This window comes from Saccopteryx leptura, chromosome 7 (assembly GCF_036850995.1).
Source record: "Saccopteryx leptura isolate mSacLep1 chromosome 7, mSacLep1_pri_phased_curated, whole genome shotgun sequence".
NCBI lineage: Eukaryota > Metazoa > Chordata > Mammalia > Chiroptera > Emballonuridae > Saccopteryx > Saccopteryx leptura.
The window spans coordinates 99,743,527-99,887,705 of record NC_089509.1 but is presented as its reverse complement, the minus strand read 5'-3'; the positions used below and the strand labels follow the sequence as shown (position 1 = coordinate 99,887,705).

The 144,179-nt window shown below is 39.6% G+C and overlaps 1 protein-coding gene across 1 annotated transcript; it reads left to right on the top strand.

Moving 5' to 3' along the window:
• Positions 1-48,165: 48,165 nt before the first annotated feature.
• On the top strand, positions 48,166-126,565 carry BARD1 (BRCA1 associated RING domain 1). Its single transcript, XM_066345860.1, has 11 exons — positions 48,166-48,422; positions 60,051-60,107; positions 67,126-67,274; positions 75,059-75,984; positions 82,541-82,621; positions 84,736-84,908; positions 98,870-98,975; positions 108,586-108,718; positions 109,236-109,328; positions 122,541-122,638; positions 124,029-126,565. The coding sequence occupies exons 1-11, from the start codon at positions 48,280-48,282 to the stop codon at positions 124,359-124,361; spliced, it is 2,292 nt and encodes a 763-aa protein (XP_066201957.1). The 5' UTR covers positions 48,166-48,279; the 3' UTR covers positions 124,362-126,565.
• The last annotated feature ends 17,614 nt before the right edge of the window (positions 126,566-144,179 follow it).

The following is a 144,179-nucleotide window of genomic DNA, read 5'->3' as shown; positions in this document are numbered from 1 at the left end:
TGAATTCCTCTTCCTCATGCTAATAACTGCTTGAAATCTGCACCATAGTGTCCCCAGTAGGCTTAGAAGGCCACACAGGTAGATTAAATACGTCCATATACTCTCTGCTCCTCTCGTTGAGACTCCGAGTCTCCTCTCTTAGAGTCGAGCCTCGATATCCGTGCCTGGAGACTGACTTGAGTAATGGAAGTGGCAGAAGTGATAAGATTTTCTAAGGTGAGGGTATAAGAAGCACTGCATTCGCACTTAGAGTTCCCAGCTGGTGAGTAAAAGCTCTGAGCTCCCTGAGGCCACCTTACTGGAGAGATTACATGAAAAGACCATGCGGAGGGACCCTGAGACAGCCCGATGAGAGAGACATGCATGGCGGGCTGCTCGGTCCTCAGCAGCGGAAGCAACCGAGCAGCGGAAGCAGAGATCCGGCCCAACGTGCAGACCTGTAAGCATGAACAAATGTTTGTTATTTTATGGCTTAATGTATGCAGGCGCTTGTTACACAGCTGTAAATAACCAGAATTGGCCACTCTTGTTTGGTGCCAGAGATTCATAAAATAAGGAAGCCTCCTTTCTTTTCGTTAACCCATCCTTTTAGTCTCTTAAAGTCAGCCACACCAGGTGTCTAACTAAATGCGAATTTCTTTACGGAAGGATTAGGGCAAATTCAGAAGGGAATACCTGAGTACTACAAGGGAAGACGCCTGCGAACTGGATCCTGCAAAAGAGGTCCCCCAAGGGTTGCTTCATGCCTTATTTGGGCTCCACAGTATACATCCATTCCTCCAAGCATCCCACCTTCTTGTCATCTGCCTGAATCCCACCCACCTCCATAGAAAACACCACCTCTCCCCAAGTCCCACCCACCTCTCCCCTTAAAAGAAACACTCCAGTCAGATACTTGAAATGGTCAGTGAAACAAGTAGATAACCAGCCCTCACAGAACAGGCAAAGGAAGGAGTAACTCTGAGTCCGTGCGGAAGCCGGAGCCCCTTGTAGGATTTTTTTTTTCATTATTTGTATAATATATGCTTCTGTTGACTGGATCCCCATAATTAAAAAACATTTAAGCCTAGCGTGCGGAGGACCCGGGTTCAATTCCCGGCCAGGGCACACAGGAGAAGCGCCCATTTGCTTCTCCACCCCTCCCCCTCTCCTTCCTCTCTGTCTCTCTCTTCCCCTCCCACAGCCAAGGCTCCATTGGAGCAAAGATGGACCGGGCGCTGGGGATGGCTCTGTGGCCTCTGCCTCAGGCGCTAGAGTGGCTCTGGTCGCAACATGGCGATGCCCAGGATGGGCAGAGCATCGCCCCCTGGTGGGCAGAGCGTCGCCCCATGGTGGGCGTGCTGGGTGGATCCCGGTTGGGTGCATGCGGGAGTCTGTCTGACTGTCTCTCCCTGTTTCCAGCTTCAGAAAAATGGAAAAAAAAAAAACAAAAACAAAAACATTTAAATGAAACACATATCCAAGAAAAGTAATTAATGGGGAGAATAGGGCATTCTATATCAAGAATCACAAATTGAGGCATTCATACTTCAAGCAGATAATGCAAATGAGCAAAGTGAACTTGATGTTATTAAGGGGCAGAGATGGGGATTATGGCAGAGTAGAGCGAGCTTGCATGGCTTTGCAAAGGGCATGACTGTGGCTGTTTTTCTAGAATACAGATAGTGTTGTCACCTCTCTTTCTCTCTTTCCTTCTTTCTCTCCTTTCCTCTGTTCTCCTTTCCTTTCTCCAATCTCTCCTCAGAGATCTAGATTTCTATGTGAAATGTCCAATTTTTAAAACATTGAGGAAGCCAAATAAAACATGTCTATTCACTTGAGGCACCAGATAAAAATAATTTTGAGATGGTAATTTTCTTAATTATCAAGACAGCTCTCCCTGGGCTCCATAATTGTATTGTAGAGCAGTCAGAGCATTGCTGTGCCTGGGAGTTCTCTCTGAATAATTAATTACATGAGCCTTTAATATTGACTCTCATTTTTTTCCTCAAAGAGTGACTCCTACCCAGATATGATTAATTCCTAAATTTTAGTCATAGCCCTCTAGTCCAGAGAGAGGAATGTTTGCCAATTCTTTTCTCTACAAAAGTTTTAAAAGCATAGAGATGAGACCTTCACTACTGATATGTTCATTCTGAAACTGTACCGCTTTCATCCTTTCTTAAGCAATATTGTATAAATATTAACCAAGTAGCCATTGGTTCCTATACTACTAGGTATTTCTGCTACAGTGCTTGGTTAAGGCTCTTGAAGATGATGAGATTTACAAAATAACTTGATGAGCATCTCATGGGAAATGATATTTATTGTGTTAATAAAATGAGCATAAACATTATTTTTCTTCTGTAATAAGTGAATAAGTTCTGCCTTGTATTTCCCCCACCTCTTTCCCCTAAGCTCTCCTGGTGATAAAGCCTTACACTGGGATGACATAATGTTCTGTAACCTGCCAGTACTGGAGAAGATCTCCTATTCCAGTCTAGCCAGTACGTTGAGTCTTTAGATCATAATGATATGAAAAGTGTAAGTCAGCAAGAATGCATAACTATATTCTCTATTAATTTCAACATGAGTACATATCCTGATGATGCCACAGTGCTTTCAATACCAGGTTGTTGAATCATTTAAATGGCTCTGATTCCCAGTCTAGTACTGCCAATCTGCAAAAAATGCACTGAGAAATTTTACCCAGTCAGAAGCTGATGTAGGTTTTGTGGTCCTGAAGCTTTTACAGTTTGAGAGCCCCCCTTAAGGGGAAATATATATATAATAAACCAAATATATATTATATATTTTAATATATAATGAAAGATATATATAATATATATATAATAAAAATATATATAACCAAAACAAATTTATGTCAAAAATGCTTTAAAAAGTAAACATTAAACTCACCTGACCTGTGATTTTTTTTTTTAATTAGAACTTTGATAAACGGGGCAATCCATCTGGACCTCTCAAGTTGTACAGCCAGGAAATGTGCACAGGGATTGATGATGGTGGGCCCCCAGAGGTATTGGCTGGTTGCATTAGGATGTAATTAAGCCCACACATAGAATCAGTGCTGAGACACAGAAAGACAACACCTAGTTGCCATTGTTCATAGGCCCATTCTGTAATCATTTTAAAGATGTTTCCATGTAACAAATGAGACATTACTGACACTAACTTGGACATGTAAATGGTAGCATCTTTGTCATACATAAAGCGACATATAAAAGACCTGAGAAAAGTCAGATGAAAAATAATGGAATATGAAACAAAACGGACGAAGAATGATAAAATTAATAGAAATTATCCTGACACCAAAAAAAAAAAAAAAAAAAATTAATGCAAAATAAAATGAGATGGTACTCAAAGTGTTAACTTCTGTTTGAGGCCCATAACGTGAGATGGCCCTGAAGCTTGAACATCATCCACCTCACCGTAAATCTGCTTCTGCTGCAAAGCTTCATCCAGTTCCCCACACACGATCCCGAGACTTAGTCCTGCCCTGAGTGGGTATGGGTTTGGGAAGAGCCAACCACAATTTCCTTTGTCTGATTTGGGAATAACAATGGTGCTCATTTCTAACTCACCTCTGTGGCCTGCATGTAAGAGTGAAAAAAGAGAGTCCCTGAGAAAAACCGCTTCACGGGTTGTAACCGTTCCTCATGCTTTCAGCACGTATAAAATATATCAGAAAGGACAAATTTTCAGCGCGTGTATCAGAAAGGAGATGCCTCGTGAGAATAGCTGAATATCTGTTAGTTTTATCTGTTCTTTTAAGAAGGAAACGTCGTGTTGCCTGTCACTGAAGAGATTCCGAGGCTTCAACTGGAGATTTTCACAAGGATCTCGATGAAGGTTTTTTCTTCTGGCTTCTCGATCGACTCTTCTCCTTCCTCTCTCACGACATCCAACCTCCTTCCGCCACTTGAGCTGTGCAGCCTCTCCAGGACAGCTTCCATCTCCGTTTCTCTGCCTTCTGCAACCATCAATGTCTAGATATAACCATTTTTCTAGATATTATTTGCTATCTTTAGTGCAAATCTTTACGAGTTTACATCACTTTTCAGTTTCTCTTTCTTTTAAAAAAAAATTATGCCACTTATTGCCTTAATGCTTTTACTTCTCTGACTCACGGTTGGGTTTGTTTTATTTCTTGTCGTCTATACCTTCCCTGTCAGTTCCGACTCTCCTTGCAGTCTTTCCCCTCCTAGAACTGATACTTGCCCTCAGGCTATCCCTTTTATGTTTTCTCCTTTGGTTCTTGTGTCAACTACTTCTCATACCCAAGGAAATGGGAAGAGATACTCATACATCCTTTGGGAAGTGTGATCACTACAGCCTTGCTCAAAAACATCCTGCTTTCTGTCTTCCTTACCCTGCTTTTTTGGGATGTTATTTGTCATTCACTTTAAAGCATCCTTTTGGTCCATGTTTTTCTTTTGAGACAGACAGAAATGCTGTTTTGGAGGTTTTTTGAAACTTTTGCTAACCATGCAATTATTTTTAAATGCACCTCAATTGAAACTAGCCAGAAACCAAATAGCTGGCTAACAAGGAAGAGTGTCCAATGGAGTGATGTAGCCCTCAGGTAAACTTATTAAGATTCTCCTGCTGGAAGCACAGATGCCCATGGCTGCCAGTTTCCTTTCTACACACTGCACCGTTCCTTTCAACAGGGGATAAAGATCCTCTTTCCATGTTATACAAATAAACTGTTTATAATACATTTTTCTTTTTTTTATTCTCCATCCAGAAAATTCCTAACATATCCGAAACCCTTCCCAGATACTAGAGACAGAATTATTATATAAAATGAAGAATAAGATCTCTATTGGGAAAGGATATTGAAAGAAGATGGGGGGTGGTGACCGGTGCTGTTTCTCACGGTCAGTGGCCATGCAGAGATGGATTTATTGTTTGGCGCTGTAAAAATCTCCAATCTATGAAATGAAGCCTAATTGAGTTGAATCACTGATAAATACTCAATTATGCAAACTATAAAATAAATTATCAGTAGTATGAGAAGTTGTAATTATTTTTTTCCACCTCACTTGCCAAACTGAGAATTTACCAGTAGTGATTTTGCTATATTTTCAGGGGGAGTCAATTGGTATGCTGGTGGCAACAGGCTCGACTTGCAATTCGTCTTATGCACACATCCAATTACTTCTGATAGAAAGGATTCGGAAATGTCTCCAACACACCATCGGGAGCCTTTACTTCAGAAAATAAGCATACTTAGGTGTTTTTCAAATTTTTTTCTTAATAAATTTTGCAAAGTAAAGTTCAGTCATTCTTTAACAAAGTATTATGGTATTTCAAGCTGGGATGACATTAAAATAAAGGATTTTTAAAAAATTCTTTGTCCATAATTAGTAATATTGCCTCAAACTTTAAGAAAGATCAGATAATGCTAACCATGCCAACTCTCCTCCCAGAAAGACATACACTGTATTGAGTTACCATAAAAGTGAACTAAAGTCTAGACCAGGTTAGATTTCTGGGATACACTAAAGATTTAGTGTGAACTAGTCAGAGGTTATGTCAGGAAGCCAGGATAAATGAATTTCAATTTATTGTTAACTGAGAAAATGGGATTCAGGTCACAGCAATATACTATGGGTTGGTGCAGAGGTTGGCACTCTATTTAGTTCTGAATGACTACAGCAACATGAGGTAGAAAAATAACAAGAAAAGAAAAATAAAAGCCTCAGTAGACGATCTGGAGAGAGAGAGAGACCAGGGAGCGGAGGGAGGGAAGGAGAACAAACCTGAGGAGAAGCTGTGGGGATAATCCCAGGTAAAACTAGAGTATCATGAACTGAGTCAGGTTATTAAGGCCAAAGTTTGAGGGAAATCAGAATTTGGTACACCAAAATATACCCTTTGAACGATAGATTATTTTAAGCTGCTTATTTTAAGAAACCAAAGGCTCTTAAAGAAACTTTGACTTTCCCCCTATCTGCCTAAAAGAATTTAGATAGAGGACCTGCTCCAGGAAGAGAGATGATGTCATAGCTAACTCTAGTTTACTATGAAGGAGCTGTGATAGCAGAGGAAGCTAGCAGGGTTCCTTTGATCAAAGTCCTCTCTGTGCCCCATTATTAAAGAAGGCCCAGCACACATTTAATTACCAAACATTTGCTTTTTTATCTCCACATGCATTGCCTTCCTGCCATTTAAAGTCCCAAAAATAACCCTCCTTTCCACTTAGCTCAAGATTGCATATAAGCCTTAACTACCCAATGTGTCTCTCATATGCTTGTGGCATACCCACATATGCGTACATAATAAATGTGGTCATTTCCCCCCGTTAATTACTAGTCCAGCCAGAAGAACTTAGTAAGGTGGAGGGAAAATTCTTTTTCCTCCCCAGTTACCTGTGTGAGTTGTTCTCAAATGTGGAGCAACTGTATTAGGCTTGCTCACAGGTTTACCAGCTGCAAGCCCTTTGCTTGATTAGTGCGTGAGCACGTGGCAGAGGCACGCGGGCATAACCTATATAAGGTTGTGGGTGCTGCCCCTGGGGGGTTCTCCCAGATGGCTCTCCCGCCAGCGCCACCGTGAGGTGCAGTTTTCCCTGCTCCCGTGCCCTTACTGCGAATAGCAGATTTTCTTTTGTTTATTAGCGCTTTCCCTTTTGTTGTTGATTTGCTCACCTGTACCTTGCGAGCCTCCAATAAACAGATATGGCCTGATACTTTCTGACTACACAGCTTCTCTACTGTCTGCCCGAATCCAGTGTGAATCTGCCTGGCCTCAGCCACCAGCATTACATCAAGATTACCTGATTGTTTGCCTTTTTACACTTAGTTATTACTGCAGGCAGAAAAAGAAGTTTTGAGTTGTCAAATTCACAGTCTTTGAACTCTAGGCATGGAAGGAAAGATAGTGGCATTCAAAAACCTGGGCATCGCCTGACCAGGCGGTAGCACAGTGGATAGAGCATCAGAATGGGATGCGGAGGACCCAGGTTCAAGACCCTGAGGTCGCCAGCTTGAGCCCAAGGTCACTGGCTTGAGCAAGGGGTTACTTGGTCTGCTGTAGCCCTCTGGTCAAGGCACATATGAGAAAGCAATCAGTGAGCAACTAAGGGGCCACAACAAAGAATTGATGTTTCTCATCTCTCTCCCTTCCTGTCTGTCTGTCCCTCTCTGTCTCTGACACACACACACACACACACACACACACACACACACACACACACAAAATAAAATAAAAGTGATGTGAGATAAAGACTACATATAAGATTGAGTCCTGATTCAATATCCAGGAATAGCACAAACTATTTACACCAAAGATTTTCCAGCATGTGTATGATCATGATAAATTGTACCTACCCTCCAGGCAAATGGGCTTGGAAAATCAACCTGTTTTAACACAATTTAAACCAATGTCCTGAAAATATGTGATAATATGATATACCAGGTTTCTGTAATATTCCTGAATGATGAAAATAGGGAATTATAACACATTAAAGAAACAATTAAAAGCAATTAAGACTGAACCAGGATAAAACTGTGAACAATGGAAAAGACTATCTTGGCAACAACTGTTTCATTTTCTGGTAACATCTCAGATTCTCAATGCATTCTAGCTGTATGTGCTCTCTACTGCCACACGGTGGAAACCTTTTAGTTCTTCTAAGGTACTGTATAATTGACTGACAATACTAAAGCATTATTCACCCTAAGGATACTTTCATTGCAATAGGAATCAAAGCGGTGATCCAAAGAAGGGTTATTGGGCAAACAAGTGTGTTAGGCTTGCTCGCTTGTACTTAGCCTGATTGGTGCATGAGCACGGGGCAGCTCCACGTGTGTATAGTCTATGTAAGGCTGCAGATGTTTGCCCTCAGGGCTGCAGATTGTAGATTGTGGATTGCCTGCCACCACCATGAGGGGCCATTTTTCACTATTGTTTGCAGAAGGGGTCCCCCCCCCCAGACTGTTTGCTCATCAGCCAGGAGAGCAAGAAGTGGGTTTCCCCTGCCTGCTTGCTCATCTGCCATTGCGAGACTCTAATAAACGGAATGGCCCACCATTTTTCAGCTCCACAGTTCCTTTACCATCTGCCCAAATCCAATGTGGACCTGCATGGCCACTGGCCTCGCAAGGGTCATCAATATATATGTGGCTACTTTTTCTCTTTGATCATGGCAGATATAAAAGACGACATTTTCTCCCTCTGAGACCAGATAAAGCCACAGAGTCATTCTTAGCATCGGTAGGCATGGTAGCCACAAACAACTCAACAAGCACATATAAACTTATTTATAATTCAGGATCTATGTCCTAAAACTCTAACGGTTACATTTTAAGTATCAGCTGGGATGTATGAATATGGACAACATATGAACTGTATGGAGGGTAAAAAGGATTTAGACTGAGGGATGATAGTCTCATTATCATAAATCTAGTCCTGCTTTTAAATATGACATTGAAGGAAAATATTAGAGAAACTAATAATTAATGACAGAACTCTTGGTAGACTATCATCAACTCAAATGTCTGAAAACTACAAAATGCAAAGAAGTTATAGTCAGGATCATAGGTGTAGATGGCTGAGCAAGAATTGAAGCGCTGTTAGAAACCTTGCATTTAATTTTCTGTTATAGTTGTTATGGAATGGATGGCTGTTATTCTCTACACACTGATACATAATGTGTCTACCCTTCAAAATACAAAGCAGAAATTGCAGATCTAAATTACTATATCCCATTCAAAGTAGATGTCCTGACAGAAGATACATTTATTCCAGCCATACTACCATTGCTTAAAACAGTTTTAGAACTCCTTTTGAAATTGCTTTCAGAGCCTGAAGCAATTTTTTTTTTTTTTTTTTTTTTTACTGTCCTCAATAGTGGCAAATCTTCATTCTTTGACAGGAGATTTGATTTTTTAGAGATTGCCGAAAGTCAAGACTAGTGAATAAAGTAGTTGCTTAAATTGAATTATACTGTTGGGGTTTTAAAAAATAAGGTGAGCTAAAGTTATGAGCCTAGTATTCTCATGTAGCTCATAAAACACTTTAGAGGCAATTACAAAAGGGAATTTTCAAAAGAAGGTTTTTAGTCCTCTCTTTCATAAAGTGAGTGGCTATTGCTAGCTGATCTCTAAATTCTTTTCCAGCATTATGATTCTGTGATTTAATTACTCATTTTTTAAAACATCTTGAAAGATTTGGTGCTATCCTGAAGAAAAATAAAACACATCTAAAGGTGATTAAAAACTCATTTGTCTTAAAAACTGTATGTGTTAAAAGAACATATTTTATGTTCCTAGTTACACTGGGATTCATTTTCCTTTGCTGTAAGGTGAAGGAGAGTCTTGGATAGATGACCCTCCAGCTGTACAATGATATATAATTGTATTAGTTACTATTATTTTATAAAAAAAAATTATTTCAAAATATTCTGGCTTAAAACAGTATTTATTATTATCTCACAGTTCCCGTGAGCCAGGAGTATGGGCACAATTCATCAGTGTCCTCTGCTTCAGGGTTTCTCACAGGCTACGATCGAGGTAGTGTCTGGGCTGCTGTCATCCAAAGGGTCCACTCGGGAGGGATTTGCTTCCAAGCTCAGTCACGTGATTACCGGCACTATTTCACTCTTCACAAACCTCAGTCCTTGTTGGCCACTGGTGGGAGGCTACCCTCAGTTCCTTTCCACGTGAGCTTCTTTATGAACATGGCAACTTGTTTTTACCAAAAGAGGCAAACAATAAGCGTCACGGAAGGAGAGTACCTGAGCAAGATAAACGTCATGGTCTTCATAACCTAATCTCAGAAGTGGCAACCCATCACTTTTGCTATGTTCTATTCTCTAGAAGTGATTAAGTCCAGTCCATACTTAAAAGATAAGGGTTGCACAGGGGAGAGAATACCAGAAGGTGGAGATGACAGGGAAGCATCTCACACGAAACCTTTTAATGTGTTACATCAGGACCCCAATTATTGTATCCTTTCCACTGGGAAAATATACTCACCACCCCTCCAGTCCCTGTAAAACTCAACCCATTACAGCATCACATCAAAGTCTAGTATCACGTCATCTAAATCACGTCCAAGCATGGCTGAGTCTCCTTGAACGTGATTTCTTTGGGATGCAGCTTCAAGAGTACAGTTCTTTTATAGCTGTGGACTTGTGAAACCAGAAAGATGAGTTATCTGCCCATACATGTCCAATATACAATGGTGACAGGGACACAGGATAACTAGGACATTCCTGCTCTGGAAGGGAGAGACTGAGGGACACATACCACGTACTGCTCTGCCCACTTCGATCCATGCTGCCAATCCTTTTGCTGGTCCAATTTTCTCAAAAACTTTCTGGGTCTTTGGTGAATCTCATTGGTGTTCTCCCTATGAGACAAAAGTCACACCCATAAATCTCTTTGTGAAAAGCTCTTTTCTTGGACTTCTATTGAGATGGCAGAGGAGTGAAGCCCTTAATCTTCCTGGAGACCCTATTGTGTAATTAAAAAGATCGATGAGGCACACTCAATCTCTTTAAGGAGCACATTGTACAACTGAATAAAACTCTGATCCTTTGGCCTTTTTAAGTCTTTTTAAAATGTTGTACAGTCACATCACTAATACATCTATTTTAGGTGTCCCATGGCCAGGCACTCTGGATCCACCAGTACCAGCAGCACACTAAAAGACATTTTAAAAAGTAGGTGTAATTGTCCACTGTATTTGTCCTGCTCGTATTCTAGAACTTTAGGAGTTCTAGGATTGCGATTCTCCTATTATCATTAATGTGACAGCTACCCTACCACAAGTACCTCTGTACCACAAGGTCTGCTGCCTCTGGACCTGCACTGATGTTACCTGCTCTGGGTGCCACCCAAAGTTGGCACAGGAATGTTTCAAGTGCACAATAAAGCACAAAGTGTGCAATAAAGTACCTTAAGAACCCCCAAAGCTACAGGCATTTTGAATGGAAAATGTGAAGACACAATAATTTCTTCTTTTTGGAGGGAATGTCCTAAGATGTCTCAGACTAATGAATCTCTAAAAATTTAAATGGCAAATCTTTGAACCTACATAGTTTCTATCTCTTAGCCTCTGAAGCATGTGTCATACAGAAGCTTCTCACATGTTACCTTGCCACTTTTTGCTCATCTCACCCAATTAATATGGAGTCATTAATACAATAAACCAATGTGATATTATGTAGATGTTTGAACTAAGACCCTCTAGTCAAATCAAGAAAAGAATACACATTGTTCTTGAATTCACATGAATGCAAATTGTTTCTGATTTTCTTTTCTGATAGAGACAAAGAAACTTTATATATATACCAAGATAATGGCTGCATGCAATGTACCTGACAGTATATTAATCTGCTGCAACAAAGATACTACTTCTAGAATAGCAACTGCAGTTAGTGCTACTACTTGGTTGAGCTTGCAGTGATCTACTTTCATCTTCCAGGACCCATCTTGGTTGTTCAGGGGCCAAAATAATGAATTAAGTGGAGATAAAATGAGTCCATGACCTCTGCATCTTTTATTTCACCTAAGATGATGTATATATAATATGTACAGGGTGGAGCAAAAGTATACAGTTGTTCATGTGGAAAACAATACAGTGAGTAATAAATAATAATATAAGAAGAAACTCTGTTTCACGTACTCATAACTGTAAACTTACTTTTGCCCCACCCTGTATTATCATGTTTTACTTACTGTATTGCACAGGTTTGGGGAGGAGTAGGGTTAGAAGGGAGTTTTAGAAATTTCCACTTGACCTTCCCACTGGATTAACTCTTATCCTGCAGTTTAATGAACCATTAACTACCTAGTATCTCCATTCCAATTATATCCTGGGACCAAAGAAACAATCACTTTGTACATCAATGAACCCAGGGAACCAAGTACTATGAACTGGACCTATGCCAAATTTCCATTAATTATCTGATGCTCATATGCCTTCACTTTAAATAAGGACAATGATGATACTTTATGTCTAGTTATCAATGCCAACCCATGACTGACATCTAACATTCCTCAAAATGTTTATATATTTCCCTTTGCCCAGAATTTGTTTATACAAGGAAATAACTGTCATTTCCATTGAGGAGTGACTTGCTATTGTGTTACAGGGTCCCTTCTTCTTCAGCTGATAAGTGTAGGGTTAGAAACTGACTCAGTACAGAAAGTAGATATGAGTTTGTACCTTCTCCTAAGTCGATTGTCTTCAATGTCTTGATCATCTGTCCTGGATTTATACCCAAAGGAGTAATGTTATTGCTTCTGTCCTTGAACCTATGCCTTATACTTTAAAAAAAAGTTGCTTTACCTTATACATGTACATATTTTAATTTTATATATTGTTAGGTCAGTGGTTTAACATATTAGTCATGTTACTTGTCTTTCTTTGATCAGATTAGTATTGATCCTATGGATTACTTTCTATTTAAGGGAATGAACACCAAATTCTCAGGCTCAGGACAGTAAAAAACAGCACAGAATCTTTTGAAAACTCTATTCTCTCAACCACCACTTTAAATCTGTCCTACCAGTTATATCTGGATGTACATATTCAATCAACATTACATGCTACAACCTTGCTAGGAAACAGTATATTACAAGTATATTTTTCAGTCCATAAAAATGATAGGAACTTATCTATGAGTTCGCTATTTAAGTCTCACCTAAAACTGCATGGAGTCGTTTGGGATTTTGCAAATGAGCTGTTGGTAGGCAACAAATGCCATAGCATATTATATTTGTCTTAGATTCTTTTTTTATGACAGCCAATAGCATGTTTTTGAAAGCTTTGGCATAAAAGTTAAGTTGTCATGACCTTTCCTGGTTCTACATATGGCAATTATGTCTCAACTTCCACAAGAAAATTGATATAAAACAGAGTTCCCAATCTCATCAAGATCCCCTAATGTGCCTTAAAGCAATAATACGTGACTTATATTCTTACTTCAGAAGCTCAAGTGTAAATGACATATCATTATCCAAAAGATTATATTTTGAATCTGACAGATATTACCTTCTAAAATATTATATGGCTCATATAAGTTTTAATAAAAATAGTAAATTTTCCCATGTTGAAGCTAATACATAGTTATTAGTTTGATCCATTTGAAATTGCCAGCATTTGACAGTTTTTGACCTATAATAATGGCAATTCCATATGATTCAGGCTAACAAGTTCATCCATATTATGTTGTTGCATTTTTCTTTATGTACATGATGAAAATGTACAAGAAAAAAAACGGTCATTTTCTCCCTCAACTTCTACTTCTATTTCTCCATTCCTTATCTTGATGACTGCACCATTGACTACTCAGTTGTCCAAGTAAACCTGGAAGTTATAATTAAGTCTTCCATCTTCCCTTCTTTTTATATCCAGTTGGTAATGAACTCTATTTTTTTTTAAATAGTCTGAAGTTTCTATGCAGGCTCATTGCTACTGTTACTGCCTTGGCTTAATTTTTAATCTGCCACAGATGGGGTTCCCCAGGGAGGAGACAGAGATGGAGATTAGATGCAAGTGATTCATTAGGGAGTGTTCTGGAGATTGCAACTCGGAGAGAAGAGATGATAGTAATGGTTATGTGAGCTCCTCTGTCTCTAACTCCTGGATCCCAGAGCAATGTATTTCAGTTTCAAGGAAGTAGTACCCAACAAAGTTTATCAATTTAAGGCAAGATTTCTCAACCTTGGCACTATTGAAATTTTGTGCTGGATAATTCTTTGTTGGGGGAATGTCTTGTGTAATGCAAAATGTTTAACAGTGTACCTGGCTTCCACCTATTAGATGCCACAAGTAACGCCACCCCCCTCCAGTTGTGACAACTAAAAATTGCCAAATGTCCTCCAGGGGGCAAAATTACCTCTGATTGAGAAGCACTGATGAAAGTCTATCCTATGGTATTCCATCACTGCAAAATACTGCCTCTGGGCTGGTATTTCACCTGTGTCATCAGCTTTCTAGGTTGTGTAGAATGTGGCATGCCCAGTGACTGGATTCATTGGTCACGCACTCACTTCTACATTTTGTTGGTTATCACATGGGTCCTTTAGTCTAACACAATATAGGTGAGATTCCACATGTACAGAGCAAACAACTATGTAAACCCTAAGATAGTGGGGCTGACTGAAGCCCTGGGGGCAAAAAGTAAACCAATACCTGAGGTATCTACCTCTTCTTGTCAAACAAGCACACAAAAAAATAGCCGGCTTCTTGGATAGTAAGGGGAGTTTAATGTAATCAAGTTGCTGCCAATCAGCTGCTTATTCTCCATGAGGGATGATGCTATATTGAGGGGCTCTGTATTAGTTTCTTCTGCTGGAAGATTGGACATTTGGTAGCAACAGTAGCTATATCAGTCATCGTAAATTATAGTCCATGCCGTTAGGTTCATGCAGAGCCTCTTGCCTTGTCATCCTGGATACTTCTTCATTTGTCCACTGTGCTAGCACTAGTCTAGACGAGAACGAGACTGGCTGGTATCAACTGGATGAGTTTTTAATTTGCCAGACTGTTTAATGCCTTTTCCATGGTGAGTGCTTTCTGAGTGCCTTCCATGAGATACTAATATTTCCACACTCAGTGCCCACTTGCATGATGCCACCCATATGCCTCTATCCCAGATCTTCCAGGTCCCTGTCTAGTGAGCCAAGTTATTTGCTACTGTCCATGAACTAGTATATGTTCTAGCTTCAAGGTATGCTTCCTTTCCCACAAAATAATTGCTGAGAGCTCATCCAAAGTCCCTCCCACTCGGAACATTTGCCCTTGCTGATCATCTTTCAAGACCACCTCTGAAAGGCCCCCTAGTGTAGCTGCTATCCATTACAGCTTAGACTTCCAAACCAACTCAACCTCTCCAAGAACTGAGACTGAACTTTCTCCCCCCATCAGCTGACCATAAGGGAACCAATATTCAGTCATAAACATGAACTGAAGAAAGGGTGCTGATGAAACTGTCCTGGGTAACACATGGATCTAGAAAACTAAGAATTTTCAAATACCAACAAAAAGAAAAAACAAAATCACTAAACATGTAAGAAAAACTATGAAATAAAGGCACCCCACTCAACAGAGAATGCACATTAAAAGAAGCAGTTAACAGAGAGAATAAGACTAAGCGACTTTGTAAAAAACAAGTAGAGATCATAGAAATAAAATGTATCTACATGATCCCTACAGTAAAACATTCAGTGGATAGGCAGGCTGGAAACAAAGGAAGGTTGACCTAGTGAGAGGGCCACCAGAGCTGAGATTCTCTGAGAATGCAGTTCAAGAAAGAAAGAGGCAAACAGTACAACAGGAAAGGCAAGACTGGAGAACGCATTCAGATGCTCCCACAAGCATTCCAGAAAGAGGGAGCTGAGAAAATGAGAGGGAGGAAATTATATTTAAAAAAGAAAGAGAGGGAGCCCTGGCTGGTTGGCTTAGTGGAAGAGTGTCGGCCTGGCGTTCAGGAGTCCTGGGTTCGATTCCCGGCCAGGGCACACAGGAGAAGCGCCCATCTGCTTCTCCACCCCTCCCTCTCTCCTTCCTCTCTGTCTCTCTCTTCCCCTCCCGCAGCCAAGGCTCCATTGGAGCAAAGTTGGCCCAGGCACTGAGAATGGCTCTGTGGCCTCTGCCTCAGGCGCTAGAATGGCTCTGGTTGCAACAGAGCGATGCCCCAGATGGGCAGAGCATCGCCCCCTGGTGGGCATGCTGGGTGGATCCCGGTCAGGCGCATGCAGGAGTCTGTCTGACTGCCTCCCCATTTTCAACTTCAGAAAAATACAAAAAAAAAAAAAAAGAGAGGGAAAAAGGAAGAAGGAGAGGAAATGAAGGTGGACAAAGAAAAAAGAGGGAGGAGGAGGCATGGAGGAGAAGGTAATTCACCAGAGCTGAAAGGCCCACCGCATAACTGAAGTCTGATGTAAAAAGACCAACATGGCCATATCCTACAGATAGTTGAGGGCCCAAGAATAAAGAGAACATTTGTAAAGACTTTCAGAAAGAAGAGGAACAAACACATATCTATAAAAGAATGAAAATCAAACTCATGTCCAACTCGAAAGGCCCAGAATTTGACATCCCTAGGAGGAAGAGTTCACACTGAGGGGCTAATTAGACTGAAACATAGGTGGAACTTCCCACAGGGGTTCATCGCAGGGCCCTGCTCAAACCTGTCACTGCTATCAATCAAAGCTAGAAAATGGTGGGGTTACCGCTTCAAAGTTCTGAGAGAAAATGAGCTCAAATCCAGAATTCTAGGTCCAGTCAATTTTATGTGTGAACAAAATAATGACAGGTTCCAACAGACAAGGCTCAAAAGGGTTACCATCTATAACTTCTCTTTGAAAGAATTCCTGAACTCCAGAGGAAGAAAATAAAAATCTAATTAAGCGAAGTAAGCAAACACATCTGAGTGGCTGATGTACAATATTTAACACAGAGACCTAGCACCAACATGGGCCTGGATAGGCAAAGCTTACTAAAAGAACCCTTATCTTCCATTAGTTCCCCTGTTTATTTCCCAATTATTTTCCCACAATTTATCATCTTTGGAGCCAAACCTTCTCTCCTTTGTTAAGAAGTATATAAGCTCCCAACTCTAATGATTTCTTTGAGTTTCACTTCTTTTCTATGAACTCCCATGCATGTAGAAATATTAATAAATTGGTTCCTGCCTGACCAGGTGGTGGCGCAATGAATAGAGCATTGGTCTGGGATACAGAGGACCCAAGTTCAAAACCCCGAGGTCATTGGCTTGAGTGTAGGCTCATCCAGCTTGAGCACAGGCTCACCATCTTGAGCGTGGGGTCACTGGATAGAGCGTGGGGTCACTGACTAAATCATAGGATCATAGACATGACCCATTGGCCGCTGGCTTGAGCCCAAGGTCACTGGCTTGGACAAGGGGTCACTCACTCTGCTGTAGCCCCCTAGTCAAGGCACATGAGAAAGCAATCAATGAACAACTAAGGTGCCATAATGAAGAATTGATGCTTCTCATCTCTCTCCCTTCCTGTCTGTCCCTATCTGTCCCTTTTTCTGTCTCTCTTGAAAATAAATAAACAAACAAAAAAATAAATAAATTGGTTCCTTTCCCTTTATTTAATCTTTTTTTTTTCTTTGTCAGTTACATTTGCAGGCTCCAGAACTGAATCTAAGCGTATAAAAAAACCTTTCCTTCCTGGCAATAGAAAAGTATATATTCAAACACATATTTATAAATCAAAGGTAATTATAAGTGTAAACATATGGGAAAATTTTATTAGCAATAGGATGCCAAATACCTGCCCCCTAACCCCCTATGAGGGGACTTAATAGTCTGCTTTGCTATTTGGAACTGAGTATGAAATTCCAAATATACAAGAACGAAATGGTCCCGGAGCTATCCCCCCATGCGGGTAGGGTGAGTTACCCACAGGATGTCTGTTTTGTGAATGGTATGCCCATTCACAAAATTGGCATTGTTGAATTGTTCAGAATTTTGAGAGCCAGGAAGACAAGGAAAGAAATTAGAAGCACAGATTACTCAGTACTTTTACCATTTGTCAGATAAATGTTTTCTGGTGCCCTGAACAAGTGAACTCCAAATATGTGGGAAACATGACCCTATCTGTGAACATATTGAGCACATACCCTTCACATATATGTGTTTTTAGTTTATAAATACATATATATGAAGTGTTATACTCAATATTACATAAACATAACAATGTCAAATGGCATTTTACTGCTGATAAAGCTTAACTTCTGTGTTTTTAAGATGCAGAATAAATACAAACATCCTAAATTATTTTTTCCACCTCATTCTAAGGACCAGTGCTCTTGACACCAGATTTGTAAACAACGTTAAATTCCATTTGGAAGAACAGACCTGCCTGACAGAAAAGCCTGGTCATAGCACAATACACTGGTCCCCCCGTCCTTCCGCTCCAAGGTGCTCGGACACCCTCCACTCCGCCCTCATGCAAGGCATTAAGACGGAAAGGCAGCTGAACACAAGATTGTTTGGGGATTTCTCTGTATGGTGATTGTTCACCCTGGTGCCTGCAAATGGAATTCAGATCATTTTTAAACAGGCAGCAGCGGAGTTGCTGAGTCACCCTGACTGTGTATGTTTGCAAATCTGCAGCAGTAATGAGGAGGGGCAAAAAGTTAAAAACTATGAAGATTTCTAATTACAAATATGCAGAGCTAATTTTAAGTATTTAATTACAATGAATTATAAGTGGAAATATTATTATTTGCTGTTCTTGTGACTTGCAATTATTCAGAGGCAAAAATTATTAAGATATATTTACTGTACTAATATTTTCCAAAACGGGCACCTTTTTTTTTTTTACACATAAGGTAAAGGTCTTTTTAGTTTTGGTTTTATGGTATTATCATTTAAATTTACCATTTCAGTAGCGTAAAACAAATCTACAACCTTTACTTGAAGCATATTTAAGTGATGTCAAAATCTAATAATATTAACGGCCCAATTCTTTCCGATTGCTCCAATGTACAATATTTCCTTTCTTAAACCAAACTTGGCACTAAAAATACCATTTCTTTTAAAATGATTTTACATAATAAAAATACGTAGTCTGGATGAAATTGATCTTTTTACTCCTGTTCATTGTGCTATACTCCCTTTACAAACTTGACGTTTCATCTTCAGCTGTTTAATTTCAACAGAAATTGGAAGACCAAAGCAACTTAAGCTATATATTATACAATAAAATTACCTTACACAGATACAGTTTTATACTTTTCAAAGCATTTTCCCATTATTGAATTTTGTCTCACAATAAAGCTAGTGATCATGATTATTTCTCTTTTGCTATACGAGGAAAATGAGGCACCAGAAGGTCAAGTGACTTGTTTTTAGTTACATCATTTAATTAGTGATAGAGCTCAGGCTTGCACCAAGTGTTTCCCTGTCTGTTACAGGGTACTTTTCTTTTCTGATTATTCCATGAATCTTGAATATTTTCATAAAACGGAGCCAGAAGTGAATACCCTCCCCGCTAAACTCTAAGCTCTTCAATGCCGAGTGCAAAAAGACTGTCAGTTCTTAGAACATTTTTTCCAAATTTTGTAAAAGACTGTGGAAACCGTAATGAGATTGGCAATCCAGTTTTGGGGAGCAATGAAGGTTCAAGATTATACCTGTCCAGCTAAGAATCAGATAAGTACAGCACCAAGGAAATGGGTCAAGGGCAAGTCCAAGAAACAGCCTCATGAAGTAGTAGCTGAGAAATCGATGGTTAACCCAACCTCCATGGATACTTTTTAAAAAGAGGGGGTGTTCCTGGAGGAACATCAGAGGTTTGAGGCAAAGTGAAACAGAATTCAAAGCCTTTTCTGTCCTTCAGCAGCTGAAACAAGACTCTGGAACAGGTACCTATTCAGTAAAAGCTCCCTGTTACTAAGAAAATATAAGCATTTTAAGACACCCAGTGCTACAGACTGAAGGGAAAGGTTTGGGGATAAAGATAAGGATGTCAACGTCTGGCATTCAGAATTATTCAAGGTGTCAAGGCCTCAGCTGTCTCCTGCACTTCAAATAAGTAGCTAGGAATTTGGATATCTAAGAATATAAGGAGTTGTCAGAGTTAGCGTATCGGTTCTGATCATACAGTTACAGGGAAATGAGCCCTTGGTCCATGTGCCAGGACTGGAGAGACCGTGCCAAGAAGGATTCATACAAAACGGTCTGGGACAAAGAGAGATTATCCCGATGGCTCTGGGCAGTTACGGGAGCAATTCACAGTAAGATATTTCTGAAGAAGCGCAGCTAGCTAAGAGACAGGGGCAAGGTGGAAAACAAATCTGCCAAAATCTCACAATGGATGAAGATAATTTAGAAGAAGAAAGAAAGGGAGCGACTTGGCTGCTTTCAGGTTATCAGAAAACCAAAAGGAGCATTGGCAAAGGAAAGTACCGGTTGAGGCTCGGGAATGAGCGTTGCTTGCTATAATTCAGCTCTCCAGCTCCCGTCTAATTCCCCACAGGACGAATTCCCAAAGAAAGGGATCCCGACCCCGCAGAAGGCTACACAGAAGAGCTCCAGGCCCTGGTTTGACTTTACTCACTGACAGCCAGGTGGAGCGGGGTGCCGGTTCACTGGCAGGATGGGTGTGACCATCTGAGCACCAGTCACCTGGTATTCCAAGAAAAAAAAAGGGGGGGGGGGTGCTGGGACTCTGTTTAAAGAAACAATCAGCTTTATTTTTTCTATTGGAGGAGAAACAGACATTTTGAAGGAGAGTACACCTGAGAGGTAAACTCTATCCTGGTCATGCAGAAATTGAAGCAAGAAGGTATTCTAGCTTGCTAGGTCCATCTTTCTTCTCAACCTCTCTTCTTGCTGGACACAAGGAACCTGAGGGAGGGGCTGACATAAACCCAGTACAGCCATATGCCACAAAATGACGTGTCCATCAACGATGGGCCACAAGCATGTAGTGGCACCGTAGATTACAATGGAGCTGAAAAAGGTCTATAGCCCAGTGGTGCCATGACCATAACATCACAAAGCAACATGTTACCCCCGTGTTCGTGGTGAAGTTACTGTAAACAAACCTACTACACTGGCTGTCGTATAAGAGTGTAGCACATACAATTATGTACAGTACAAAATACTTGATAATGATTATAAACAACTATGTTACTGGTTGATGTGCTTCCTTTTTTTTTTTTTTTTTTTTTAGTGAGAGGAGAGGAGGCAGAGAGACAGACTCTTGCATGTGCCCTGAATCAAGATGCACCCGGGAGGCCCACTAGGGGGTGATGATCTGCCTACCTGGGGCCATTGCTCCTTTGCTCAGTAACAGAGCCTGTTTTTAGCACCTGAGGCAGAAGCCATGGAGTCATCCTCAGCGTCCAAGGCCAACTTTTCCATACCACTTGAGCCATGACTGTGGGACAGAAAGAGGAAGGGGGAGAGGGAGGGGTGGAGAAACAGATGGTCACTTCTTGTGTACCCACACCAGGAATCGAACTGAGGACATCCACATACCTGACTGATGCTCTACCACTGAGCCAACCGGCCAGTGCTGGTACGCTTACTTTTTATCAGTGCTGATACGCTTATTTTTTTATTTTTGAGGGTACTTTTTCAACTTCCAAAAAAATGTTTGCCATAAAACAGTATGCTATGTTATGCCAGCAATAGCCTAAATATGTCTGTGCTTCTGTAGGCAAAGGCTCTGGGTGCTCTGGTAAGTCATATATGCAGTGGAAATTAGGTAAACCCTAGAAAAATCTGTGGTACATCAGTGATATTATTATGGTTCACTGTTTTGAGAAATGCCAGGATGTTCCTTTAATGTAAAGGACAAGCAATTACGCTTTCTACAACAAAGAAAGAGGCCCAGCGCTCTCGCCCTCCTTGGATTTGGGAGATAGTCTATCAGTTGTGTTAACAATCTCGGATTTCTGACTCCTTGCTGGCAAATTTCAGAGACATATTCCACTTGATCTCTCAGAGGAGCCCCAGCCGGACTGAGCCCCACTTGTCTGCAATAGTAACCTACTCATTAGCACTAACCCTTTTACTGGCTTTTCTCCTGACCCTTCTCTCTGTACTCTGCCCTGCAATGCTCCCCAGGATTACCTCCTAAATGAAGTCCACTCAAATCCTTGTTCAGGACCTGCTATTGGGACACAAACCAAGATAGTGCTTAAGGGTATCAATAGAAACAGGAAACGTTGTTACAGTATTATTGCAATAATTCAGACAAGAGATAATGATGACTCAATCACATTGGTGGGTACATTGGAGGTCACCGGATGTGACTAGCAGTGGTTGAATTTTAGAAAGGTATATTTTGAAGTTAGATGTGTGAGTTGGATGGGTGACACAAGGTAAAGAAAAACTCCAGGATGTCTCCCAAGGTTTTGCTTGGTTTCACTGGACTGACTGAATTTCTTACAAGTGAGATGGAAATGACAGCAGGAAAAGCAGATTTTTTTTTTTTCTTGGGAAGATATAGCATTGAATTTTGGTTAACTCAACTTTGAGACACCTGGTAAATATTCAAGAGCAGTTTCAAGTAGGCAGTTGGACACATGTGTCTAGAGGTCAGAAGGAAGTCCCACGGAAGACAAAGAATGGGAATCATTGGAGTGTAAATGACCTTTCAAGCAATGAGGTCACCAAGAGGGTGAATACAGAGGGAAAGAAAAGGATCAAGGCCTGAGCACTAGATCCCTCCAATGTTGAAAGGCTGGGGAGAAGGAACAGACAGAGCAAATCAAAAAGAAGCTATCTCTGGCCTAGAAAGAAATCCCAGAATCTGAGATGCCAGGGAGGCCAACAGGGTGAAAAAAAGAATAGTATATCAAGAAGGAGGGAGCGATCAGCAGGGCCAATAGCAGCTGCTAAGTCAGATCCCATAAAGATCGAGCATTTATGCATGGATTTAGCAATGGAAACAGTTCAAGCCTGATCATTTTAGGGTGTCCCAGACACTTCATGAATCCAGAGTTTCAGTGACTGTCTGAACATTCCTGGGACTAAAGACAACCCAGACTTTCTCAAGAGGATAGGGAGGGCATGCGTGCAAAGAAGGAAGGACTCTTAAAATGAACTTCGGCTACTTTGAAGTTTTGCCTCAGCTCAGTCATGTCTCCGATAGTAAATCATTGGGAATAATATAAGTGGCAGATGAACAAACTCCCCTGGGTGCTCGGGGCAGAAACATACACGAACACCAGGTTCTCCTGACAGTCTAGCCGGATTAATTTACTGACCACTTTCATGATAGATTTTGCTGTAAAATGAACTGGACAGTAAATTCTATTGAACAATAGTACCTAAATTTCTAACTGCAAAGTGTTTGGCTTGTTACAATGAATGTATAGTCTTTAAATGCCCTGAAAATAATGGCTGGATTCAGGATGATGCAGCCACCTGATAATAATGCAGGAAGTCACCTGGCAGTATGAACCCAAGTGAGATAATGCCAAAAAGCCTTATAGACACAAAGCCACTGACTCCCAGAAAAGTAGGGGCAAAATAAGCCCGGGTGATCATTTTATCTATTCTTTATATAGTTAAAAAAAAAAAAAAAGTACTTCTGTGCCTAGTTTTACCTTTGGTACAAATAATGAATTATTTTTCTCTTATGATATCATTTGAATTTGGTCCAGGAATTACCTCTAGCTTACTTCATCAGTGCTCAATGTCATCTCCTCTCCTGATGGAAAATGCTTCCTACTCCGTGTTTGCATTTCTTCATCCGCCATCTTTCTCTTGGCAATCGTCATACTTGGGATAAAAATAGTAGCTATATAAGGTTGATAAGAGGATGATGTGATTCAACCTAACTAAATCACTTAGAACGGTACTTGGGAAAGAATATGTGTTTATATGACTGAGTGTTACCTCTTATCTTTACCTTCATGTGATAAAGGTCTTTGGCATGTCTTACCTATATATGAGCTCCTGTTTCTTGTGACCATGACAACTGTAAAACAGAGAACTTATCAAATGCTTGTGAAAATGGACACTTCTCATTTTAGATGTGTGGGTATGGAGGAAGGGATGATCCTGAGATGTTCAGAATAAAGGTAAGCATGAGTCGCTGGTGCTCCAAAGGCCTGATTAATCTTAAGGTCTGTGAGTCTGAGAAGAGCAATTAGCATACCTTGAGTGAGTATTTACAATAATTACACACTTCTAAGAAAACTGAGACCCACTTCCCTCTCCCCACCCCCTCCATCTTAGATTCAGCAGGTCTTAGCTTTGGGCCACCCCTTACTGTCACCACTTATTGTCGAAGCCTGACTTTTCTTTAGAAGGAGGCTTCGTTGGGAACAGAGCACGGAGATCCATCCACATGGAGACTGGGAGCTTTGGTGATGGGGCCAGTCATTCTAGGAGCGAACACCTTCCTGGGCCGCGGTGGGGAGGTGGAGCGCAGGTCTGGGACGTCCACGCCCCCTACTGCTGACCCTTCTGGGAGTCTCTCGGTGTTTGTGACGGCTGGTTCCCGATCTTAAGGTTTTGAAGCCCTTCCCCTTTCTTGGACTATTTTTACAAAACAAAATTTTCTTGACTCTGTACTATATAAGCTTCCTGCCAACAGCCTTGCTGGAACTGAGAAGAGCATTAAGAGAGAGAGAAAGAAATAGTTGTTGTGTTCTCTGATCCATTATTCTGGGGAGGTATTCTGTCCGGCACGTAGAAATGACAGGGGCCGCAGCGCCCTCTGCCGCTGACCTTCACACAGGCTTCCTTTGTCCGGAAAGTGCGGCTTGCCCGTCCTCCAATGCACTCTTCACAACCAATTAAAAATTGCTTAGCAAATCTATATTATTCCTTGTTTCATTATTTTGAGCAATGGACACATTCAAGATTTCCAGAATATAAGTATACTTTCATATATCATATTCACTAGAGTAGCTATGAGGACGGCGTGGCCTCAGACAGCCTGTGAAATAGGTCAGATCTTCTTTCCCGAGACCTTCTCCACCCAAGGAAATACACCTTTCTCAGGGCTGCAGTTCCGGACCGTTTCCTTCACCCCTTCCCAAAGTCTTCCACAGAAAGGATCTGAAATCACTCATTTGCAGCTCAGTGGAAATGTGAATTCAGGTGTGAAGTCTCCCAGAGCATTTGCGGGTTAAACCCAGGTACTCTGTGGAATGAGAGGCTTTGTTCCCAAGTAAAGGACGGGAAGCCACTGGGAGGATTTTCCCTGTCTCAGTGCGAACTGGAACTGCGTGACTTTGAGTCTGCCCTAACCTCTCTCCCTACCGGTAAAATAACACCAAATGTATTTTGATATTCCCAAGGGCTCCATTGAAAACCAAATGAGATGCTGGATTTGAAAGTGCCCATAAACTATAAAGTATTACACAAGTGTTAGTGCCATTATCGGTAAGTTTTACAAATTTCACATTCAATTGGCAGTCAAGGCAAATCTGGAAAATTCCTTATTCATAACTCCCAGATCGCTCAAAGGTGCTGTATTCTGTTCTGCATTCGGCAGAGGCTGGGATTCCTTGTAGGTTTACGGACAGGTTCTGAATATTTTTACAAAAGCAAGAAAGCATTTTTTTTCTCTAAAAAAAATGATATATATTATCTTGCAATAATGTTTTTTAAATGTTTTTGAATTTTTTCTTGTTGCCTCAGTAGGAATCATCTGAGTGTTTCTTACTTTTGTCCTAGAAGGGCATTTTTCTTTCCTCTATGACTTTGGTGCTGGAGGACGGGGACCGGGATGGGTCTGCCCCTGCATGGGCCGGAAGTCGGCTCTTGCAGCGTCGGGGGAAAGGAATTTAAGGGTCACACTCATAGGAGGGTTTTAAGCAAAAGTGGCAAGATTTATCAGTGACAAAATATAGCCCGCCTTTGGAGAGGCAGAGAATCGGGAAAGGAAGTTACAGAAGCAAAGAGAGTCCTCTGCTGCTGCTCGCTGCTCCCCTGGTGGCAAGTCTCATGGGACCCTTACTTAGAGTTTAGGAGAAAAGAAGGTAAAAAGTACGTGCCTGAGAGAAGGGTGGGGGCGTATGGCGTGCAGACAGCGCCAATGTCCTCGAAAAGACGGCCACACGAGTGGAGGCGATTCCCAGGTGCTCAGCTGGGAAGGCACTGGTCACTACCCCCAGGTCCACCAGGAGCCATGCCTCATCCACAGCCAGGTGGTCAGCTCCATCTCCCCGCAGAGGAAGCCCAGCTTCCAGGGCCGCAGGCCCACCACTTGTGCCCACCAGGCTCAGAAGGGCCAGGGCCCAGAGCTGCAGTGCCATCTCCCCCGGCACCAGAAGCTCTAGCAACCCAGCTGAGTCTCTGCTCCCATCTGTCATCAAAATTCTTAGCTGTGTGTTTTTGGGCAAGTTACTTGACTTCTCTGTGCCCCATTTCCCCATCTGCCACCAAGGCTCCATGGTGCCTAGGCTCCTATTGCCTGTGTGCTTGGGCCCACACAGCTGCCCCAGAGGTGGGCCTTTGTTCAACTTCTATATATTTCCTTAAGCTTTGGGGAAAAGCAGGCTTTCTTTCAAACTACCCAATCTCTTTCCTGGCTTTTCCTGAACTTGTGCTGGTGCCAGCCCCCTATCCAATCTCTTTCCTGGATCTATCTAGGGTTTCATGCCCTTATCCTATCTGATCTTTTCCCCAGATTTCCCCAGGCTAGTCCCCTCCCCCTTCATGGTCACCATCTTGTCTCCTACTGCACATGCCGATAGTTCTGCTACATCATTTGACTTCTACTGCGCATGAGCTTACCCCCTCCGTCATCTTGGTTTCTATTCTGGGTACACTTGGTAAAAGGAATTTCCCTTTGAATTTCCTCCCCTCACCCCCTCACTCACCACCTCTCATTAATCTGGCAGAACACTGCTCCCAGAGTGACTGTAAAGCATCTTTCCTGCCTATTCAAGCACCTGTGAAACTGTCCCTTCCTAGTTAATCTGGCTTAATCAGATGTCAGGTTTTCTTCTCTTTCATTAATATCTAACTAACTGCCTACTGGAATAACTTGAAATATTGTTTTCTGTTTGATCCAAGAGCTCAACTTTGATATTTATAAAAATAACTTATTATTTCTTCACTTTTAATAAAAATTAGCCCAGGCCGGTTGGCTCAGTCGCGGAGCTTCAGCCCAGTGTGTGGACATCCAAGGTTTGATTCCCGGTCAGGGCACACAGGAGAAATGACCATCTGCTTCTCCATCCCTTTCCCTCCCCCTTTTCTCTCTCTCTTTCTCTCTCTCTTCCCCTCCCACAGCCATGGCTCCATGGTGCGTGGGCCCTGGGTACTGAGGATGGCTTTGTGGAGCCTCTGCTGCAGGTGCTAAAAGTAGTTCAGTTGTGAGCATGGCCCTAGATGAGCGCAGCATTGGGACCCAGATGGGGGTTGCCAGGAGGATCCCAGTCGGGGTGCATGCAGGAGTCTGTCTCTCTTTCTCCCCTCCTCTCACTTGGAAAAGAAGAAAAAAAATAATTAGATGCTGCATTTCCTCCTAGTTTAAAAAAATATTTTTTATTTTTTATTTTTTACAAAACTACTTTTTTTCTGCCATACCCAACTTGTGCAGTTCAAGCATTAGTATGTATTCCATGTTTCCCATAGATCACTAAAGGACGATATTTCTCCTTTGCTGAAATGTTATGAATCTGCATAATTAAAAATGATCGTTGTCTTCCCATACTGAGAGTTTGCTTAAAGATTTCCAAGCAGTTTAAGTGTTCCTGTTGGTGGTGCTTGTGCATCTGTTTGTTTTTGTTTTCTTTCCTACAGCAAAATATAGTTTTAGAAAGCAGGCAGTGAATTATGCTGGGGAAACAGATTTCAAAACAGTTATCTACGAGGTAAGAGTACATCTGCTATGTGTTATATGGCTCATCAAAAGCAACACCCTCTCAGCCAGAAGGAAATGAGCCACTGAGCTTCTCTTACCCTGATAGGGTAACTCAAATGCAATCAACAAACAAACAAATGAGCAGACAAATCCATCCCTCCATCCATCTATCCTCAAATTCAACTACCTACATCATGGGGTCAGAAAGTCAGCATGTCATGAGTCAGCACATTTAGACTTTAAGAATATTGATCTTTTTTTTTTTTTTTTACATTTGATTTTATTTATTATGCATTCACTTAATTCATTCCACAAGTATTTTTTGGCCATTCTTTGCGCCAGATACCCATGTAGTGACCAAGTGCCTGATCTAGGCATTCAGGTGACTAAGAGAAGAATAAGAGAAACAAGATGCCCCGCTCTTGTGGAGATTTTGATCAGGCAGGTAGAAGCAGACAATAAGCAAACCTATAAAACAAGATCTTGGAGCAGGGTAATGAGGGAGACTGGTTGGATAGGAAGAAAGATAGGAAAGCAAGACAAGGATAAGTTTTTAATGGAGAATTAAGAGTTGCAGGAAGAGTATAAAAGCCATGCAGAAGAAAGTGCCACACCAGAATAAGATATCTACCAGGATGGGGAAAAAATATATCATTCAGTGTTGGCTGGACTGCAATTCAGGAGGAAAGAAATGTGGTTCTTCTAGAGGAATCGTTTTTACGCACAGAAGACCAACAAAAATAGGCACAAGCAGTTCAAAGGACAGTACCTCGGGGAGGGCAGTGCTTGTGCTTAGGTGCAGCACGCATGGATTCACAGCCCCTTTTACAGAACACTAGACAACGTGGATAGATTTAATTTCATTGTCTAAGTGAGGAAATATTTTACTAGCAGAATATGCATAATTTATAGAACTAAGAAGTTCCTAGTATGCAGTACATGTTCAAGAAATATTTATTGAATGATTACAAATATATATAAAATGTAAAATAATTAGGAGCACATGTGCTCATGAAAAAAGCAACTCAAACATCCTAGACTATGTACGGATATATTGATTGACACTTGCCTGTTAGACAAATGGTAGCGAAAGCAAAGGTAAATGCGTAACGGCAGGGTTCTAGCAGGCATATAGTTTGAGAATCACTGAGACAGTAAACTGTATTCTTAATAGGAGTCAAAATTAGGTCCAGTTATCAGCATCTGCACAAACGATTTAATTTGGAATTCTCAAGCACAAGCCTGTACAGCAGCTAGGAAGGAAATCAGCGAAGAAGAGGCCCAGAACTCTGGGCTTGGTGAGCGTGGAATAGAGCATACCTTTTGGTTCAAGGGGCGGCCATTTCTGAGCTCTTGCACCTGGTTAACTCTCTTGCTGCAGTGGGAGTTCCACATTGCCAGGCTTTGCCATTTTTTAATACCTTTATACATTGGCAATTCCATTTAAAAGTATATATTTTTATTTATTGAATTGAGGGAGGGAGAGAGAGAAAGAGAGAGGGAGACAGAACATCAACAGGTTCCTGTATGTGCCCTGACCAGGGATCGAACTGGCAACCTCTGTGCTTCGGGATGTTGCTCTAATCAACCAAGCATCTGGCCAGGGTAGCAATTCCATTTTTTAGAAAATATTATACAAACCAAACAGAACATATCAATAGGCCAAATTTGATTCTTGGACTCTTAAATTTGACCTTGAATCTAATAACATCATTTTTCAATAGTTCTTAACATTTTAAGCCATAAACCCCTTTAAGAATCTGATGAAATTATGGATACTTTCCCCAGAAAAATCTCCATAAAATAATGTTTCATATAAGGTTTTAGGAAGTTTGTGGGTCCCCTGAAGATTGTAGACTATTAAGGACTCCATAGACCCTGTTTAAGAATCCTTTCTTAAATGAATGCAAAAGTTAAAATATTATAATGTCTCTACTTTAACTGCCAGAAAGCTCAGACCCAGATCTGTGGCTCAAATATAATAATTGTGTAAAATTTTCTCATGTCTACTTTTTTGTTTGACTTTTGTCCTTGGTCCTAACCTTCTAAATTATCTTCTGGTTTTGTTTGTTTGTTTGTTACTTTATATTTTTATGGTTTCTTTATTTATGTTTCAGTTTTAGTTTTCTACTTTATTACCAGCATTTTCTTGCAATTTATCTAACATTCTCTGAGAAATAAATTAATAGCAATAATAAATTATAACATGAGTAATACTAATTTGCACATATATTTCTGTATCGAGTAAAAAAGTAAGTCACTGTGAGCTAGAGACTCATCACCTCTTTCTTTTCTCTTCTCATTTTCTCCTTATTGGTCATTCTTCCACGTTGGTTGTTCAGAGCTCTTCACAGCTGTCCCTAACCCAAGCCTGTTGTCCATGGTAGAAATCTGTTCTCCATCTACTTTGGGGGATACTCTTGGAGCCCTGTTGATGTCTTTCTCTTTCGGCAGAACTTCCAAAGAACTTCCTAACTATATATCTCATCTTGATAATCAAACCCCGCTTTATAATGTCATTAAATGTGTCACATGACTATGCCATAGAATTGCGCAAAGTTTGGTGTTTTGCAGCTCTTTTATAAGCCTCTCAGCATTTATCAAAATGATGAGCATAGATAAAGCCTTAGTAGAGACAGATGAAGTTCGATTGCACTGCTGCTGATTTCAAAGCCCCTTTTCTCCACTTTTTTTTTTTCAAATAGGGCAAATTACTCAAAGAACATGTCATTTTAAAAATAAGTTTCACCTGGTGATGAAATGAAACCTAGCTCCACAGGGAAACGTGAGGATTTGGGCAGATGAAGGATATTTCTGTCTGGAAGCTGAAAGAACTAATGCTGTAAATGATTTGCCAGGATTCTAGGGGTGATTAAATGGCCACAGATCACCAAGAAGGAGAAGATGAACTAGTGAATATGTTCTTTGTTATCTAGTAGTAAGCTGGGAGGTTATGGTTTTTGATAATTTTGCAATCCAGTTTGCATTTATATTAAACCTGTGTTATTAGAGTGTAAGTTACCGGACTTTAGATGTAGCCTGTTATTCATTGCAAAACATAGCCTTCCAGTAAATGCTAGTATGGCTTCTAAAGGTTAATGTTGCAGCAGTTTAAAAGGCTTGACATTTTCTGAGTAGCCCCTGAGAAAGATTCTTTTATTAAAGGTGTTCTTCCTCCCAGAACATAGCATTTGTAGGAGCTAGATTCATTCAACAAACATTGACTGAGTGCCCTCTATAAGCTAGGCATGCTGGTCTGGGAGAAAAGGAGTCTCTGCCTGTGAGACAGCAGAGATACAGAGATTAAACAGAAACAAACACCTACTCCCCTGGCTGCACCCCGCTGTTCAGTGGGGAACACAGCACAGTAAGGACAGGTACCCTGAGTATACAGAACAGCACAGTGCCCACTCGTGACTCCAGAAGAGTGAGTGGGGGCCATAAAATCTTCTGGAGGAAATGACAGTGAAACCGAGTTTTCAGAGATGGGTAAGGTTAAGGAGTTTACATTGCTGACATTTGTCCCCACCAACTATATATTAACTGCCTGTTGTGGGAGACAGGCTGTAAGCTGACAAAGTCTAGGGCAGGGGTCCCCAAACTTTTTACACAGGGGGCCAGTTCACTGTCCCTCAGACCGTTGGAGGGCTGGACTATAAAAAAAAACTATGAACAAATCCCTATGCACACTGCACATATCTTATTTTAAAGTAAAAAACAAAACAGGAACAAATACAATATTTAAAATAAAGAACAAGTAAATTTAAATCAACAAACTGACCAGTATTTCAATGGGAACTATGCTCCTCTCACTGACCACCAATGAAAGAGGTGCCCCTTCCAGAAGTGCTGCGAGGGCCGGATAAATGGCCTCAGGGGGCTGCATGTGGCCCGCGGGCCGTAGTTTGGGGACCCCTGGTCTAGGGCTTAGTTTAAGACTAAGCTCCTCCCACACTCTTTTAAGACTAAGATCTTCCTCACAAATTTTTAAGACTAAGATCTTCCTCACACCCTTGGCTGTTGCATGGTGGGGCGTGGTGCACTCTTAAGAGGATTCCCGTTTATGTCTCAGATGTGTGACTTTGTATCAGAGACTTTCTTATTTGCATATGGCTCTGCACTATATAATAAAGCAGACTGGGGGCTTTGCTTTTGCTCTTGCAAGCTATGGGCTGTGCAGAGTCCTCCCAATCCCATCCTTTTTCTCTCTAAGTTTATTTCTTCATTCCACACCATTCTCACTCAGTACCTGGACAATTACTAGCCGCTCTGGTTCACGGCAGCCTGTTGTTTCTTACTTATTTAATTTATATTGTGTAAACTGTTATCTAAGGACCAGTATCTTCATAACTGAAATTTTGCATATCCAAACTGTAAGAGTTCTAGTGAGTATGTAGGAGTTGTGCTGAAAACCATGCTTAACTTACTCAGTTGGTAAATCTATTACAAAGTTTAACTGCATAATTCCTTCAGAAAAAGGAGGCTGGATTCCATGATTTTATGAGCTTATGGAATAACAAGGGTCACTAAACAACTACGATTGAGGAGATATGACACAGTCAAGGGAGAACAGCCAAATGCATTAAATCTTTCATTATCAGTCACAGCTGTAGACAAGACAGAAAGAATTGCTAAGTGCTGAGGGTAAAGAAGAAAATGGGTTCAATTTGAGAAAACGTCCATGAGTTGTTAGTAAATCTTTATTTTCTTGCATGAGGAAATTTTCTTCTCTTTAGGAGAAAGGAAGGAAAGAGTACTTTGGGTTACAGAAATGAATGCAAAAGCAAGTAAAAGTGAAAGTGCCACACAGGAAAGACCAAGCTGAAATTTGTCTGATGGAAACAGACAAATTAAGATGAAGCAAAGCAGATGAAAGGATGTGATAGAAACTTAAGTGTATGAGTATTGTGACCCCTCTAGTGACTGGGAGCCCAGTTACAGATGGCGGCACCCAGCCTAAATCATTCAGGGTTCCTCTAACTATAATTTGGTGCCTGTGCTTTATTTATACTGTCTTGAATTTGAAAGCTTCAGAGAGGTAGAATAAAATAACAGGATATTTGCATTTTCTATAGAAATTGTTTGAAAGAGAGACACAGCAGTGACAATGGTTCGGTATTTTCATAATCTTTTTTTCATGGAGGCCTCTCACAGTGATATATAATTTTTAAATCGCCTTGGGGAATCACAGTGATATATAATTTTTAAATCGCCTTGGGGAATTTTATTTATTTATTTATTTATTTATCTATTTATTTTTTTATGAGAGAAAGAGAGACAGGAAAGGAGAGAGAGGAGACGCATTGTAGTTGCAGCACTTTAGTTGTTCACTGATTGCTTCTAATACGTGTCTTGATGGGAGGCTGCTCTAGCCGAGCCAGTGACCCTTTGTTCAAGCCAGCGACCTTGGGCTCAAGCCAGAGATCTTGGGCTTCATGCCAGCCACTTCTGGGCTCAAGCCAGTGACCATGGAATCATCATGTTGATGATCCTGAACTTAAGCCAACAACCCTGCGCTCAAGCCTGAGGAGCCCACACTCAAGCCTGTGACCTCAGGGTTTCAATTCTGGTACCTCAGCATCCCAAGTCGATGCTCTATCCACTGTACCACCTTGGGAAATTTAAAATTCACCTTGGAGAATTTAAAATTTTTAGTTAATTTTTATGTACTACTAAGTTTAAGGAGCTTACTATATAAATATTTTGATATTGCATAAATTAAAATTGCTGTGTAATTAAGTTTATTGAGGAATTTAATTTAAAGCAGGACTAACAATTGAGAATCATCTTAAGACACATTATTGTTTATATTATTTCCATAACCTATCCTTACATAATGACACTTCTTTGTTACTTATTAGTTGAAATGTGAGAGGAATATTGTGTATGAGACATAGAGTATTTTGCCCTTACCGTGGACCAAGATCTAAAAAAAAATCTTACAGTCACTGTCCTAGAAAAATCGGTTGACCCCTTCTAATAATTGCTAGAGCATGTTTGTGGCTGAATAGGAGAAATTGGGAACAACAAGTCTCTTGTCAGAAGTGGTCCCCACTGTTCAAAGCAATGAGAAGGTCCACATAATTCTGAATAAATAAATGACTAAAAAAAAAAGCTGTATTTCAAAAAGGGCATGATATGGACCAAAATACTAAAATAGAAAAGCATTACAGATGGCCAAAGGGAAGTGCATCTCCTTCACTGATTAGCTGTTGGCTAACAATGGCTTGGCTTCTAACACAACCAAATACAAAGCAATTTGGGCAATAATGCTTCTTCCAAAAGCAAGTATATTTTTGTAAAGGCAAACAAATGAACTTTGTGATGCACTGCAATGATTGTTTTTGGCATCAACAGTAAAGATAGAATGTGGAGATTTAAAAGTATATATAAATGGGTTTTCCCCAGATTTCCGGTTCTTATTTTTTGAAAAGCATTGGATAGAATTAAGTTTGATTTACAGTTTTTATCAACTTAATTTATTGTATCAACATAATTAATCCAGAGAAATTTTCAAAATGAACTAAATTTCTTTAATAAAAAATTGCCGGAAATACTAATTGATAGAGACAGCTACATTTGATGACAAGTCTCATACCAATGTTATATTTTTCTGACTGTAAATATGCATTGTACCATAAGATTATATTGCATTTCATTATTTTTTTAAGACTTTATTTATTGATTTTAGAGAGAAGAGAGAGAGAGAGAAGGAGGGGAAGCAGGAGTAGGAAGGATAGGAATGTGTCTTGACCAGGCAAGCCCAGGGCTTCGAACCAGCAACCTCCGCATCCCAGGTTGACACTCTATCCACTGCACCACCACAGGCCAGGCAAGATTATATTGCATTTTAAGTTTTCATAATTTTTCTACATATTTCATAATTTTTTCCTACATATACTAACAACAAAGATAAGTCAAGTCTAAAAGTAATGAATAATTTTTACCAATTTGATCTACTATAGAGAAAAGCAATTAAAATGGAAAATCTTGTCTTTGTTGACAGCTCACCAGCTATACTTACACAATAGTAAGCAATTGTTTTCTCTGCTTTATTTTTTTTTAGTTAAATTTTGAGATGAACAGCAGACTTGCTGAAGACTAGGTATATGATCCCCAAACATATTATTATGACTTAAGAATAGTAAAACAAGATTTCTGAGGATGATATGAGAGCATACTTCTCAACGATTGTATTTCCTTCATATAAAATTTTGTTCACTTCTGATATGTTTGGAAAGACAAGGCATTCTTGATTATTTGGAGATCAGAAAGGTCTTTCTTCTGAGTTCTCATAATCAAATTCCTGGACCTAGCGAAGATTGTATAAGAAAGCAAAATACAAAATATGTACAGATACATAGTACCAAACCGGCCATTTATAAAATGTCTTCACTCAAATAATAGAATTCTCTATGCCTAATGCTACAATGCAAATCAAATTCTGAGTGAAAATGCAAATATTGCACAAGATGCAAACTTTCTTAAAATCACCAAATATGATCATGGGGAACTGCAAGGATCACAAACAAATGAGAATTAAACCATTCAACCACTGTCGAAGAAAAAAGCAACAGGCATGATGACAAGATCAAAGCTCCAGGAAAGAATTCTTTGAATATCAAAGAATTAAGAGAAGCCCTTAAGAAAATTTGAAGTAGGAATATCAAATCTTATTGTTAAAAACATTTTTTTTCCATGTTACACTATAAACCATCATATTTTTGGCTCACTCTAAAACTGAGGATCCTAATGACTTTCGTTGAATCCTAGCTCTAGAAATTCTCTCTCTCTCTCTCTCTCTCTCTCTCTCTCTCTCTCTCACACACACACACACACACACACACACACACACACAACACACACACACTCTACATCTCTCAAAGACCTAACCTTTTCTCTGGATAATCAGCAACCTCCGAGGCATTGGAAGACAATAACCCGGATCTGACTAATAGTGAACTGGTCTGGACCTCTGTCAGGCTGAAGATAACATCTCGACCTGCTATGCTTTAGCTACTGAATTATCCAGCTTCTATGGCTTTTTCCCAGTTCTCAACCCTTGACTTCATCTAGCCCTGGAGGAGACTTTTAAAAAGAAACATGTGATCAGTGATATTTTTCAGTCTCTTCCTCCCTGTACACACTTTATTTATTTAGAATCCCAAACTTTTCTTCAAAATAAGGTTTTTCAAGCTTAAGTAATAACCCCCGTTATGCCTTTTTCCCTTCTTTTTATTTCCTGGATCATCTTACTTTTCCTGCCTCCTAAATGTTCATATTCCCTAAGATTCCTGTCCCTCTTTTCCTCAATACTTTCTCCTTGCAGGTCCCGAAAATCAGGAAACATTTTTAAATTGTCTTATTTATCACCTGGTAAATGGGTACATTTTAGAGACCTTTCTAAATACTTTTCTAAACCTTATTCCTTTTTTTCTACATGAAAATCAAGTTTTGGCAAATAAACAAGTGCAATATGCAAAATTTCAGAAAGGTGATGTTCTTGTATTATATTACTTTGCAGTGTGTGAAAACACATCCTCACCTTCTTCCCTTGCATTCTCTTCCTATTCAATGCATTGTTTTGTTAATTCTAAGTATCTGAGAATATCATTATCAAAATAATGTTTTAATCTCTACTCTGCTTGAGTAATTTAAAAAGGGATATGACTGAACTGCCTTGCTCATTATGATTCAGTCATGACGATCCGTACAAGTGAGGATTAAGAACTATTGGTACCTACCCTCCTGGTACATCCTGATGAAGTACAGGTAATTTGTACTTGATCTTTTGGTCACCCCTGGTTCTAGTATAGATGCATTGATACAAGTGAGTATTAGGCATAAATTTTAGGTTGAGTCAGATAAATGGCTATTTATACTTGCAAATTATATTCTTCAGATACCTTACCATTGACTTTAATATATTATTTTAAAGAAATTTTCATCAGTGATGCAGCTCCAAATATAAAATGATTATTTCTTACAAAAACACGCTTTATACAGAATTTTATTATACTTGATTGAAATAGTTATTAAGTAAAATGCGCTGCATTGATGGGGTTGTAAACTTATAAATTGTTTCATGATATTCTTTATTTTGTTTATGCAGAACATTAGTAATATATTGTTGAAAGGAGCTGTTATCCCCTCTAAAATTATGTTGAAAAGCAATAAAAAATTATTACTTTAAGAACATTCATAATTTTAAAGTTGTTTTTCCCTTACTTTTCATTTAGTGAATTAAAATACTGATTTTCACAAATGTGAACGTTTTGAACTTTTACTATATTAAAAACCATACCAAACCTTGTAAAATAATGAGTACTATATTTTTATTCCAAATTTCGTCTAGGCATCTTAATAAATAAATCATTTGTACTAAATAGTACGTGAAGAAGATGATAACATGGGAAACCACTTTAAAACAGAGAGGCTACAGTGCAATCTACTTGGAATATAATTGTACTTCTCTTTCAAAATGCTTGGTGCTATTTTTCACCTAACATTTTCCTTTTAAGAAGCGCATTGTTTGAAATTCATATTACTCTCTTAGCAAGGTTGGAGTCTTTATTGCCTTGACAGGATATGGAGGCCCTAATTCATGTTTGCATGGAACTAAACTATCACAGTATATCATCACACCACTACTGAAACCATTTCACTGGCTTTCTGTCACATTACAGATTGATTTTAAAATGCATTTGTCTTCTAAAGGCAACAATGGCATTGCCTGTTGTAGTGGCATTAACCACTGCATAAACCAAATTTAGTGATCTGTTCATTCTTCACACTTACATGAACCAAGTTGGTCGCACTTCAGAATGTCCAACTATCTGCAATAATTTACTGCAGAAAAGCTTTCCTATATTTCTAGGATCTGTACGCATTTGTAACTCCTTAACTTTGTGAATTTCAGAATGAGTCAATTTAATTTCAGATCCTAGTACTTAATATATTTGTAGGTAGGTACTACTATATTTATATACATTTCATCTTAATTGTCATGTGTAGTAGTAGTTTATCTATGCTCACTTGGTTGTAAATTTAAGTAAAGCACAACAGAAAATGCGTACATATACTGATTTATTGACAAAGACTGCACACATATTTCAGTTTATGGAAAAGAAGATGCTATATTTTTCTACTTTATTGTCTTATAAGGTCTATACTGATATTCTTTATTTTAAAAGGTTAATGCCAATTTTATTTAGAAGACCAATGGATAACATACTGTTAAAAATTGGTATTACCACTATTTCAAAAATGATATACTTGTTAACAAGTAATACGTGAAATATAGGAAATACTCATTTCAGGTAATACGTAACAACTTTTGAATAATTATAACACACTTAGCAGAGTTGACCTTGTCAAGATGGCTTGATCTGTGAACATGTTAGTTCTGTAATTTTATTTAAAGAGATACAGTACGTAAATGAGAATAAAAAGAAATATAGGTTTATGGTTCTGTTTGATTTGATATTAAATTTATTCTCTGAGTGAGCAGATTAAATAGTTATTTTAATTCAAAATTTAATAAACTATTTTTAGGTATAAATTTTTTTTTACTGTGCTGTACAATAAAAAATTACCGGAAGTCTGAGGATATCTCTATTTAAATTACAGAGCTATTATTATTATTATTATTATTATTATTATTATTATTATTATTCTTGCCTATGGTTTAGGTCTGGGAGAGAATGAGTTAGATTTTGTGATTTGTCCAATGCATCAGCCCTCTAGTCTGGCACCCTATAATTCAAGAAAGGAAATTTAATTCCTACTTGAAACTGTGAAGAAGAACATTGTCTATTGATCATAATGGGAGTTGCATATTTATTTTAAAGGAGGCATTTTCTTCAACAGAGGCAATTGTGCACTGACAATTGAAGTTAATAATTTTGTTTTAATTTTAACAAATGTGAAGTTGGCTGAGCTGCTCTTATTTTTGAGTTTGGACAAAGAAAAGTAGAATAATACTCTCACATACATGGTTTACAAACTCTTTTTACTTAAGGTATCCTCACTTGATCCTCACAGAAATCCTATTAGAAGGCAATTATTATTTTCCCCATTTTAGAGTTATAAAAAGGAAAGCAAAGATTGTAAACTCTATGAGAAAAGAATCTGTTGGCCTTATTCACCCCTGTATTTCAAAAACCTACAATAGTGACTGATATATGATAAGCTCACAAGAATCATTTAATACATGAAAATAATAGGAATAATGCATTAAATAGCTTAACTTGGGTCAAAAAAACTAGCAAACGTGAGGTCCAGGGTTTGAACATATATCTTACAGCTCCAAGAATACTGCCCTATTTTTCTTTCTTTCTTTTTGTGTGTTTGTCGTTTTTGCTCTTTTATTATGAAAAGTTATCCAATTCCCCCTATCCCACCTCCCTGATTCCATTCAAAAAATAGATGCTAATGAATTCTTTTAAGAATATGTATTCATTTAAAGTATATATGTATATATGTTTATTATATCGATTTGTGTGAGAGTTAGTGAGAGAGAGAGAGAGAAGAAGGGAGAAGGGGAGAGAGAGACTAGAACATCGATCTTTTCCTGAAAGTGCCCTGACCAGGGATGGAACTGGCAACCTCTGCTCTTCGGGACAACGTTTCAACAAACTAAACTATCTGGCCAGGGCAAGTATATTTCTTATAAATGATGATAGAAGAAAACTTGACTTGGGGCTGTGAATGTACAATACAATATACAGATGATAGAATTGTATAGAATTGTACACCTGAAACTTATATAATTTTATTAACCAATATTACTACAATAAATTTAATAAAAAATAAAGCATATTTCTTCTTTTAGTTTTAGATACTCTTAACCATTAAAAATAGCTGGAAAACAAAGGGTATTATATTCTTTTCCTGTTTTTACTTGGTTTTGATAATTGCTGCTACGCCAGCATCCACGTTCAACTAAAAGCAATAGCCAGAAAGATGAGAAAATCTTGGACATGAAGTCACTGAGTGTGAAAATAGAACTCTGTTGAGAAGATAATATGATCAGTGAAAATTTCAGGTGATATATTTTACCCACAAAAACTGTCATTTCTTGCCTCTGGAAGGATAAACCTACATTTGTTTCATGGCTGTTTGGACAGTTTGAGATTGAGACAATAGAAACCTGCCACACCTTCTAGCATTACAGCCTTTGCCCATCTTGTTCTGGTAGCAAAAATGTTTCTTCTTGCGGACAGGAAGTATCTGATGTTAAAACAAAACCAAACCAGAAGCCTTTTGTACCAAGCCCAACTTAAGTAAAACAAAAGATTAGATTTCAAACCAGACTCTCACCAATAACAATTTCATACTTTTCTAATCAACTCAGGTTCTTGGACTGCCAGCCCACCATATAAATATAACTAATCAATTTTTTGGCACATAAGGATGTGCTCTGGTTCTGCTCAGTAAGTCACAATATGTGCAGCTACTTTACTTGCATGAAAGAGACCTACATGTTCAGACCTGAAATATTAGCACCCTTACAGCCAGTTACATAGCGCTAGGGGGCAGTGTGGGGAGAGGAAACTAAGCAATTCCCACCAAGGAAAAGAATTTAGTCATAGGAACTTGTAAGGTGCAAATGATTTACATATCTCCAAGAAAGTAACTTATTTTAAGAGAATGTAAGAGCAAGTTTAGTCCAGAAATAATGACCCAGTGTCAAAGGGCCAAGGTGATTCTGACTACAGTATAATATCTGTCACTATGTCTTCATTCATTCATCCATTCATTCATTCACTCTTTCATTAATTCATTCATTTTTCTTTGATCAATTCATTCATTCATTTGAATATCTACTACACTACTGGTGCTATTCTGGGTGCTGGAGATATAACAATGAACAGACAAAAAATATTTGTTCTTTTGGGAGCATGCATTTCATAAATATAGCTAATAAATTAGGTCAATAAGCTAAATATATAATGTGTTAGTGAGACCTGCTAGAAAAACATAAAGAAGGTAATGTAGGGTAGGAAAAGTTTCTTCAAACCAGCCCCTCATGGATTTGTGAGATGAATGTAAAAATCACAACAAAAAGAAAGGAGCCAGTTTTATACAACAGTTCTGAGAGATAATGAAGGCACCCAATTAGTTGAATAAGTGCAAGATTGGGGAAAAGGAGTTCTCCCTGTTTGGGTAGAACCATATAGACAGGTAGCACCTTCCAAAGACAGTAGCTACAGATGATTTTTGGCTGGGAGCGGTCTTGGGCCCAGAAGGAGCGCAGATCTCAAGAGTCTGGGGTATGCCGTGCATCTGAGCTTAGACAGGAGAAATCACTGTGGGGCTCAGACTCAGAGCCTGGGAAGAGGGAAGATCTGGATGTCATATTGCATCCAATAGTACTATGTGAGTAAATGTGAAATAAAGACTTAAGATTTCCACACAGTAGGGCAGGCAGGGGAGACACCCGATCTGATACCATGAGTAAATACACTGATGGGCTGGTAAATGCTGAGCAACTGGCTTTCTGAGTGTAGTTCTAACGTATGTTGACTGATATTCATGTTCATGAGTCAGACAAAAGTGAAACTTATCTGTCAATGATATGAATGGTTTGCTGACTTAGTTTTGGATACTAGAAGAATAAATCATCAACTTTTGTGCCTATTCACAATACAAGAGCTACAGACATATTTATCTTATTGTAAAACATAGATAGTCTTAAAAAATGTAAATCACTTGAAGAGGATGGATAAGAAAATGTAGTAAAATATTTAGGAAATAATGAATTATAAATATTAGTTACATTTGCTTTAAGAAATAACTTATTTAATTCTAAGTTTAAATAATATGATTTCTAATAATGGCTCTGTTTAACAAACAGCTAATAAAATTCCTGCAATTATAATATTGTCTCTTGTGAGCCCATGCAAGCCATCCACCACACACCACTGGTAGAGGCCAATGCTATATAAATGAGTTGTTATTTACCTTTTATGTAATAATGTGATTTACCTTTTATGTTCAAGCTCAAATTACTTTTAAAAAGACAAGTTAAAAAGTACTGTAGTCCTTTAGTTTTACTCTATTTGCTTCAATTCTTTTGGGACTTTTCTTTGAATATTTAAGCAATATATTTCTAAATTTCTCTGAGGATGCATAAATGAACAGATTATCAGGTCAGTCATTATTTGTTGACCTCTGCTAGCTTCCCACTCAGAAAGTGACTTTTCACTGATTCCTCCCCAAGTTCTTAGAGTTTCTTATTTCATTCAGCTATTTGCTATCTAATATGTATCAGGTTGAGTCAGATGAAATTGCTGTTATCCAGCCATTTTTGACCTACAAAAGCAGTACTTTCGATCTAATATCTAATATCTTCAATTCAATATCTTCACTCTAGTCAAACTGTGTCTCTGTGTTCACATGAATTTTTGCACCTAGAGTAATCTTCCTACTCTTTTCAGATCTCTCTATCTTCCAAGACTTACCTCCCACTTTCACCTCTCCCACAGAGATATCCATGATCACTCTATTCTTCATCAAGCAATTCTAAGCATTCTCTCCCCTGGCCTTTGTGAGACTTATATATGCATGACGCAATTGAACATTTGATTATAGTCTGTCTAACATTATTTGCATTGTTACTCTCTTGCATCTCGTTTGTAACCAGACAGTAAATTCTCTGAGTGGAGAGACCTTGACTTAAATTTCTTCTGTAATCTCACAATGCATAAAATTGCTGGAAATCAGTGTACTCTTCAGTATTTCAACTGACGTGGTCTTAAACAATGTCCTTACATAAAAGTACGTTATGTAGGTGCTTAAAACTTAGATTTTTGAAGTAAGGCAGAACTGGGTCTATTTATTTGTTCTGCACTTATAAGCTCTGTGTCCTTGGGATGGTTATTAAACAACTTAGAACCCATTCTCCTCTTCTGTCAAATGGAGAGATAAATGATTCTGTACCACTTTTTAATTAAGATTCTCTTTTTAAAATTATTTTTATTTATTTATTCATTTTAGAGGAGACAGAGAGAGAGAGAGAAGGTTGGAGGAGCAGGAAGCATCAATTCCCATATGTGCCTTGACCAGGCAAGCCCAGGGTTTTGAACCGGTGACCTCAATGTTCCAGGTCGACGCTTTATTCACTGCGCCACCACAGGTCAGGCTAATTAAGATTCTTGGACAAATCTGGATTTATAGACTGTTTTCTGGAAATTTAAAATCAATGGATTATATATTTTTTATTAGCCTCCTATTTAATGAACACATATGGTGTGTAAGGCATACTTAAATGCAATCATGAACTGCTTTATGATAAAAATATGTTCTGAGAAATGCATCATTAGGCAATTTTGTCCTTGTGTGAACATACAGTGCACTTACACGGACCTAGACTATATGGTATAGTCCACTACACACCTAAGCTATATGGAATAGCCTGTTGCTCCTAGGCTACAAATCTGCACAGCATGTTACTGTACTGAGTACTGTAGGCAATTGTAACAAAATGGTAAGGATTTGTGTATCTAAATGTAGATAAATATAGAAAAGACACACTAAACATATGGCATAAAAGATAAAAAAATGTAGAGGTCAGTTACCAAGAATGGAGCTTGTAGGACTGGAAGTTGCTCTGGATGAGTCAGTGAGTAAGTGGTGAGTGAATGGGAAGAACTAGGGCATTACTGGACATTACTGTAGTCTTCATAAACACTAGACACTTAGGCTGCACTAAATTTATAAAACAGCAAGAAATTAAATCAAGCACAAGAGGAAATGATGCAATCAAGAGAATCAATAAACACAAGATGTGTAAGGCTTGTTGCCAGCAAAACACAGCATACAGTGTTACAGCACATTTTTTATAAGTAGAAAGAGTACACTCTAAAATAATGATAAAAAGCAAATGCATAAACCGGTGACATAGTTGTTTATTATCAGTATCAGGTTTCATGTACTGTACATAATTGTACGTGCTATACTTTTATACGACTGGCAGTGCAGTGGGTTTTACACCACCATTACCACCAACCGGCTAGTAATGCGTTGCACTATGACTTTACAACGGCTCCGACATCACTAGGCAACAGGAATGTTTCAGCTCCATTATAATCTATGGGACCACCTTTGACTGAAATGTTACTATGCAGCACATGACTGGAGACTGGTTATTTCTCATTTGTCCTTTGAAATAAATTTAAATTATTTCATGACTTCTGATTAAAATGATTACAGAATTTTGAAACACAGTGGAACTCAAACTAGGGCCAATGCTCGTTTCCTAAATGAACATTTTATGTGCAAACAAACAGCTGCTGAAATTCAACAGAATTTAAAACAAGCTGTTTGTAAATTTTACTGACAGCTGTTTTTGGTGATTTTTTTTGTCAACAGAATTTTCCCCCTTTGCATCACAGTATTCTTTTATTACAGTGTCCCCTCAAAAAATAACTTGCTGCTTTAATCACGTTTACAGAGATTTATGACTTGATGCTTATTCAGTGGTACAGCTTCTCACCATAAAATGTCAGTGAGCCTGTTATAAATTGCTGCTGGCATTCCTACTCTATCTTTTATTTGGCTGCGAGTATTTCCACCTGAAAGTGATAAATTCCTGCTATAACCACTTTATGTGCTTCAGTAATTACACTGTACAGAAAAAGGGGGTTTCCACTGAGGTGTCTCCTTAAAAATAGCAAGCAATAAAAGGCAGTGGAATAGGCTGAACTCTGAAGTCTGTTGAACAAAAACTATGACCAGTGAAATATCTGTGTCAGACTGAATTTGATGAATGATCAGGAAATACAGACGATACCAAACCTTTAAAGCCACTGCTGTAGAAACATATTAATGTAACTATATCCTTAGACTGGTTACTTTCGGTCCTATGATAGAATTTGGCAGGTATGCACAAGAATGGAGTGACCATCTATTAGGAAAACCTGCTCTAAATAGATAGATACTTCTAGGACATCAGTAATTTTTCAGTAAATGCCAAGGTCCATATGACATTGAGACTGTGTCCTATATGTGCAAGTCAAAGAGACTGCAGCTTGTCAAAATTTTTCAGTACAGCCCATTGTAGCCAGTAACTTGATCAATACATATATGCCCAACTGTATCCATCATGGAGGGATCCACATTTACACTGTGGCATCCATGGGTGCTGGCTGCTGATTAGCTTTGCTTCTATTGTTTTGTTTGCTTCATATAAGCTGTCTATAGAAGCTTAATTGCTGAGGGTTTTTTTTTTTCGTTTTGCTCTTGAAGAATAAAATGTAAATAAAAACTCTCCAAGCTTATTGAACAAAACCTATAAAGACTTTTATCATCAGGTACTAATATCACTCCAAGGATGGTGTTATGAAACCAATGGATACTTTATTTGAGGGGGATAGTAAAACAGATTATGATCAGTAAACAGAATTCAAGCTTCCTTTTACAGTTATTGCATCATATTTGCAAAGAAATTGCTACAGCAAGTATCTCTGCTCCAATAGTCACAGAATGAGTGGCTCCTTCCTTGCTCAGAATACATTCTCTTTCAAAAAAGAATTGTAAAGCAAATATAACTGGCTAGTGCAACTCAGTGTTCAAACCAATACTAACCATGGGAAATGTATTGAACATTTATTGTGAGTTTACCTTTATTATATGTATTAAAGTTCAGTCCAGTCCACTGTGAAGAGATTTCTTTGGTTGTGCTGCTCTACTTGGTTTAGAACAGTTTCGTAATTTGTAATTGCTTTCACAGCAACCTTACGCTTTGAGGTTGATATACATTCATCGTAAATTTACAAAAAATGAAACTAAGTTTCAAGATAGATTCAATAATGGCCCTATGGACACAATCTTAGGAAATTGCAAGGCTTGGTTTGTAGCCCAGTTTTGCTTGACTCTGGAGCTCTGTGTGCTTAATCATTATGCCACACTGGATTCCAGAAAAAACAGCACAGAGCTAATGACTTTAATTTTGGTTGCCGGCCTGTTCACAAAGAATGACTAGCTCTCTCAAATGTGCAGAGCAGACACCCCGCTCCTGGATGTTGTGAAAGCTTGTTCCACTCCATCAATTACCACATTTGATTGCTTGTTGTCAAATATTCTTAGGCTGAATATTTAGGGCTGGGGGGGGGTGGGGAGAGACTTCAGGTTTCCTGTAAGAGATTCTTGCCAACTAAATTTATATCTGACAAAGAGAATGTACTCAAAAGAGTCAAAGTGGTCAATCCCTCTGTATGACACCATAATTAAACACCAGAGAAGAATTAATGTACATGCTGACTTTGTGAGACAGCTTCAGTTCCATGGGAGGAGAGTCTGAATATTATGTGTATACTGCACCATTTTGCTTGTTATATATGTTTATCCAAGTGAATATGAGGAAGATTTACTTCTTTGTACAACACTTCACAACGGAAGACAAAAAATTAGCATTTAGACTGTTTTCAACAAACCATTATATTGAGTCTGTAGATCAGGAAAGAGATTCAGGCCAGAGATGCCTTTGGAGTACTGTGATCAAAGCAATGAGGTAGACGGCATGGAGAAGGAAGGATGTATAAACAGACTAAAGAAAGCCAATTTTTCTGCTTTAGAATCCCCCCAACCCTTGGACTGAAGTGTTACACTGGGGTGGAATGAATAATTTTAAGAATCTAAGGTACTGGGGAATACTGCTTAATTGGAAGAATAGAAGAACAGACTAGAAGTGAAATGGAGCAACAAAGCTAGACTTGGATGTGCTCAGGAGGTCCTTGCAGAGAAGCAAAAAGGCAGATAAGATACCATTAAGCCCTTTTTAAAATGGAGAGAGGGCACCGTTCATGCCCTTAGCCAGGGATTTTCAACCGGTGTGCCATATGCCGTGGCACACTACATGCCGCCAGGGATTTCTGAAACATGCATTACCTGATTACTTAGTCAGGGACACTGACCTCTTTTCCTTTAGGTTGTCACATAAAAACATGACAATAATGCCCTGGTGGGATAGCATGGTTGGTTAGAGCATTGTCCTGAAACACAGAGGTTGCTGGTTCAATCCCCAGTCAGGGAACATACAGGAACAGATTGATGCTCCTCTCTCTCTCTCTCTCTCTCTCTCTCTCCTTCTCCTTCTTCTCTTGCTAAAATCAACAAATTAAAAAATAATAACAGTTAACACAGCAATAGTTGTCTGGTGTGAATGAATCCAAAGTATAGTTTTTTTTGTCAGATTGGCAAAAAGTATATTTTTGGTGTGCCACAGAATTTTAGTAACGAGTTTACATGTGCCATGAGATAAAAAAAAAAGATTGAAAATCGCCGCCCTAAGCCAAGGCTTTACCAAGACCTCATAGATGGACTGGATTTCTACCGGGAAGTGTTTCTCTGGGGCCAGAGTTCAGGATTTTACACATTGCTGATGTGCCTCATCCTGGTTACATGGCCTGTCTTACCAGCACACATGTGTGGACATGGGAGAAAAAAGTGGCTTTCCAAAATCAGGACCCAGGGCTGAGAGGAAGAGTTGGTTCAAACACACGTGGACCATCTCCATTAAAGCCAAGCATCATCAACCCTTAAATCACACAATTATTTAGTGGAGGAAATGGGATTGGAAATAGGACTGTCTGGCTCTTGAAATCACCAATTAACTTCATTACACATCATAGCATCTCTCCACGGTTGTCTAACATTTTAAGTTTTCTTTAGTTTGATTTCGCTGGGGCTCCACAAAGCAACGGCTTACCAGGGTTAATAATCAAGGATTAACTCCTTGGCTACTTCTGACTTAAAATTTTTTGATTAGTTTAAGGTGCTATCATAAGTCAGTTAAAATACCCTATAAGATTTTAATTAATTTGACTCATTCTGCTTTTTTGGACTAACAGTTTATTTGGAAATGTTTTAGATGGCTACAATGTAGCCTGAAGCTTGGAGGGGATTTGGGTGGACACAGGGATATCCACTAGGAGGCTGTGGAGACAAGCGATGATACAGTTGGGCTTGTCCTAGAGCAGGGGTCGGGAACCTTTTTGGCTGAGAGAGCCATGAACTCCACATATTTTAAAATGTATTTCCGTGAGAGCCATACGACTCATGTACATTAGGCATTATCCAATAAAAATTTGGTGTTGTCCCGGAGGACAGCTGTGATTGGCTCCAGTCATCCACAACCATGAATATGAGCCTTAGGAAATGAATGGATTGTAATACATGAGAATGTTTTATATTTTTAACATTATTATTTTTTTTTATTAAAGATTTGTCTGTGAGCCAGATGCAGCCATCAAAAGAGCCACACCTGGCTCGCGAGCCATAGGTTCCCGACCCCTGTCCTAGAGTGAAGATGAGAGAGAAGTGGAAAGATTTGAGAGTCAGTTATGGGGGAGAAATGCAAAATATTTTTGAACTGGTAGCACAGGGTGAAGGGAAACTCAATAGATGTTATCTGTAAATTATAGCAATCAATGAAAGATCCCCATGAGGGTATACACACTTTAACAGACAAAAAGTTGGGTTGGGGGGGAATACTATCTTAGGAAAAAAGAGAGTGGCGCTTTCGATGTCATGAGCAAAGCTTTCCCAAGCTCAACAGTAGTCGAATCAGCACTCCTTACAGATAATGCTCAACTAAACGTTTCTCGGTTTTTGATTATTTTTCATCGGTCAAGTTCAGCTTAGGGTGCCAATATTGTTCTAGAAAAACAAGGACATTTTTCATGGTTTTTTCCTGCATTTATCTCTCCAGGAGAGAGGGGGCGTTCCCTGGACCCGCCCCGCCCCCGAGGTCACGCCCATTGAACTTGGGCGTGCACCCTTAGCCACGCCCCCGGCCGCGCGCGGGGATTTTGGCGGGTTTCTTGGCCCCTGCCCCGCCCACCCCCACGTGCCCCGCCCCCAAGGCGTCCTGCCCGTCCGGACGCGGGAATCGCCGGGGCTAAGGGTCGAGTCGCAGGCCTGCCGCGTCTCGATCGCTGTCCGTGTCGGTCCTGCCTCCCAGTCTCCGAGGAGCTTTCCCCGCGAAGGCGGGGCGATGCCGGGGGACCGGCACTTGAGGGTCCGCTCCGGGAACCAGCCTCGTCCCGCGCCCGCCATGGAGCCGGCGGCTGGCGGGGCCTGGGCCCACACTCGCGCCGCGCTCGGCCGGCTGGAGAAGCTGCTGCGCTGCGCGCGTTGGTAAAGATGGACCCTCGAGGGGCTTGCCGCGCGGGCAGCGGCGGCAGGGGGGCAGGGGTCGCCGCAGGCCGGGGGGCGGGGGTCTTTTCAGACCCGCGCTTCCCGCCTTCCGTCCCCGTCCCGCACTCGGGCGGACGCGCGGGGCTGGGACCTGCCCGGGGATCTGGCGTGAGTTATCCCCATTCACGTTTCTGGACGGCTTTCCAGCCCCTTTTGCGTGTGTGGGCGCCGCAAACCCAACTAAGATGGTAGTTCTTGAACTTTGGGGGGCGTTTGAAACGCCCGTAGGTGTGGTTAAAAACGCGGCTCGCCGGCCGCGCCGCCGGAGTTTGAATCTGTGGGGCTGGGGTGGGGCTAAGGCGCCGGCCCGTAGTCGAGGGCCCTGGATCTTGGTGACCTGCTAATTCCAGGCTCTGATGCCGTTTGGAGCCGCTGTCACTCTTCGCTGAGCTGGCCTCTTTGACCTTGTCTCCGTGGCAGGTTATGGGGGGAGGGGGAGAGTTTGGGGCCCTCTGTTGAAGGTAGGTTATAGATGGTCTTGTGATGAACACTGACATTCTCTTTATCATTCAAGTACTCATTTCCTTGGTTTGGTCAGAAGACTGGCATGGGGTTTCAGCTTTTAGAGATGTTACTTATTAGTGTTTTTTGTTTCTTATTTTCCTTCATGCTGTTACATCATGGGAGTCCCCCCGAGTCCAAAGTTTTCATTCCCTCTGAAGATACCATTTTTATGACCTGTACTCCTTGCTTCTTTTCCAATAGCTCTTCCTAGTATAAAAACCAAGAAGGTTTATAAAACCCAGGAAGGATTTGTCTCACTTCTCATTTCTTCCAAAAGTGTTTATTGTATTTATTGAGCCCCTGCTACGTGCACATCTCAGGATTTCTGCATCAATATCACTCGGGGAGGTTTTCTGTCTCTAGCTGTCCCGACCATATTTCCTCTGAACTATGTTTTAATTTCTTTTTTTTTTTTTTTTTGCCTCTGATTTCCAACCTGCAGAACTTAGTTATACATACAGTATAAGTAACATAGCAGCTTTTTCTTGTAAAAATGAAAAGAACTTAATCCACAGTTCGCATTTATAATTTGTCTTACAAAAACTTTAAAACTTATGACAAAAATGACATTGCACTCCTTAGAAAAGAGGCACTTTTGCTGGACGGACATTCTGAATTGTGTGTTTTACCATAGCACAGGGGTCATCCATCTGAGAATAAGAAATTTAGAACTAGCTCTGCAAGTGGCTGTAGTAGGAGCAGTTGTGGTCATGCCCAGATGAAGAGTTCAACAAAAATTAGACATTCAGATGGGACGTTTCTGTATGGGATACACTAGGGCAGCAGCATAGCCCTTCACTTAGGCTATGCAGCCAGGATGCCCAATTTCAGATTCCAACTTTGACATTGTTGAATGACCCCAGTTATTCAAACTCTTTGCTTCAGTTTCCCTGTTTGAGTGATGATATTGCTCATTAATAGTAATTTTTAAAAAGATTATTGAACATCTTCAAAGTGCCAGAGGTGTTAGGCATTTGGAATTCATTAGTGAACAAAGTGGGGGGGGGGGACAATCCTTTTGAAGGTAAAATTCTTTGGGAGGAAAGAATATAAATGGAATTATACATGTAAAGTGGTAAGTGTGGTAGTTGTCATAGAATAAGTAATAAATCATAGGTATCTTAAAAATCAAAAAAGCAAAGTCTGTTTGCTGAATGGTTTTGGGGGAAGAAGATAGGTGATTTATATAAATAATCTATAGGTTGCCCTGAAATCTGATAAAACTAGTTCACTGTTTCTCCCCTAGCAAATATTTGTCCAGTTTCTAAGAAGCGAGCTGACAATAAGAGCACAGGACTGAAAGTAGACAGTAGCTAGGTCCAGATTTTTAATACATCTTATCCTTGACTAGAGAATGATGTTGAACAGTGATTTAAAGCAGTGGTCCCCAACCTTTTTTGGGCCACGGACCAGTTTAATGTCAGAAAATATTTTCACGGGCCGGCCTTTAGGGTGGGATGGATAAATGTATCATGTGACCGAGACAAGCGTCAAGAGTGAGTCTTAGATGGATGTAACAGAGGGAATCTGGTCATTTTTTAAAAATAAAGCATCATTCAGACTTAAAAATAAATAAAACGGAAATAATATAAGTTATTTATTCTTTCTCTGCGGACTGGTACCAAATGGCCCATGGACCAGTACCGGTCCGCGGCCCTGGGGTTGGGGACCACTGATTTAAAGAATATTAATATGTGAACCACTGATGGATTAACTAAATCACAATTGTTTCCCTTTATATTTTAACATAGGACTCTGAAGACTTTTTCTGTAAAGAATCATACATTAAATATGTTAGGCTTTGCTGGCCACGTAGAGCCTATTTTTTTTAACTCCTAAAAATGTAAAAAAACAATATTTTTTAGCTCAAGGGCTGTACAGAAACAGCCTATTGGCTTGATATGTACGACACTTAGGCAATAGTTTGCCAAACTCTGTTTTAACAGAGCTAAATGTCTTAAGTTTAAAAATCCTTTTTTGGTGTGAAATTTTATATCACATGGTTTAATATTAAGAAATGAGTTTGCATTCCTCTCCTGGTATCTCTGTGTTTGGCACTGCCTGTAGTGAATGAAACATGGTTGATTGCTCCTTACCCAGGGGGGAAAATGTTCTTTTCCTCTCTGCCTTTGCCTAGTAGCCACCTTACATCATTGCTCAAAAGGAGTGACTAAAGATGGCCTGCTTCTTGCTTTTGCTATCCACCGTTCAAAGCAGTGTCATTAGAAATTGTGTGTCAGTATGTCCTTTTACAGAGTTTCAGAGCTCGGTGTAGTAAGCTAGTGATTACCGCATTTACCCTGAGCTTGCAGGGTAAACATTGTTGTTTGCAGCAAACATTACTTGTGTGTGAGGGTGGATCAGTGGCAATACCAGGCATCCTTTCTGAACTTTCAGCCTCAAGAATGGCTTCACGGTGAGGCTGGTGAGATTGTTCAAGAGGCCAGATGTGACATTTGTGTTAGGTCCAAGCCTCGTAACCAGGTAGAAGTTATATAAAGATTTGGAAAACTGAGACAAGAAGACCGGATCATTTGAGAAACTGGCAGAAAGCATAATAATTGTTCTTAAATGGAAGCAAGAATTGAGAATAGGAGCCACACTGTAAAGCCTGGGTGTCATATGATAATATTTTGTGAATTAAAATAATTAGGTACCTTGACATTTTATTGGGGGATGGGAGGGTGGGCATCTATGACAGTTGTAACTTAAGAGTTCTAGCACTTCTTACATCAACTTTTTGTAAAAAGTTAAAAAGTCATCTTGCAATTTTTAGGGTGATCAGATTCTGAGGCAGCATAGCTTAGTGGTTAAGAGCATGGATTTTGGACCCTGGGTTGAAATCCTTACTCAGTGTTTTTGGCCAAATTAGTTCATCTTATATGATGCATTCGTCCATGCCAGTGATCCTTAAATGAGATAATTACTCCTTCAGTCTGCAGTGGTGCTGGTTATTCATTAGGGCACCAGGCAGCCACTGAGCACTGTGGTAGTGGACACACGGTATTTTCTACCTGCAGGAGCATATGCTAAGGGATGAAATGTGTCCACAGTTCAGGGTAAATGATCTGAGCTTGGCCTGCTCAGCATCAGGCCAAGGCGATGCTGAGCAGAGTACTTGGGTAGAGCCAGTGGAGGGAGGCTTCATGGGCTTTTGAATTGGGCCTTGGGTAGATTTTTATAAATGGATCCCAGTGGGGGGTTATTAACAAATAAAATGCTAGGAAGTATTGTATAATAAAGGCAGAATGAGTCAGGTGGGCAGAGAATTAAGGCAGGTTCAAATCATAGAGTGATTGGTAGCCTAACAGACTACTCAGTTGGTTCAGATGCAGGCATACTTGGCTTTATTGCACTTCAAAGATGTTGCATTTTTTACAAATTAAAGGCAAGACCCTTCACGAAAAGGTGATGACTTGCTTGATTGTGATACTCAGTTTATTGCGGTGGTCAGGAACCCAACCTGTAGTATCTTTGAGGTCTGCTTGTAGTTACTTCCACAGAGAGCAATTTGTGGAACTTTGTTCAGTAGGTATCATATAAACCTCCAAATTGTGGGATTTATTTACTTATGTGGCATTTTGATCCTTTGATTTATGCCTGTCTTCATTTATATTACACATTTCATAAGGACAGGTTCACATTTGTAGCCACAGTGCCGGACACATAGTTTCTTAGTGTTTGTTAACCCATCAAAGAATTAAGTCAGGATCCCATTTCAGGGGTCTTTGAAAGTAGAAATACTAAAAGGACCTGGTTAATTCACTGAATCACCAAGAATGCCTCTCCTCCCCGCCCCCGATTCCTGGGGTTAATTACCCACAGTAAACATGACTAAGGTCTGGGCAGGTGTAGAAGTACAGGTCTTTCCTTCCCCATAAGATTTAGAGTTGGAATGACAACATGAACAGTACCATTTATAGTCTTGTACATAATTGTTATATAGGGCTTGTGACTGCCGGAGAAACTTACCAGACACATTAAGCATCCTTTAACCCTCTGAGTAGTACGAACGTTCATGTACGTCCTCGTGCCTCCTGACCATCTAGAATACAATCATACATGTGTAAGGCAACATTAAAAAAAGGCAAATGGGCCCTGGCCGGTTGGCTCAGTGGTAGAGCGTCGGCCTGGCGTGCAGAAGTCCCGGGGTAGATTCCCGGCCAGGGCACACAGGAGAAGCGCCCATCTGCTTCTCCACCCCTCCCCCTCTCCTTCCTCTCTGTCTCTCTCTTCCCCTCCCGCAGCCGAGGCTCCATTGGAGCAGAGATGGCCTGGGCGCTGGGGATGGCTCCTTGGCCTCTGCCCCAGGCACTAGAGTGGCTCTGGTCGCAACACCCCAGAGGGGCAGAGCGTCGCCCCCTGGTGGGCGTGCCAGGTGGATCCTGGTTGGGCGCATGCGGGAGACTGTCTGTCTCTCCCCGTTTCCAGCTTCAGAAAAAAAAAAAGGCAAATGGATGTTCTTGTTTTCATAAATCAAACAAACATGATTTTAAGTTAATAAAATATTACTGGAACTAATTTCATTTTTTGAAAAAAAAACAACTCACACCGGGGATCTGCGAGCATGAAAAGAACTCACTACTCAAAGGATTAATACTGTCCTCCTTCTGTAGAGATTGCCTTACAAATGAAGTATTGGTCTACAGGCCTGTGGCTCACGGGAGAGATTTTCAGCTGCAAGTGAAAATTAGAGTCTTCTGCATATAGATGGTACTTGAAGGTATTCTTTTGGAAGTGAGCAAGGAAGAGAGTATAAAGACAAATGCCTAGGTCTAAGCCTTGAAACTCAACATTTGAACCTCAGGTGGTATGAGTGAAGCAGCAGTTACTTAGATACTGTTTTGCTTCAAAGAAAAGGGAATAGTATACAGAATAACCAAAACTATGAGTTGGGTATACATAATATTCTCTGTGGCTTATCTATTTGTCTCATATGATAGATTCTATTATCATTAATCATTAATGATAGAATTCTATTGTCCAGTTGGCTTTTGGGATATTTGACTCATTGATTTATTCAGTAATTACTGACATTAAACAATTAGGCTTTCTTATTTTCCCCATGTGATTTACTTGAATCTGGCATATAAAATAACTACAAGATAAGATGCTTCCATGTCATTATTCATATCCCTTCCTTGTTAACGATTTTGTTTGTTTTCATAAAGTTAAACACAGCAAATTGTTTAATTGGCTTGGAGAGCCTGTGCATTTTGGTATTAAACATGTTCCACATTTAAAAATACCTTGGAGATTTTCTAAAATGTAAGAGTACTGTGGTAGCTATCTTGCCTAATATTAAATAGCAGTTGATACATTATGGAAGCTTAGGGACCATTCGGTTAAGAAATAGGTCTGCCGTATAATCTCAAGTGAATTTACTTTCATTTTTTGCAAAGAAAATTTTATATCAATAGGAACTTTAAAAACAATAGTTTGTTGGGGGATGCTTTCGGGGCAACACACACACAAAAAAACAAAACAAAAAACAATAGTTTGTTCTTTCTGCTTAGTTCTTCCCTAAGTTATAATCCTCTGACTGCACCAATCTTTCCAAACCAACTACATGTAAAGTAACAGGTATGATGGCAGATGGGAATTTTCAAGGTACCGAAATCCTGTTACCATGCAAATGCCTTTTCTTATTCCTCTGGATTTTTTTCGTGTGTGTGTGTGTGTGTGTGTGTGTGTGTGTGTGTGTGTGTGTGTTTGTGTGTGTATAACAAAAAATAGGGGAAAGATCAAATTGAATTGTTAATATATATGCAATTTTGTATGTATTCTTCCATTTTGGTTCCTTCACTAAGGGTTTATTGAAAGCCTGCTATTATATAGTACCAAGCTAGGTATGTAATAGAGCAGACGTCCCCATGAGGCCATTTATCAGGCCCCCACCGCACTTCCAGAAGGGGCACCTCTTTCATTGGTGGACTAGATATGTTGCTGGGTTCTTGCAGTGTCACCAGAAAGGAGTTTTAAAGGGCACATGCATGGGAGAAGTTTCAACGTGGTGGCAAGATTTTCTGGGGTGAAGGGAAGTAATACTCCCTGGGGGAGGTAGAGGGCAAGCAGGCTCTAGTAGCAACTGCCCGGAAGTACCTGATGATCCTCCATGTATTGTCTTGGTTTTGGGGCACAAGCAGGCTTTTTTCAAACTATCCAACCCACTTTTTGGGTTTTCCTGGGCTTGAGCTGGGCCCTTCCCCTAACCATTCCTTTCCTGGACTTTCCAAGTGTTCTCCATCTTTATCCAATCAGATCCTTTTCCTATATTTTCCCATGCTAGACCGCACCCCTTTATGTTTCCATTTTGGCTCCTAGTGGGTATGCCTCAAAAGTTTTGCCTCACAATCTGGTTTTTGTTGTGCATATGCCAGCAAAGGAATTTCCCCTGCTGTTTTTATCCCTCCACAGTAATCCTGGCAAAGGCTAAGGACCCATTACCAATTCTTCCTGCCTGCTTTGGGATTACCTCCCCTCAGGGAGAATATGGTGATGCCCTGTGACTGTTGTGGCTTCCTAGTGAGTCAGGTTTATTGTCCGATTCAGCTCTCTGGTAGATTAGGCTTAATATCTGATTCAGCTCCCTAATTTATTAAGCTTAATGTCTGATTCCATTTTGCTCCCTTCCTTTACTAACTAGCTACCTACACTAACAGATATGAAGCTCAAAGTACAAAATAGTTTTCAATTATTATTTTGATAATAAACATCCCTCATGACTCTTGAGGTTCTGTTTTCTATATATATGTGGCATTTTAATTTTATTATTTCTTAATCTCTGGAAGCTTTTGTATCTTGTCTAGATATCTTTGCTCTTTTGAATTTTCAGTTTTACAAGCATTTGAGTATTATCAAAGATATGTTACTGCCTGACCACGCGGTGGCGCAGTGGCTAGAGCATCGGCCTGGGATATAGAGGACCCAGGTTCAAAACCCAAGGTTGCCAGCTTGAGCGTGGGCTCACCAGCTTGAGCCTGGAGTTGTTTGCTTGAGCTTTTGAGCATGGGATCATAGACATGACCCCATGGTCGCTGGCTTGAGCTCGAAGGTTACTAGCTTGAAGCCCAAGGTCACTGGTTTGAGCCCAAGGTCACTGGCTTGAGTAAGGGGTCACTTGCTCTGCTGTAGGGTACCCCCACCCCCCTCCCCCCCTCCATCAAGGCACATATGAGTAAGCAATCAGTGAACAACTAAGGTGCCGCAACGAAGAATTGATGCTTCTCATCTTTCTCCCGTCCTGTCTCTCTATCCCTATCTGTCCCTCTCTCTGACTCTCGCAAAAAAAAAAAAAAAAATTAAAAAGATACGTTCCTGGCAGTGAAATAGTTGAATGAAGTTGGATATACACATTTACAATTTTGATATTGCCTGGTTTTAATAAAATCATTTTATTCCAGTATATCTTCTCAGCGAAGCTCTAGATATTGTCAGAAAATCTAGTTTTAACACATATCATTGCAACTCGGCTTTGTGTATCTCTCGTTTGTGCATGTGGGGTACAAAATGTAATTTGCTTATCACCTAAATTCTTCTAGTTGGACGAATAATCAAATTAGCACGAGACAGATTAACAGAAGAAAGTGTCCAAAATGTATTACAGATGTCTATGCAGGGTGTCAGAAGGAAGACGAGAGACCCGAGAACAGACACTTTGGGCAGTTGAGGTCTATGTGCCATTTTGCATAAAGGAGAAAAAGGGATAGCGTCTAAGACTTCCAAGGGGAAGTAGGCAATTCACAGGTTGACAAGAAGAGCAGACATGGAAACAAATTCTTGCTGGGCCACCCAGAAAACAGGGGACACAGAAGGAAGATCAGCAAACAGGCTGCTTGATTTCTCCCTGTCTGCCACGTTTAGTTTATATTATGATGCTAAGGAGACCTTTCCTTTCTTTAAGCAGCTTTTTCTAAGGGAGAGGGTCAAAGGTTCTTTCTGAGTCTTTTTTTTTTTTTTTTTAGAGACAGAGAGAGAGTCAGAGAGAGGGCTAGACAGGGACAGACAGACAGGAATGGAGAGAGATGAGAAGCATCAGTCATCAGTTTTTTGTTGCGACACCTTAGTTGTTCATTGTTTGCTTTCTCATATGTGCCTTGACCACGGGCCTTTAGCAGACTGAGAAACCACTTGCTCAAGCCAGCGACCTTGGGTCCAAGCTGGTGAGCTTTGCTTTGCTCAGACCAGATGAGCCCGCGCTCAAGCTGGTGACCTCGGGGTCTCGAACCTGGGTCTTCTGCATCCCAGTCCAATGCTCTATCCACTGTGCCACCGCCTGGTCAGGCCTGAGTGTTTTGTGTTTTAATAAACCAACTTAAATTCATTATCCCGAGAGGCATATTTTGGGGTGGCAAAGCACTGGCCCCCACTCAAGCTCTTCATTAACATTCTTTTGAAGTTGGCCAACTCTCCCCAGGCTGTAACACTTCTCCCTGCTTCTTCCCCTGTACACACACACACATGCAGGTGCCTTTTCATCTGTTACCTGCAACAAAATATAGTCTACTTCACTAGACTCTAGAATAATTAGTGCAAATGATCAATTCATAAATACTAGATTTATTGCTAATTCTACTGGAGCATTTTATTACTAGGGTGGAGGGTACGAACTGGTATGTAGATAAAGGTTCACAGTCATCTTAGGAAGAAACCTGAAGCTTTGAGACTGAAGAATTAAGGCATCGAGTCAGCTGTTGTCCGAGAAAACTCGAGAGCTGTGGGTGCATCCTGGGGTAGGCCTGCGTGAAGAGGTAGGAAGGGAAGCAGCGTGGGAACTGCTGGAACAGAGACAGATAAATGAGAGAATTAAAACTCAGTAGAAAGAAAGGTTTCAGGAAAGGAGGTGACGGAAAGTTATTTCACAGAGAGCTGACGGAGAATGAGAACCAAAAATGCTCTGGAGAGTAGTTTCAGCAGTGAGCAGTTAGAGGCAACCAGGCAAGGGGATGGATTTAGCTGGTATAGGACACGTTAAAGAACTGGCATCTGCAGGGAAGGGGAGAGATGGGGCAGAAGGAAGAATGGGAAGCCTGTTCTAAAGAAAGTGGTTTTCTTTAGGTTGAAGGAGAGGTATCTGTTCATGTTTAGATGCAGATGGGAGAAGGTGACTATAACAATGAGAACAGAATAATTTAAGAGTCAGAGGAGATCTAGGGACAAATAGAGCAGCACATTTTAAGAAGGAAATGACTAAAGGAGCCCTTTTCATTTGTGCCTGGAAGGAGGGTTAAGAGTATGGGTGAAGAAGTAGGAATGAGTCTAGGTGCTGAAAAGCTCACACCGTTTGGCTCTGCTGAAGGTTGATTAGGATTTAGGAGCATGGAGATGATTGTGAATAGCCATCTATTTGGTCATTTGTTTACTCATAGAACATCTGATACCTCACTTTGACAGACATAACAAAGGTGAAGATGCTGTCACATAAATGTAAGACATATATATGTGTATCGTTCTTTCTTTTTTGATGGTTATCCACAGCCTGAGAGCCAGTGAGGAAGGCTTTATAGATCTTTATAGAGCTGCACACCTGAGAGCCCAAGAGGTCAGGGGAGGTAGGCTGGTGGTAAAGATGGCTCTGAAGGAGTTATCTGTGGCCTAGGCTGCATGTGGAGCTCAGGGAGCTACCAGACTGAAGGTGGAGGTTTGGTCACAGTGGTGGAATACAAGAATAGAGACTATTATGATAGGAGGAGGTGAGATCCCAGAGCAGAGCTTGTAATGAAGTCGAATTCAACACATATGATTAGGAGATAGGAGATTAGGTTTGTCAGATTAAATCATGAACAAGAATCCTAGAAGCAGCATGAACTTTGGACCAGAGATTATCTTAATTGCTAGAATCACAAAATTGGCTGGCACATCATAAGTCATGACTGTGTTCTATGTAGTATTATAGACAAATCAGATATTGTGAGTTTTTAAAAAGTAATGGGTATTGTAATGTCAGAAGCATCATTTTTGGTAACTGGAGAATAACATCATGGGTGTATACTCTGTTTTTAGCATTCGTTTTGATAGCTCAATTTCACTTTAAGGTCGTATCTATGAAAATGTACAGTGTAGTACTCTTGATCTTATAAAAAATGTATTAAAATTGTTTTTGTTGACCTGTGGTATGTGTACAGAAGTAATTGGATTAATCATGGTATAAATACCTAAAGCTCCTAGGATTAGTGTAATAAACCTTGCATCCCTTAAAAATTTCTGCTTGCTCTTGCTACATTATGCCCTCTGAACATAATGACTTTGGTGTGCATTTATTAATAAGTACCATTACTTTTGCAAGGTTATCAGCTATACTGGCTATTTTGAGCTACAGTGTTGGGAATAATTGTGTTTCTGTCTCACTTCCCCCAAAGCCATGAATCTCGGTTCAGTCTGCAGGTTGATTGTCAGCCTGATGATTCCTATTTGCACCCACTTAATAACAAACATTTGACTTTCTCTGAACTGAAAGAATGGCTGTATTTTTGACAGGACATCTCTGAAAAATAGGTGGTTACTTAACAATAGCTAGGAACCAATGTTTTCTTATGGGAACATTGAGTTCTTATGGGCAAGATGGCCAGATGTCCAGACTTTCCTGGGACAGTCCTGAATCGACCTGCTGCATCTTACCCCATTATCACCCCTCTTGCTCTCAGAAATGCTCTCATTTGGACAGTACATTATATGGCCATTCAACTGTGGGTCTCATTTTGAGATTTATGATCTACACTTTGAGTCATTAGATAAAGATTTATTTTAGGAGTTGAAAGAAGCAACTGTGGTTGGTTTTGCCTATTGTAAGAGGTTAGAGATGCTTGAACAAAGCTACTCTTTTCTATGACTTCCCAGTATATATGTTACAAAAAGGGTTGCAGTTTGTACTAAATTTGATAGTATTTGAATTCAGCAGGTATGTTATGATACAATATTAAACCAGGATGAATATATCTTTAATATCTTCTGCTTTGAGAAAAGAAAGAAATTTGGTAGAGTTAGGCCTTGGATTTATGAAATGTTGAGTATAAAACGTTACTCTATCAGTAACTAGGTCTTCATTGTTTTTCTTTCTTCAAACAGCACTAATATCCTGAGGGAGCCTGTGTGCTTAGGTGGATGTGAGCACATCTTCTGTAGGTAAGTAGTTATGGCTTGATATATATTGTTACTACATGTATGTAGCAATTGTGTTTTTTACTAGTACATTCATGTGTTAATATTAATGCTAATATTTCTTATGTTTGAGTAAGCATCTTAGACTACAAAGTAACTTACTATACATTCTCTCATTTGACCCTTATAACTGTCTTAATTTAGGAATAAGAAAATCAGAGCTCAGAAGAGGATGGCTTGATCAAAGTTAGTTTAATCAGCTTTGTTAAACGTCAGGGGAAAATTAATATCTATTATATTACTCAAATGTATCTTTTTTTTTTTCTTCATTTAGTTTTGAATCTAGACTTTCCAAATTATGAAAGTGTAGCTCTAACTAATTGTTTCCTAGGGCTGCCATACAGAGTACCAAAAACTGGGTGGCTTAGAACAACAGAAATGTATTGTGTTTCACTTCTGAATGTTAGAAGTCGGAGAGCGAGGAGTAGGCAGGGTTTGTCCCTCTGAGGGCTGTGTGGGAGAGCCCGTTCCGTGCTGCTCGCCTACTTCTGGTGGAGAACCGGTGGCTTCTGGAAGTCTTCGGCATTCCTTGGCCTGTAGATCATCACTCTGGTCTAGCCTTGATGTTTGCATGGCATTCTCCCTGTGTGCATGCTTGTCTTGGGGTCCAAATCTCCTCTTTTTCTAAGTATACCAGTTAAATGGGATTAGGGCTCACCCTGATGACCTCACCTTAACATGATTATCTGTATAGACCCTATTTTCAGATAAGATCATGTTCACAGGTACTGAAAGTACAGTGGTACCTTGAGATACGAGTCTAATTCATTCTGTAACCAAGCTCGTAAGTCAGTCAACTCATATAGCAAACAAATTTCTCCCATTTCAAATAACTGAAATAGATTTAATCCATTCCAACCCTGTGAAACATCCCCAAACTATCCTAAATTATGAAAAAAGACATGTTTTTAATTAAGAAACACACATGTATACTTTACCAATGCATAACAAAGTATATTAAATAAAAGAAAAAAATGTTATTTAGTACTGTATTCTTACCTTGGAGACAGACGAGTGTGGCTAGCGGAGGTGAATGGTGGAGGAGGAGGGAGGGAGGAAGGGATGCAGGCACTGTAGATACGTAAACTAAAACTGCACTTTCTTAACACTAAATGTAAATTAAAACTGCATTTTCTTTAAACAAAACTAAAACTGCACTTTCTTTATTTAAAATGAAACCACAAAAACTTAATTGTAAAAAAATGCACTTTCTTAACTTTAAGCTTAACCTAAGCTTAACATTACGTATTTTTCATTTAATCATCACCTGTTTTTGCCTTTTTGGCTGCACTTTCGGCACATTCACTTGCAGGACTTTTGAATAAAAATCTATCCAAAGAGGTTTGCTTTTGCCTACCTTTTAAAATGTTATGGAAATGTGACAAACAAGTGTCATTAAAAAGTGCTGAAGCACGACCAATTGAAATTTTTTCTGGTGTTTCTTTTCAATGAAACTTGAAAGCTTCTCCACATTGCCAGCATGTCTTTAATTTCCCTTGTAGAAATCACTTCCTCCAACTCTACCTCCTCCTCACTACTAATCTCTTGCAGAAGCTCCATATGTTGCATCATCTGTAGCTCCTTCAACTCCTCAGTTGAGAGTTCCTCCTCATGTTCCTCGACAAGTTCATTTACGTCACCCTCATCTACCTCCAGACCAATCGACTTTCCAAAGGACACAATCTCCTCCAGCGCTCTACCTCTGTCTCAGTCTCTGGTTTGAATCCTTCGAAGTCCCTGTCTGTAACAGCATCAGGCCATAACTTTTTCCATGCCGAGTTCAAGGTTCTTCCTGTAACCTAACCTCTTGCCATGCCAAGTCAATGCGTAAACATATCACGATGTTGTAGTGATCTTTCCAAAACTCTAAAAGGGTTAGAATTGTATTCTCAGTCACCTCAAAGCAGCGATGGAACAACTGCTTTGTGTAAAGCTTTTTAAAGTTGGAAATGACCTGCTGATTTGTAGGTTGCAAGATTGAAGTTGTGTTGTGTGGGAGGTAGAGGACTTTCACGAATTAGAACTCATCGAGAATGTCATCTTCAAGACCAGGTGGGTGGGCTGGAGCATTATCAAGGATTAGTAATGCTTTCATTGGGTGTTTATTTTCTTGAAGATATTTCTTCACTGCAGGACCAAAGACGAGATTTACCCATTCAATAAAAAACTGCTGCGTAACCCATGCCCTAGCATTGGCATGCCATAGAACCTGCAGTTTTTCTTTAAGAATCTTGTGAGTCTGAAAGGCTCGAGGATTTTCAGAATGATACACTAGCAGTGGCTTTACTTTACAGTCACAGCTAGCATTTGCACACAATGCAAGGGTCAGACGGTCCTTCATGGTTTATGGCCTGGCAGCTTCTCCTCTGTGGTGATGAAAGTCCTCTGGGGCATTTTTTTCCAAAACCATCCTGTTTCGTCACAGTTGAACACTTGTTGGCGGATGTAGCCTTCCTTTGCGATAAGCACAGCAAAGCGTGTGATGTACTTCTCAGCTGCCTGAACGTCAGCACTTGCAGCTTCACCATGCCTCACCACCGAGTGGATGCCAGATCTCTTCTTGAAATTTTCAAACCAGTCGTGACACGCCTTAAATGTATCTTCTGCTGCCTCTTTTGAGGTTGATGGTTCTTTCTTCTTCAAGTCGCCTTAAGTAATATGTGCCTTTTCGCATATTACAGTCTCCGTCACTGTATCTCCTGCCAGCTCTTTCTCACCCACACCAGCAGAAGCTTCTCCATTTCTTCATGGATATTTGTCCTTAATTGGGATAGAACTATAGTTCCTTTTGTTGGATTTGCACTTTTGATGGCATCCTTTTGTTTAAGGATGGTGCAAATTGTAGATGTATTGTGGTCATACAGCCTTGCCAGTTCTACACCACACTCATGTTTTCCTATTATTTTTTGCTTTTCTTCTATCGACATCATTCTCTTCTTCTTACCACTGTCCTTTACACTCACTTTCTTTGGCCCCATGATAGCACACAAAAAAGCTAGTAAAAAATGCAAGAATGAGTATAGTGCACGAGATTCAACTTGATTCTGCAGGTAACGTGAGAAAGAACGAGGTGCTGGTGTTGTGCTGCCGATACTGGAGCCGTGTGCCAAGTGGCGGCAGCATCCCGAATCACGACTCGTATCTTGGAATTTTGCTTGGATCTGGAACAAAAATATGGACCAAGTTGCAGCTCATATCTTAAAAAAAAAATTGTATGTTGGTCTGCTCGTATCTCAAGGCACCACTGTAAAGCTCCGGGGGGGGGGGGGTACTGTTAAAGCCATATCAGTTATTGTGAAATTGTATCCATTGAAAGCCTTGGCTTAGAATATTAGACTTTCTTCTCATCCTGTATATTATTCAGGAGAAATCAATTTAAGTACGGAATGTGTTAGTTTAATTGTCTCTGAGCAGGGTTAATATAGCCTCCTTTGAATCAATCTTTTAATTATTTCAGGTTATGACAAACTGTCTGGCATGAGCAAACTATAATGTGAAGTTTAAGCACATTTGGAAATAATTTCCTCTGTGACTTCAGGGGGCTGGGGATGTGTGGGAGGCAGCTATGCTAGGGGTCCCGATTTTCTTTCTAGAACTTAGATCTGTTATGTGGGGCATATAGGACAGGGGATGGGGTAGAAATGAGTACCTGTGGCCTTCCTCACATCTCTGTTGGGGGATGAAAGGGATTCCAGAGTTGGTCTGTTCAGAGCAGATCTGTGGGTCAGCATCCCCTCCCACCTGTTCCTGCCTCGGGGATCTTCATGGTGACAAGTGGTGCTACTGGCAGATTCGCTCAGGATACAAGCCACGAGTCGTACCTGAGAGCTCTTCTTCCTTATCCCACTTCATTAAGTTCTGTGAGTTCTACCTCAAAATATGCCCTTAGTCTTGACTTTTCTCTGTATTTACTATTGTTTATACTTTGGTCCAAGCCATCATATTATCTTTCCAAAGGCTATTTTAATAAGTTCATAACTTGTCCTCTTCCCCACTTTCCTCATTTCTTGTCGGTGATCTTTTAAAAATGTAAATCACGCTTATACCATTACTTCTTAAAATCCTTCACTAGCTTCCTATTACAATTATGATAAAATCCACACAATTCTGCCTGCTCTTGGACCGCGCTTCTCTCTGGCTCAGCCTGTTTCAGCACCTCCTTTTAGTTCATGAAACATCAAACTCACTCCTGCCCCAAGACTTTTGCACTTGCTATTTCTTTCATCTCAAATATATTTCTGCCAAATTTGTGTGAGGCTAACTTCAACAGTTACATTTCAGCTCATATGTCACCTCCTCCTGTGACCCCTTATGAAATGATGCCAATTCCCTGTTTCCACTCTGTAGCAAGCAGATTTCATTTGTTTCAGTTGATGTGCATAATAGATTAGTGACAAAACTACTGGAGTGTAACAGACTCCATAAAATCAAATGTAAAGTGTGTGTGTGTGTGTGAGAGACAGAGATCCATACCTACTTTTAATTGGGTTCTAAAGGCAACTGTGACTTAAAACAGCTAATGAATGATTAAAAGAGGCATGAGAACATCTTAAAAGAGAAAATGGTCATCTTTAGATGATATAAACATAGGAAAAAAACAGTTCAGTACAATTTTGGTTCATTTTGATTATATGATGTCATGAATTTGGTAGCTGTTTGTATTCTCTGCAGACTTGAAATTATATAAAACTTCTGAGCAATACCATAAATATTATGCAGTTTTTAAAAATTGATTGATTTTAGAAAGACAGAGGAAGGGGGAGGGAGAGAGAAAGAGAGAAGGAAAGAAAAGCATTCATTTCTTGTTCCACTTAGTTGTGCATTTATTGGTCGCTTCCCATATAGGCCCTGACTGGGGATCAAACCCGCAACCTTGGTGTTCCAGGACAGCGCACTAACCGACTGAACTAACCAGCTGTGGTCTTGTACACTTTGAAAAGATGATTTTCATATATCTCAATCCAACTGAAACGTAGACATGGGGGAAAGTTGGAGAGGCACCGAGATTTTTATATCATTAATAGTGTTTTGTGGTTTCATGGTACTTTTGTGCCCCTGGTAAAAGTAGTCCACATACTTAGTTCAACAAATAACTCATTCAAAACATGGCAGAGTGATTCAAATATTTTGGTCTCAGATCACTTTATGCTCTTAAAAATTGAGAATCCCAAAGAGATTTTGGGTGGGTGCGTGTGTGTTACCATAAAAACACATTTAAAAATACTGATTCATTTAAAAATGATGATAAACCTGTTGCATACTAACAAAAATAATGCCTTTTTTTTAAAGGAAAAATAACTTGTACAAAACAAGAAATAGAGGAATAGCACTGTTTTACATTTTGCAGATACTTATATGTACTTACCTATTTAGTCTGTTGTGATATCTAGTTGTGATTGAAGTATGTGAAGAAATCTGATCTTAAATGTATCTGTAATTGGAAAAGGAGTGTTCTAGATAATTATGGATAGCCTTCTCTGATACTATATAACTTCTTGGCAAGGGGTAGTTTCTTAAATTTGTAACAGTGTATTCTGTTACATTAAACTTCATTGGTTTAATTCTGTACTTTGTATGATTCCTTTATACAAGCATCATTCTATGACAATCCTACATTGGCCGTTTGGGAAATAATTGGCTCACCCAGTTATATGGATTTACGTACGGAGAAATAACATATTACCCTAGACTTCTGGATTAATGTACACAAAATAATTTGTGAGCAGTTATAAGACAGACATAGATTATATCAAATAGATCTGAGTACTGGTGTGCTGGGTAGGCGTCTTAACTAACTGAATTCCAGTTTTTTCACTTGAAAATGAGGTAATGGATTTTGGTGAGTGAATTTGACTAGATTTCACTAGGGTTCCTCAAATAATTTGAGTATTTCACAACAGTTGATTGAAATCCCTTGAGGAATTAGTTTGCCTACTTTATATGTTGAGAGTTCTTACTATAAGCAAACTCAAAGAAGTTCCTTTCTTTGCTAAAGAAATTTTACAATTTTACATTTATGGAATCCAGTGATCTGGACTGTCTCTTCCAGCCCCGATATGGTTTATAAATTTATCTAAAAATTTATTGAGTTACTTTGATTCAGGAATAATGCTAAGGGTAGAAAGATTAGAAATGCCTCAGGCTTTTTCTGAAGTGAGCTCATATTGTAAGAATCCTTCATGCCTACAAATGAGTGGGTCGTGTGAAAAGAAACAGTGTTTGGGGGAGATGAGAATTTTATGACTATTACCTCACTCAGTCCTTTAGCGCCTGTGTGGTGGGGCTAAGGAAAGAGTGGATTTATATAATTCTTATTTGGAAGTTTAGATAGGCTTCAGGGAAGATTGTGATCCCCCCATTAACTTTTTTACAAGAGATTGTATATGTTGTCTCTGGCTTTGCAAAAGGTTTTTAACCCCCAAAATTAGGAAAACCCATCAACTATGAGACTGTAATTCCTAGTTAGATAATCCAAGGTAATTTAATTGAACCTACAGCTCTACAAGTACATACTTAAAAGAATCAAAGATCTTTTCTCAAAAACTTCTTTAAAGGCTTTAGACACTTATCCAAAAACAAAACAAAAACTTTCCTGGTCTCTTTGCAGTACTTTTAATTATTTTCATGAAGCATAATGAAGGTTTAGGATGGGGAGGTAGAGATGCATAGGTACTATTTGTTTTGTCTTCCTCTGTGCTCTTGCCCTTTAGAAACTGTAGATTTATTTTCAGGGAAAAATTACACAGACTAATTTCTGGCTGTATAGTTTTTTCATTCAAATTACCCGAGCAACTTTGGATTTTGTGAGTGTGTCACACCCTTTCAAAACCACTATTTAAATAAGTAGTTTATAATTGCCCGTTGTTAGAACAACCTTTTCTTCATTTCCTTCTCTTCAAACACTGTTTATGTTTATTTTTTGGAATTCAGACTGCTGAATGTGAGTTGATAATTACATACACATATTGTAATTCTCTTTAAGTAACTGTGTCAGTGACTGCATTGGGACCGAATGTCCAGTGTGTAACACGCCAGCCTGGATACAGGATGTGAAGATAAACAGACAGCTGGACAACATGATCCAGCTCTGTAGTAAGCTTCGGGGTCTGCTGCATGGGAATGAGCCTTCAGGTGAGAAATATCAACTGTCTCTCTTAGTTAAATAGCTGATGGATTCATACTGATCCCATAAAGTATGTAAAAGATCTATCAAAGATTCTGAATGGCCTATTTCATATTTCAAAATGTATAGTGTTTTGAATCATCTTGAGTGACAGATACCTTAGGCTTAGAGATAATTAAGTCTAACTCCTGCTTGTATAGATGAGAAACAAGGTCCAGAGAGGTGAAATGGTCTTGCCTGGAGTGGCACATGCAGTTAGTGCCAGAAGCAGGAGAAACAGCCCCTGTCTGCTGCTTGCCGTCTGCTTTACCACCCTCATTGCCTGCGCTTGCAGTTCCGATCATTTCTGTGTACTAGATGTAGAAGAGTGATTTTGTCCTTAATACTAGTGATTTTGCTTTTAAACTCACTTGTATACATTTTTACAAGGTAGAAGACAACCTTCTTCCATGGATTACCTTTTTAGACTGAATTTAGAAGAGCACATTTTGAAAGAGCAAAAATCTAATACTCATTTTTTTTCTGTTTAAATGGGGATTAGTGTTTTTCAAACCGTTCTTAGACTCTGTGCATTAACTGTGTATCTTCCCCTTGTGCTTTCTGCTGAGAACTAATTAGCTGTGGAAAGAAAGCAAAGTGTTTTGAATCTCATAATTAGATACTGGAATTGTCCTTTTATTGACCAGATCACTTCATTTTAGCTTGTGTTTCTTGATAGGAGGACCTTTTCTTGGCTGGCAGGATGCCAGGAATGATTGATAATATTGCTGTAAAAGAGCTGGGTGTCTGTTTTAAAATCCTTTGATCTTAGTTTACAACGTGTAGTGTCACTGTCAATTATTAAAGGGGAAGTGATTGGACAAAATAAAGAAACAAAGCAAACACTTTGAGTCTTACTGACCAGGTCTACATTTTTAAGATGAAGAATTAAAATCATAGTTACCTACAATAAGTTTTTTTCATCAAATTATCTTCTTCTTATATTAGACTTTGTACTTTTATGATAAAATATTTTCAGATTTAATTATACACATCTTATCTTTTTGAAAAATAAGTGTTGTAAATCTCTTCAGAGTGCAATGAATAACAGTTTTATTATTAAGTTCATCTGTAGTCTTTTCTTTCTTATTCAGAGACAGTGCAAATGGTATTTATTTTCTAATTAAAGATTAGTTGACTATATAGCCCCCCAACATTAATGAAAGCATGAGTTCTTGATTAAGAGTCCCTGCATCTTTGGCAGTGATGGGGTGGCGGGGAGGATTAGCGAGCCTCTTGAGTTAATTGTACAGTGTGAATAATGTTCATGTCTTTGTGAAAGTGGTTTTCATGAGATTCTTAAAGATGTGTGATCTGTTAGGAATGTTGGCCAAGCATAGAAATTTGGGGTGCTACTCTGAGATTTGTGTCTATCATGATGTATTGATTTTTTATTCTTTTCTAGTTGCGCTACAGTGATTATTAGTGCACATACGGTGATACTAGCTCGCCTGGGCTCCCATACCAAAGGAGCACACCACAAACCGGGTGCCTTAAACAACAGAAGCTTCTTGTCTCACAGTCAGCAGGCTAGAAGTCTGCAGCTAAAGACGTTCAAGTTGTGAGGGTGGGCTGTGTTCCAGGCCTCTGTCCTTGGCTTGTCAATAATGGTCTCCATGTTCACATGGTGGTTCTCCCTGTAGGTGTGTTTGTGTTGGATTCCCCCTTTAAAAAGGATAGCAGTCCCACCCTGCTGCTCATTTTCACTAATTATGTCTGTAATGACCCTGTTTCCAAATAAAGTCACATCCTGAGGTGCTCGGGATCAGACTTCTATGCAGTATATGAATTTTAGGAGGGACACGATTTAACCATAACAACTGATGTGACGTTTTTAATGGTGATAGAAGTGGAGCAGAGTAACCATTGATGAACAGGGAATTATGACAAAATGGGATCCAGAAATTTTATTGTGGTTAGTGATGTTTGAACCGTCAGTATGGTTTTCATATTTTGTGGACCATGACTATGAAATGCCTTAATATTTCTTCATTAAAACATATTTAGGCCTGACCAGGTGGTGGCACAGTGGATGGAGTGTTGGCTTTGGGACACTGAGGACCCAGGTTCGAAACCCCGAGGTCACTGGCATGAGCGTGGGGTCATGGAGATGACCCCAAGGTTGCTGGCTTGAGCCCAAGATCACTGGCTTGAGCAAGGGGTCACTGGCTTTGCTGGAGCCCCCAGTCAAGGCACATATGAGAAAGCAATCACTGAACAACTAAGGTGCCACAACGAAGAATTGATGCTTCTCATCTCTCTCACTTCCTGTCTGTTTGTCCCTGTCTCTCTAAAAAAAGATATTTAGGAAAATTATTGAATTTAGAACAGTTCTTGTGTAGGATCTGAGAGTCTTAAGAATGCTCTTTTTCGTTTAAGAGTTGAGGTGGAGTTTGGAGAGAGGATTATGGTGATTAAATTTCTGAAGGCTCTTTTGTGTTCGTTTTCCTTATTATATAATGAGTAATTACCTCAGTCCTTACCAGACTTTAGTAGTGCTGGCTTTGACATCATATTTTAAGATGAATTAAAACTTCGGTTTGGACAGTATATAATTTGAATTTTAGGAGCTGGAAGGTTCTCTTGAATCCCTTTATTCTGTAGGTGAGGAAATTGAGGACCTAGGTTAAGCAGGGTGGTCATGTTGTTAGTTTCTTGCTTTCTGTTTTATCTTTTAGCACATTGCTTTTGTTAGAAGCATAGGTGTTCATCATGTTTGTTTAATTGAGTTGGAGAAAAATTGGCAGTGCTAAGACTTCATATTCCAGTGACTAAACTTAATGAAAATAAAACAGTTTTAAAACCAATTCTTAGGTTTTGGTTTCAACAATTCATTTTATAATAGCAACATCCTCCTTTGCTACTTTTCTAGAAGATGATAAATATGAATTTTATCTCAAATGTAAATTCTGAAATTTAAATTTCTAATCCAGGTCTAATTATTTATTTGTAAGTTGCATTGTCATCAACTTTTCCTTCTGATGCCCCTTAAAACAAACTAACCTTGAAGGGCATTTGAATTTTTTTGAGAGTGTATCTTTATAGTTTATCTATGTGATATATTTCAGTAGTACAGTTATGTTAGTTTATCTAGCAGGTAGTTCTAAAACTAAGGTGGTGTAAGGTGAGTGAGGTGAGCAGGTAGAGAGAAATAAAAGCTGGATCAAATAATGGTTAATCCCCTTTATAATGAAGAAATTGGAAAAGATTGCCTGGTAAAATAAGGGTATTAGATTAAGTGATTCCTAAGGTCTAGCTCCAGAGTCATATGGTTAAATGGTTAAATGCTGAAGTTGAATTAAGTAGAATGGTTGGACAGCTTCCACATTTTCTCTATTTTTTTAAACCTGTAGTTCACAATTTATCTTCCAAATGAACCTTGTTATTTGCATTTACTACAAAATACATAATTATTGTAATTAAGGTGGGTAATTAGGAAGGGCTTGTCAAGTCCTGGGTGTAGTATATGGTATGTACTAGAGATAGAGAAGCCTAATTTACAGTAATACTGTCTAAAACGAGCTACTAAGTACTTGAACAATTTTTCTCGGTTCAGTGTATTTTAAAGCAAAGAGATTATCATAAAGTTTCCTGACAACCATTTATGGATAATTTTACCTTATTCTTTATAACATAATCTGTTTTCTACTAATGGAGCCAAATTTGAAAGTTTTTATTTCCTCTTGGCCCCATCATATTAAAACAGACCTTGCAGGTGCTGGTCAGGTTCTGTGAAATATATGTTGATTTTGGTGACATTAAAAAAAAATCGTGATTATGCTTTCATAGCATCACAGTTTTATTTTCTGGTTTCAGGAGAGTTGCTGGTCTTTCTGTGGTGAATTACATAGTGTTTCATATATGCTATGACTATTTTATAATAGATGAAGACAAGCTTTTGAATAGCTGTATTGCTTTTATTTCTTTTTCTTTTTTTTAAAGATAGAACTGAATACTTCTTAACTTACAAAATAATCATTCTTCAGTGAAGGCGTTAATGTTGCACAGATGGTAGCAAAGTACTTTTCCTTTGATTTTTAATAAGGGGCTAGTTTGTTAGAGATTTCTCAACTTCTGTTGTGAAACCTATAATAAAGAATAATTTGAAAGGCACACAATGTACATCATTATATTCCTTTGATGTAGATTAATGATAGCTAAATCACATTTTCTAATTGCCTCTCTTTTCTATAGTTCATTATTAAATTTTGAGAGTGAGCTTGACTAACCAGCTCCTGGGCAGCACGTGCATTTCTGTTCTTGGATAGTTGTAGAGTACTCAGAAATGTTTAAATTCAGAGAATAGGATTCTTTGAAATGTCATCATTATGAAATTTATTATGTAGAAGAAGGACCGGTATTTTTCTTCATGAAATGAATATGCTACTTTATCATGCCTAGGAGCATTCACCCATAAACACTTGTAGCTGTTCGTAGTACGATGTATGTTCCAGCAGTGATGGTGGTTGTGCTCTTTATAGACTCAGATATTCTGTGTAAAATCCAGAATTTACATGTTTGGTATTGTGGTCTATGGTTAGTTAGGACAGGATATACAATTAAAATAATCTTTAGTAAATTTAGTATTACTGCTGGTCAGGTTCTGTGAAATATATGTTGATTTTGGTGACATTAAAAAAAATTGTGATTATGCTTTCATAGCATCACAGTTTTATTTTCTGGTTTCAGGAGAGTTGCTGGTCTTTCTGTGGTGAATTACATGACTAGTAAAATTATGATGTAGCTGTAAATTCCATGAATATATGCTATCTTCATTTCTTGCTTTATATGTTAAGAAATAGGTACACCTGAGTGAATTTTATTTATTTATTTATTAAAGATTTTATTTATTCATTATAGAGAGGGGAGAGAGAGAGAGAGAGAGAGAGAAGGGGGGAGGAGCAGAAAGCATCAACTCCCATATGTGCCTTGACCAGACAAGCCCAGGGTTTTGAACCGGCAACCTCAGCGTTTCCAGGTTGACACTTTATCCACTGCGCCACCACAAGTCAGGCTGTTGTCATTTTAGATTTAGATTTTTTAGTCGATTGAGTGTGTTGCTACTACTTACAAGCCTTATTTTTTTGTTAAATGCCTAATTTTATGTTTTGTAAGTTTTTATAAGCGTTGAGAACTTCAGGATTTGACTTTTTAGTTGAAAATGTCATTATGTTTAAACTAAATTTTAAAAAATCAAGTATAAGTTTCTACAGACTACCAGGGGATTAACCTTTACTGTTGTAATCGTGAGTCTTTCTTAAAAAGTAATCCTGGTAACATTTTATTTTGACCTTTTCTCTATACTTAAGATTTTATCAGAAATGACTTAGTTTTGAAACCTACTTATCACTGTAGAGGAAAGACCTTGTTGAATTTAGACGTTAAGTCTCTGTATGAATGGCTACCTCATTCTGTTTGTTTTGATTTTCCAAGGTCCTGTCCTAATAACACTGTGGGTCCAGTGACGGAAGGCAGGGCATTAGAAGGCTGTCAGAGGGTCTGCCTTTATTCACATACACATTCTTGCATTTGTCCAGCTTCATTAGTTACTCTCTTCCAGAGAAGTTCTTCCTTTTTCCACCTTTTCCCACAAGCCACTGGGCGAATGGACGTGCCATTTACTGAGGTTGAAAACCCTGTGGGAGGTTTGGGAGGAGGTGATCAGAAGCTCCTGTTGTGTGTGAGACACCCAGTAGACATACAGGTAGAGCTGTTAAGTAGTAGTTGAATATTGGAGCGTGGAGTTCAGGCTAGAAGTCTGTGCTGCACATATACATGTGGGGTTGTCAGTGTATATGTAGGTAACACACACACACATCATCACCAAGCTAGTAACTATAGATAGAGAAGTCTCAAGCAAGCTCCTTCACTTCAGAGATTGGTGAAAGAGTACCAGCCAAACCACCTGAGACTGAGCTCTTCATAGCATCCTTCTGCCTACCTGTCTGACTTCATTTCTCTGCATTTTCTCTTGCTGCTTGAAGCTCCAGCCACACTAGCTTTCTGTCTGTTGAACGTGCTGAACTCATTCCCACCCTAGAGACTCTGCTCTTCCTTCTACTTGGAAAATGCTCTTCTAGATCCTTACATGGCTGCTTTCTTTTTGTCATTTAAGTCTCAATTCAAAAGCGAGTCCCCCAGAGAGTTCTTCCATGGTGACCGTACCTACAGCAGCAGGGTGGTTTGTACGAGTAGTCACCCATGAAATGTTATACCTTGTCTACTTAGGGACAGCGATTCTTTCTTTTTTTAAAAAACTCTTAGTCTTTGTTTTAATGCCCGATTACAAATATGTGTTCTTTTAGAGACTTATTTCTAAAGTATAATATATACATTGTAAATGTATAACTGAACTCACCCCAAAGAATAAACAGCACTGTCTCCTAGCCCCATAGGGATCATCAGTATTCTGACTTAACATGTTAGATTAATATTAACTGTTTTTATGTACTCTTTTGTATCTGGCTTCTTTTGCTCAAGAGTACAGTTGAGAATGTAGTTATAGCTCATTAATTCTCATTAGGTTTTGGTTTACATAGCTTGAGATTATATTAGATGTTACCTAAGGAGTTGTGACTGTATTCTGTGACACTGTTAAAGTCACCTGTTAGTTTTATTAATTTTTTAAAAAGATTCTTTGGGATGTTCTACACAGTCAATTAAGTCAACTATGGATAGATGCAGATTTATAGCTTCCTTTAAATCTGTATGCCTTTTTAATGTTTGTTTGTTTTTTGTTTTTGCGGGAGAGGAATGGAGAGAGAGAGAAGTGAGAATAAGAAACACTGTCCCACCCATCTCTGCATTCTGTGACTGAGTCCTGTCTGTGCCCTGACTGGGATTGCCCCTGCGCTCTGGAGTACTGGGCACATGCTCCAGCCAGCTGAGCTGCCTGGGCAGAGGAGCTTTCTATATGTGACTGAGTCTCGTCTGTGCCCTGACTGGGATTGCACCTGCGCTCTGGAGTACTGGGCACATGCTCCAGCCAGCTGAGCTGCCTGGGCAGAGGAGCTTTCTATATGTGACTGAGTCCCGTCTGTGCCCTGACTGGGATTGCACCTGCGCTCTGGAGTACTGGGCACATGCTCCAACCGGCTGAGCTGCCTGGGCAGGGGAGTTTTCTATATGTGACTGAGTCCCGTCTGTGCTCTGACTGGGATTGCCCCTGCGCTCTGGAGTACTGGGCACATGCTCCAGCCAGCTGAGCTGCCTGGGCAGGGGAGTTTTCTATATGTGACTGAGTCCCGTCTGTGCCCTGACTGGGATTGCACCTGCGCTCTGGAGTTCTGGGCACATGCTCCAGCCAGCTGAGCTGCCTGGGCAGAGGAGCTTTCTATATGTGACTGAGTCTCGTCTGTGCCCTGACTGGGATTGCACCTGCGCTCTGGAGTACTGGGCACATGCTCCAGCCGGCTGAGCTGCCTGGGCAGAGGAGCTTTCTATAGCTTTTCCTTAATTTGTGCTGTCTAGGACTTTCAGTATAAAGTTGAATAGGGGTGATGAGAGCAGACATCTTTGCCTTGTTCTTGATACTAGGAAGAAAGTCATAGAAACAAAATAGTTAATTCAGTCTTTAGCATTAAGCATGATACTATCTGTGTATTTTGTAGTTGGCTCTTCATCAGGTTGAAATTTCCTTCTACTTCTATCCCTGATTTGCTCAATCTTTCTAAAAATCATGAATATCTTAGGGAGTTGAAGATGGAGAGAGTAAATTCATGTAACAGATTTTTTTCTCTTTTTTTTCTGTCAGATTTAAAAGAAGATACATCCAGGAAAAATTTATTTAATTATGCAGAAAGTAAGAAGAAGTCAATAAAAATGTGGTTTAGTCCTCGAAGTAAGAAGGTCAGATACGTTGTGAATAAGGTTTCGGTGCAAACTCGGCCTCGCCAGGTGACTGATGAGAGGGGGCGACAGCCCTCAGCCTTTGAGTACGTTTCTGCGAGTCCCCTGGACACTCCCGCCAGGCCTAAGAGGGCCTTGACAAGAGCCGGGGGGAAACAGAAAAGGAAAACTTCAACTAAAATCAGCCAAGAAGGGAATTTAGAGGCAGCCAAAAAAGATGGTGACCGTGACTCCAAAGAGGAGTTTAAGGAGAAGTTGGTCCCTTCCTGTGCCCAGCCCCCTGTCATTGCTCGGCCTCAGAGAAGTGGGGAGGTAGACTTACTAGCAAGTGGCTCGGTAGCAGAAGATGAGTGTTGTGGAAGCTTCAGCGAAGTCTTTCTGCCGTTAGCTGAGCACATAGAGTCTCCCGAAGTTGAGAAGAGGGATGAAGCAGCTTCTGAGGAGAGTCTCTGGGAAGATTCTCCCAGGTCTGAGAAGCCTGTGCCCTTAGGTCATAAGGGAAAGCGTGGGGGTGGCGGGAGACTTCCCAGCCCCGTCTCTAAGAGACGCAGAAGCCGCGGTTCCAGTGCCAGTGGACATGCTATTAAGCAATCAGCACTCTCGGAAAACATCCCGATGCCCAGCTCTTCCTCGCCACCTCCATTGAGGAGGACAAACATATTAGGTGAATCCACTAGCCCGTCACCAGATACACCGCCTCCTACAATGGCTTGTAGCAGTTACAGGCGAATGCTGTCCAGCCCCTCTGCTATGAAGCTGTCGCCCAGTAACGTGACGACTATGAAGAGAAATCATAAGGGAGAGACTTTGCTCCATATTGCTTCAATTAAGGTACGTAGCTTACTTTAAAATGTAATTTCAGAATGAGACCAGCTATATATAAAACGTTTCTTTGGAGATTGTGAGAAGGGAGAAAAGATTACCAGGGTAATGAATGTAGCACAGATGTGATACTCTTGAAGACTGAACTAGAAAAGGAAAACACAGGGGCAGAATGCCCACTTCAGTTGAAGTGGTGGCCCTGGGGCCTGAGGAACATGATCTTGCAGAAGAAAATCAAAGTTTCAAATTTTAGCTTCTACTTTGGCAAGTGCTATTGTTTTTGCCTATTCCATAATGGTTTTGCTCAGTTTTCACCATTTTGTTTACCCATTCTTCTCATGCTTTATGGATGTAGATAACTGCCAAGTTACTGCTGGCAACATGCCTCCCCTAGTGGAGGAGCCTGGGCAGAGTGAGAGGTGTGAGCTCCTGAAAGGCAGGCTCCCCTAGGGCGCACTGCCAGACTTTGGGAGGTTGAGAGATGCTATCTGTACATTTCTCCAATTACCAGGAAATTCGACGGAGAAAGGGCTCCTGTGGTTACTAGCCTGCTCATTGAAGTTCATTCTCTGTATTTATGCCTCGGCATCTGGGGTGTGGCAGTTTTGTGTTTTGGAACCTGGCTGGTTCACACAGCATGAGGTGGTTCGGCTTTGAAACTGACACAGGTACTGCACATAAAGAGGAGCGAGCAGTTAGCACAATAGCTTTATAGGCTTTGCTCTTTGATTTTCTGCAAGTGTTATGAAAATATGACATGGGAGAGCTTAGTACTAAATTAAGGTAGAGCTACAATCTTCCAGTAAATTCTTTGGGATATCCTTGGGTCTTTTTTATGAATAGAGAACTTTGGGAGGTCTGGAAGGAACCCTTTCTGAGGTCAGTGACACAATCTCTGGCAAGAACATGGAGGTGAGGAGTCCCGTGGGCAAAGTACAAAAATGAGTTTCCAATAATGATGAACACAGAATATATCTGATGCGAGTTGAAGCAGGGGAGAACCTGCAACATGACTACATGCTCGGAATTACATAGCCTTTGAACAACTTGGATTTTCAGAGTTAGCTCTTAGTACATTTTAGTTTGACTTTTGAAAAGCATGATTTTAAAAATCAGACTATATTTCTTTGTCTTTGTTTTATATATATATGTATATAATATATAAACATATGTGCAAAATATACACATAAGCTATTATAAATCCTAACATAATGTTAATGCTTCATAGACTTAAGTAGCTAGCATAATAATTACTTTTTGTTCATTTTTCTGAATACTACATAAGAATTTGACTGACTTAGTGTCTGTCTTGCTCTCTGTGAATTTTATTTATTATTTATTTTTTATTTAGTGAGAGGAGTGAAGGTATAGAGACAGACTCCCACTTGTGCCCTGACTGGGATCCACCTGGCAAGCCCACTAGCAGGCTGTGCTTTGCCCATGTGGGGCCACTTCTCTGTTGGTGGGCAACTGAGCTCTTCTTAGCACTTGAAGTGGAGGCTATGGAGCCATCTTCAGCACCCAGGGCCTACTCGCTCCAGTGGAGCCATGGCTACAGGAGGGGAAGAGAGAGAGAGAGAGAGAGAGAAAAGTGAGAGAGGGAGGAGTGGAGAAGCAGATGGTCGCTTCTCCTGTGTGCCCTGACCGGGAATCAAACCTGGGACATCCTCACGCTGGGCTAACGCTCTACCACTGAGCCAACCGGCCAGGGCCTCTGGGAATTTTTTTTAGACCACCAGGTAAGCATCAACTTACATTGTTAGAGAATTTTTTTTTTATTTAGAAAATTAAATTGAACAGGGTGACATTGATCAACAAGAGTACATAGATTTAAGATAAACATCTCTACAGAGAATTTTCCTTTTAACCATAAGAATTACATATTTATGTTTATTAATGAGTATATCTAAGACCTAGAGTTTAGGCCATGGTTTGGCAAACTCTTTCTTAAAAGGGCAATTGGAGTAAATATTTTCAGTTTTGCAGAGAAATAGTCTTTATAACAACTAGTCAACTCTGCCATGTAGTAGAAAAGCAGCCATAGACAATGTGTAAACCAGTAAAACTTTACATCCAAAGTCAAGTGTCTGGCCAACCGGACCTTGCCTACTTTTGGCCTAGGCCATGGAAATAAGCCATAGTAGAATATTCAATAGGAAAAGAATGCTGGCATGATACTGCCTTGTGAATTTTCTCCATTGAACATTATTTCATACAAGCTTTGTCAGATTGTCAGTTTACTGAGAGTCTTGCCAGCTTTAGAGTTACCCATTTTGATTCTTTTGAACTTATCAAATATTGTTATTGTCAGTAGTTGGCAGATTCTGATATGATGTCATTTTTTTTTAAATCACTATTTCACAGTTATTTTGTTTGCACTTGTATTCACTTAGCTTTCTGTTCATTATATGACTCCTCATTTAAATTTGTGGTTATTTGGTGTATATTCCTCATTTAGTTGTAATTTTAAAATAAGAGTAATAACTTCATTTAACCTCACTTCCATTTCTGTCCCAGCCACCCTATTGCTGGTAAACCCACCCTGCTAACCACCTTTCTTATTGTGTATCTTTTGTGAATTTCTTTATGCAAATATAAGCAAATGCTCCCCATATTAGTACACAACTTTTTGTACATTTTTATAGTAGCATAAATTTTCATTGGTTTCCTTATCTATTTCCCTACTGATGGATGCCTGTTTTTCTCTTTTCCTTTTTTAAAAAGTACAGCACTAAGCAATCTTCGTTTCATATATGAACAGGTATATCTTTAGGATAACTTCCTAGAAGTGGGACTTCCGAATTAATGTAAACCATTTGTTATCATTTATCTTGGCAATAGAAGGATCTTTGGAAATATCCAGCTGTTTAAATATGCAGATTGACCAAATGTAGCTAGCTCATCAGATACTGCTTGGACCATTAATTCTCACATCCTTTTATTCTCAGGGTTGTGGGCGTTCAGGCCAGCCAGCTACTTTTTGGGTATATTTAGCACCATTTTATGAAAACTGCACAGGATTATTCTTGAGTACCTTAATTGTCCTTTTATTTTGTTACATTATAGAATTTTAAGGAGAATATTCATTAATGTGATGTCTGGGATGTTGTGGACATTCTCATTTTAACCAGAACAAAAGTTGAGATCCATTAGGCTCTTTAGTCCCCATGTTTCTATTTGAATATGTATGTTACCTGTGGTTAAAATGCCGCTGAGAACATTATGTTATACAGTGAGAGATGGTATGAGAAAGCCCTTGCCTAAGTAGAAACTAAAATAAACAGTCATATTGTTTCTTCTTCTGATTTAATGAAAAAAAATACTTTACACTTGACATTTCTCTAGACATAGAGAACATTTTGATTTGTTACTTTATTTCACCTTCGCTGGAGAATTTGTAGGTGTTGGGAAAAACCTCCCCAAAGTTCTCTACTACAGATTCTTAAAACGATAATGATAACTCATATATCATGCCACAGCAGTGAACGTATTGTGAAGTACAAGAATAGCTTGAAGTTGGCATGTCATATGATGTATTTGTTATGCAGACATAATAGATAATATTTTGAAGGCAATTTACAAGGCAGGATGTGCTTCACATAACAAAGGTGATAAGGATCTCCTGGGTAGAGTGAAAATCCCTAGTGAGGAGTCTCCTTCCCGGGGATACAGTGTGTGATACAGTGTGTAAAGTCACAGCATATATGTCCTTCATACTAGCTTCTTGAGAAAGTAGGGAAGGACTCAGAAGCAAACTGGCATATGTGATATTGTCAAGATTTTAATTTCTAGAACACCTCTAGGAGTCCGTACCCATTTTCCCCTCTCTGGCACTCGCCACCTTTGGGCTACCAGTAGTTTATGTCATTATTGGGTTGTCAGGATCAGCTGTGAAGTTACTTTACTCAGTAGACTCAGGCTCAGAAGCCAGAGGAATGTTTGATATATTTTAGAGCTCCATTCCAGAGGACTAAAAAAAATTTTAATGACTTCTGGTTGCTAAAAGAAGTTTCAGATACTTAGTTTGTATATGAGGAAAGCATAACCATTTTGGGTAACTAATTATAGCACTTAATAGTAATGTCCTGTACTATTTTTATAAAGATGTTTATTAACGGTATTTTGGAAGCACTAACCTTCAGAATAAGGAAATGTTTTGTTTGTGTATGTGTGTATTTTGGGGAAGTTAATTTATCATGAATATGTGAAGGAGAGTCTTTACTTTTAATGAAAGTTTAGCAAAAATTCATTGTGGCATGCATGCTTCCTTATGTTGAGCCTTTAAGGTATTACTTCAAAATATCAAATCCATTTAAAATTTCTTATAAGCCTTGGTAAATACTTTCTTCAGGTGATGGTTTAAAAAAAAAACACAACTCAGTTATTTTTTTAAGTTGTGAGGAGCCTAAAAATGAGTGCTTATTACTCAGAAAATATTTTATTACAGAAGAAAGGAATTTAAAGAAACCAGAAGCAGAAGTTAATTTAATCCTGGAAACTTCATATTGGTTTGAGCTTACCCAGTTACTGTGAATCCTATCTAATTATCATAATTTTATTTATGTGCGTGACATTGCATTTACCTAAAGGAGAAGGATGAAAATATGACAGACTTTTAAGTACAAGGGAAGAGAAAGCAGGTTAGGTTCTAAAAACAAGCTGCTTGCAAATCAGCTATACAGTTCGGGGAAGTCTAGGGCTCAGTGTTAACAGAAGACATCTTTGATAGTACGAGAGGGGGTGTGAAAGGAAAAGATCACTGTCTCGTAGCCTGACAGCAGATTCTGCTTTTAGTCTCCAAATTGTCACTCTGTTCCCGTGTGGCTCTTTCATTCCGTGGTCTTTATATTATTCTTTGGGCTCCTTTAGGTGAATATGGTTTTATGACCACCATGTAGATTTTGATTGAGGACATTTTTGATAAGATTTTTCTGTCTACTTGTATTTACTTTTATGTTAAAGTTTGGGAATGCATGTGCTTCTGGCAGTTCATCTGTCCCAAGTTATTTTAAAAAATTCATATTTGTACCTTGACAGGTTTTCCTGAATTCATTTGGAACTACTTGAATATAGAGCAGAATTTGCTAAAAAATATGTAGGCTTGCATCAGAGATACAGTCTGCACCCCTTAGGACCAATGGGAAGATGCTTTGTATGCGAACTAGAGCATTTGATTTGAAACATACTATGCTTATTTTTTAAGTGTATTGATTATTTAAGGGCATTTTGTTAATTTAGGAACATAAAAAATTATATATTGCATGTGGATTTGTTTTTTAGGAAACTAAGTAAGCTACCATCTTAAGATATGCTGTATTTCAGTGGTCCCCAACCCCTGGGCCGTGGACCAGTACCGGTCCGTGGGCCATTTGGTACTGGTCCGCAGAGAAAGAATAAATAACGTAACATTATTTCCGTTTTATTTATATTTAAGTCTGAATGATGTTTTATTTTTAAAAAATGACCAGATTTCCTCTGTTACATCCGTTTAAGACTCACTCTTGACACTTGTCTTGTAAGTTTGACAATTATCTTTAAAAATACCACAGGTTTTACACCGGTCGTATAATTTTATTTTGTGCATTTATCCATCCCACCCTAAAGGCTGGTCCATGAAAATATTTTCTGACATTAAACCGGTCCATGCCCCAAAAAAGGTTGGGGACCACTGCTGTATTTGAAGGGTGGCCCAGAACAATCAGATAAAAGCAAGTGTTACTGTATTGAGGGATTAAGGGTCCTAGCGGCTCGTATGTCATCACCTGTAGAGGAGAAGAGCTCCCGTCAGAAGGGAGCAGTGCTGGGAGTGGGGCAGGGCGGTGTTCTCCCTGAACAAGTGCTGCACAAAACATTGTCGGTCCTAGCGGCTGTATGTCACCACCTGTAGAGGATAAGAACTGTCAGAAGGGAGCAGTGCTGGGAGTGGGGCAGGGCGGTGTTCTCCCTGAAGAAGTGCTCCACAAAATGTGGTCAGAGGTAACCTTTGTCAAATGTAATTTTTAAAAATTTATTTCTCAGGGAAAGTTGTTACATTTTTTTTGAGAAAATAAGCCTTCTGCCTAGAAAAAATATTTTTTAGCAAATAAGGTGAGTACGAACTAAATTAATGTACTAAGGATAGGCAACAACCTGTAAGACAACAGTTTTTGGCTGTTTTAACATTAGTTTTACTGAGTAGTCTTCTTGGCTTTAATTTTGTTTTAAACAATACTCAGAAACCATTTTCATGTAGCTTAAAGAGGATGTTTTTTCACAAATGAAATGACTTTAAAAACTTTATTATGATTGGATGAACTGTGGCTATTTGGTATTTTGAAATGAATTTCTATTTGAGTTGCTTATAGCAGATTTTGCACTGTGTATTCAAAGATGGACCATAATATGTTCTATGACTGGGTACCTCAGAATAATTTATATATACAACACTTATTCTTTATCAGCTCATGAGCAGTAGGCATAAGGGAAGAGATTTGTATTATTTTAAAGAAGCAGAGTCTTTTAAAAAAATCTCAGTATCTTGTTTTTTTCCTTGATGATTTTTAATTTCATTTTGTTCTTACACTAGGGTGACCTATCTTCTGTTGAATACCTCTTACAGAATGGAAGCGACCCGAATGTTAAAGACCATGCTGGGTGGACACCACTGGTAGTTTCTGTTTGTTTTTTATTCCCATTCGGTTTATGTTTTATAGATATTACAGTTTATAGTTATGTTGTTGTATATATATATATATATCATTCTCTGCCATGTATGTACTCTTTTAAATTTGTATTTTCACCAAGTAAGAAAATAAATCCTTTTTCATCTAGCTCTTCAGTTGTGATAGGCATGGATCAAGCCACCTTTTGACTGGCCACCTTTAGGATTAGGAAACCAGTTACTCCATATTGCTGCACTGGCAAGTATGTGGCAAGGTGATTGCTGCCGCCAACATCAGGCTCCATTCTGCAACCTGAATGTAACTGAAAACGGAGTGGAGCACAGAGGTCAGAGGTCAGAGGAATAGGGTGGGTTAGGAATGTATCAGAAGACAGTGATTCTTACTGAGGAGCTCTCTCAAGCCTCACTTACAGATCTTATCAAATTCAGATACAGAGAGGCAGTAAAACTTTGCTTCGTTAATAATTCTTAAAAGTCTCTGCTTTTTATTATTAATATGCAGTGTAAAGAATAGTCTGGGAGGAGAATGGCATAAATACATGAGAACAAATGCTATATGGGCTAATTGTACTGGTGTAGTGAGCGTGTGACTTGAACACAGCCATAGACGTGTGAGCAGATGAGGTGGGTACTCTTATCCTGCAACGTGGGGATTCACAAGACCTGCGAGCTTCTCATTAAGTCAGGTGCAGAAAAGGTTTAAAGTGGTATATAATGACTTCTTTTTGCCAAATTTAAACTGGGAGGGTTTAGTTTGGATTATAGACTTCGTAGTTTGGACTCTATGGGCTGGCTAACCTTTTCAAAGAAAGGTTGATTTATTTTTTTTAAAGCCACAAAGGCATATTGTCGTAAAAGTTGGCGAGTGCCTTCGAGAACCTGGTCCCTAACTTGGATTTTTTTTCTCCTAGAAATAAATCTGTAGGCATTTCATACGTATCACCTATTATGAATTGAATAGCACAATATACCAGAGATCTATTAAGATTGCAACAGATTGGCATTGTTAGTTTATTAGACATCGGAAAGATTTGCACATAATGACCTTTGAACACCCTGTTGTTACCAGTTATGTCATTCATTCAGTAAGCTCTTTTTAAGGACCTACTCTATGTAATTTCTGTTACCGACACCAGCTGTACAGTAATCTGGAGCTTCAGCAATAAGAGAGGCTTGTCTTATAAGTACTCTTTTTAGAATAGTTCACTTTAGTGGGTGGTTATACATATGTGTTGGTGTGCCACTTAGTTTATGGCTAAGCACCTGATTTAATGAATCCTATTTAGCCTGGAAATTTTAGATTTTACGCATGATTTGGTTAAATACTTTCTAAGATTTTGTTTTGTTTTGTGGAATAATTTAGGAGTTATAATTGGTTTAAAGCTACATTTTTTTTTCTAAAAAAAAAAAAGCACTTGACCTAAGTCTGAAATAAAAGCATCTATTTCCATGAATTGCATAGATCTTACTCGCCATGTATCTTATCACAGAGGTCTTTAATAGTGGCTTTTATTCTATCAACAACTTATGATCTGTGGTGAGTATTTAGACAAGAACCAATTTACTGACTGCGATTCAGTTTTTTCCCTAAAGTGTGGTTTTATTATGATATTATCCATTGCTCTTCTCTTTTTTTTTTTTTTTTGTATTTTTCTGAAGCTGGAAACGGGGAGAGACAGTCAGACAGACTCCTGCATGCGCCCGACCGGGATCCACCCGGCATGCCCACCAGGGGGCGACGCTCTGCTCACCAGGGGGCGACGCTCTGCCCACCAGGGGGTGATGCTCTGCCCCTCCGGGGCATCGCTCTGCAGCGACCAGAGCCACTCTAGCGCCTGGGGCAGAGGCCAAGGAGCCATCCCTAGCGCCCGGGCCATCTTTGCTCCAATGGAGCCTTGGCTGCGGGAGGGGAAGAGAGAGACAGAGAGGAAGGAGAGGGGGAGGGGTGGAGAAGCAAATGGGCGCTTCTCCTGTGTGCCCTGGCCAGGAATCGAACCCGGGTCCCCCGCACGCCAGGCCGACGCTCTACCACTGAGCCAGCCGGCCAGGGCCTCCGTTGCTCTTCACTCATCTCACTCCTTTTCTTCTTTTAAAACTAGCATGAAGCTTGCAGTCACGGGCACCTGAAGGTAGTGGAACTGTTATTGCAGCACAAGGCACTGGTGAACACCACTGGGTATCAGAACGACTCACCACTGCACGATGCAGCCAAGAACGGGCACGTGGATGTAGTCAAGCTGTTACTGTCCTACGGGGCTTCCAGGAATGCCGTGTAAGTAGCTCCGTGTGGAAACCTTTCATTGACTTGTCTTCCTAAATCAAGGTCTTGATGAAGCAGAGACTTGGTTATCCATTTGATGGTTCTCTTTTTCACAACGGAAGTTAGGTGTGACCATTAAATTCTGGATTTAACATCAGCACTCAGCCCCATTTCCTTTCTGATTCTTATTTGAGGGAGATGTTCTCTCTTAATTCAAAAATAGTTGTTCAGTTTATTTTGGAAGCTTTGACTTTCTGTACAAATTCAGTTAGTTTTTATATTCTTTTGGTTAATAATACTTATAAGAAAAGAATTAGAAAAAAATAATTAGAAGCATAGAAATAACTTTTTTATGCTTCCCAATACTTTGAAATTGCTTTAAATATTCCAACTCTTTCCTGCTTTTTCTGCATACTTAGTATAACAACTTACATAGTTAAAATATTTAAAAATTTAAATATTAGGGTCAGCCAGATTATTTCTTAGATTTTTCACAATATTCAAATGAAGCTCTGAGTTAGTTGTTTTGCAGTGTCAGGGTGGAGGTGCGTTAGCGAGTGCTGGCTGCTGCTTTTTATATTGTAATTGTAGAGTTTGTTAATAAGCAAATGCTGTATGTGGATTTTATTTTATTTATTTTTTGTTAAAGATTTTACTTATTGATTTTACAGAGAGAGGAGGGGGGCGGGAATGAGAATTATCAACTCATAGTTGCTTCACTTTAGTTGTTCATTGGTTGCTTGTCATATGCACCTTGACCAGGCAAACCCAGGGTTTTGAACTGGCGACCTCAGTGTTCCAGGTTGATGCTCTATCCACTGCGCCACCACAGGTCAGGCTGTATGTGGATATTATATCTTTAATCTATAACTTGGTTCATGTCTTTCTATATATTGTTTTATTTTCAGTTAATGAGGCAGTTGAAATGAAAATGCAAGATTGTCTCTATGTCCCACTGTTTTTATAGGTTTGGAGGGGACACAGAAAAGGTGCTTACTCTGGTTACAGAGGCAAATAAGAATTACAAAATGCAGAGCATCTAGGTTGTAATTTTTATAGGAAACCATATAACACAAATTAATAATATAGGAATGATCTAATCCTTGGTGCTGTTAGTTTTAGTAGCATTTTAATTTAATAGCCTTTTCCATCGTATGTGATAAGATAATTGGGGCAAACTTAAGGGATATTTTATTCTTTTGCTTTATACACAGAGGACACACACACACATTACATTAGGTTTCTGTGTGTACCTAGCAGATATGCCCCTCCTGTGGGTGTAGCACAAACCACTTGATAAAGCAAATGGTTGCTGGATCAGATGAAATAGAATAGTTTCTATCCTTGGGTTCTCAAATCAGCCATGATGGCTTTAATGAATGGACACTGACCAGGGGGTTAGGGATTCCAGCTTTTATTTGTGACTCCTTATTGACTGACTTTATAGTCTCACGCAGGTTAATATCTGGCCTTTGTGTCCTCACCTATAAAACATGAGAGATCCCTGTTACTTTTCTATTTCTTCAGAGTATAGTGAGAATTAATGAGCCAAAACACAGATCCTGCCTTGTGGCTCATACATCGTGAGTTTTTACTACTGAAGCTTATTACTATGCAAGGTGTGGACATGAGACAGTGAGTGAATCTGCCTACACAGGTGCCTTCTCAGGTAGATGTGTTGTTTTAAATAGGTCCTCCTGGTGAGGTGGCAGATGTAGGTGTACCCAAAGCCCAGCACTGACCCCGGACTGTTTCCAGTGAGGGACATGCCCTGTGGCTCTGCGGCACACTCAGTAGCCACTGGTCTGTTACTATGAATATTCAAATGTGGTCATTGCTTTTGTGGAACTAACTTTTAACATGTATTTTATTTTAATTAATTTAAATAGCCTTGTGTGCCAAGTGGCCACTGTGTTGGACAGCTCGTTGGTACCGTTAGTATACTGGGGAAGGAGGCTTTATTTGATATAAGAGGTTGGAGACGATGTCAGGTGGAGTCAGGGCAGATGCAGGGTGTGATTTAATCCAGGGTTAATGGTGTGGTAGCTGTTTCTCAGTATTGTTATTCCATCTTTTTCAGACTTAGTATTTTCTGTGTTTTGTGCTTTCTGTTTTATAGTAGTGGTTGTTCACCTGATTGGCTCCATCATTTCCTGGTCTCTTTCTTTACAGGTTAATTTTCATTTTGCAGCCCAAGAGCTTTCAAAAACTACAAGTCTGGCCAAATTATATACATATTTGTTTAAAACACTTGACTGTCACGTCTTAATGTATTTTAAAATTTTGATTGATTGATTGATTGATTTTAGAGAAAGAGGAAAGGAGAGAAACGTTGATTTATTGCTCTGTTTATTTATGCATTCATTGCACGTTGGCATATCAGAATGTCGCTCTAACCAGCTGAGCTACCCGGCCGGGTCAATGTTTTTAAACTAAAAGCCAAACTTCAGGACATGGTTCTAAGTCTCTAACGGTCTAACACTACTTCCCTTCACAGCCTTCGCTTTCCCCAGTTCCTCCTGTCTCCTTTTCCTTCACACATTTTTTGTTTTTGTTTTTGCAGTGGCCTTTTAAAAGTTTATTTCCTTAAAATGTGCTAGACAGTTTTGCCTTCTAGCCTTTAAATAGGCTTTCTCTTTGGAATACTCATTTTTGGTGGCCGATTTCTCATTTGGGGGGGGCTTTATCTTAGGTATCATTTCCTTTTGGCTGTCCCCCTGATTCCCTTGGCTGTATGCGGTGTTTCCTCTCAGGCATAGGACTTACGTGGAGGCGCTGTTGCTCTTAATATCTTCTCATTGGGTTGTACGGTCTCTGTGCCAGGGATCGTGCCAGTCTCCCAGGCCCTGCCAAGCGTCGGACATAGTCTGTACCCCACGTATTTGTAGAGTGAATTAGTAGGTGTGTGAATGCATGAAAAGACAGATGAGATGAAATAGGAATATGTCTCTTTCTGCTCCCAATTTCACTGTCAATGTGAAGTTATGTCTAAAACCAGGTTTCCATAAGCAGCGCCTTTATGAAGGTGGTAGAACTGGCTCCTGGCAGATGTTAGAGTAAGTGATGTGTGTTCACTGGCATTTGCCCAGTTGGGCATCCGTAATGTATTACCTTTGGTGAGATCATGGCTACTCAAAGTAATTCCTATAGCTGTGGCACTTTTAGGTCTTCTACCATTGTCCTAATAATTGTTTTTCTCGAGTTAACTGCTGACAGGTGAGAGTAGATGAAGTTCATTCCCGTGCTTTCCTCTTTTCCTCTCTTTCTAAGGGGGAGCTTGGGCAGTGAGAGGCGTGGGGAGTCCATGGGGTTCTAATTACTCTTCTTTTTTTCCCTGAAGTTTTTATTCCTTTTAAGCCAATAATATCTCAGGATCTGGAGTCTGATGTGGCAAGCTTGTTTTCTTTTCTTTTTTCTCTGCTCATTATATCTCTTACTCTTGGTGGAACTCTTCTCAATAACCAGGACTAGACTCTTGGCATGCTTCTTTTATTCTCATTATTCATCTTATTGACTGTAAACCTACTGTTACTATTAAATCAGTATTAAAAACAAAGATCTTTCTTCCCGTTATTTTATTATTTTATAAGAAGACTATATTTTATTTTATTAAATAATTCTCACCTTATACTGAGATAATGATAGACTTTTTGCCTATTGATGTCATTGATAAATTTTTAAATATTAAACCATGTTGTGGCCCTGGCTGGTTGGCTCAGTAGTAGAGTATCAGCCCAGCATGTGGATGTCCTGGGTTCGATTCCTGGTCAGGGCACACAGGAGAAGCAACCATCTGCTTCCCTACTCCTTCTGCTCCCCGTTCTCCCTCTCCCTCTCCCTCTCCCTCTCCCTCTCCCTCTCCCTCTCCCTCTCCCTCTCCCTCTCCCTCTCCCTCTCCCTCTCCCTCTCCCTCTCCCTCCCCCTCTCCCTCTCCCCCTCTCCCCCTCTCCCCCTCTCCCTCTCCCCCTCTCCCCCTCTCCCCCTCTCCCCCTCTCCCCCTCTCCCCCTCTCCCTCTCCCTTTCCTCCTCTCCCGCAGTCATGGCTGTATTGATTCGAGTGTATAGGCCCTGGGCACTGAGGCTGGCTCTGTGGAGCCCTCTCCAGGTGCCAAAAGTAGCTCGGTTGCGGGCATGGCTCAGATGGGCATACCATCAGCCCCAGACGGGCGTTGTCAGGTGGATCCCGGTCGGGGTACATATGGGAGCCTTGTTTCTCTTATCTTCCCTTCTCTCACTTAGAAAAGAAGAAAAACAAAACAAAAAACATGTTGCACTCCTGGGACAAACTTAACTTGGTATAGTGTGTTATTTTTTTCTTTTTTTGGGGTAAGATTTTATTTATTGATTTTAAAGAAAGGATAGAGAGAGAGAAAGGCAGAGGGGGAGCAGAAAGTATCAATTCATAGTTGTTGCTTCTTGTATGTACCTTGACCGGGCAAGCTTGGGGTTTCGAACCGGTGACTTCAGCCTTCAGGTCAGTCAGTGCTTTATCCACTGTGCTACCACAAGTCAGGCGTGTGTGTTATTCTTAAACAAATACTTTACATTAAGTTTGTTAGGGTTTTGTTAAGACTTTTACATCCATAATCATAAGTTAGAATGATTTGTGGTTTTATCTTTAATTTTTTTGCCTTCAGATTTTGACATTAAAATTATACTCATAGCTTTTTTAAGGTATTAGGATGACCTCCACCTGATATATCATTCATGTATTTTGATAACTTGCATATTTAGTATTTGGAGAACTCTCCAATTGTGTTACAAGTAATTATCACTATGAAATGCTAATGTATTAATACTAGGCTACAGGTACTAAAAACCAGGTGGATTTTTGTGATGCTATTAAATTTATCCTTACATAGTTTCTCTCTATATATACATAAAAATGTGCCTATTTTGCAGTTGTTTCTGAAGCTGAGCTTTTTAGGAGGATGACCAGGAATATCATCTTAGAGATGCTTAGCACAGGGTACACCAGTGAGACAGACAGGGTCTGTGAGGAATGCCATCCCTAGTATAGTTCCCACTTGTATGTCAGTATTCAAACCCATAAAGCTTCATGCCTTCAATGTTGTGACAATTGCTTTGGGCTGAATTCTAAAAAGTACTTGGTGTCTACATACCCAGGGCCCTGTAAGCTAAAATAGGCTGTTAGGCCAGCATCATCTCCACTGTACCAGAGACATAAGGAAGTGATGGTTGTTAATGGACTTTCTATTAAAGCATGTTTCATTAAAGACCTATGGTGTCACCCAAATATAGATTCCTTCTTACTCAACATTTGATGTATTTTGATTGACTCTACACCTTTTCTGCTAGTGTAGAATTTTATTTGAATTATTTTAATTGAGGGTAAAGCAGACTTGTCGAGAGGAAATAAAGATTTTTGTAACTTAGCTTTGGGTGAGAGAAGAAAACCTGAGACAAAGAAAATCCAACCTTAGAGTTACTCTTTGATGTGTTTAGACAAAAGAAAGGGCTCGGGGATTCCTGTTAGAAAGTTTTATGTTCTGTTAGGTTTTGTTATTAAGTTGTCATGAATGGTGCTAATACCACGTGACTTTAAATGTTGGAAGAAGGCTCAACAGCTGTCTTCTCAGTAGTAATTTATAAGATGTAAATATAACTGAGAGCCATTTTGTAGCCCAGGGAGGGGGGAGAGTCAACAACTCAGTAATTTAATTAGGCATGGAATGATTATGGAAGGCCAGGCATACAAAGAAAGAAAGGAACACTATCTACTGCAAAGCCAAGAGAATCTAAAAGCATCTTACTGAATACTGGGGAAGGGAAATCTTGAAACCTTTGAAGCAAAGCAGGATAACTAGGAATTAGCCACAGAGAGCGTTAATTTAAAATACCGATACTCTTTATTTGCCATCTTCATTCTTTAATTTAAAAAATCTGGACCTTTCATAGGTTCACCAGTGAAGTCTCCCAACCCTATTTTTTTCCCATAGAAGCTGTGATCTTCAACTATGACTTTTCCTACTGCCAGGTTTTTGGGCCCTAAATCATTATGATTATGGAGGAAATAGGTATACAATAGAAGGTCATATATCTACTTGAGACTTTTATCTTTTGCTTTGATTTAATTTTAAAATTCTAACACCTTTCTGTTTGTTTTTTTTAAATCGCATTTTACATAGAAAAGTTGATTATGTGCTTTGAACTTCTATGTAAACTTTGGCATTTTTAAAGTGCATCTTGCATTTCAATTTAATTTTAATTCATTTAACTCTGAACTTGTGTTTTAATGAGATGTACCTCTAGCGAGCTAAAATAAGAGTCCATTACCCAAGAGGGAAATTACTTCTATTTTAATCTCAGATAATGAGAAAAAGGTCCAGATCTTCTATACTTCTTTGTTGCCTGAGAATATTTCTGTTGATAACTGTTCAAAACATCATGGCCGAGCTTCTGCCCCACTGCCTTCTTTCCACCCGTGTCCTCAGTGGACCCCGAGACAAGAGCTCTTCCAGTTCCATCAAAACTATTCTGAGTGCATGGAAATGATCATATGCTTCTCTTTTTTTTAGATATTTAGTTTTGCTTTCGACACTTGCTCTGCCATTAGCAGAGTTTCCTTGGAAGGATGTAGAATTCTTAATTAGAGAATATTATATGGACCATTGGTTCTTTCAGTTGCCTTACCTAATTTTTAAAATACTAATCTCCTACAACAGAGATAATTTATGTTTTATGGCTTAAAAAAAACATGTTGCACTTTTGAATTTCTGTGCTTTTCTTTGCTTCACAGAAAGCCAAGTGACTTGAAAATTAGAACCTATGTGCTTGTAATTTCATGGTCATTCATAAGGATTTCATTCGTGGACTGGCTCCTGTCAGGTGTGAGAGGTTTAGCATTAGTAAAAATGCCTTTTTGCGTATGTGGTTTTGGGATTAATTGGTCTGTATGTGCCAAGTGCCAGTTAAAATTTGCCCATCTCTCCCTCCCTCCCTTGTAATAGTGGTGTAACTCATCATAGGCACAGTTGTAGGCAGGTCCTATTTGTCATTCTTGAGGGGAAAAAGACATTAAGAGGTGATACTATATTCTGAACTCCCTTTTGGCGTAAATTGTTAAACATTCGATAAGTTTAATCATTTGATAAGTATTTCTTTTTCATCAGGTTTAGTGATCAAAAAGAATCCTAGTGAAGAAAAGTATTTTCAGGGCCATCTAGTACTACTGTTTGTCTATAGATTTGTACCATACAGGAAAATGAGTATCTCTTTCTATTTTAATGTTGTTAAGACAACAGGCTTCTATATTTTTTTCTTGGTTAACCTCCAAATTATCATTATAGAGCATGCATGAAGTATATTATAAAGCTGGGGAAATGAAGATACGAGTCAGTACTACAGATACAACTTACGTTCCTTATCTTCATTCTGTATGTCTTCCAAAAATGCAAATCTGTTATTAACAGCTAGCAGTCATTGAACTTTCACTGTCTACTAGGTGCTGTTTTATGAATTTATTTGGTCCTTACCACAGTCTTATAAAGTAGGTTATATTATTGTTCCCATTTTATACATGAGAAAACAGGCACAATAGGTTAAGTACCTCTTCTGAATTCACACAACTGTTGAGTGGGGGAGCTGGAATCTAAATCCAGGCCCTCCGAGTCTGTGACCCCAGCCCTTAACCACCGTGCTGTACTGTTGCCATCCCTCCTGCGGACAGCCGTTTAGGGAGCTCGCTGTTCAGGGCTGCTTGTCCTCGGGTCCAGTCCAGCTCCACCAGCACCCTTTTGTTCTTACTCCGCTCACAGCGTACTCGCGTAACACCCCGTTCCCCTGCACCTTCTCTCTCTCTTTCTCTGTGTCTCTCCCTCTTTTCTTTTTCTGTCTTCCTTGCTCTTCTCTCTCTCTCTTCCTTTTTTGGTGTTCTAGATTGCCACACTGGCTCGCTTCAGGGCCTTTGCCATACTTTCAAGTCCTTCCTGTTTGCTTCCCTGTGTTTGTCCCTCTGAGCTCTGAGAGCAGAAACTGCCTTTTATCCCGTCGGTTCTTTAGTGACGAAAAAGTGTTCTTAGAGGTACTTGTTGAATGAATATTTGCCAAGCTGATTACCATGTGATATTTGCAACTTCCCCTCATGTGTATCTACTACATATACTCATTCTGTGTTAAGTAAAAGTAATAATTAAATGATTATTGCTAGTGCTGGTATTGTATATGTATATTATCATATACAGCCTGTTTTACATAGAATCTATTAATTTGCATCAGTAGCAGTGATCCTCAAGTATTTCGTAGTAGCTTTTAATAGCAAAAAGCAGTAACTGACCCTGGCCGATTGGCTAGTGCCCAGGTCGGCAAACTGAGGCTCGCGAGCCACATGCGGCTCTTTGACCCCTTGAATGTGGCTCTTCCACAAAATACCACGTGCAGGTGCTACCTCGATAAGGAAAAAAAAGATATAGTTTTTTTTTGTTTGGTTTTTTTTTTTTTTGTATTTTCTGAAGTTGGAAATGGGGAGGCAGTCAGACAGACTCCCGCATGCGCCCGACTGGAATCCACCCGGCATGCCACCAGGGGGCGATGCTCTGCCCATCTGGGGCGTGGCTCTGTTGCAACCAGAGCCATTCTAGCACCTGAGGCAGAGGCCACAGAGCCATCCTCAGCACCCGGGCCAACTTTGCTCCAATGGAGCCTTGGCTGCGGGAGAGGAAGAGAGAGACAGAGAGGAAGGAGAGGGGGAGGGGTGGAGAAGCAGATGGGCGCTTCTCCTGTGTGCCCTGGCCAGGAATCGAACCCGGGACTCCTGCACGCCAGGCCGACACTCTACCACTGAGCCATCCAGCTAGGGCCTACCTATATAGTTTTAAGTTTAAAAAATTTAGCTCTCAAAAGAAACTTCAGTCATTGTACTGTTGATATTTGACTCTGTTGACTAATGAGTGCCGACCACTGGGCTAGTGGATAAAGCGTGGGCCTGGTGTAAGGATGTTCTGGGTTCGATTCCCGGTCAGGACACACATGAGAAGCGACCATCTGCTTCTTCTCCCCTCCCTTCCTCTTCCCTCTCTCCCTCTCTTCCCCTCCCGCAGGCACTGGCTCCATTGGTTTGAGCTTTGGCCCTTGAACTTGGGTCTGGGCGCTGAGGATAGCTTGGTTGATTTGAGCATGGGCCACAGATGGGGTTGCCGGATGGATCCCAGTTGGGGTGCATGTGAGAGTGTGTCTCTCTATCTCCCCTCCTGTCACTTGGAAAAAAAGCAATAACGGAGGAACTCTTGGATCTTCTGCCAAGATTTTAAATTAAGTTTAAAATCTTCAGTCATATCATTAAGTTTCATATGAAATATATTTTCCAAATTATGATGGCAAATCACAGCTAAAGGAATAGAGGAGGAACACATTAGAGTAAAATGGTAACCTTTGCCAATGTACTATGTTGTGAAGGGACAGGAAATAAATTCAGAATCGAAAAGATACCTTCTTGGTTAGTGATTATGTAAAATGCTTCAACAATCAGAAAAAGACCATTTTTAGGATTTAAATTTTTTTTTAATTCATTTTAGAGAGGGGGGGGGAGCTGGAAGCATCAACTCCCATATGTGCCTTGACCAGGCAAGCCCAGGGTTTCGAACCGGAGACCTCAGCATTTCCAGGTGGACGCTTTATCCACTGCGCTACCACAGGTCAGGCCAATTTTTAGGATTTAGTATAGATAAAGCATATCATCTGTGTTATCACTTGGGATTCACTGAGTTATAAGATAGAAGAGGCTTTCTTTGATAGGACATTAAGAGAACTCAGCTGTCAAAAGTGGTACATATTGTTAATACTGTCATGCACTACATGGAAATTGCAGTGAAGATGCTGATGTTTTTCTGTGTTCTGACCATAGCCTTCATTATATTGGTGTTGCACTGGCCCATAGAGTTTCACTGGTAGACGCTTGTGCCTTTCCACTTTCCCAGCTATATGCTGTCTTTGTCTCTAATGCCATTGGTTTATGCCTGATTATTCCGTCAGTCTTCTATATTGTATTTAGTTCCTACACGTGAGCACACAGGGATTCGACTCTAGCTGTGATAGAAGGCTTTCTTCCAGTAATTCCATTCTTTCAACAGTCATGTTGGTCACTCCTTCCACAGGCCCTTCGTGTTGATCCACTCAACTCCAGTTTCCAGTCCTGTGGGTTCAAGGCTGTTTGCTAGTGTGTATTGTTTACCTTCTCTGGGCTCCGTGTCATATTTCACTTCATTACTTGTACTTGGTTTATTCTTTATCAGTTTTACTTACCTGTTGAATGTGTACTTATCCTCAGGAAGATTACAGTCAGGGACAGTATTTTCCAAGTCTTAGGTATTTCTCCAAAATACATAGTTTACATATTAAGGCTTTAGGTTAAAGTAGGTCAGAAAATAGTAATATGCTAAGTTTAAGAACATTTAGAAAAAAATCAGTTTATAAGGTCCCTTGGTAACCCACTCTAAGGAAATTGTTGATGTTTAACTTGTATCTGTGGTTAAACATCAGAACTAACAGATGAAGACTTGACCTGGGGGGGCAGGGTGACCACACAGTCCAGTGCACAGAGGTGTTTTGTGGATCAGGCACCTGATGCCTGTATGATTTTGTTAACTAGTGTCACCACAATAAATTCAATTAAAAAACTCTTCCCTATGTGGTAATGGAGAATAACAGGTTTATTACTGCCTTCAATCAATAGTCACATTGATAGTCTCTTGTGCTTGTGACATGTATCTTTCCCCCATGTATTACCTGTTTTTTATTTATTTTTTTTAATTTTTTTTTTAATTTTAATTATTTATTTATTTATTCATTTTTAAAGAGGAGAGAGAGACAGAGAGGGAGAGAGAGGAGAGAGACAGAGAGAGAGAAGGGGGGAGGAGCCAGAAGCATCAACTCCCATATATGCCTTGACCAGGCAAGCCCAGGGTTTCGAACCAGCGACCTCAGCATTTCCAGGTCGACATTTTATCCACTGTGCCACCACAGGTCAGGCATATTACCTGTTTTTTAAAAAAGAATAAAGATAAGTCATGTACATTTTAAACTGATATTTTACATAAAGTCTATAAGCAAAGTGTTATTTAGTCCATTAAAATATGTCATTATAGGGGGAAAAATTGTGACTTTCTTTTGTGCTCCCATAATGAAGGAGAAATCTTACATATGCCCTGTCATTTCTTGCTTTGGTTGTTTTTCTTTAAAAATTTTTATTTACTTTATTGGAGTGACATTGGTTAATAAGGCTGTACAGGTTTCAGATGTACAGTCCTCTAACTTATCATCTACCCTCTATCTTCCTTCACCTCCCCTGACCCCTTTCCCTCCTGCAATGCCCACACTTTTTCTGTGTCTATAAATTTTTCTCTTTTCTTAATCCCTTCACCTTAATCCCAGCCCCCAACCCCATCCCCTCTGACAGCTGTCAGTCTGTTCTCTGTATCTGTGAGTCTGTCTCTGTTAGTTTATTTTGTTAATTAGATTCCACATGTGAGTGTAATTATATTGTACTTGTATTTCTCTACCTGGCTTATTTCACTTAGCATAATAATCTCCAGGTCCATCCATGCTGTTGTAAAATGTTTTGGGCTTTTGAAGGTGCCACTTAAAATCCTGTGTGTAATTCCAAATTTCAGTGGTGCACTACACAGCAGACGCGTGACAGGATTTAATAGGCTCCATCTCCCATGATGCAGGGCTGAGGTAACCGATTATCTTTCAAACTGCAGCTTTTATAATGTGCGGTTCTCCAGTTCATTAGCAATGCAAGAGGGCTAAGGGCCTAGTGAATTGTGTATAAGCAAAAACCCGCCTTAATCTAAGTAGAGGAAACACATGTTTAAAGGCCAGATGAGACAGTAAGCTTTGTGTAGTAAGGCTGTAAATGTAAATTAGAATCCTACTAGACACTTTTCGAAGCAGTTCTTTAGACAGTAAAGGCATTTACAAGGCCATTTTTTTTATTTGTTAGTTTTTGGTTTAAGTTCTCACTAGCTAGTGGATGGTCGTGGTACTTTGGGTAGTACTTCCATTAACATTTTTTTCATGTTGTTAGAATGGACTTAATTTGTATTTGTATAAAGTAAGTTTGCAACGGTTATTATGCATTAAAGTGTACATAATTGGGCTCTTAAATTTTATTTCTTTAAAGTGTAAATTCTACACTTGTCTCTGTTAAAAAGTCCTTATGTGTGCAGTGATATTTTTGCTGTCATATAGTGTGACTTTTGTTGTTTTTATTCATTTTTGCACTTGGTGGGTTAAGACATAGAATATTGGTTTTTTAACTTATATCTATTTTTTGATTGTCATACTTACAGAGTATGTTTGTGAAGAGATTGTGTATTTGGTATGTGGGCATAATAATTTAGGGAATGAAATTGAGAAGTATCAAGTACAGTGATGAGATCAGCTACCTCTGAAATGAGCTGAGATTGTTTGCTCTAACTATATGGGAATTTATGAGGATCCAAATTCCAGGGCAGTGACTCTTGTCACTTCGTTGTAAATCAGAAAGCTGAAACACGATTGTAGTATAACTTGTTTGAAAAAAGACTTGCCAGAGAGAGGTTACACATTACTGGATGTGGGCATAAAGGGGAATCTGAGAATACAAATTTAGCGGTGTTTACCCAGCTCTGTCCCAGTAAGAAAGGTGACAGAGCCTGATACTCATGAATTATGAATTAGCAGTCATTAGGGAAACATTTACTGTGGTTCATTTTTTTTTTAATCCACTAGTTTTCTTTTCCTATTCTGCTATTAGTATTGCTGTCTCCAAGGTCATTGAAGACCTTGTTCTAACCCTACTAGCTACTTCTGTCTCTTCTCTCTGTGTCTCTCATCGGTATCTTCCATGCCCCATCAGAGGTGACACCTGCCTCCTCCTCTCCCCTAATGTTTCACTCTGTTTCCTTCCAGCTCTTTTCTACACATCAATACAATTGTAAAGACCGGTACTATACTGTGTTTATCATTTTATATTCTGTCTAACATTGTATTTTCATGTGAACTTCAGTCACCATTATATGGATATACCATAATCTTAAAAACCATAAAAGGTTATAAAAGAATTGCTCATTTTAGAAAACTTTCTGCCATAGTGTAGTATATTAAATAATTTTGAAACCATATGTAAGAAAGTGGGATAGTAGACAAAAGTTACATAGTTTTTACAGTTTACTCATAAATGAAAGAATAATGCTGGGCAATAACGAGTCTTACTATAACGGACAAGGAAAATGTGACCTCAGGTCATTGGAACGTTGTCTCTGTTTTCAAAACTGTGAAAGAGCAGAGTCCCACTGTGTCTCTAAAGTCTCCTCCACCGTGATTCTTGGAATTTGAGAAGTAGTACATGGTAAGAAGTCTGTGTCACCTTTTTCTCTTGAACCCTTCCAGTTTGTTCTGTGATGACTGATTATTACAGATTATCATTTACATACATATTAAAGTTAAATATAAAAAGTGTCCTATGCTCTACTTTACTTATTAAATTGTTTATCATGTGGCATTAGTCATTTTTCTACTGGACGCAACTACCTATCCTGTGAAATTATCTAATTTTTGAATTTGTTTATATACATTATAGAGCTTGTAATTGCTATAGTAAATGATTTTTATTTGCATTTGAAAGCATCTCACACAGTGATTAATGATTATAAAGCTATATTTTAAGGTGTGAATATGAACATAGAAGAATACAGAGTTATGAACAAAATCATCTGGAACAGTGTGCTATATTCAACTGAAAATAACCCCGTAATGGTCTGGTGTCACATTAAAACTTCACCTCTTTTTCCATGAATTCAGCAGCTGCTGATACTTGATCCTTATGCTTTATATGAATTCTGAGTCATTTATTTTAATAAACTAATGTATCATTAAGGAAGTTGAAAAACTGTTTTGCTAGTGCACCCATTTAGTTAAGAATCAAGTCACATATTTTATTTACTTAAACCAATCTGTACTTATTTTACCAGTAACATATTTGGTCTGCGACCTGTGGATTGTGCAGACAGTGACACTATGAAATCGCTGTTGCTGCTACCAGAGAAGAATGAATCATCAGCCAGCCATTGCTCAGTAGTAAGTATGGATTTCACCTTGGAGAATTTATAACTTTTATTGAAATTGGTTATAAAAGGAGCATAATGGAAAAATTTCCAGTTAGCAAACTGTTTTCATTCACTAAGCAATTATTGATCACTTCTTGTATATTAGGTATTGTGAGTTTGAAGAAGTAATAGGGATAAATGTATCAACAAGTATTTGTTGACCCCCCTGCTCTGTATTTTAGGCAGCACTTGTATGCAATAAATGGGACTGCTAGAATTCTTATTCTCAACGAGCTTACTTACTAGTGAGAGATAGGAAACAGATTGTAAGTGTGTAAGCTAATATACTATAAGTAAATGAATCCCAGGAACTTATTAATGAGTGCTGTGAAGAAGTTCTGTGGAGTGTTGTTTACTGGAAGTGGTGGGCTCCGGAACAAACACTGCACTTAATAAGGGTCACTGAGGAGAGCCTTTAAGGAACTGTGATTTGATTTGACACCTGCACGAGGAGAGGAGGCAACAGGTTTATATCCAGAGGGCAAGTGTCCCGGCAGAAGGTACAGCAAGCATATAGACCTCTCAGTGGATGAGCTGGTCATACTTGAAGCTTAGAGAGAGGGTCGTTATTACTGGGAACTAGTGAGTGTCTAAAGAAAAACTACTTAAAGGATTTAAAGCAAAGGAATGATAATTTATACTTTAGAAAGTTCATTGTAGCTGCTTTGTAATAGAGAGACTGGGTGGGGGGCAAGAATGGAAGCAAGGAGATTATGTAGGGCTGTTCATGGTGAGGGGTAGGGATGCCGTGAATACCTGAATTAAGGTAATAGTGGAGAGGGTGAGGAGTAATGAGGGTTAGTATATATGTTTGAATTAATGCCAACACAATTTTCTGATGGATTATCAATGAGGTGTGGGGGAAGAATAGAGTTGATATGAGTGTAGCAGTGGAGTAGATGATGGTACCATTTGTTGCTGTGGAGAAGGAAATTAATTGTTTGCCAGTTTGATGCCTTATATGACATCAAATGAAGACATTGACTAGACAGTTGCCCATTTGAGTCTAGCTTAGAGAGATGCAAGTCAGAGATAAAGTGCAAAGAATGCCTATTCTTTCAGAGCCTGCAGTTTAGTGGGGAATATAGGTGTAAAAAATGTATCACACAAGTAATACATTTATAATAGAAAGCCATACAAATGTACAGTAGAATCCTAGAGAAGAAAGAAGGTAACTTCAGGAGCAGTTAGGGATTGTCTGCAGAGAAGGTCACAGAGAACATACCTAAGACCTCTGGGAAGCCTTCAAAGGGAAGGCTTTAGTGAGGTATCTAATAGAATGCTGTTGCTATAAAGAATTCCTACAACTCAGTAACAGGAAAACAGTATAATTAAAACACAGGCAGAGAATCTGATTTTTTTTCAAAGACGAATACACATGGTCAATAGTTATATGAGAAGATGCTCAGTGTGGACTCATCATTGGGAAAATGCAAATCAAAACCAAAATGAGAATCATACCTGTTAGAATGGCTATTATTAAAAAGACAAGAAATAAGTGTTAGAGAAAAGGGAACCCTTATGTACTGTTGGTCAAAATGTAAATTAGTGAAGCCACTATGGAAAAATAGTATGGTTGTTTTTCAAAAATTAAAAATAAAACTACCGTATGATTCCACTTCTGGGTATTTATCTGAAGGAAACAAAACACTTACTTGAAAAGATACAAGCAACTCTATGTTCCTTGCAGTATTATTCATGATAGCCACGATGTGGAAGCAACTTAAATGTCCATTGTTGGATAAATGTATTAAGTAAAGAAAAATATATACATATGCATACACATATGCTTCCCTATGTGGAATGGAATAATTTTCAGCCATGAAAACAAACGAAAGCTTGCCGTTTGTGACAACATGGATGGACATTGAGGGCATCATGCTAAGTGAAATAGAGAAAAACAAATACTGTATGATCTCACTTATTATGAAATCTAAAGGCAGCCCCCACCCAACCAAACAAAACAAACAAAAAAATCCTGAGCTCTAGGATACAGAGAACGAGTTGAAAGTTGCTAAGAGAGTAGATCTTAAAAGTTCTCATCACAAGAAAAAAAGTTTTATAATGGTGTATGGTGGTAGATGTTAACTACATTTACTGTGGTGATCATTTTACAACATATACATATGTCAAGTCATGTTATGTACCTGAATCTAATACATATAATGTTATATGTCAGTTATATCTTAATGTTTTAAAAAAATAATGTTATTAGCTGCAAATAACAAAACTTTCACACAAATGCTTAAAGACATTGTATATCTTATACAAAGATAATCCCAACATAGGATAGCTTTTCACTTGGTGAGTTCAGCAGTTAACCTACACCAAAGCCCCAAGTTTACTGTCTTTCCCCTTTGCCATCCTCAGCTCTGTCCTCACTAATCTCCTCCTATGGGTTATAGAGTGATTGCCACAGTTCCAGATGGGAGTGTCCAGAGTTAAAAGAAGGATGAAAACCCTTCCCAGAAGCCTTCCAGTGGACTTCCCTTACATTTCACTGGTCAGAACTGGTCACACGCTTGGTTTTTTGTTTTTGTTTTTTTTTAAATGCACAGAAAATTTTATTTGTATTTTAAGTCCAAATTTAGGAATGGACAACTATTGGAGGTCAGTAAGGTTTCCAGGTAAATTAATCTATAAATAATTATCAACAATAGCCTTCCTCTACATGACCAGTTATCAATAAAGCAATGGGAAGGGAACGCTAAAGGCCTAATGAAGAAAGTGAGTGAATGAAGGAGATCCACGGATTGGTACAACTTTCGTTTTCTGTCCAGTCTCTGACTCTTGAGAGGCTGGATCAGAGATCTTAAGGCTAACTCCGCCTGCAGCCCCAGCTTCCCTGCATCTGGCACCTGGACCTGTCCCCACTTTGAGCCTGCCTCTCAGAATATTCAACCAAGACTCGCCTTATAGGACTAGTCAATCAAACCTCGCCTGCTGACCTAGTCCGGTCCCAAGTCCATGCAACTCCAACTGCGCATCTCTCCCGGGACAAAACTAACCATTCTCCATTCTCCATTGGAAATGGCCATCTCCCAGTCCTCCGCCCCTCCTTGCCCTTCCCGGCCAATGTACCCTTATTTTCCAGCTTCTCAGGCCCCACCCCTCACACACTTGGTTTTGAAATACATCATGGTTCATGGTTAAAGATACTCTCTGTCCTTGAAGAGTGGTGTCTGAACAAAATTGGGGTTCTCATAATGTGTAGGAAGTGAAGAATGGATTTTAAGTGACAACCAACATTGTTCACTGCAGTCAGGTATACAAAGTGAGGATGGCAGTCCCGTATTGGGAACAGCTGCTTGGAGACAAGGAAGCATACAGGACCCTGGAAGTCTGAGAAACTAGAGCTTAGTGTGAGGACCGTAAAGTGTGTGTCAGAGGACGTTTACAGTGAAGAGCTGGGTTGGGATCAGGTTGTAAAAGGCCTTGAAATCCCTAAGGAGTAGTGTAGACTTTATTTCCCTGGTTGCTGGGCCACTCTCGTGCGTTTTTAATAGAACGGGACCGTGCAGAAGTTAGGTAGGAGTGGGACGAGACTGAAGACTGGTTAGGAGGCTGTTGTGGTGCAGCCTGGGTGTGCTATGGTCAGGACTGGAAATGCAGGTTGTGGCGGCGGCATGGGATGGGGAGGATAAGGAGGATAGAGAGAGGTGGATGGTGAACTCACTATATTTAGCAAGTGCTCACAAGGGGCAAATATGAGAAAGGGGTATATTGACATGTACAGTGTGTCCGTAAAGTCATGATGCACTTTTGACTGGTCACAGGAATGCAGCAGAAGATGATAGAAATGTGAAATCTGCACCAAATAAAAGGAAAACTCTCCCAGTTTCATACCTATTCAGTGCAGTTCGATGTGGGCTCCATTTGTTGCCCTACACACATCCAAATGATAGTGAAGTTCTTGCCACACACGGGTAAGGATGTCTGGTGTAACAGAGTGAATAACGTCTGTGATTCTCTGTTTTAAGTGATTAATGTCTGTGGTGCTTCGTTATAAATGCGCCGATATTCACGTTGCACTTTGGTCATGGATTCAAATTTAGCGAGCCACAGAACACATTGAACTTTCCTCTGTACCGTCCACATCTCGACTGGCATGGCCGTGGGCTGCTCCGCTGTATACACAGTGTTACATCATCATCTGCGCACTCACACATGCTGCCACATCATCCTACAGAAACTGGGAGGGTTTTCCTCTTTTTTTGTATTTTTCTGAAGTTGGAAACGGGGAGGCAGTCAGACAGACTCCTGCATGCTCCCTACTGGATCCACCCGGCATGCCCACCAGGGGGCGATGCTCCGCCCATCTGGGGAGTTGCTCTGTTGTAACCAGAGCCATTCTAGTGCCTGAGGCAGAGGCCATAGAGCCATCCCCGGTGCCCGGGGCCAGTTTTGTTCCAATGGAGCCTTGGCTGCGGGAGGGGAAGAGAGAGACAGAGAGGAAGGAGAGGGGGAGGGGTGGAGAAGCAGATGGGCGCTTCTCCTGTGTGCCCTGGCAGGGAATCGAACCCGGGACTTCTGCACGCCAGGCCGATGCTCTGCCACTGAGCCAACTGGCCAGGGCAGGGTTTTCCTTTTATTTGGTGCAGATTTTACATTTCTGTCATCTTTTGTTGCTTTCCTGTGACCGGTCAAAAGTGCACCATGACTTTACAGACACACTGTAGAACCATTAGAGAAGACTTCTTGTCTAGTAAGTTCAGTGGTAATGAATTGAAAGACAACCGAGAAATCAGGTTAATTTCCTCATTTTAGCAAGGAGAAAGTTAAGACCTAGAAAGATTGTGATTTGCCTAGGGTTAATCAGCCATAAAAAAATTTTTTTTGAATGGATCGGATAGAACACAGATTATTTAAATCCTAGGTCAGTACTCATTCAGTCTCGGCATACTTAACAACTATAAATTGGCACTTATTTTATTCATTTGAACTTGAACTTTTCTGGCAGAACATAGCATAACTAAATTGCCATTTGCCAACATTCCTTTTATGTAAAAGCTGGAGAAAGATTATTTTAAATGTGTCATAAAATAAAGATATTTTTATGGTATTCTTGGAGTCTGAAGATGTTAATTCCCTTCAGAAAAGAGCAAAATGATTAAACTCCTAGTTCACCTATCCAATTACTATTGTTTTTATTAAATGTAGCAAACCTTTACTTTCTACATGTCACATGGCTGTGACCAGTGAATATTATTATTTACTCTTTTAATGGTATATGCTTGAATAACAAAAAGACAATGAATGATAACATTCTCTAAGTGGAAATGGAGGTTTTTTTATGTGCATTTTAAAATCTAAGCTATGGGATCTGCATTCCCCCAGTCACTACCTGACTGCCCTTTGTGCAATCTTTTTCTGCCACCTGGGCTGTCTTGCTGTATTTTGAATCCAGCAAACATGCCTCATTTCAGGTCTTTAGCACTAACTCTTGTCCCTGCCAGAGCAAACTTAGGGAACCAGATGTCCCTGTGACTCCTTGCTCTCCGCAGGTCCTGCTCCATTGTAGCCCTCCCGGGAGATATCTGTACTGCAGTATATTAACTAGCCCTGCCGGTGCTTCTTCCCCTGACCTTGCTTTGGCACCTGACATTTATATTTTGTTGATTTTTCTTCTCCAACTAGAATAGAAGCTATGTGAGGCCAGGCCCTTGCCTCTTTAGCTTGCCGTAGTAGCCCCAGCATGGAGATCAGTGTCTGGCAAATAGTGGATGATCAGTAAGTATATGTTGAACGTTGAATGTGACTACTGGAGGGTCATTCATGCTATAGGCTTGCCCCGGAAACACGCACAAGCCGAGTCAGGTCCTTCAGATCAGTGACTGTTAAGCCATCTGCAAGCTGCTTCAAGGAACATCGTGCAGAAGGGCAGAGGGGATGAGTGGGTGGATTTGCGCTCCTCTTCTTCCTGTTTAGAAATTTTGTTGTTCCAAGTAAAGCTTAATGGTTGTTGGAAATAATCTTTTAACTTGAGAAGTTTTTAAGTTTGAAGACTTAAGAAAAGCTGCTTGCCATGTTCACTTTGTGACTTCTCTGCCCATGATGCCTTTGAGCAGCAGCTCGTTTGTCCTTTTTCCTCTTTTCATAATTTTTAAACTCTATATTTGATACTTATTAAAAATAATTTAAGAAAGCATTCCATATCAAATTATCCTTTAAATAAGAGTTTAATGTCAGTGTATATCAGTGGTAGTCAACTTGGTCCTTACCGCCCACTAGTGGGCGTTCCAACTTTCATGGTGGGCGGTAGCGGAGCAACCAAAGTATAAATAAAAAGATTTAATTATAGTAAGTTGTTTTGTAAAGATTTATTCTGCCAAACTTAGCAAAAATCCGACATAAAGTACTTGGTAAGTAATTATTATTATATGCTTTAACTTGCTGTAACTCTGCTTTATAAATTTTATAAAGTAAAGTTACTTCCCTACTTTATCAATCACCATTACTGTGGAAGCGGTGGGCGGTTAGAAAATTTTACTACTAATAGAGATACAAAAGTGGGCAGTAGGTATAAAAAGGTTGCCTACCCCTGGTGTACATGGTATCTAATTGCTGTAAAACCAGAGTATTGAACCCCCTGGGATGTCTTGGATGTCTTTGGAACCTCGTGGTTCTTACACCTCTGCTTTTTCAAACCAGATGTCTCCCAGCCACCCCCCCCGACCCTTGCTCCTTGTGGCTTTGGCGGCTGTTTGCTTTACTTACTTTTAATAGTTTTATTATTGAATCTATTGGGGTGACATTGGTTAACAAAATTACACACGTTCTGGGTGTACATCCTATCACACATTGCCTGTGCATTGCACTGTGTTCACACCCCAATCCAGGCTCCTTCCATTTTGCCTTATTTTTTTTTTAAATAGCATTTCTTAACTATGAGATATTGGTGCCAGTTTCCATTTTTTTATTCAGATTTAAAAGCTGTGATAGGAAAAGGCCTGACCCACTTTGGCGCTTTCCTTGGGTTGGTAGAAATAGTATCATCGCCTATGTTTAGAATTTCACTTTTGTATTTTGTGTCGAGAACTAATTTAGCTGAAGTGGAGTTATGTAAATTGGAAAGTAATATATTCCATTTCAAGCTATTTTATGACACTTATTTGTATAACTGACAAGAATTATTGGAAGACTGTTTTTCTTTTTAATACTGCCATTGTACAGTAATTGAACAATTCATAAAGTAGACTGAGCTGTTTTCATGTGATGGAGTGTTTGGAATGTTTACCGCAGACGTGGTTGCATCATGTTCTAGTTTAGTGAAGAGGGAAGATACATGCACAGAGATGTGATGTAAATGTGTGTGTGATGTGCATGGCGTGTCCGGTAGAAATGCCTTTGCACCTTGAGCCGTAGAGCAACAAGTAATTTAGGAAGATGAACTTCTAAGTGCAAGCATCGCAATTTAAAGACTTATGAAAATCTTTTAAAAAATGTCTTGAATGCATACATAACACATGGTATTTTTTTTATTTAATGTATTTCATATGAGTGAGTTACTCAGACCAGTCTCTTCGTAGATATTTCAGATAAAATGTGGTAGGGTATCAGACTGGATAAATGATCACCACCCTGACAGGTGAAGTGAATGAATAAATATCAACTTTCTCTAATCTAGCTCCTGAGCTAGACTGGTGATCATACTGCCAGTGTTTCACCCATGTTCTTTGGAGCTTTGAGACCCCAGATGTCCAATATATATATATATGTACACACACATAGCAGGGCCCTGTGTCTTGTATTTGAACATTACAATACAAATATTGATCGACTTACGACCTATGCAACTTACAACCATTCGACTTTATGACTACAATCACTAGCCACAACTGCTCCGCGTCTGGCAGCGCAAGCATTGCCCAGCTGGGCATACGACAGTGCGGACCAGCTTCCAGCAGCACTACCATCTCCGCGTGCAGCATTTCAACTGTTATCCCAGACTCAGTTCAGCAATTTGTGTTTTGTGTCTTGGATATTTTTCATCAAACCCCTCCCAAGATGTCTACCAAGAGGAAATTGTCTTTGCAAATATTAAACCAGTTGTACTGGTAATGCAGTGTTTTACTTAAACCCGACAAATGTAAAAATAAGAAACAAAATGGTGTAGAGATGATACAAATGGCATAAAATGAACAAAGAAAATGATGATATATAACAATAATGAAAGAAAATTATGATAAAATATGACTTAAAGATTTTTATAACACCATTTCACAGTACTGTACATATAGCCTACTCAACTTATGACCAAATCATGTTACGACCGGTCTGTCGGAACCAATCGTGGTCGTAAGTCAAGCACTAGCTGTATTGTATTTGACTTTTTATCCTCTCGTACAGTAGTGTTGATTTACCTTTTCTTCATTGCTCAATCATTGCTTTGTTATCAGGTAGTTTTTGGCTAACATTCTAGTTCTAGTTATTAAATTTCTGTTGGCTACTATTGAATACACTATTTCATTGTGTTTTTGTTTTTTAATCTTTCCATTCTAATCTCTAATGCTATCCATTGGTGCCTTCTCTTTATTTTTGTCTTTTTTTGTCTTCTGTAATGCAGTGCTAGTCTTTCTACTGAAGTGAAAATATTAGACTTTGTTGGTAGAGTATATCTTTCCTTTTCATGAACTGTGTTGACTTAACTACTGTGTTGAAATCTGATCTAACTTGTATTCTCTGGTCTGCTTTTATTTTCTTGGTTTTGAAAGGTAACTGTCTTGATGTTAAAAATTTGTTTCTGTCTTTGAGATCATTGCTGCCTAAAAATCTTAGTTGTTGTTTTTTCCACATAATCTCAGTTTAAACTAAGTAGACCATGTTTGAGTTCAACTCTAGTGGAATAAGTTAATGGAGTGGAGATAGGGAATTGGTTATTTTTTATTTATTTTTTTTGTATTTTTCCGAAGCTGGAAACGGGGAGAGATAGTCAGACAGACTCCCGCATGCGCCCTACTGGGATCCACCCGGCACGCCCACTAGGGGGCGATGCTCTGCCCACCTTGGGGCGATGCTCTGCCCCTCCGGGGCGTCGCTCTGTCGTGACCAGAGCCACTCTAGCGCCTGGGGCAGAGGCCAAGGAGCCATCCCCAGCGCCCGGGCCATCTTTGCTCCAATGGAGCCTTGGCTGCGGGAGGGGAAGAGAGAGACAGAGAGGAAGGAGAGGGGGAGGGGTGGAGAAGCAGATGGGCGCCTCTCCTGTGTGCCCTGGCCGGGAATGGGAATTGGTTATTTTAAGTGGGTATTTTGAGTTACTTAAAAAAGGGCTTATTGGTAAAGAATTAAGTTGTAAAACCCTAAAAAGACCCAAATTAGAATCAACGAAACAAGATGCCCTGGGTATAAAAAGCTGTTCCGAAAATGTTTTATTTGGAGGAGGGATAAAGAAACAAAAATAATTATTTTAATGAACTGAGCATTAAGGTTTTAAGTGGTAATTCAAAGAAAATTATTGGTAATTAGTAGATAGAGTAAGCTAAGTAATGAAATTCAAGCTTACATCAAGAAAAGGTCAGTTTAATATCTTTCTCTGGTCTTTAAATGTTTGTAACACTGTGGCCTCCCCTCGTTATTAACAGGTGAACTCTGGTCCACGTAGAGACGGGCCTCTTGTCCTTGTAGGCAGCGGGCTTTCTTCAAAGCAGCAGATGAAGCTCAATGAACTGGCAACAATTCTTAAGGTTAAAAAATGTGCTGAGTTCGACAGTACAGGTGAAGATGCTTTATTTATTTTTGGTAGAAAAAAAATTTTAATAGTTAATTCCTTTGTAGAATTTTATTGTGATATGGCTATGTACTTTGAATCTTATAATCTAAAACATTTCTATAGTTACAAACTACTTACAGGCTTAATTTGTTTAGGAAATGTAAAGTTTGCAGCTTGGCCCTTAGTTTAGGACGAAACATGTCAGAAGAGCAAATTTATCAGTTTGCTAACCACAAATAAATTCTAGTGCATATAATGCTTTAATTCTTCAGTTTTAGTTTTAAAATAAAGGAAGAAATGCTGTATGCTAACGAGGCTTTAAGATATATGCTTTATGATCTGATTTTTCATGTTGGTGGCCAGGCTAGAGAATAATAAAAGAAGAATACCTAAGAATAAAAATTACTGTTTTTGGAAAGAATTCAGATAAAAGTTTATAAAGTGATTGACTAGTTATAAATGCCACTGGTTAAAGGATTATTTTGGTTTATATCTGTTTCTATTCCTTTTTTTGTATTCTAGTAACTCATGTCATTGTTCCTGGTGATACAGTTCGAACTACCCTGAAATGTATGCTTGGGATTCTCAATGGATGCTGGATCCTAAAATTTGAATGTAAGTGTTGGGTTTGTCAGAATTACAGTGAATAGAGTAGACTAATTTTATTCTTCATAGTTCACTACTACCAATAATTGTTTAAGGAACATATACTAATTTTCTTTCCTCTGGTTAGTTTCTGCATTTTGGAAACGCTTGTCATATTAAATGGTATTTTGATGTTCTTGGTTAATGTCTGCAGATAGGTTTTGATTTTAAAGTCTTTTTTTTTTCTTTACAATACCAACTATTTTAATAAAATGTAAATGGATTATATAGTATACATTTATGCCCAAGCAATCTATATTACTATTAAATGAGATGATCATATCTTACATGTAAACAGCCTTTTGCTTTCCTAGCTAATATGGTATATTTTAGGAGCTGCTGGGAAATTTAGAATGCTTTGTACTACCTGGTTTGGGGTAATTTTACCGGTTTAAATCATAATCTGAACCTGCGCTGAAAATGTATTCCTGTTCCCCATTTCCTGTTTCTAGTCAAACGTCACCACCTTCTGAGCCACCTTCCACCTTCCCTGCTCGTCCTTGTTTGCTTTTCTTAAGCTTGGGTTCACTTAGGGCTAAAGACAAATAAAAGAAAATTCATACACCTGATTTTTCTACTCTTCAATAGTGAGAGTCTCTACTTTGGTTACAGTGGATTGACCTTTTTTGCTAACTGATGGTTTAGAAAAGAATAGTGGTGGGAACGGGATTGCAGGAGTCTCGCGATGATACAGTCGAGTGTCTCGATCCTCGTGGTGGTTACCTTTCACAAGGCTACACATGTAATGAAACTGGAGGTCTGCGTATACACATACCACGCACATTCAGTGCTGTGTCACTGATGAAATCTGAATAAGCTGGGTGGGTTGCGTCAGTGTCAGACTCTGTCTGGGTATTATGCTCTAGTTGTGTACGACGTTAACAGTGGCCCCGGGGGCAGGTGCATGGGCTTCCCTGTACATTTCTTTGCAACTTCCTAAGAATCCATACTTATTTCACATTAAACCGTTAAAAAGAAAGAATAGGATAAGTTTTAATAAAACTTCTTAAGAAATAAATAGTGGAACAGAATTTGTTTTTTAAAAATCTTTGTTTTATGGCTTTGTGCTTTGAAGCTTTTATGGTAGAAATGCTTGATTTCTTAAGATCTTAATTATATTAATTTAATCAATAGTTTGAAGTTGATTTGGCTTATAAAATTGTTTCCTTTTGGCAGTTAGTATTCATGTCCTTTTTCAGCGCAGCTACCACTTGTGATGCTGGAGTCTCCACCAGCGCACTCGTACCCAGCTAGGGGTAGTGACTAGCAGTGGCATCCCTCTCCTCCCATTGGTCTTCGTTACTATTCTCTTCCAGTACTGATCAGTTTAAAAAGTATGATGAGCAATTGGACTAACCATTGACTTCGGAAAAAAAGTTTTCCTATCTGTCTCACTCCTATTTTTTAACTTCTTTTCCCTTTCAAGTCTGTGGTAAGTCTTACTGGGCCTTAATGCTTAAAATTTTGATTTAAAATAATTCCATGATTATAGATGACTTTTATACTGAATTTGTGCTAGAAATCTTGCCAGTGGTTTTAGGAAGGAATAGATTTTCCTAATAATAAGGTCTCAGTGATGAAGAAACCATGTGAAATTTTGAATGTTATAGCATTTACCACTTCACTTTTAAGTATATATAGTAGTTCTTGTGAATATGTTGAACTTGTATTTGGTTACATATATAGGCTTCATGATTCATGTCTATAAAATCAGTCTTTAAGAAATGGAAATTTTTGTCAATTTAATGGTGTGGGCGTGTCATTTTTGTAGAATCACTAATAGACTCAAGCTGACTTAATTGTGTCCTATTTGGAGATTCTCACGGTAGTGAGTAACATTCTATTATCATTGGTTCTTTTAGGATAAATGGTGGATGGAATCGCTTATTGAAATTCATATCGCCATATTTTCTAATACAGGGTCCAAAGAAAAATAGGTGTAGGGTTTGAGATACTTGTTTGAAATAGTTAGTGGGTTTATAAAAAGTAGGCAAGAACCCTCAGACACTTTTTCCCCCAATATATATTTCTCACAGTTTCTATATTCTTAGTCTTAGGCATCTAGTTTGATTTTTAAAAATGTTCGAAGCTATTCCAAACTATCTGCAGATGATCTGTATTAAACAGAGGTGATGTGGACCAAAGCTTTCAAAGTTAACTGTAAAGATTTATGACTCATTAATACTAGGTATTGTATTTGAGGTTATCCATTCGCTTGTTGGTGACAAAACCATTTCTGGTTTAACTATGTAAACACTATAACATATTATTATCTTTTAATCTGATTTTCCATAAATCACATAGTTTCAAGGGGAAATTTTCTAAATGTGTTCTGTATATATTGGGTTTCTTTAGCAAATTAAAATTTAAAAAGTTAGCAAAAGAATAACTTCAATTTATTGGAAGTTTTCTGTTTAAACATGTTTCGTCTTAATTGGTTAAACCCCTTATTTTTCTACATTGTATATGTAGAGTGTATTACAGTGTTACAGCTAATGGACTTAGCATGAAGATTCTGGAGATTGGCCATAATTTTACTGTTGTACCATTTTGTCTCATCACATGTATTTTACAGATACTTTACAGAAATGGGAACTCTAGGAAGGAAAAATGCCTTCTCCAAGATTAAATTTGTAGCTGAAATTTCTGCTTTGGTCCTAGTTTTCGTACTAATTCCTCATAGACAACTTAACAGCCATATTTGTGTAAGGGTGAATTTTGGTAAGGAGGTGACTAGAATGAAACAATGGAAGACATATAAGTGAATTGTTTTATTTATCTCTTAGAATATAAATAAGGTAGAATTGCATTCTAAAGATGTAAATGAGTCTTCAGTGAGAAGATATCTTTTGACCTGCTCTTTTAGTGCACTGCTTTCAAAATTTCCTCTAAGCTAACCTTTTAAAAATAAATTAATTCTGCCTATTCATTCTTCATCTCGTTGGGAACGGGAGAGCTGATGGCTGTCATCTTTCCTTTAATAATCTCTCCCTCTTCCCGCTCTCATCTAAGCTTAAATAAAATTGCTGCTGTGGAGCTCTGCAGGTCCTCTGCACCTAAGGGAATTGCTGTGGGGAAGTGCCAGCAGTTGACATGGGACTTGAGTCTATAAGGTGAGGAAGGGCCAAATAGGGTGGTTTTCTTTTTGTTATACTTGAAGAAGATGGAACCTAAAAAATAATCATTAATATCATTAAGAAAAGAAAGCCCTCATAATCAGATCAACATACTTTTACTTTTTATTAAAATTTGTTTCTTCAAAGGATATTGAAAGCGCTATGGAATTTTACAAATAAAAGGATTTTTTTTTTCTGTTTAAACCTTGGTAATTATAAAAAAATAAATACGCCAGAGCAATTATTTCAACTGAGATTAATTAGGCAACTCCATGCTTAAAGAAATCCTTTACCAAAGATTAAAAAAAATTAACACCATTTGATTTAATAATTTACATCCTGAGAACTTACCCTAAGCAAGTAATGCAGATAAAAGAAAAAGCCTATTGTGTAATTTCAAACAGCAAGAAATAGGGGGAATAACTGAAATATGAGTTAATTAAGAAAATTCTGGAATAAATATATTTTCTGAAAAAAATTCTATATTTATGATTATTAAGACTGAAGTATGGCCCTGGCCGGTTGGCTCAGTGGTAGAGTGCGGCCTGGCGTGCAGAAGTCCCGGGTTCGATTCCCGGCCAGGGCACACAGGAGAAGCGCCCATCTGCTTCTCCACCCTCCCTCCTTCCTCTCTGTCTCTCTCTTCCCCTCCCGCAGCGAGGCTCCATTGGAGCAAATATGGCCCGGGCGCTGGGGATGGCTCCTTGGCCTCTGCCCAGGTGCTAGAGTGGCTCTGGTCATGACAGAGCGACACCTCGGAGGGGCAGAGCATCGCCCCCTGATGCGCAGAGCGTCGCCCCCTGGTGGGTGTGCCGGGTGGGTCCCGGTCGGGTGCATGCGGGAGTCTGTCTGACTGTCCCCGTTTCCAGCTTCAGAAAAATACAAAAAAAAAAAAAATAATAATAAAGTATGAAAACTAGGATTGTTTCAGTTTTAATATGTATAGGACAATTGTATGTTTACTTTCATAATATATAAATATGTGAGTCCATGCAGCAAAGAAATAATCAAAAGAAAACAGTAGTGGATTAGTAGGTAAATGCCTGTTTGTAACAATTTTAAAAACAATGTGTCTAGCCCTGGCCGGTTGGCTCAGCGGTAGAGCATCGGCCTAGCGTGCGGAGGACCCGGATTCGATTCCCGGCCAGGGCACACAGGAGAAGCGCTCATTTGCTTCTCCACCCCTCCGCCGCGCTTTCCTCTCTGTCTCTCCCTTCCCCTCCCGCAGCCAAGGCTCCATTGGAGCAAGGATGGCCCGGGCGCTGGGGATGGCTCTGTGGCCTCTGCCTCAGGCGCTAGAGTGGCTCTGGTCGCAACATGGCGACGCCCAGGATGGGCAGAGCATCGCCCCCTGGTGGGCAGAGCATCGCCCCTGGTGGGCGTGCCGGGTGGATCCCAGTCGGGCGCATGCGGGAGTCTGTCTGACTGTCTCTCCCTGTTTCCAGCTTCAGAAAAATGAAAAAAAAACAAAACAAAACAAAAAAAAACAAAAAAACAATGTGTCTATTAAAAGGAATTCAAGTTATCTAGGAAGAAGTTCAACTTCTTAAGTTCTAATAACAATATCTTCTTAGTCTTTTCCGAAGAGTGTGGTGATTTGTCCTCATCAAAACAGATATTACCTAAATAGTTGAACTTTAAATATATGGCTAAAAAAGAACAAGTATGAGTTTTTAAATAATTTTATATTAAGGAAATTTTTGGACATTAGACTGAATTTGGTCTTTAAACACATCTATAAAGAAAAGAATTATTTCCATTTTATTACTTATAAAGTATAAAATTGCTACCCAAATTTTGCCTAAGAAAATTTTAAGACACAGTAATATATTTTGTGACAGAATTTGTCCTGTTTCTTAATATGCATTAAGTAAAATAAATACAGCATATTATTATATGAGGAATGTATTTTTTATATGAATATGTTTATAATTAGAATACCAGCTGAAAAGTATCCAGAAATAACTAGTTGTTAAATGGTCTTTACATGGAATCACAAAATCTAATGACCTGTGCTTGCTTCTATGGTTGCCCAAAGCTGGATGTTCGTGCAGGCAGGAGCAGAGAATGTAGCTTTTATTTTACTTCTTTAAGCCTTTATTTCATTGCTCATTCATGCCTTTCTGTGGAATTTCATAATATTGCCTTATTTATTCTTTTTCTTGCCACCCAGTTTTTCAGAAATTGCCACCCAGTTTTTCAGAATAGGATAAGTTGTTTTCCATTTTGTTGTCATTGGTTTAAAACATTACCTCGTTGTTTTCTCTTTGCTCAAGTTTAGTGATATCGTAGCCTATTTTTCTAAAAAGTCTATAGAAAAGCATTTAAAAACAATTATTTTGTTTTAATAACATGGGTGTTGTTTTTAATAGACTCAGAAGGGAAATTCTTCAATTCCTTTTTTCTAATATGCTGTTGTCTTGAGTTACATAAAAGTGCTTAGTTTGGATCTATTGACACATTTATTATGAGTTCTGATTTTGAGAATGATACTTCTGGTTGTTAGGGCTGTTTCAGTTATAAGTCTAGTTGTTTATGATGGCGTGAGTGGAACATTTAGCTTTCGTTTTAGTTTTTACAGTAGCTCCAGAAGAATAACAATTCTTTAAAATATGGATTTATTTACTGCTCTAGGTTTTGAAGAGGGTGAGCAAATTCTGTGGCCTTCCATGGAAGGCTAATTTCCTCCTTTGTACATTTAACAGATCTTCATATTAAAGCTCTATTCTGTCTTCATTGTGTTCTGTAATCATTTTGTGTGTAGCAGTGGGTTCAGCAACTTCCTTTTTTTCTACTACCTCCTATTTGTATGATTCTTTTTTCTTCCAAAAGGAAGAAAAGTGACTGAGCTTAATATAGATCCATGAATGTCATCACTGGTTCAAGCAGCTAAAATAAAAATGCATGTCTATAGACACACATGTTTTTATGAGGTAGGCGGTAAGAGTGGTTACTAGAGGTTTAGAATAAAGGAATAAATACCTTTTCGTATAGTACAAGATTCTTTAAAAAAAAATTATTGTAACTCAACGTGGAACCTGTATCATTATATTAACCAGTGTCACCCCCAAAAAATTCAACTTAAAAAGTGTAAAAAAAAATTATGGTAGCCCAAAGTTTTTTTAAAATTAATTTTAATGGGGTGACATTGATAAATCAGGGTACATATGTTCAGAGAAAACATCTCTAGGTTATTTTGACATTTGATTATGCTTCATTCCCATCACCCAAAGTCCAATTGTCTTCCGTCACCTTCTAACTGGTTTTCTTTGTGCCCCTCCCCAACCCCTTCCCTCTCCTCCCCCCCACCCCGTAACCCCCACACTCTTGTCCATGTCTCTGAGTCTCATTTTTATGTCCCACCTATGTATGGAATCATATAGTTCTTAGTTTTTTCTGACTTATTTCGCTCAGTATAATGTTATCAAGGTCCATCCATGTTGTTGTAAATGATCCGATGTCATCATTTCTTGCATGGTAGCCCAAAATTCATAAGCTGTACAGCATGCAAGGATCCCAGGCTTTGCTGAGGTAGCCAGAAGTACCTTAATGACTTTGAGTTCATGACTTTGAGTTAGCAGTCCTTTGTGAATTGGGCTGCTTCCCTATATATAAAAAAGTAATGTGATCAGGGCCAAAGGAAAGTTTACCTGAAATGGTAAACATGATCAGGAGTCCATTTGGGCTAAAAGAATCACTTAGTTTTAATAAGATAAGTAATTTATTCCTCTATTTCAAAATGATAGCTCTAGTCAAAATCTTAAAATGTTGAAACATATAAAAAGTAAGAGGAGAGTAAAGCATATCTTTCATAATGATAGTAGCTTTACATGTATTAAAGTATATATTGTTCTGGCATATGCAGAAATCTGTTTACATAAATAACAAGACTTATTCGTGTAAAGTCATTTCAGTTTGGAAAGTATTAGCTGAGAGAGCTGACAGGTGTTGCAAATGCTTTTTTCAAAAGAGAGTAAGAGTTTATCTTTGTGCTAAACTGTTGTAGTGGCAGATGATATGTATAGACTTTATTAAGTACACATTACAAATATAAAACATTTTAGTTAAATTTTAAAAAGTATCTTTAAATTGATGAACACGGCCTATTTTAAAATTTGGATGTACATTACAGTATATATCATACTAAATGTTCCACTCATGCCATCATAAACGCCTAGACTTATAATTGAAATAGCACTGACAACAAGAAATATCATTCTTATCATGAGTTTATCATTAGGAATGTTGTGTAAGTTCTGATGTTTTTTTGCTTTGAGTCTCTTTCTTCTTCTCTCTGTTGTGCCTCAAGTTGCTTGTCTTCTATTTCACTAACCCTCTCTTCTATCTGGGCTGTTCTATTAGCTAAGTTTGTTACCTCGTTTTTCAGCTCGTGAATTGAGTTTTTCATATCTGTTTGATTTGTTTTTATGGTTTCAATTTCCTTGGAAATATATTCTTTGTGTTCGTTGAGTTGTTTTCTGAGCTCCCTAAATTGCCTTTCTGTGTTTTCTTGTATATCTCGGAGGATTTTTAGGATTTCTATCTCAAATTCTCTGTCATTTAGCTCCAAGGTTTCCAATATATTAAATTTTTTCTCCATAGATTTTTCCTCATCTAGCTGTGTTACCTCTCTTTCTTTTGTATCCATGATATTCGATTTTCTCTTCCTTAATGGTATCTGAGGGTGGTTTTGTTGATAGTATTAATGAGATTTAATAAAGAATAAAAAGTTAAAAAAATAAAAAATCAAAAAGTTGTTTTTTTTAAAAAAAAATTAATAATGAAATAAAGAAAAATAAAATAAAAATTAAAAAAAAAAAAGGAAATTATTCCCCCCCCTCCTTTTTTTCTCTCCTCTCCTCTCCCCTCTTTCTTGAGGAAATCTTGTGGTGAACTGTGAATTATATTGTACTAAATAGAACAAACAATGCCTTTAATGGAGAGCCTGAATTGGGGAGAAGTAATAAAGGGGCAAAAAATAAAAAAAAAAGAAAAAGGGCATATGGACCCACAAAAAGCAAATAAGAAAAAAAATTGGGTCAAGAATAAAATGATTTGCTTTTAGGTGTTGGTTGACTAAGAGTTATGATGAGAGGAATAAGAGGGAAACAGGAAAATGGGGGGACAAATTAAAAAATTACTATTGTATTTAGTGGAACAAGAACTAGATAAAATGGAGAGCGAGGGATGGGAGCACTGCTAGTGTGTTAAAAAGGTGAAGTAAAAAACCCCCAAAATGCCACAAACATAAGTTTGAGTCCCAGATAAGATATTGTTCGTTATTGAGGTTTGAATGAGAGGAGACGTAAAGGAGAAAGGAAGAAACTAATATAGAGGGAGAAAAGAAAGAGAGAGAGAGAGAGAAAAAAAAGAGGGAACCACTAAAAGAAGAAAAAAGAGGAGAGAGAGATAGAGAGAGAGTTAAGGGTTTTGGAGTGCAACCCTCATAGAGAGAAAGGAAGAGGAAAGAAAAGATAATGGGAGATGTAACACTTATGGGTAGTGTAGTTCAAGGAGAGGAAAGAGTAAGACCGGCAGAGAGTTAAATGACCAAATTGTAGGAGGAATAAAAAATATCAAGAATGAAGATAAGAGAAACAAACAAATATAATAAAATGGGATAGGCTATAAAGTGTGTATTATTCTTGATTTTGAGAGGTTATCTTCTTGCTTTTTCTTTTCTCTTCCCTCTTCCTGGTCGGTGACTCTGTACTTCGGGTTCTGCCCCTTTGGCACGCTCAGGTAGAGGTTTGCAGTTGATAAGTCTCTGTGGCGATGTCGTGTATTGTGCTTCAGTCTCGTTGGCAGTTGAGGCTCATTAGCATTTATAGGCTCTGCCAGTGAGAGAGTTCGTGTTCCTGGAGCCTTTCTCTTAGTCTTTCCTTCCTCAATTAGTAGCCTGATAATCCAGCTATGGGGTTGCTGCTGCCTCCGCCTGGATAGTAAGAGGCTCAAAGAGCTGGCAACTCCCCACTCTATTTCCACTCAGCACAGGGCTCTGGGTAAGGCTCAGTCAGTCAGAGCTGCTAGCATAATCAAGCGGGGCTTCCGCCCACTCAAAGACCTCTGGCTCTGCTACTCTGTGGGATAACACGGGCGCGCACTGCCGAGGCACTTGGAGGAATCTCTCGCCCACTATCTGCGCGCGCAGATCAGGATATCAGGCCAGCAGTCTCACACTCTGAGTGAAACCCCCACCCGCACGGAAAAGTTCCAGCGTTGGAATTGGCTCTCGCTCCATCCCCGGGCGCGGCTTTTTCAAGGCGCTGGGGCAGCCTGAGATTCCACTTTTTGGCCCACACAAAGGCCCCTGACTCTGCCCCTCTGTGGGGTAACACGGGCGCCCACTCCTGAGGTGCTGGGAGGAATCTCTCGCCCACTCTCCGTGCGCGCCGACCAGGATATCAGGCCAGCCGCCTCACCCTCTGAGTGATCCCCCTCCCGCACGGAAAAGTTCCAGCATTGGAATTAGTTCTTGCTCCCTCCCCATGCGCGGCTTTCCCAGAGCACTGGGGCAGCCCGGAGATTCCGCTTTCGGCCCACACAAAGGCCTCTGACTCTGCCTCTCTGTGGGATAATACGGGCGCCCACTCCCGCAGCTTTGGAAGGAATCTCTTGCCCACTATCTGCACGCGCCGAACCGGAGATCGGGGAAAATGACTGCCCTGCTTGTCTTTCTTTGTCTGGGTTTGGCGCGAGTGTTAGCTTGTATTGCCCGGGTTGCCACAGGAACAGTTTTTCCTCGGCTTGGATCTCCGTGCCACAGCCTGGTTTGGCCATTTGTGCCGCGGCCTGGATCTATTCACCCCCTTTGCCCGCCTCAGTTTCTATATTCACAGTTACCAGAGAAAGCCGCCCTGTTTAGGTTAGTGAGGAAGGCGGAGCATTTCTTACTCCCTATTTCCTTCAAGGTTTGGTTATATATTTAGCCAATTTTTCACTCGACCATACCTTTGGGTGTATTGCGAAGCATCTGGAGGCTCCAAGTATAGGTTTTTCTGTTTCTGGTTGAAGATCTTGTTGAGTTTTGGGGGAGATTTATCGGTATCGCTTCCTACCGCGCCATTACTCTGACGTCATCTCCTGTTTTTTTGTTTAACATGCAATGTAGGCTTAAGTATTCTTGTTGCAGGTTAACTTGTCATCAAGTAAATTAAACTTTGAAATATCATCTGTTACTTAGGCTTTTTCATTAGATAATGTATGGCTGGGAGATTCTTCCATTCCCTTGATGATGTTAATGTATCACCATTTAGATTGCTGAAAGTTTAAAGTATTTCAGTCTTGTTTTTCTGCTTGTTTAGTCAATCAGTAGTTAGTTTATCTCAAAATAGGGTCACTAGGAAGTTGATAGAATTTCTCATCATAAATATCTACTGTGCTGTAAGTGCCGTACATCTTCATTCCAAACTCCTAGGACACAGATAGAGTGGCAGCTTTGACAGAAGTTAGGTTGAATAAACTCATTGGTCCACTGAAGACAAAGCCAAATGCACTGTGCTCCCCACACCTCCTTCCCCAAGGTAGTCAGCAGTTTTTGTCATTTCATATACTCTGTCGAATCTCTTAAAAATAAGGCTCCTCCTATTATTCAGTAAATGGTTATGTGAATTATTATGAGAGGCACAATATATTAAATCTGAGTAGTGAATGCCTTGCTGTTTCCTTAGATGCTTTTTAAAATAATAATAATAATAAAGTTAAGAAGAATAAAGATTTTTAAACTGATCTAGGAATTGAAGGATGTATGAATTCTAATCTCAGTTGTGTCGTGGGGGAAGCTGCTTAAATTTCTTAGGACTTAAGTCTCCTTGCCCGTGAAAGGAAGAGACTGAGTAGATGCAGAACCAGGAGTTTCAGCATGGCGGTCAAAGGGCCGAAGCAGATACTACTGATGCGGCTGTGTCCAGCATACCCAGTTAATTGTGTCTTTAAGTATGATGTACATTTGCCCATTCATTTTTGTCACCACAACTCCCTACCAGTTAACACCACGTTCCTCACAGCTGTGGGAATCTGATTGGCCCTTGTGGATATCATAGCTGCAACCCTTGGACTAGAAGTCACTCATAGCTTTTAAGAAATTCTAAATGATTCCTTAGTTTTGGCAGCAATTCTAATAGCACTTTGTCACCGTTCAAACATGTTTCTTAGTTTTTAGGGGGGAAACATGCTATATTTTTCCTCTTTAGTTGGTATTAGGTGACCTACAGAGTTGGCACATTCTTTCTTAGAGTAAGAGTATCAGGGGAATGTTGCCTTCATTCAGCTCAGTAACTGAGCATGGATTTTTCTGCCTTACTTTACAGAAATTTACTGAACAACTGCTCTAAAGCTGAACACTTTGTGACCTGAAACACATTCACGCCGACCGTGAAGGCACTGGCCTCCCCCTGTGGCAGTGCCACGCTGCCTGGCAGAGTGTGCCATCTCCTTTCCCTGGGGCCGTGCTTGTCTCGTGCTAGTCTCTGTGGAGGCTCTGTTCTGATGAGTGACTAATGTCTGCACGTTGCCAGGATCAATATAAACCACTGTAGTATGCTTTTTGACAGTAAATAAAACCATAATGGATAAGCAACAAGGATAGGCATAGCCCATATATTTATTTCTGTAATGAGCCATTAGGTGTTCACTTGTTATAGTAGATACCATAGAAGTATTGGAGTATTCAGTGTCGAGTCCATGGGTTTATAGGCTGGTACATTCCTTTATATAAAGATTGTTATGAATGCTCTGCAAATATCATTAGGAAAGGAGATTTAGAAAGGGGGCTTCATGCATGATGACAAAAAGTAGAAGTAATAGTTTACATGTTATTAAAATATTGAGTTTGATGCAAGTGATTTAGCTAGATTGCTAATGTTTTAGAGGTGGTTGTTAAATGTGGAAGTTGTATATGATGTAATGCAAACACAGTGGCAGTGTTTCCTATATACTTTAACCTCATCAGAAATTTTGAGATTCATTTTCAGTACACAATAAAGTAACTATTTTAATACTATTTTCATTAGAAAGATAGTTTTTTACTCAGTGACCTATTACTAAAAATTATAATATTTATAAAATACAATTTTTACTACATGAGAAAGTTCAACAATTTTTATAGAACCATTATATATATTTATGAAAAATTAGTGAGAATAGAATTTAGACATTCATTGTAGTCAATTTGTCTAAAGATGATTCCTGTATTAAAAACATTGGGGGAAAGGGACAGCAAAGCTCCGGTCCAACTAACGAAGTAGGAATTACATGGTGGCGAATTATAAATAGGCCAAGTTTAGAGGTGAATTTGAATTGCATTAACAGTCCCAAGTCAAGAAAAAATTTAGTCTCTTGACAAAGCCCTGCTTTTGTAGAGATGGAATATCGGGTCGTTAAGTCTTCTGACCTTCATGTGTTAAGCAGCATCATTGAACATCTCAGTTGAAAGCAACTAAAGATATTCACCAGGCCACCTCTAGAGCAGTGACCTCAGTGTGTACCGTCAGGTGCCAAATGTGTATATATGTCTCAGGCTCTGCCTATTGTTTATTTTAACAAGTGCTGTGCCCTCCGTTGTGTGGCCAGCTGAGCTAGGTGCTCTGGACTAAGCATTGTCTTTCCTGTCACCTTGTCAATAGTCTGAAAGGAGAGGAGATGTGACTGTGACAGTGAGCATTCAAGTTCAGTAAGCATTCAACTTCGAATCACTGTGGGCTGAACTGAATGAGGGACTTTTTGTTCACCTTCGTTTTTGATCATTTAGATTCTTACTCGAATGTGAAACAGTGAATTGATTTTGGTTGTTCAGAAAGGAACTGAGTTTGTTAGTGTTCAGTATACTACTTCATTGCTCAGTCCTCTGGAGGAGAGATTGCTTATACTGTATTTTCTTTATGTGGAAAGCACATTGTATTACATTTGTTTTAGCATAGGTTAAGTTTTTATTTTCTATTTTGAGATAATACTTAACCATGGAGAAAAAAAGTCACTTATGTAAATTGCTAACTTTGAATTAGGGAGAAGTAATGCTCACTTGATGTTTAATTTGCTTGTATGCTTCTGTTTTTGTTTTTTTGGTCAGGGGTGGAAGCGTGTCTACAAAGTCAAGAATGTGAGCAGGAAGCCAAGTACGAGATCCCCGGAGGACCGCGGAGAAGCAGGCTCAACAGAGAGCAGCTGGTAGTTCTCTTTTGCTACTCCTTTCATTGTTCTGTTGTAGCTGAATGTTATTGTCACCATCAGGGAGAAACTCCTGCCCTTTCAACAAGTACAGGTGACTGATTAAAATTTTAATTGTACTTATTTCAAGCACTTGATTCTGAGGGATGATCACGATGAGCAGTAAAATCCAGAAGGTAATAATTTCATACTGTTAATGGGTTTTTGGCATCTTGAACATTCCCATAAACCTTTCAGAATCTGAGGGAAGTCGCAGATACAGGAAGTAACTTGAACGAAGACTTACAGCTGCTGCTCGGATTTAGTTACCATATGTCTTTATTGCCATATAGTGCAGTTTTCATGGGGAATATTCCATTTTCCTGTTGATGTATAAGTGTATTAGAAATGATGGAGAAAAATTTTTATAAATGGGAATTCTGAAGAATTTTCTTTTTTCATGAAGCACACAGAAGTGTCTCTCATAGCTAATTGGAACCTTAGCCATAGCTTCATAATGTATTGTGCCCCAAGGAGTAGTACATCTGTGCACCTGCAGGCCAAACTCCCAGTGCAGCTGCTGGGAGACTTTGGGTTGGTCAAGCGAAGACACCTGAATATGGATGGGCAGAACTAGATAAATGTCCGTGGAAAGATGTCACTCTTAATTTAAGGTTAGCCCATATCCCTGAAGCATGTTTCAGATACCCAGGAATCCTTGGTCCTTTAAGTCTTACCAAATATGAATAAACTGATAAAAGAAGTTTGATGGACAGTTTTGCTTATTTTTTGTTTTATATGAAACACACCTAAAATCTAAAGAGAGTCAAAAGTACCTGAGGTGGTGACTGAGTCTTTGGAAAAAAATTATAACTAGGAAGCCTATGAATATGTAGGTATTTGTACCTCCTTAACTAACTGCTTGACTGCTTGTGGATATATATATCTTATTCATATATATATATATATATATATTTTTTTTTTTTTTTTAAGTAAGAGGCAGGGAGGCAGAGACAGACTCCTACATGTGCCCTGACTGGGATCCACCCGGCAAGCTCTCTATCAGGCGATGCTTTGCCTGGCTGGGTCACAGCTCCGTTGTTCAGCAGCCGAGCCATTTTAGCACCTGTGGCTGAGTTCATGGAGCCATTCTTAGCACCCGGGGCCAACTTTGCCCAAACCATTTAAGCCATGGCTGCAGGAGGGGAAGACAGAGTGAGATGGTGGGGGGGGGGGGGGGTGTGGAGAAGCAGATGATCTCTTCTCCCATATGCCCAGACCCGGAATCAAACCTAGGACTTCTACACACTGGGTTGACAGTGACTATATTATTTTTAACTTCCTCATTTATATGCAGTGTTTTAAAAATAGTTTTATCTGCTTTTAACAAGCTTTTTTGTTGTTATTTCAGTTGCCAAAGCTGTTTGATGGTTGCTACTTCTATTTTGGGGGAATCTTCAAACGCTATCCAAAGGAGAACCTTATTAAGCTTGTCACAGCAGCTGGGGGCCAGATCCTCAATAGAAAGCCCAAGCCAGACAGTGACGTGACTCAGACCATCAACACAGTCGCATACCATGCCAGATCAGATTCTGACCAGCGCTTCTGCACACAGTATATCATCTTCGAGGATCTGTCCAGCCAGCGCCCAGAGAAGGCTCGGCAGGGCAAGGTCTGGATAGCTCCTTCCAGCTGGTTTATAGATTGTGTGATGTCTTTTGAGTTGCTCCCTCTTGACAGCTGAATACTGTACCAGATGAACATTTCAAATTGAACTTAAACAGTGTGAGAACCCTGCCATTTCAATTGTTTTGATCATTCACATTTTTATAAATAGATAGACTCATTCATATATTTAGTCCTTGAATTAAAATTTTTTATGCTAGATTAGGAATTTATTTTGTACCATTTAGATTTGAGATTGCATTGAAGGATTTTTTATTTTAAACTGACATGTTTTAATTCATCATGTCTTTCTGTTCAAATTATCATCTATCAAAGATTAATGAGAGAGTATTGGATTTATTGGTTGATACACAAGTGGTATCATTAATGTCTCAGCCTTTTAATTTTTTTTGATAAAATGATCCACACTTGCAGAAATACTTGTCATCCTTTAGTAAACAAAGAACATTGTCATATAATTTATTGTCTTTATTTTAGTGACGAGAGTAAGTCCCTGGCCTACATGTGTTACCTTAGTTGTTAAATTCTTCTCCTGTCTACAGTTGTATGCATTTGACATTGTATTTATTTAGTTTCTTGTAATTTACTTGGATGTCTGTTCCTACATTTTTATCCCTTATTTTTGTCTGTGTCTTTATTAGAAAATCATGATTTGAACCATAGCATTAAGTGTTCTTTGGTGGTGGAAATCAGCATTGGCTCATGGCACATATTTTTATTGTATACACTTGCTATGGGTGACTCTCAATGTGCTGCTGTATTTATCTGTAGGAACGCATACTTCAAGCAGTTTCTCTAACATATTTCAGTATCAGTATTTCTTAGAATGTCTCATAGACTAGCAAATTGTCAATCAGATGTTAGTGTATTGAATGAGAAAGCCGTCTGGTAGACTTGGCTATCTGTTGCTAAAATAACTTTGTAAAGATCTTGGTTTCTTCATACAGGTTTTTCTGTTTCTTTTTCATTTTTAAATTGCTGTGGAGGTAGAAGTTACAGATTACTTGAATTAGAACAGTTTTGTTCAAATGATACAGAAGGCCATAATAATAAGTCTAGAGGTAGGAGCAGAAAGATCTAACGTATAACTGCAAGGCAGGCAAGGTTGTGGAGTAGCGGACAGGATGCCACCTGAGAATGGGGAGGTTACTCTAGTCTGAGTGTTCTTATTTGTGAATCCATAAGGTAGATTAGATCATTTAAAAACATGTTTTAAGAAGTCTTCTGCCTGACCTGTGGTGGCGCAGTGGATAAAGCGTCGACCTGGAATTCTGAGGTCGCCGGTTCAAAACCCTGGTTTCCCTGGTCAAAGCACATATGGGAGTTGATGCTTCCTGCTCCTCCCCCCTTTCTCTCTCTCTCTCTCTCCCTCTCTCTCTCTCCTTTCTAAAATGAATAAATAAAATCTAAAAAAATAAAAATAAAATAAATAAAAGGTCTTTAATTTCTAAAAAAAAAAGAAGTCTTCCTAGAAATGGAATGTTCTTACAATATTAAGGACATAAGAAGAAGTGTGAGACATGTTAGTTTGGTCACTCGTGGGTCAAAGAGAATAGTTTGACAACCGCCAGATTAGAATACTGAGATCTGAAGTTTATGGATATTTTAAGACCCATTTATTTGAAAGTTTGAGATTCTGATGGTTATTCAAAATCAATTTTACTTTCATTTCTTCTTAGACATGTTACTTTTCCATATCAAGAAATATACTATGTGAGTATAGTAATATACTGCTGACCCTGACCTTCAAGGGTGAATTAGCTCTGAAACACTCTCCAACCAGTAATGTGTTTGTCCCACATTTCATTCTAATGGAGAATGATGATCACCATCGCGCCCAGCAAATCCGAGGGGTTAGATAATGTCTGGATGAAAGAATTGAAGACTCTTAGGGATTTGGGTTGTCATTTTTGATTTATAACTGACTTTTCATCATTTTCTATTAGCTCATTGGTCTCATTCTTAGACAGGTTTGTGCCTGTTCCTCTGATCTGAACCCCTGTTTGTTCAAACACCTTTGGGGACGTTGCTCGCTTTCCCTTACTCCTTTGCTTGGTCTGTCCCCTGCCCTCTTTCGTATCTTGTCGCCCATTGTTGAGCAGTTTTACTTTTGTTTAATTATTTATTTTGACAGCAGTTGATTGATGTTAAGTTCTTGAAACTTGTACTTTCTGTAAAGATATGCTTGTAATTATTTTCATTTTTCAGTCATAGATACAAGCTTTCCTTTGTTTACCTTAAATTATTAAACTTGTTTGTGTTTCTGTGTCTCCTATGGAAGTGGTTTATTCTGCGCTCCTGAAGAATGAGACTCATGAAGACTTGTGAGGAAATCTTCAGCTAATAAAAACTTACCTTTTAAATGCTAATGCTTTTTAATTATTTTTGGATAGAACTATTTCTAAAGTATATTACTTTATTACCTTAAATATTTTTTAAAACAACGTAACCTTGATAGTTTGAAATCATCAAGTATAGTTTTTATAGATAAGGTTCACCATTTCTTTTATCTCTCTTGCTTTCTTTTGAGCCTGCTTTGTGACTGTTGCAATTAAGTGACTTCTGCATTGATGGTGGTTATTTTTTGGAGGTTTGCTGTTTCCTGTGTGGGGGGTGTGTGTGTATGGGAGAAAGGGGCTCATTACTCATTAGTTATCGCTGCCTACCTGGGTTGGAATAGAAAAAGAGGCAGTTGTGTTCTAAAGGTTCGTGGAAGTCATCACAGTCACAGATGTCTATTTTTTAAATTTTTTATTTATTGATTTTAGAGAGAGAGAAGCCTTGATTTGTTGTTTCTCTTACTTATGCATTCATCGGTTGGTTCTTGTGTGGGCTCTGACTGGGAGATAGAATCTGCAACATTGGCCTGTCGCGATGACACTAACCAACTGAGCTGCCTGGCCCGGGTGGTACAAATGTCTATTCTAGTCTCTAGTCAAAACACATTAAAATGGCAGGGAATAATGCTACTTCAATCGACCTATAAGCCACTATTTTTTTTGAAGATGGTTATGCGGGAAGTGGAAGATTTTCTTTAAAATATAAAGCTAAGTCACCTTCTGTCATTACCATTTCTATAAAATGCAGCGCACATCATATACATTTAGATTAAGACATGGGTTATGCTTAAAATACAAAAATTATAAAATGAGCCTTAATTGATTGCTGTGATTTTCATGAGTTGATGAGACTAAATGTAAGGTTGAAAATATTGCAGCTCTTAGGGGTTAGAAGCGAACCAGAAAAAGGGGAGGCGGAAAGGAGTCAGGCCTTTCGGTAAAGAACTCAGAGATGACCTTACCTGTGAGGAGATACTTCGTTAAGTTGAGGAAGAGGGTCCACAGGAAACTCGATCATACAGCTTACTGGCAGGGCGGAGATGAAATGCACGTGTTCTCTCGGTCACACCGCTTCCCAGGGTACATTGCACCTTCAAGTAAATCGAAGCATCTGCTTTCCAGAGGCTGTGATCTGACTTGCACTTGAATGAACTTAGTGAGCTGGTCTGGGACACCCAGAAGGGGAGATGGCATCTAGCCCACACGTGCCGCAGCCCCCACCTCTGCTTCAGCAGACATCACCAGTCACTACAGCTGTTCTTACGTTTTTTTCTCAGCTTTTGCTCCCAGGAGCCACAACCAAGTGGTCAAGTTGATAGAGCCGAGGGATGGATTTGCTATCATTAAACTGAGCCATGCTTTCAAAACCTCCGTGATCTTTATATTTGTTGTTTGTTGCTGACCCTATAGCATGGCAATATGCCAGAAATATAGGATGTATTTCAGTCAATAATCATAGCTCAGTACAGAAGTGATTCTCATGCCCTTTTAGTTGTGGGTTGAAGGAGTTAAAAAACAAAGCTCAAGGACAGGGAGAGAGAATAGGATGGAATATATAATCTGAAAACGTCCTCAAGGTGATTTTTATGTCTGCACCTGCCACAGTTGCAGTTCACTGCTTTGGTACCATTTATTGTCGGAAATTGACTGGAGACATAGTCATGCCATGTAAAATTGTATTTCTGATTTAGGCGCCCATTGCAATGCGGCGTGTGTGTGTGTGTGTGTGTGTGTTTGACTAAACGTGACCCTATATTATGTGTGACCTGTACCTGACTGCCCAAGCACAGTTCTAAAGCCAAGGTACGTGAGATTCACTAGAGAATACGGTGACTGATGTACCTTAAAGTCATTGCTATTCTCATTATTACAATTTCCTTTTTCTGCTGAAGTCCAGACACCTGGTGGCAAATTCGGATTATTTTTCTGGGCTATGGAAGTAGTAATTAATAAGTATGATATTTAATTTGTTTTAAAAGGGAATTAAGACATTCTGAAAAGTAAAGTCTGAAGACGTGTAACAACCTTTCTTTTTCCAGATTATGGCGTACAGTAAGTGTTCTTTTATAAAGGGCTCTGCAAAAGTTCACTGGCAATTATACATATACATTTTATTCTTTTCCTTTCAAACAATGGGTATCTAGATTTACATTTTCAAAGGAGGCTGAACAAGAGTCTGATCCTGATTCGCTAATTTGTACATTGACTTATTTCATATTTATTGGAAGACTACTGGACATGAGTTACTGCTGTTCCTGTGGAGCATCTAAGGTTAGTCAGATGTGGCCACAGCCTTCGAGGGACTTACACTCTCCTGGGAGATCCAAACCAGTGAACGTGATCACAGGTGTTGCGTGTGGCCAGGCAGGCAGGCCCCTGCTCCTGTGGAGCATCTAAGGTTAGTCAGATGTGGCCACAGCCTTCGAGGGACTTACACTCTACTGGGAGATCCAAACCAGTGAACATGATCACAGGTGTTGCATGTGGCCAGGCAGGCAGGCCCCTGCTCCTGTGTTTGGATGGCTTCAAGAAGGCGACCTCACCATGCGTGACTCGTTTGGCGTAGAACCAATGAGTGTGCGCTGTGCACATAATAAGGTTATTTTTGAAAAGGGAGGTAGGATTCATTCTTAGAACCAGATGAATTAATATTTACTGTGATATTCACTAAACATTTTTATGATTGATTCCCTTGAGTGATACTTTTAGTTTCTTTGCAGAAAAGAATGACATTTTACCAGTAGCTGATTAGGTTTTTTTCTTTAATTAGGAAATCAAGTCAGAAATCGGGAATGCACCATTTTTCAGCCATGAACAGAAAATGAGTTTTGTGCTGTTTAATTTGCTAAGTTAGCAAATTTAATCTCAAGATATTTTAAATAGTAAAGATAACCATGTTTTAAAATGCATCTTTTTAATATTTATGCTGTTTCTTTTTATATATTCAAATTTTATCAGAAGGGGGGTTAATGTAAAAAAGGTTTTTTAAATGGATTGTTGGCATTTAGAAAGTGTGTTCTGTTGTGGTCAGGGCACACAGGAGAAGCACCCATCTGCTTCTCCGCCCCTCCCCCTCTCGCTTCTCTCCTTCTCTTCCCCTCCTGCAGCCATGGTTCCATTGGAGTGAGTTGTCCCTGGGCGCTGAGGGTGGATCCATGGCCTCCGTCTCAGGAGCTAAGAAGAGCTCATTTGCTGAGCAACAGAGCAACACCTCAGATGGGCAGAGCATCACCCCCTAGTGTGCTTGCGGGATGGATCCACAGGTGCCCACAGGGTCGGAGCACCTGTGGGAGTCTATCTCTGCCTCCACACTTCTCACTAAATTAAAAAAAAAAAATGTTCCCTATTGTAGCAAAGTAATTTATGTACCTAGTTTAAAAAGTCAGTGTATGGGAGGAGACTTGACTTGGATTGGTGAACACACAATGCAATATACAGAGGAAGTATTATAGAAATGTGCACCTGAATCCTATATAATGTTATTAACTAAAGTCACTCCTATTAATTCAATTTAAAAAAAAAGTCAAATAGTGCTAAAAGATTAGACTAAAAAGCATTAGTCTCCTGTAGCTGTTTCTCAATCTCTACCGAAAAACAATCACTTTGTACTCTTATAATAATTTTTTTGCCTTCTACATAAGTAGCTATGTGTGTACTGTGTTTTTCTAAGTCATCCTTTTAGACACTTGTTGACTTCCTGTTGTGATAATTGATCGTTTTGGCGCTGAAATCCCTTCTTCCCTCTGTCTTTCCCAATGGGTAATTCTAATCTCTCTTCAGGGTTTTCCCAGGGATGACTATGGAGATAGTGTTCTTCAAAGCTATTTGAATGATTGCAAGTTATTTGAATAATTGTTTTTTGTAAACCTTTTCATTTTTCCTGAAATTTTTATTAGTTTTAAGAAATCTATGTCTAAACTTTTGCACCTCTATCTTCTACTACTCTCTGACATCTCGGAAAAGGTCTTGCGATCTCATTTTTCTCCAAGACAAACCTGTTTGGGAGATGGACTAGCTTCAGCCTTTCCTGGCAGCCTCCCTCCTGAAGCCCTCTACCCTCCGACCCCGACTCCCCACTCCCGGCGTGGACTGCATACCAGTGAGGTTTGCTGCATAGCTTCCAGCCGGAGACCTCTCTCCCCCCCAGGTCCTAATAAACCCCTTTACTTCTCTTCTCTGTTGGAGTCCCTCTTGTCTATTTTACATCTGTATTTTGATGGAGTATATCCTCCAGTAGCCTCAGGAAAAAGAAGACAATCTGTGATTATTTTGTGTGAAAAATATTTTCATTCTGCCATTACCTCTGGCTTTGGCTTGGTAAAGAATTCTTAGGTACAAAATGGGGCTTTCTCTCAGGGGTTTGAGGAGTTAGTCAGCTTCATGATCCATGTCTCCTCTTAGGCACTCGGTTTTGACCTTCCTCCTATCTAACAAAGCCATTTTCACCCACTGTGTGTTGTGTTGTGTTGAGGGTTATATCCAGTTAATGTGGTTTTCAGGCAGTGGAGAGTGCCTTACACATACTCATCCATCTGAAAACCAGAAAGTCTTACCTTTTATATGTAGTTGATAAACTATCTGGTACTTTGTGTTTCTTCTGCATTTAGAAATAGTTGAGCATGCTCTTGTCTAACATCATGTAACCTGGTCCTTTGCGGGTACTGTTTGACAAAGTAAGGCAGATCAGTCGTGTGGGGCTTGGGGCAACTTGCTACCAGAGCTTAGTAAGCAGTTCCTTTTCTAAACAAGACTCAAACCCTTGAATGTTCCTTTTGTTGTTGTTGTTGTTGTTTTAAGCCAGAGAGAAAGAGACAGGAAGGGAGAGAGATGAGAAGCATCTACACGTTGTGGCACCTTAGTTGTTCATTGATTGCTTTCTCATATGTGCCTTGACCAGGGGACTCCAGCCAAGCCAGTGATCCCTTACTCAAGCCAGCGACCTTGGGCTTCAAGCCAGCAACCCTGGGATCATGTCTATGATCCCACGCTCAAGCCAGCAATCTCCGGGTTTTGAAGCTGGATCCTCAGTGTACCAGACTGATGCTCTATCCGCTGTGCCACTGCCTGGTCAGGCTGACTGATGATTTTAAATGACTGAGCCCTTACCTGCCCAGTCTATCTGTAGTACTCTTCATATAAAATCTCAGTACATTCATGGTTAACTCTTTTAGCAGGAAGCCTTCTATTGATGTTTATAAATTGAGAAACCTAAAAGTAAAGGCCCTGTTCACAGGTGATCTTCTCATATGCAAATGAAAGTCATTTAACTGTAGGGGAGGTGATGGAGATTTTAAAAAGCCATCATTAAAGAAGTGATCAGTTAATGATCACAGAAAAGGAGAAGGACAACTGATGATGATCAGGCCTGACCTGTGGTGGTGCAGTGGATAAAGCGTCGACCTGGAAATGCTGAGGTCGCCGGTTCGAAACCTTGGGCTTGCCTGGTCAAGGCACATATGGGAGTTGATGCTTCCTGCTCCTCCCCCCCCTTCTCTCTCTATCTCTCTCCCTCTCTCTCTCCTTTCTAAAATAAATAAAATAAAAATAAAATTAAAAAAAACCTGATGATGATCAATCCAGTATTTTTGGGGTGGAATATCAAGTAGAAAGCCAGTCAATTTCCTGTGGTCGAGAAAAGGGGGAGAAAGAACAACATATTGGATTATGCATAATAATTCTTTTATGTCTTTATGTTACACTATCATTTCTGAAGAATTGGCAGATAAGCCACGCCTCTTCTCTGAAAGATAGGCTTGTAGGTTTTGTGGTTTTTTATCTATAAGAAAATAGCCAGTTTTTTCTTTATCTGTACATTGTGGGAGTTAGGAGTAAATAACCACTGAACTTGCTTTGGGTAGTAAAAATCCGATAGAAATATATCCCAGTGGTTGCCGCTGGGGGATATGTTAAATAGCACATAATCCGTTTTGAAGGAGATGAGTCCGTAGAACAAAGAAGAGGAATTTAAGAACTGAACACATCCTTGATGGCTCATCCCTGCTGAAATTGTCAGCGTGTGCAAAGTGTCAGGAAATTGTGAATTAGAATCTTGAAACTGAGCCATTTCCTTCTCTTGTTCTGAACCTTTTCCAACATTTTATGGCTTCATAAATCATTTCCATTTGCAGGTGAGCATCAGGACCACTAAATGTAGCTCACTGCTTGTTTTAAAACATTACATCACGTACAAGCTAACAGGCTGTGGAATCGGAGCCCAGAGATTTTCTCCTGATGATTAGATTTTTCCTTTGTTCTCCATTTTATACTTAGGTATCTTCTTGCTAATCCTGTCACCAGATATTTTCAATCGGTTCTTCCTTAATAGAAAGGCGTCTGCCTCCATCTCTGTCCTATGTCTTGAACAGAAGACTGATGGTGTTGAATTTTGTGGGTTTTTTTTTTACTTCTGCTAAACTTCCTTCACCCAAGTGCCGCCACGCTCCTGCTCTGCCGTCTTTGCCCCCTGACTGTGGCTGGCCTCCAGTCTCAGGCATGCTGAGCTTACATGCTCTCCAGTTGTGTTCTAGCTTTGTCATCCTAGAGGAGAAATGGTACCCAGGATTCTCAGAATTGTCTACTTTTATAAAATCATCAGAAGTTCACCTCTTCGTTGAATTGAATACTATTTTTTTATTTGGACTACGTATAAATTTTTAGCTTTCTTTTTTTTCCCTGCTGTCCGCTCACCCCCTCCAAATTGGTTTTTACATCAACATTTACTCTGTGTAGCTATCAAAAATTACTAAAATGTTTATTTCCTTGGCTCTTATTAAAATGAACTGTAACCAAATTTACACATGTTCCATAGAGCCAGGAATAGATATGATATATATCTCAGTGAATGCATTCTAGTGCATTCCTACCATGATCAGATCAGACACCATCTTGACTGGTTTATATACATATTCTATAATTCTCACAACAGCCTTCACTTCCTCGGTACTAGGCTCTGAGAGCTTAAGTAGGTTGACTAAAGTCAAACAGGTAGTTATAGTCCTGCTGAGAGGTGAGCTCACACAGTCTGATTCAAGAGCTGGAACCTCAGCCTTCCCAACACCTCTGAACCCAGAAGTGACTTCAGAAAAGACTTTGGTATAAGGAATCAGTCCCCACCCGACCCCCGACCCCTAGCTGATGGAAGCAACAAGTCCAAAGAAACAAAAGCAGTGTCAAAGAAGCAACAGGCCGCAGCGGTTAACAATGGGCTAACTTTACATTTAAAAGTTAACTGGAATGATTGGGCAGGTACCTTTGAGTCTGACACTCTTCTCATCTGTAATGGGACAGTAATGTACTGATGGGTCATAAAGATGAAATGAGAACATGCTTGGCATAAATGGAGTAATGAACACAAGGGGCCAGTCTGAGCAACAGGTCCATCACGGGGATCTGAAAGGCAGTGGCCTACACCGGGCAGGGGATTCTATTTCCCTTATGTGACATGATGTCAGCTGGCAGGTGGTCCAAGGCTGGTCTAGTGGGTCCTGTTCTCCGCCTGGCAGCATTGTCACAAGGTGTGTACTAAAGCTCTGGCCATCGTGTCTGCATTTAAATTAAAAGTAGGAGAGAGCAAAAGAGCCCACCGGATCTGTCAGCCAAACTCCACATCTGCATTCTTTGTCTCATTGACCAGAAAGGAACATGATCAGTCCACCAGCAAAGTGCTGACTCTAACAACAAAGATGGAATTGTTGGTAAGGAAGAAGGGGCTAGCCAATATGCTATGTATGAGTGTGTGCATGGTGGTTACATGTGTGTATTGTAGTATGTTTCAGAAACGAGCAGAACGAACAGTGATCATGTAACTAGGGAAGAACTGGAGTAGCAGCCGCTCTGGCCAGCAGCACATCTAAGCAGCAGTAGCTCCTCGAAGCTGTCGGGACTAAGCTGGGAGGGAATCGATGTTCCTGAGATATACATTAAGACAGAAAAAAGTGAGCTTGCCCCTTGCAGAAGAATCTCATGCAAATATATATATACATACATGCATATACACTTACACATACACACACACACATATATAACATGTGTGTATTCACATTCAGGCCTTGGGAGGTTACCTTAACTGGTTGGTTAGAGTGATGACAGAGTCTCTATTTCGGGCTTGAACTCTACAGGGCTTAAATACCTGACTCCTATGGTCTGTCCTTGGCCACCCTTCTCAGAAATGACTGTAGTCCAGATATTATAATATGAATGTGGATTTTTTTCAACCTATCCCCACTCCCCAGGAAAATGCCAACCAAAACCACTAAACACTTACTTAAGAGATAATGGACTGATAGCCTTGTCTTTGCTCAAAAAGACAAGAAGCCTAGGATGCTAAGCTGCACGTGGTGGGCTTGGGGTATTCCGGCCATCATATGGGCCCTGTTGTGTCTTTCTTTAGTGTGATTTCAAATCCACTTGTTTATGACAAAGACCAGGTGGTGTTTAGGTGTCAAGGTGTTTTGATATAAGAATGAAGTCAACTGTCAGGATGCCATAGTCTCACCTGTTGTCCTTGACCAGCAGCCAGCTGCCCCGCCGCTGAGGGGCCAGCTGGGCCCTTACTGATAAGACCATGTGGAGAAGAAACTGGCAAGGGGACATTTATACAATAAATACTGAGAGTTTGGGAGGACTCTTAGGGTGTCCACGTGGGAAAGGCATACTTTGCTGACCTGAATAGCTCTCCAAAGATCTTGAGACACTTGTTCCTGCTGTGGCCAAGGAGACTATGTGGGCGACAGCGGTGCTCCCGCGTGCAGTGGTCCCTGGGGTGACATTCCCCAGAGCAGCCTGGCCTGCCCTCCGCGCAGGTGCTGCAGTCCCGGCTCGCAACGTGCTCGCACAACAAGGCGCCTTCCGTTCTCAGACGGCAGCTGGACGCCCCTCCCCCCTGGGTAAGCCGCCCCTCCAGAGGAACCGAACTCATAAAAGATAACACCTCAAATTAAATTTGGACTTTATTTCTTTCATCTCCCCGTGCCTGCAACGATAGTGCGATTAATCTGTCATTTGTTTGGAGTACATTATTTCTTAATTTGGCTTATGAAGAGATATTATCCTGAATGCTATTGGCTTATAAAATTACTACAATTCCCACAGCAAACCTGTGTTAAATAAATGGCTGCCAAAAACAAAATCAGTCTCTGAGTGTAACTTTGCCACCTCTCAAAACAAAAAACAAAACAAAACAAAACAGGTTCATACTGCTTTTTAGCTATTTAATTACTGGATTACATAAAAGGATATTTAAGAGTTCCAGTGTGAGTTCTCATGGGCCTGATGTATGGACTTCCTGGGTTCAATCCCCAGTCAGTGCACCCAGGAGAAGAGACCATCTGCTTTTCTCCCCCCTACCCTCCCTCAGCCAGTGGCTCAACTGGTTCTAGCGTCAGCCTCAGGCAGTGAGAATAGCTCAGTTGATTTCAGCATCGGCCCCAGATGGGTTGTCTGGAGGACCTCAGTCGAGGTGCATGCAGGAGTCTATCTCCCCTCCTCTCACTCGAAAAATTAATTATTTAATTAACAAAAAAAAGTTCCAGTGCAAGATGGATGGGATGAAACAGGTAGCAATATAGCCCACAAGGAATCATGTCTTGGTTCACTCTTAATGGTAAATTTCTTATAAGACTGGAAAATGGCCTAGCTGAAGAAGAAGACTACAACTTCCATTTATCTGCCTTAAAATATGAAGGTAATGTCATACGAATATCCCCGCGTTGGAGAGAGGAGAGGAGCCTGTGTACATTTCTTTTGCTTTTGACCTGATAAAATTCATTTTTATCCTTTCAAAAAATAAGCCACCTCAGAAAAGATTCTTGCATTTTTAGGTAAAATATACCACTAACCAAAGATAACAGAAAAGAGGCAAAATCTATCCCATCCAGTGTGAAAGGAACACTGGAATTTTAGAGTCCCCTGTAAATGCTGAACTGTCTTTGGAGCCAAAAATGCAGACTTGAGCCTGGCCTGTTACAGATCGGAGTGCGTCCCAGCCACTGGGGGAAGGTGGACGTGCTTGCATCCTGCAGCGAGGAGGCGAGCCAGTTTCACTGTGGCCTTGAGGGAGCTTGCTGGCCTCAGTGCTGGGTTTAGCTATCATCAGGATGAGAGCTGATGCAATTGTAGGAAGCTCCTGATATTTATGTAGATGTACTCTCTGTGACTTGAAGGGTTCTGCTTTACCTAACTTATTTCAAATCACTGCTAGGCATGATTAGGCCGGTACAAGGTTTCTCAATTTCTTGGAGCTTTGCTACATATTGCTGCCACATAAAAGTCAAGGCTTTATTAAATTACATTGCCATCTCTTGATAATAAGATCTGTGGCTCAACTCTTCTATTAGAGCACTCACTCACATCCAAGACTTAAGATGTCAAGCATTTCTGTCTCTGTCCGAATAAATTCAAGTATTCAATATTTCTGAAATAGGTTTCAAATAAAACATTCCGCCAAATATTTTATTTTGTGTATTAAGAACATGGCATTGAAACCATTAATTAAAAAAAAAATAGTTTCCCTTGGCTTGTATATCACTGTCGACCATGGCGACTCTAACAGCAGGGTTTCGTCAGCGCTGTTTTTGATTCATGAGGCAGAAGAGCTTGCAGTTTGCTCTTCTCCAGCAGTCCTGGTTTTCCAGAAGGGGTGGTAGTAAAATCCTTATTTCTTCGGAGTAAACTAAGCAGATGTGAGTCAGGACACACAGGGAGGAGATATATGTTCTTCGGATGCTGTGTTTGCAAAGGCCCTTTTGACAATAACTGTACTTTATGTCCCTGTCCTTCACAGTATTCTGTAATTTCTAATACAACATAAAATGAATTGACACTTTCCTCTTTCAGTCAGCAGTGGGAGGCTCTGCAGCCGGTCCCTCAAGTTCAGCTGTGCTGTGTGGTCTGAAGCAGCCCGATACAGGTGCAAGCTCATGGGACAAGGAGGCGAAGTTCTGCATTGAGTTCCCGTTGACTAACTGTTGACCTGGACATCATATGGGCCCTGTTGTTGTCTCATTGGCCAGAAAGGAACATGATCAGTCCACCTGCAAAGTGCTGACTCTAACAACAAAGATGGAATTGTTGGTAAGGAAGAAGGGGCTAGCCAATATGCTATGTATGAGTGTGTGCATGGTGGTTACATGTGTGTATTGTAGTATGTTTCAGAAACGAGCAGAACGAACAGTGATCATGTAACTAGGGAAGAACTGGAGTAGCAGCCGCTCTGGCCAGCAGCACATCTAAGCAGCAGTAGCTCGTCGAAGCCGGCGGGACTAAGCTGGGAGGGAATCGATGTTCCTGAGATATACATTAAGACAGAAAAAAGTGAGCTTGCCCCTTGCAGAAGAATCTCATGCAAATATATATATACATACATGCATATACACTTACACATACACATACACACATATATAACGTGTGTGTATAACAGGCTGGACAAAGCCTGTTAGAGTCTCATTTTTTGTTTGTTTGTTTTTTAACCTATACCAAAAAAATAATAATCTTTGACTATCCCATGGAGTTGCTTTGAACATCAGGTAATAAAGCATGTGTAAATCGTTGGGTCTGCCATTGATATAAGGCATTATAATTTAGGAGACTTTTGACACCAAACTAGCTTCTCTAAATTCAGGACTTATTCTATCAAGAAGAGGAAGAAAAGCCAATATATGTACTTGACCAAGGCAGACAAAGTTGCTGGCTGTTGAGAAAAATAGGAAGAGTTTTGACATCAAATAGGTCTGATGTGTTAGAGATGGCTAGTATCTCTAGAAATCTAGTTCTAAGATGGGGATTTGCAATAATTGTAATATGGTCAGAATATTAACAAGCTATCTAAATTTGAGATATTTTATATGCCCTGTAGTCAAAGGCAAATAAAATCAATCATGTTTTTAATAAATACCTTACACTCTTAAAATTATGGAATATTTAATTGTATACCAAGGTATAACTATTAGATAGTTTGGGTAATTTTTCAGGTTATTTTCATCATAGGATTTTAAGGTTGTAAGTTACTTCTTGAGAGAGGTTATATACATTCTTAAGAAGATACTCTTAGATGAAAACATTTTATTCCTAAGACTTGTATTTTTTTAACTTTACAATATGTAAAAATTATTTTCTTGAGCTATTCCTCATGATTACATACTCTCAGTGGTATAAGAGAATCATAAATTGCAATCAAGATTAATCTTTACATTAGATTCCCAGTCATGCATACATTCAGTATAACCTTCAGGAATTCAAAAGGGGGACTCTAATGGCATAGATTATTAAATTCACAAAGTAACACATGACAGGAATCTAAAAATGTATGTAGTCTGCAGTTTGTACTTTACAGTGTAGTAAAAATAAGTGAGCCCTGGCCAGTTGGCTCAGCGGTAGAGCGTCGGCCTGGCGTGCGGGGGACCCGGGTTCGATTCCCGGCCAGGGCACATAGGAGAAGCGCCCATTTGCTTCTCCACCTCCCCCCTTCCTCTCTGTCTCTCTCTTCCCCTCCCGTAGCCAAGGCTCCATTGGAGCAAAGATGGCCCGGGCGCTGGGAATGGCTCCTTGGCCTCTGCCCCAGGCGCTAGAGTGGCTCTGGTTGTGGCAGAGCGACGCCCCAGAGGGGCAGAGCATCGCCCCCTGGTGGGCAGAGTGTCGCCCCTGGTGGGCGTGCTGGGTGGATCCCGGTCAGGCGCATGCGGGAGTGTGTCTGACTGTCTCTCCCCGTTTCCAGCTTCAGAAAAATACAAAAAAAAAAAAAAAAAAACTAAGTGAAATTGAAATTTGGTTCTGAACTTACAAATTTGTTAAACTCTGCATATTAGTACAGGAAATATTTCCTAAAATGTGTCAGAAATCAAAAAATAATTTAATATGACAATAAAATGATAATACCAAGAGTTATTTTTTTAATCAATATTTATTTATTTATTTATTTATTTATTTATTTTAATTTATCATGTTTACATGGATTCAAGTGTCCCACCAAATATAACTCCCTCCCCTCCCCTCCATGCCCCCCTTTATATCCCTTTTGTCCCCCTCTCTGCCACCCCCCCTTCCCTCTCAAATTTGCTGTCCTGCTATCTATATCTCTGTGTTGTGTATATATAATCTATGAATCCCTATACCTTCTATGATCCCATCCCCTCATCCCCCTTCCCTCTGACAGCTGTTCCTCCTGTTCTTGTGGCCCCTCCTCTGCCTCTATTCTGTTCCTCAGTTCACTTTGTTCATTAGATTCCACACATAAGTGAGATCATATGATATTTGTCTTTCTCTGCCTGGCTTATTTCACTTAGCATAATAGTCTCCAGGTCCATCCATGCTGTCACAAAAGGTAAGAGTTTCTTCTTTTTCATGGGCACATTGTGTATATGTACCACAGCTCTTTAATCCATTCATCCACTGACAGACACTTGGGCTGTTTCCAGATCTTGGCTTGCAGTAAACATGGGGTGCATATCTTCTTTTGAATCAGTGATTTGGTGTTCTTAGGATATATTCCTAAAAGTGGGATGACCAGGTCAAAATGCAGTTCCATTTTTAATTTTTTGAGGAATCTCCATACTGTTTTCCACAGTGGCTGCACCAGTCTGCATTCCCACCAGCAGTGCAGGAGGGTTCCAGTTTCTCCACATCCTCGCCAGCACTTATTGTGTGTTGTTTTGTTAATGAACACCATTCTGACAGGTGTGAGGTGATATCTCATTGTGGTTTTAATTTGCATTTCTCTAATGATTAGTGATGTTGAACATTTTTTCATATGCCTGTTGGCCATCTGTATGTCCTCTTTGGAGAAGTGTCTATTCATTTCTTTTGCCCATTTTTTGATTGGATTGTTTACCTTCCTGGTGTTGAGTTTTACAAGTTCTTTATAAATTTTGGTTATTAACCCCTTATCAGACATATTGGCAAATATATTCTCCCATTGCATGGGTTGTCTTTTTATATTGTTCATATTGTCTTTTGTTGTGCAAAAGCCTTTTAGTTTCATATAGTCCCATTTGTTCATCTTGTCCTTTATTTCATTTTCCCATAGAGATAAATCAGCAAAGGCATTACTACGAGAGATGTCACAGACTACTTTTTTTTTTTTTTTCTCCATTCTTTTTTTTTTTTGTATTTTTCTGAAGCTGGAAACGGGGAGAGACAGTCAGACAGACTCCCGCATGCGCCCGACCGGGATCCACCCGGCACGCCCACCAGGGGCGATGCTCTGCCCACCAGGGGGCGATGCTCTGCCCCTCCAGGGCGTCGCTCTGTCGCGACCAGAGCCACTCTAGCGCCTGGGGCAGAGGCCAAGGAGCCATCCCCAGCGCCCGGGCCATCTTTGCTCCAATGGAGCCTTGGCTACGGGAGGGGAAGAGAGAGACAGAGAGGAAGGAGGGGGGGAGTGGGGGGTGGAGAAGCAAATGGGCGCTTCTCCTATATGCCCTGGCCGGGAATCGAACCCGGGTCCCCCGCACGCCAGGCCAACGCTCTACCGCTGAGCCAACCAGCCAGGGCAGACTTTACTTTCTATGTTTTCTTCCAAGACGTTATAGTTTCACAACTTACATGTAAGTCTTTTATCCATTTTGAGTTTATTTTTGTGTTTGGTGTAAGTTGGTGGTCTAGTTTCATTTTTTTTTTTGCAGGTAGCTGTCCAATTTTCCCAACACCATTTTTTAAAGAGACTGTCTTTACTCTATTGTATGCTCTTACCTCCTATGTCAAACATCAATTGTCCATAAAGGAGCAGGTTCATTTCTGGGTTCTCTGTTCTGTTCCATTGATCTATATGCCTGTTCTTATGCCAGTACCAAGCTGTTTTGAGTACAATGGCCCTGTAGTATAACTTGATATCAAGAAGTGTGATACCTCCGACTTTATTCTTCTTTTTCAAGATTGCTGAGGTTATTCATGTGTTTTTTTGGTTCTATATAAATTTTTGGAATATTTATTCTATATCTTTGAAGTATGCCATGGGTATTTTAATAGGAATTGCATTGAATTTATAGATTGCTTTGGGTAATATAGACATTTTAATGATGTTTATTCTTCCTATCCATGAACACAGTATATGCTTCTACTTGTTTGTATGCTCCTTGATTTCTTTTATCAATGTTTTATAATTCTCTGAGTACAAGTCTTTTACCTCCTTTGTTAAATTTACTCCTAGGTCCTTTATTATTTTTTTTGTTGCAGTAAATAAGGGGATTGTTTCCTTAATTTCTTTTTCAGACAGTTTATTGTCAGTGTATAAAAATGACACTGATTTCTGCTTATTAATTTTATATCCTGTCACCTTGCCAAATTCGTTTATTAGCTCTAGTAGTTTTTTGCCTGAGACTTTAGTATCAAGTCATCAGCAAATAATGATAGTTTTACTTCTTCTTTTCCAATTTGGATGCCTTTTATTTCTTCTTCTTTTCTGATTGTTGTGGCTAGGACTTCCAGAACTATGTTGAATAAGAGTGGTGAAAGGGGGCACCCTTGCCTTGTTCTTGATCTTAAGGGGATTGCTTTTAATTTTAAGACAATTCAATATGACAATAAAACGACATTACCAAAAGTTCTTTTTATTTTTTAGATTTTATTTATTTATTTTTAGAGAGAGAAGAGAGAAAGAGGGAGAGGGGGGAGAGGAGCAGAAAGCATCAACACCCATATGTGCCTTGACGAGGCAAGCCTAAGTTTCTTTTGTTGTTTTTTTTTTGTATTTTTCTGAAGTTGGAAACAGGGAGGTAGTCAGACAGACTCCCACATGTGCCCGACCAGGATCCACCCAACACACCCACCAGAGGGTGATGCTCCGCCCATCTGGGGCACCGCTGTGTTGCAACCAGAGCCATTCTAGCGCCTGAGGCAGAGGCCATAGAGCCATCCTCAGCACCCTGGCCAACTTTGCTCCAATGGAGCCTCGGCTGCGGGAGGGGAAGAGAAAGACAGAGAGGAAGGAGAGTGGGAGGGGTGGAGAAGCAGATGTGTGCCCTGGCTGGGAATTGAACCTGGGACTCCTGCACGCCAGGCCGACGCTCAACCACTGAGCCAGCTGGCCAGGGCCGCAAGCCTAAGTTTTTGAACCAGCGACCTCAGCATTGCAGGTTGATACCTTATCCACTGCAGCACAACAGGTCAGGTAGTAATTTTCTTTTTTTTTTCTTCCTTTTTTTTATGTTGTTTATTATTAAAGGAAAACGTTTCATCAATAAATGTCATTCTCCTTATATGTTCAAAATAACTTCCAAAAGAATGTTTTATTGAAATTTTTACACTGCTTATCAAAAATTCTCGACTCTTCATACCCTATTTACTTTTGGTAGTATAAATGTCTATCTCTTGAAAAGCATCATTTCTTAAATGAATACTTACATGATGAGCAGGTGCACTTCTAGTAGTGGGTGTGCAGATTTAAAGATGAGAAGACATAGTTGGATTCATGAAAATAAATTGACTCTTCCTGAGAGTTTAACAAGTCAAAGAATCCTTTTAAAAAGACAACAAATATTTTAAAACTAAGTCAGATGACAACAAATTGTATTTCGTCACTGATCTAACATGAGAAGGTGTGTATATCAATTCTGTTATTATCACATAAAGTTTAGTGTCTTAAAAAAGAATCGTATTTTATGAGCCTGTGGCTTGATTGGCTTCACCTGGATGGCTCTCTATATGGTATCTGCTGGACTGCAGCTGTCTGTAGATTTGACTGGGTTGGGTCATTTAATATGTATAACTCACATGACTGTTAGTTGGTATTGGCTACAAAACTCCTTTTGTATCTTGATTCTTCCTATGGCTTCTCAACTTAGATTTGGCTTAGATTTCTAAGAACATGCCTGCCAACTTGCTTCAAAACAGAGCAGTGTTTTAAGCATTGAAGAAGGAAACCACAAGTGCCTGGAGGCCAAGTCTCAGAAGTTATATAGCGTCTCTGTGCTGCCTTCTAATGACTGAAGCCTATCACAGGGCCAGCCCAGGGCCAGGGAGGGGAAATGGAACCCCCACCTCAGTCGAAGAAGGGATTGAAGAATTTGCAGATGGCAGTAGAGAGGGGGAGTCTGTGTTTGATAGAAAGTGTTGTGGCACCCTATAAATTGTTTCAGATTCTGCCATTATGTAATAATTACCGTACTTGCTTTATCTAAACACTGTTCAGTGATTCAAAACAGAGTTAACTGTAGAACATGGTGACTTTTGAACTGGCATATACCTTTGGGAAAATATAGGTTTGAGAAATGGCTGTTTGTAAAATGACCATCAGCACAGAAAAGTAGAAAAAGCTTAAACTGTATATGCTTGTTGGTTAGACATGGTGGGCTGACAGAAATTTGAACGTTGTTACTAATGCCCTTCACAGCAGAGATTTCTAGCTGTTACCTCTGATCTATTCCCCTCTCTTTCCTCAGTATAGATTTATAGTCTAACTAAAAGTCTAAATTACCCAGTGTCCACTGTAGTGTGTTGTATGAATTTGTGCCAGAGATCAGTGACAAAAAGCATTAGATGAGCCTTTCTTGTGTCCTTTCATTTTACTGGTGAAGGTAGGTAGCTTGCTGGACAAGCATCACACCTAG

What these genes read in the sequence shown, in the direction of transcription:
- BARD1 (XM_066345860.1), top strand. Translation starts at nt 48,280, where the DNA reads ATGCCGGGGGACCGGCACTTGAGGGTCCGCTCCGGGAACCAGCCTCGT. An exon ending in ATGCTGGGTGGACACCACTG is followed by an intron (nt 82,622 to 84,735) that starts GTAGTTTCTGTT and finishes TTTTAAAACTAG; the next exon opens with CATGAAGCTTGCAGTCACGG. An exon ending in TGCTGAGTTCGACAGTACAG is followed by an intron (nt 108,719 to 109,235) that starts GTGAAGATGCTT and finishes TTTGTATTCTAG; the next exon opens with TAACTCATGTCATTGTTCCT.